The sequence below is a fragment of the Benincasa hispida genome, chromosome 11, assembly GCF_009727055.1.
Source record: "Benincasa hispida cultivar B227 chromosome 11, ASM972705v1, whole genome shotgun sequence".
Classification (NCBI taxonomy): domain Eukaryota; kingdom Viridiplantae; phylum Streptophyta; class Magnoliopsida; order Cucurbitales; family Cucurbitaceae; genus Benincasa; species Benincasa hispida.
In genome coordinates this window covers 59,046,172-59,190,350 of record NC_052359.1, presented here as the reverse complement: position 1 = coordinate 59,190,350, position 144,179 = coordinate 59,046,172, and the positions used below count along the sequence as shown (strand labels likewise).

The following is a 144,179-nucleotide window of genomic DNA, read 5'->3' as shown; positions in this document are numbered from 1 at the left end:
TAAAGTATGATGGCAAACACTCTTGTTCCCTCAAACCCATCAGCCACCATGTCTCATCCCCAGCTCTTTCAGCTGTACTTTTCTTTTCTATAAATTGATTGATTGAGATGAAAAAAAATAAATAATAAAGCATAACTCAATCTTTTTAAGTAAAATTAAATTTAAGGATATGTTTGATCCAAACAGTCGAATTGTGAGAATGGAGTGTTTGTTTGGCTAAAGAAGTTTGTGCGCACCATGATTGAAAACATCAATTTTTCATCCTGGCTTATTAACTCTTTATATTGTAGGTTCCACAATTAAACAACTCTTCAAACTTAACTACTTGTTACACTAAAAGAACTTTGCTCGTTGCTACAGACTCCTCTTAATATTTTTAGAAACACAGACATGTTAAAAAAATGTTAAATAAAAAAATAAGGACAATATCTTTATTGGTAGGGTCATCAAAAGTAAGTTTAAGCAACGAAGTTGGAACTAAAAGATATAATTGTTGATAAAAACCTCTCACTTTTACTATAGAAATAAATAGACAAAATTAAAGAAAATAATAAAACTAAGAAACATAAGGATTTACATGAAAAACTCCAAACTTGGAGAAAAACCACAACTCAATAGAAGCAATCCATTATGTAAAAAAGCTTTTGTGTACTATTCACAATGTTCTCCCCCCTTCCAACTAGAGAAAATAAAAAAATAAAAAAAATTAATTCTAGAGTTAGTACAGCCAAATTTAAAGTGTTTCAAACAAAAATGACTTGAAACACAGTTATAAACTTCTTTTATATTACTCGATGGGCTCATCACTTTTGTAAACATTTTTAATTCTAAAACATCTTATAATTCTTCTAATATCTATCCAAAATTATACAAGAATATCATATCATTATAGAGATATAGAGAAAGATATGATTCGAGATTAGGGTTTTCGAGAGGTCGCCGACAGCAAGAATCGTTGAGGGTGAAAGAGATGGGAGTAGTATGTACGGTTTGGCTGCAAAGCTTTTTCTCTCCTCTCGTGTGGCCTTCTAAAATGCATAATATCCACCACACACACTTCATCCTCAGCTCTTTTTCTTTTTTATTATTGAAATTTCAATATCTTTCTTGGGGCCCCATTCCAATTCTCCACCATTTCATTTTCTTTTTTCCTCTCCTTAAAACCCTCCCTTTCTAGCTAAAAGCTTCCTCTTTTCCTTACCCCTTTTTCTTTTTACATTACTTTCAAGAATTTCCCCAAACTAAATTCATCATTTTGCCTCATCTTTTAATGTTCGAGTTTTAAATCATAATGTCGATCGATATATATATGACTTAATCCGTTGAACTATACTCTAATGAAAGCTGAATGATTCAAAATAAAAAAATAGTAATTTTTAATTTGAATAATTCATAGTAGAATTAAAAAAATGCATATTTGATAAGATGTAATGATAAGAAAAATAGACAAATTGCACACTATGTATGTTGAAATAATGTTGGAGAGAATAGGAGACAGATTCTCCACAGATTAGAGAAAGACATATCCATCATAAATACATTTTGAATTTGGCTGTATTAATAAACCTTGTCTGACCAAACCCAAACAGCAGGCTCTTAAAAATAAATAAATGAAATTGGAGGGGGGGAGGGGGAAAGGAAAATTATAATGGGGTTATTAGAAATCTTCTGGTGAATAAAAGAGGGGGGACCCATTTGTAAGATGAACACGTGCAATCTGCAAACGTTGAAAAATTAAAAAGAAATAATAATGAAAAAAAATGGGCCTAAAAAAGAATTTTTATATAATTGAGGATCAGAGCTACAACTGGTGACAATGTTGTTATACGTACGAACCAAGCATGACCTTTCCTAGTGCCCATGCACGTGTGCTTTCACATAAAAAGTCGGACCTTTTTTTTTGCTTTTTTATTAGCATAGTGGAATTAAATTTTTGTAACCTATCAATATTTTTACATTACTATAAATTTGATATCTACGTGAGGTGTGAATCATGAATTTTTTGTCGTAAAAGAATCCATGAAATATAAGAATTGAACAACAATATCCTAATGAGGTAAATATAATATAAACAATATGCATATTAATTTGTTTTAGAGTACAAAATATTTAGGATTGTTTTCAAATATAAACAAACAATAAAACAACTTATTTACAAATATAATAAAATGTTTAGTATCTATTAGTATGTGTTATATTTGAAAGTATTTCTAAGAGTTGTCATTTAAAATAATTATCTAAATGTTTCTCATATTAATTTGATTTTTTTTAAATAAAAAGTTGTTTAAATATTTTCTCTTCTTTTTTTCTTGTAGAACCAATATTTCCTTGAAATTGAGTCCTCAACCTTATCATCGACGAGAACATTTTTAACTTTGGCTATTATTAAAGATATCCCTTAGAACAAATTTGAATGTTCAGGATTGAAAATTAAAATCTTATAAAGTTTAGAAGCATACTCGAAACATATCAAATTTGGGAATAAAGGTTAGGTTAGAACTAAGGCCACGTTTTCGGTAATGGTAAGGTAATTCATCAACTGCAACTTAAAATGTAGGTCCCATTTGATTAAATTTGTTGTTTACTCGTATTTTGTAATCGTAATAAAATGTGTGTTGTACCATGAAATCTGTAATCAAATATTGAATATAATTGAAGATTTAAAGGTGATCAATCAGATTACTTTTGAAAATTACCATATTTTTAAAATGTTTTTAATGATTTAACTGATTCTATTGATGGTAGTATGGTTTTATCTAAAATAGTATCAACAATCCAAGATAAATCCAATTTCGGAATGTTATGCTTGATAAAAAAAAATCCAAAATTTGGAATTTTATTTGTTACGTTAACCTCAACCCATTTTATCGATAAAAGAAAAAAAAATAAAAAAAACAAAAAGAAAAACATTGTTATTGATCTATTGTCATAGATGTTATTTGGTCTATAACAAAAATAAATAAATAAATTTAAAATTTTGAGGTTTTATTTGCTCGATGAATTAAAAATCTTAAAAAATCTAAAATTTTAGAGTGTTATTTGCTGAAAATATATGCTAAAAAAATCTAAAAATATAATTTTTTTTTTTTTTTATGTTATTTGCTTGACAAAAAAGAATCTGGATTTTATTACCTATGTTAAAAAATCCAAAATTTTGGGATGGTATTTGTTTATAGATAAAAAAAATTCAAAAAATAAAATGTTAAAATGTTATGTGCTCAATAAAGCCAACGATATAAAAAAAATATATAAAAATTTGGGATGTTATATTTTAGTAAGGGTATCGATAAAAAAAACCCAAAAAAATCCAAAATTTTGGAATGTTATTTTTTATTGAAAGAAAATTCAAAATTTTGGATATCAATAAAGAATGATAAAAGAAAAAATTCAAAATTTTGATATGTTATTTGCTAATATTTAATTACGTTTACAAATGATCAAGTAAACGTGTTCATCTAATGACCTTTATGATTAAAGTCCATCACAATTGATTCATCAATGAAAATTTATTACATTTACACAATTTTTCATTCTAAACGTGACTTAAATTCAAATTGTTCATCAATGATAGAGATGAAATTATTAATTATTAAACTAATTGGAATTAAATCAATTTACGTAATAGATCTTAATTTCAGAAATCCATCGCACAATTATAAATTATGAAAACTTGCAGCCAGGTTTTAAGTAATCCATTTACCTAGAAATTTTGGGAAATGAAGAACCACATTTTGGTGTCCTGAGTTCTGCTTTGCTTTGGGCACACAAATCAACGGATTTAATAATTTGTTCTTCTATGCTAAATTTTCAAATTGGTCGGCTTAACCACGACTCTAAAACTCTCCAACACATTTCAAGCCTTTCATATGTGTTCCTATCTTTGAGCCCCCTTCAGTTCATGTTAATTTCCAGTCTCGCCCTTTCTGACCACCCTCCAGTCCAATACATAACTTCAAGTCCATAACCCTATATGCAATTTCAAGGATATGGCAGCCCCTCCAATAATAAAATACTAAAAATCAATATCTAGACTACTAGACTATATTTTGAAAAAATTTGTATGGGTGACCCAAAAATATCAAACGACCCAGTTTTTTAAAAGAAAATGCCGACCCTTTGCTGACGTCAAATTCGAGTAAAATTACCAAAATATACTCGTGCTCACTTGGACTCACCATGTTGGAGAAGATGTGTAGAGGAGAAGTTGAAGAATCTCACTCTCGTCCACCAGAGGTGGTGTGGTCATACTTGAGAAGTAGACTCACGGAGATGAAGATGTGAAGAAGGAAACAAACTCAATCGAAGAAAAAGGCTCGTGGAGATGAAGATGTGAAAAAGAAAAAATCCAAGAAAAGAGAAGACAACGTGAAAAGGAGGGGAAAAAACAAGTGATCTAGAGAAGAAGAAAGAAAAATAAAAATATATAAAAGGACAATACCATAAATTTACTTGTCTATGAAATCAACAAAAGATCATTTGATGTTTTTTTAACATTTTGATTATTTGACATTTTGGACCTAATTCTTGGATCATCTGTACAATTATTCCCTATATTTGGAGAGAATATTTTGATCTCTCCAGAAGAACCTGTACATGTGAAGTGTCATAAAGAACCCGACAAAGATTATATTATTATTGTAAGCAATTGAGGTGAAAATCAACATTCGTGTGTCAAGAATGATGTAAATGATAATCACATTCAAATAGAATATGTTCAGCGTTTTAGCAACCCATAAAGAAATTATGGGTTAACAAAATGATTTTCTCCTTTCTTTCAATCCAACCGTTTGGCTTCAGGATTCTGTCCAATCAAAAAGCGATCCATATGAAGTTATATCATACTACCAAGTCTAAAGCATAAATGGGGTTGGAACCTAAATGCCGTGCTAGTTATAGAGATCATCTTCATCAGCCCCACCAGCAGAAGCTGCAAATGGGTCGGATGCAGTTGGTGCCAAGCTCTGCTCGAACCTGAACTCAGCCCCAAACCCTCTTGACTGCTGAAGTGTTTGCGCAAATGCCTGGTATTTACGGATGTCGGCATCACTGACACTCCTTCGAGCATACTTCATAGATTCCTCAAAGTGTGCAGCCTTGATCTCAGCCACTTCATCATCAGCATCCTCCTCCATGGCCTCGGGGTTCTCGCTTTTCCTCCTCTCCTTCTCAATGTCCTGCAAAAGAGCATTGATTACAATGATCACTACTGATGGCTTTTGGGAGTGGGGGAGGGGTTGGGCTTCACACATAAAGAAAAGAAAAGAAAGTTCATTTGAAAGTAGGAGAAAAAACCTTCTCAATGTTCTCTCTAATTGCATATTTGCAGGCACGCTGGCAGATTTCTGTAATATCAGCACCACTGAAGCCTTGAGTGTACTTGGCAAGGGCTCTGAGTTCCACATCTTTTGAGATTGGAGATTTCCTCAAGCAAGCCTTGAAAATTTGAAGACGAGATTCTTCGTCAGGAAGAGGAATATAAATCAACTGATCGAGACGTCCAGGACGTAAAAGAGCAGGATCTATAATGTCTGGTCTGTTGGTGGCACCAATGATGAAAACAGTTTTCTTTGCTGACATTCCATCCATTTCTGTAAGAAGTTGGTTCAGTACACGATCAGCAGCACCTCCAGCATCCCCAACACTACTACCTCTCTGCAAGTAATTGACAATGAGAAAGAAAATGTCTAAGAACCCGCCAAAGGGAAATTAAGCTAATATTTGCACATGTAATCACTATTATCCATGTGACTGCTAGGCTATTTCTTCTGTCAAATACGAAAAATGAAAAGATCTTCATCCATAAACAATGAAACGCACTTGGGTAGCAATTGAGTCAAGTTCATCAAAGAACAAGACACAAGGAGCAGACTGGCGGGCCTTGTCAAAGATTTCACGAACATTGGCCTCACTCTCTCCAAACCACATTGTGAGCAACTCTGGGCCCTTGACGCTAATAAAGTTTGCTTGACATTCATTTGCAATGGCCTTTGCCAGAAGAGTCTTTCCACATCCAGGGGGGCCATAGAAAAGAACTCCTTTTGAGGGCGACATCCCAAATTTCTCAAACTTCTCAGGATGTTCAACTGGATATTGCACCGTCTGCATACAAATAAAAAAAAGTCAAAAAATGAACAAATATTATCTCTGTGAAAATAGAAGAGGTTTAGAAGAGTATTGTGCAATACAAAATAATAATGATAATAATAGTAGTATAATTTACCTCTTGAAGCTCTCTCTTAACATTCTCAAGACCTCCAATATCCTCCCATGAAACGTTAGGTACTTCAACAACCTGCTCAACAAAACTCAAGGCATTAGGCTACATCCAGACGGACATTCTGAAGGGTGGTGAAATACTAAGACATCAGCAGCATTGACAGTCGTTTGAACGTGAATAAGTAGTAGTACTACTTACTGTTTCACGGAGGGCTGATGGGTTGCTGGTTCCAAGAGCTGTCTGAAAATGCTCATTTGTAACTGCCATTGAGTTGAGTATCTCAGCATCTATAGAGTCATCTTCCAAGTCAATTACATCCATCTTCTCTCTGATGCATTGAAGAGCAGCCTCAGTACAGAGAGCTGCCAGATCAGCACCAACATAGCCATGTGTATCTTTAGCAATCCTCTCCAAATCAACCTGAATTATACAGAATTCACAGACTTCAATTAACTCTTAGTTATCACCAAAAATGAAAGAAAAATAAAATTATAGGGGAACTGACTTCTTCAGCGAGCTTCATGTTTTTAGTATGAATCCGTAGAACTTCCAGACGCCCAACTTCATCAGGAACGCCAATGTCTATTTCCCTATCAAATCTTCCAAATCTTCTCAAAGCTGGGTCGATGCTGTTGGGTCGATTTGTAGCCCCAATCACAATGACATGAGCACGAGACTTCAGTCCATCCATGAGGGTCAGTAGCTGTGAGACAATCCTTCGCTCAACTTCCCCATTGGTCTTCTCTCTCTTGGGAGCAATTGAATCGATTTCATCAATAAAAATAATAGACGGTGCATTTTTCTCCGCTTCCTCAAAAGCTTTTCTGAGGTTACTTTCACTTTCACCAGCCAACTTTGACATGATCTCTGGTCCATTGATACAGAAGAAAAATGCACCAGTTTCATTTGCAACAGCACGTGCAATCAAAGTCTTCCCAGACCCTGGGGGTCCATACAGCAAAATTCCCTTGGGAGGCTTCACACCAATTGATTTAAACAGCTGTGGATGCCTTAATGGCAGCTCGACCAATTCACGAATCTGAGCCATTTGTTTCCTGACACCACCAACGTCATCATAACCAACTTCATCTAATCTATCCTCATCCTCCCTTTTCACGGGCTCCCCATCACAAAAGATCTCTGTGTCTGGGGCTACCACACAGTATTCAGCTGGATCAGTCTCAATAACCTTGAACTCTACACTCCTCATTCCCCCCCTCACAAGGAAGAGGTCACCTTTCCTCAAAGGGCGATATGCCTCCAAGAAATAGGCTGCAAATAGAAGATAGTTGGACAGTCTTGAAATGATATATTACAATTTTGTGAAGTTAGATATAAACGCAGGCATGCAATTAGTGGATATTCCAAATATGCATCTTAGAGTACTGAAGTACAGATTGAAATCAGAAAGGCCAAGATCATGCATGCTGCATGCATATGCCAAAAATAGATATAACTACGAGATAAATGAAATGCTTGAAGCTCACAAGAGTGTGCTGAAAATTCTTATGCGTATGGGAGAGGAGAAAAGACATAGGATGTCAAACATATGAAACCACATATGTATAATATATGAAGGAAGCTGAACATGGGAAACTTACGTTTCAAATAAGCGTCAAAAAGATTTCCAGTAACCCCTTCAATAGTATCATCCACAGGAAGGATGTGAACACGCTTTCCATACTTAACATCAGCACATTGGTGCACAGAGACAACATCACCAAGCCTAACCCTAAGATTGCTTCTCACGACCTTGTTCATCCTTATTTTAGGTTCATCACATGTATCATCAGCAAGAGCAATACATATCGTGTCTTTCCTCTTTTTACCCTGAATCCAAAATACAATGTAAAAATAAGTATAACTGGGAAATTATAATTGCAGGTCCCTCCCATTAAAATTAGAAAAGGGGGAAAAAACCAATCACAAGTCTCCAACATGTAATTATTTCAGAACCTATTATGAATATTGCAGTGATTGAATAGAAAGACGAGCAATAAGGTGTATTTTTCAGTTCAGAAGATTCCAATACATTATCATAGGATTGACTTAACGTCGTTCTAACTTTTCATCCCAAACCAAGGACATGCAGGACATGATGAAAGAGAGAATCCTGACCTTATGGATTGTGTTCTCTCACTCTAGGTTAGCACCTTAAATTGATTGTTGTACTCAAATTCACTTTGTACAACCAGTATTTAACACATGTCTATTGTGATAACAAGTGTAGGATGCTTGTTCAAGTTCAACAGGTGTGACACCAACCCGTCAGCAACAGGCTTCTTAGGTAGTTTTAACAGGCTTCTAACGTTATAGCATACAGCAAGTCACAAGTCCGTCCCTTTTGTTAATCATAGTGTCACATTTTCATGTATCTAGTGTTTGCTAAATCAGAAGAGTATAAATCTAAAATGCAAATTTAAAACCAGTTAAAGTTTGTATAATGCAGTTAAGCGATCCTAAATCACAGAAAACGTAAAACCTTTAAAATGCATTATATTTTCATTACAATTCTAGAAGCCAAGAAATAGTGATTAATGATGAGAAGACCTAAAAGTTAAAAAGAACAAACGGTAATAATAATTGGCCACATCTTCGAACTCCACACGATTCTTTCAAAACTTCCTCAACTTTTCCAATATATTTAATATTTCCACCATTCTTCAACTTATTTTACGTATCACAGATATCTGCAACTATAGGGAAAGTTTATTATGGCCCACTTACAGATTACTACCTTAGTCCTTGTGTAAAACATTGTGTAAAACATCTAAATTCCAATATCATAGAGCTGAAATGCCGACTTTCACAACCTCTTCGAAAGTGTATCAGATGGAGGACCCCGCGGAGAACCCACAAACAATTAATTGAATTGAAATATATTAAGACTCAACACTCGTATTCACAACTATTAGCAACCTCGAAAAGAACTCGCATAGTCAAATGGAGAAAAAGAAAAAGAACTCTTATGTATATAATATATTTCACTATCTAGAATGAATGTCGAACGGAAACCCAAAAGCCCAAAAGAAACACGCAGAAGAAATAAAATAAAAAAATAAAATTCCCCATCCGGGACGAAAATGGTATATCCGAATCCTCAGGTATTCTACAAACTTAAAACTTCAAAGAATCGAACAGAAATTCCCAAATCCATAAGGGTTATAATCAGAAGAATATACGGTAAATAGCTCTTATCTAATGAGAAACATTAAACTACAAAGAGAACAAGACGGACCTTAATGAGGATCGTATCTCCACGGAAGAGTTGAAGCTTCTCCATGGTATCAGGATGAAGAGCGACCACGGAGTTATCATCGTTGATAGCTTCATCAACAACAAGACGATTTGGGGCCTTCTTCCGCTCCAAAATGGCGGTGCTAAAGTCCCTCTTGGTACCCTTGCTGAAGAAACACAAAACAAACGAAAAATTTCAAGAAGATTGTAAGAACATCATCAGATGGGAAAAGGTAGGATTTGAAAGAGAAGTGAATCGAAGAAGAAAATGCGGATCTGGAAATGGAAAAAGAAAGAAAGAAAGAAAGAAAGAAAGAAATGAAGAAATGGACTTACGAATCAGAGGATTCAGGTTGATTGGCCATAATCGGCAGAAATGGAGGAAGAGGCAAAGAGAATCAAAAGGAGAAAATTTCCGTCGAAGTTGCGACACTGAGAATTTGGGTAAAATCTTCTGACGATTTGCGATATTTGTACCTGAAGAAGACGAGAGATTTCGCCCTTTTTTCTTGTTCGGAAAGAAATGTTTTTTTTTTCCTTTTTCTTTTTTTTTCTTTTTTTTTCTTTTTTGGTTATTTAAAACGTTTTCTTTTCTATCTCCAACCAATTACCAATCCAATTTGAATTATGTTTTCCTTTAATAATCCTTTAAAATAATCTTTTAATATATGTGTGCTATATGTATACGTGGGTACATGTATGTATGTATATATATATTTGTTAGTTTTCATTTTTGCTAATAGAATATTTAAGGATCCGTTTGGCAAATACTTTATCTTTTATTTTTATTTTTGAAAATTAAGTATACTTCCTATCAACTTTTTAGTTTGCAACTCTTGATGGAGGTCATTTATAAAATAGTCAAAACAACAATTCGGTGTGATGTTAGTAAGCAATTCAGGAAGAAGATGAACTTATGTTATACTAGTGTTATGTTCTATATATCACGAGGTCTTCTCATCCTTTCGGGATTATGATCATAATTTTCTTAAGGCTCAATTTCTCTGCCCACACCTCAATTGAACTCTCATGGACCTACTTACTGCCATTCTTGAGTCTGTTTAGGATGAGGTAACACTTCTAATTTCACTTTTTCTTGGATTTCTTCATCGGTACAAAAGGATGTTTCAAATATAGAAAAATGAGTCGTTGTTTACAAATATAACAAAATGTCATTATTTATCAATAGACACTGATAGACATCTATAATGTCTATCAGTGTCTATGGATAGACAATAGCATTTTACTATATATATAGGGTTGGCGAAGAGTGGAGACGAGAAAGGTATCCCCATCCTGTCTCCGACCCGGATCCCGCTCCAATTAGATTTTTAAATATATATATTTTCTCTCTCTATATATATATATTTAACTATTCACCTTTAACCTAGTTTTTAATTTAGCTTAATCTAAGTCCAACTAAAGTATTCAACCTCAAACCAAAGAAAATTTTAGGAAAAGAATTTTTTTTTTTAAAAAAAAAAAAAAAATTCTCATAGGAAACAAAAGGGAAAACATGGAATGGGTACCCGTAGGGATTCATTTCCCTGGCGAAGATGGGCAAAATCCCCCATTGAAGACGGGGATAGGGAACCCTCCCCTGCCCATCTCGGCCCCTTTGTCAACCCTATTTATATATTGAAAATATTTTCAGTAGTTTTATCATTTAAAAAAAAAAACTTTTTTAGAAATTATTTTTTTTTATTTTCAAAATTTAACTTGATTTTTTTAAAAATAAATAGTCAAAAGTAGATAACAAAGTAATAAATTTAAAACTATAATATGTATTTATAGGTTTAATTTTTAAAAACCAAAAGTTATCAATCGAGAACTAATTTTTTAACTAGATTCTAAAAAAAAATCAATTTTAATTTGTTTAAAAGAATTTAATCAATTATGAAAGTAGTTTTTATAACCTTAATTTTCAAAAACTAAAAAAAATCTAAATTTAGAAAGTTATCAAACAGTGTGTCTTTTTCATTTTCATTTTTTTTTATGCAAAATCAAACGAAGTCTTAATAATTGACAATTGATCACCTCCTTTAATATAGTTTCATAGTGATTTGGTGGGTATAAATATCTGGTCAGATGGGTTGATTTTAGTAAGTGAATGTTTAACTAAGATTACGTTTAGTAACCAATTTTTTAAATTAAGTCTATGACTAATTTTACCTCTAAGGCAAACTTTGAAAACTAAAAAAAAGTAACTTTCAAAAAGTTGTTTATATTTTTAGAATTTGGCTAAGAATGACTTAAGAAAGATACAAATCATAAAAATTGATGAAATAAGCTTAATTTTTTTTAAAAAAAAAACAAAAATAAAAGAAAAAAAATCAAATGGTTGTCAAACGGGCTTAAATTGTTCAAAGAAAATTTATAAGGATAACATTTATTGCTATTCTAGAGCCTTCAATAATATATATATTATATGCCAACAAGAGCATAGCCATAGTGTTCATACTATACTAATAAAAATTCTTACCGTCGGTAAAAGAACGAACAAATAAATAAATAAAAACAAAGAAAAAAACTCTTGTATTTAATGTAAGAATTTTTTTTTTCTTTTTACCTATTGTTTATTTGGAATACCAATAAATTTAAATGAATTAATGGGTAAGGTAATTTATGCAAACAAATCAATTATGAGAATTTCTCTTGTAAGGATAATTTTTTGATAATTATAAAATTGGATCTCTATTAAGATTAAAGGTTTTTCCCCCAAGAAATGAAGGGAAAAAAAAAAGATAGGGTCTTGAATTTAAAAGAAATATACAACTAGTCTCAATTCAATGTAATGACAGATTTATTTTTGGATATATACTTTTAGATATTAGAATTACAAAACTATATATAGTTAATTAGTTGAGATTTCTACTATCTACTACCCAAAAAGGGGCAAACTTGATCTGAAACAGATTTGACAAAAAAACAAAAATGAAAACTACCAGTTTAGACCTTGAAAAGTAGGGGAGAGGAAAAAAGAACAAATACATAGATATAAATGGTAACTAATCAGAAGATGACTTGACTTTGGTTTCTGAGGAAGGATGCTTTTGGAAATAAAAGGTTAAATTATCAAAAATACCTTTGAATGTGGTTGATTTAAATTATATTTCTAAACTTCTAAGGAATCTGTTTGGTATAATGTTTTAGAGATGACTGAAAATAAAAAAGTTGTATATAAATGAGATGTGTAAAAATAGGATGTTTGAAAATCAAAGATATTGTGTTTGGATGAGAAATGCTATCAAATTTTATGAACAAAAATTATGTTTATATTTAATTTATGAAATTAACCCTGACAATCTTATATAAATTTAATAGATTAATTAATTAAATAATAAATATCATCTAATATATTTATTAAAAATAATTAATTAAAGTAATAATTTTATTATAAATATCGGAAAATTAAATAATTTATCATTAAGAATAGCCAATTAATATATTTAATGAATGGCATAATAGTTATAATCTAATACTTGTCATTTTTAATTAATTAAGTTCAATATTAGTAATTTTAATTTTAATAAATAATATTATATATATATATATTAGTAAACAATATATTATATAAAAAGGTGACAAGATAGATAAAAATTTGTTTGTTCCACGTTTTCGCAGAGTTGAAGCCTAATTAGTTGGACTTGGGCTTGATTGATCTATGGGTATGGTCTTTGGGCCCAATTAGTTTAGATTTGACATTTGGGTCAAATTCAGTCAATTTTTGGGTTTAGTTGGACTTTAACTCAAATAATAATATCACATTGGTCAAATTAATATTCAATGGTTATGATAAAACCACTCAAATTTCTCTTTCAATAAATGTCTATTTTCGAGATTTATGCACACATATGGTGAATGAATCTCGAAAAAATATAAAGTTGGAATCGAAATTCAAATATATTTGTTCTTGAATTTGAACTATAAATTTAATACATAAATTTAACTCGAATTTGGGATAAAATTTGGAATATGACCAAATTTTAATTTGAGATTTTATTCTTAATTTAATTTGACTTGAGGATAAAAGTGTAATGCCCCAATTTGTTTTGTAATTAAGCTTTAATTTATTTTGTAATTAAGCCTTAATTTGTGTTGGACTACTTGAATAAATCAGGATTAGAGATTTATGTATTTGGTTAAGATACATCCAATCTAATTATTAGAAATTAATTAAATTTTAATTTGACTTGCATTTGAAAATTTGACTATTTATGAAATTTGTTTGTTGGAAGATTTAAAAGAAAATATATTTATATGTATATATATTTTTGGAAGAGGAATGGGGAATTTGAAATTTTAAAAGGGAAAGGAAAAAGGTTGAGTTATATTTATATTTATACATGTGGGAAGGTAAAAGAAAAAGAAAAATAGAATTTATTTTCTCTCTCTTTCCTCAGCCGTGCGGCCACTCTAGCGCTGTTGAAGCCAGTCATCGTCGCCACGAAGAGCTGCCGCTTTTCCAGTTCTTTCAGCGCCCCAACAGGTCGCGTCTTCAGCCACACCGCCGAGGATCCGTTCAGCCGGTTTAAGTCGCCCACCTTTGCGCGTCGTCGTTCACGGATCTGAAGCCGGCGTGGGTTTCTGTCATCAGCCGTCTCCTCCATTTGGCGTTCGCAGGACAGCGTTGCCCAAGCCGTTTGGCACCTTCACGCATGGGCTTCCGGCTGCGACCCGAGGTTGCCATTCGGCCACTCCCTGCAAATCCGTTTCTGCTGCCGCGCCTCGCCAACAACCGTTGTTCAGCCACGTGTCGTTGTTAGCCGCCACTGCCGGTTCTTGTCAAAATTTTAAGTTTGGGTAGGAGTGGTTTGTTTTGGCCAAGAATTGAGTTTTTCAAGATTTTTAGGGTGTCACTTTGTGTTGGAAGCTTTTGGGGTCGCTATCAAGGAAGAGACTCTTTTTTCGACGAAAATTTTTTGGAGTTGGGTAAGTTTGTATAAATTGGTTGGTTATCCTTTGGACTTAGACCCCGAGAATTTATTTAAACTTGGGTTCATTTTTTAGGCCATAGTTGCTAAACTAAACTTATGGTTAATGTCATAGGACTGATTTGAGTTTTATCCAAGGATTTTAAGGAATTATTTGCATGGACTTTTGTGACCAAGTTGAGGTAAGTGGTACTATTACCGGTGCCTTCGTGCCAAGTGACCAAAATTAGAGTTATAAAGTTAATTAATGGACTCTAGAAGCATGATTTTGTAGTTATGATATACTTGTTGCATGAAAGTTGTGAGTATTATGAGCATGTTTGAATTTCTAATCAGTATTGAAATTATGTATGTGATGTATGATTAAACCAATAGTGCAGTTTATCTCTCGCCTTGACGCATGTTCTATTTCAGAGGATCGACGGGTCTAGTTTCATGTTTGACGGTGTGCCTATGGGCCCCTAGACATGCGTGAATCGACAGGTTCACGTTCATATTATTTTTTTCATGTTTGACGGTGTGTCATTAGGCCATTAGACATGCAAGTCAAGGCAAGACGGTACGTCTTTGGTTTCTTTTCATCATTTAAAATCGATATAGTTGTTTGAGCCACGGGCCATCATTCTCTGCTTGTGGATTCATAGCCTGATCCCGTTAATGGGGATCACTTACTGAGTATTTTATACTCAACCTTTATCTTTATTTTTTTTCAGGTAAGGACAAGGAAACTCGGGCGACTGACAAGAGGAATCCGTGACAGTGCCAAAGGAACTAGAATTGCTTCCGCATTTGAACCTTTATGTTTTCTCATGTTTTTATTTTATTATATTTATGATTTTTTTCTTTATTATTTACTTCATATTAAAAGGTACCCGGGTCGAAGGATTTAAGATCTTGAGCTAATGGCAGAACAGTTTATTATACATTTAAGCAGTCCAAAATCATGTTATTTATTTTATTTTCCTCATTGTGAATATATGCATGCATGCAGTAACGACTCCTTTTTTAGTAGTCCTAGGAAGTGGGGTTGTTACTTACAGTTGGTATCAGAGCCTGTGTTTTAGTAGTCCAAGTGGGGTTGTTCCTTTTGGCCTATAACGGACTCTTCGTCGTCCCCAGGTATGTCCCTTATGAAAAGTATCTAGGATAATATGCACCCAAGTATGTAGCATTTATGATTGCATTTGATGTATTTTACAAGTAAGGAAAGTAGCTAAGGGGTGGTTCCGAAAAACTGTCAGGAAATGGTTCGTGTTAGGGGAAGAGGCAGTCATAGGGTTACCAGAAGGGGGCACATTCCTGAAGAGTAGAATCCGACAGTTCAGGATCAAGATCCTCATGATGAGGATCCACAAATTCAAGATGCACAAGTTTAGGATCCTCCGGTACCAGAGGATTCCTTGCCGCCTAGAGACCTCTCAGGGTCAGGGTGGCAGCGAACCCAAACACGAAGTAGAGCCCAGCACACGGCCACGCCACCACAGACACAGGCCACCCCAGTCGTTCCATCAGAGTTTACCGATTGGGCACCACTATTGGGGAAGCAGTTACATCAACTGTGTTGAATAAAGTGAAGGACATGTTGGATGAACGACTAGCCCGATTTGCCCAATTCCAACAGACACCACCACCACAGAATCAGATGTCGTAAGTCCAGACTCAGAACAGACCCAAAACCAAAGCATGTTAGGCCTTTCGGTGGAGGCTAAGCATTTGCGAGATTTCAGAAAGTACAACCCCAACACCTTCAATGGGTCACTAAAAGGCTTTACTAATGCAGAGTTATGGATATCCACGATTGAAACGATCTTTCGTTATATGAAATGTCCAGAAGATTAGAAAGTGTAATGTGTCGTTTTCATGCTTACTGACAAAGTAAAAATTTGGTGGTAGTCGGTAGAAAGGATGTTGGGTATGGGAGGGAAACCGGTGACATGGGAGCAGTTTGAGGAGCGTTTTTATGCGAAGTACTTCTCTACCAACTTGAGGTACAATAAGCATAAGAAGTTCTTGGAGCTGAGGCAGGGACACGGATCAATGGAGGAGTATGACCAGGAGTTTGACACCCTATCCTATTTTGCCCCAGAGTTGGTCGCCACGTAAGCTATGAAGGCATAAAGGTTCGTTCAAGGCCTAAAGAACCGTATACGAGGTATTGTGCAAGCCTTCAAACCGACCACTCATGTTGAGGCACTTCGCTTGGCAGCTGAGGTGGACCCACAATCGGGAGACGAGCATTCACGGGCATTTGGGGCGGGACCTTCCTCAGGTCAAAAGAGAAAGGCAAATCAGAAGGCTTTCGAGCCTCACCCCCATCAGAAGATTCAAAGCTCAGAAAGACTGCATCGACACTTTAAGCAGCAGGCTGCTGAGGCAGGTATGGTAAAAAGAAATCGGTCGGTGTGTAGCTCATGTGGAAGACGCTACTGGGGACGATGTTTGGCAGGCACCAGGGTTTGTTTTCATTGCAAGCAAGAAGGGCACTCAATAGATAGATGCCCTATTAGAAGCACGTTCGATTACGGGAACTAGTTTGTAGGCCATGAACAGAGAAGGGGGTAGGCCTCAGCATCAACAAGGTCGTGTATACTCAACCACCCGGCAGGAAGCCGAGAAAGCAGGCATTGTTGTGACAAGTACGCTCCCAATCTTGGGACACTTTGCGCTGGTATTGTTTGATTCTAGTTCATCCCATTCGTTTATATCATTGTTATTTGTTAAGCATGCCATGTTAGAATTAGAGCCCTTGTACTATGTATTTTCGGTATCCACTCCGTCTAGAGAAATTATGTTAGCAAAGGAGAAGATAAAAACATGTCAGATTGAAGTAGCGAGTCATACACTAGATGTGACTTTAATAATCTTGGACATGTAGAATTTTGATGTGGTTTTGGGCATGGATTAGCTAGCTGCTAATCATGCCAGTATAGATTGCTCTTGCAAGGAGGTGATTTTTAGCCCTCCCACGAGAGCCAACTTTAAATTTAAAGAGGCAGGGACCCTGGTCCTGCTCAAAGTAATTTCTGCTATGAAAGCCCAGTGGTTGCTTAACCAGGGTACCTGGAGTATCTTGGCTAGTGTCGTTGACACTTGAGAGCTTGAGGTCTCCTTGACTTTGGAACCAGTGGTACGAGACTACCTGGATGTCTTTCCAGAGGATTTCCCAGGTCTGCTGCCGCATCGAGAGATATATTTTGCTATGGAGTTGGAGCCAGACACAACTCCTATCTCGAAAGCTCCGTACAGAATGGCTCCAGCAGAACTGAAGGAGCTTAAGGTTCAGTTGCAAGAGTTGTTGGATAAGGGTTTCATCTACCCTAGTGTATCCCCTTGGGTTGCACCAATACTTTTTGTGAAAAAGAAAGATGGGCCGTTACGTCTTTGCATTGACTACAGGGAATTAAATAAGGTGACTAAAAAAAACAAGTATCCGCTTCCCAGGATTGACGACTTGTTTGACCAGTTGCAAGGAGCTACAATGTTTTCTAAGATTGATCTTCAGTCGGGATATCATCAGTTGAAGATAAAGGACAGTGATATTCCTAAGACAACCTTTCTTTCGAGGTATAGGCAGTATGAGTTCATCGTGATGTCATTTGGGTTGACGAATGCTCCTGTAGTATTCATGGACCTGATGAATAGGGTGTTTAAGGAATTTCTTGACACCTTTGTGATAGTCTTCATAGATGACATTTTGGTCTATTCCAAGACAGAGGTAGAACACGAGGAGCATTTACGAAAGGTTCTAGAGACCTTAAGGGTGCAAAAGTTATATTCTAAGTTTTCCAAGTGCTAGTTTTGGTTAAAGCATGTGTCCTTTCTAGGGCATGTGGTATCCAAGGAAGGTGTATCTGTTGACCCTGCAAAGATTGAGGTAGTCACGAGTTGGCCTCATCCAACCACAGTCGAAGAAGTACGCAGTTTCTTGGGGTTGGCGGGTTATTATCGTCATTTTGTGAAGGACTTTTCTCGTATAGTCACCCTTCTGACCCAGTTGACCAAAAAAGGAGCTTCCTTTATTTGGAATAAGTCTTGTGAGGATAGTTTCTAGGATCTCAAGCAAAGGTTGGTTACTGCCCCAATTCTCACTGTACCAAATGAAATGGGTGGTTTTGTTATTTACAGTGACGCCTGCAAGAGAGGGTTGGGGTGCGTATTGATATAGCAACGTAAGGTAGTTGCTTATGCCTCTCGTCAGTTAAAAAACCATGAACTGAACTATCCCACACATGATTTGGAATTGGCAGTCGTGGTTTTTTACTTTAAAAATCTGGAGGCACTACTTGTATGGTGAGAAGATACAGATTTTCACCGACCACAAGAGTTTAAAATAATTCTTCACTCAGAAGGAGTTAAACATGAGGTAGCGTAGGTGGTTGAAGCTAGTGAAGGACTATGATTGTGAGATTCTATACCACCCAGGGAAGGTAAATGTTGTAGCGGATGCTCTAAGTAGGAAGTTAGCCCATTCAGCAGCCCTTATCACCAGACAGACCCAGTTATGTAAGGACTTGGAGCGGGCCAAGATAGCAGTGGTGGTAGGGAAGGTCTTTGCGCAATTAGCACAGTTATTGGTACAACCAAATTTGAAGCAGAGAATTATTGATGCTCAACGCAGTGATCCTTACCTAGTTGAGGTAGCGTAATAAGTGAAGGTAGGGTAGGGTGGTGAGTTCACCTTGTCTGCAGATAATGGTCTTACTTTCCGGAGACGCTTATGTGTACCAACAGACAGTGACCTCAAGAATGATCTGTTATGGTAGGCTCATAACTCCCCATTTTCAATATATCCTGGCAGTATCAAAATGTACCAGGACCTAAAACATTGTTACTAATAGAATAACATGAAAGTGGAGATAGCAGAGTTTGTCAGTAAGTGCTTGGTGTGTCAATAGGTGAAGGCCCCAAGACAAAAGCCAACAGGCTTGTTGCAACCTTTGAGCGTACCATAGTGGAAATGGGAGAATGTCTCGATGCACTTCATTGTGGGATTGTCACGAATCGCGAAGGGTTTTACAGTAATTTGAGTTATAGTGGACAGAATCACCAAGCTAGTGTTGGATTTTATGTCCTAAAACTCGTAGTTTGTAATATCATATTCTTGTTCAATAAAATAGTTATTGAAAATCTTTAGTAAATTTAAATTCTATATTCATGAATCCAATAAACTAAGGTTCTGAGGCTATTAAGTTTAAGTTTGAACTTTATATAATGACATAAATGTGGATCAAGTTCAAATATATATAGCCAAAATGGTCTATAATATATGAATAAGGTTGGACGCCTTATTCTGGGGACACTATGGATGCAACCCATTTTGTAGTTAGTACAAACGATGTGATCCTAAACCGATCATGTGGAGACATGAAAATGGGGGCATCCTATGTAAAGAGTTTACATAAGACTGAACCATAAAATAGTCACTTTTACGTTCTAAATGTCGTTTAATGTATAAAACTGACTATTTCGTTAATTAATGACCTAGGTAACTTAATCTTAATCCTGAGATAACTATGAACTCTTGTTCACTCGGAATTATCCTTAGATCTGTATAGGTGAGGGCAGCTCATTATCGCTGACCCAATAAACCTCCTATTTTAGGGGTAAGATCAGGTGGATAGTTGGGAACATAGGGTGTAGGATGGAATTCACTCCTACCCGTTATAGGGATAGTAGATAGGTTGTTCCCTTCAGTATTTAATCCAGGTCTTGAACAAGGGGCCCACTCTCTCATTGGCCCGAAAGGGGTTCAGTTTATAGGTTGGACTTTAAATCAATTGTTCATTAGAGGATCAATGGAACTTAAGGAATAAGATGTAGTCTCGGGGGTAAAATGGGTTTTATGACCCAACCGAGATTACGAACAACCTGTGAAGGATTAACTTGCTAATCATGGTTATATCAAATGGACACAAATATATCTATAGTGAAGGGAGTGCAAATACGGGACTATAGTGGAATGACTCGTTAGTTAATGAATGTTGATTAGCTTTGTCTAAAGAGTTTAGCCAGCTAATCTCGGATCGTTGGAGCCCATGATCTATAGTTCCATTAGGTTCCCCTACTAGCTCATATGAAATAAACTTAAAACAGAATAATAGAATAATTCGAATTGTTCGAATTAGGTGAAGAGAGAGAAATCGACAAGTATATGTGATATAGTGGTCGGTTTTTTCAATTTAGAGATACAGCTTTAATATTTAAATGTGATTTAAATATCAAGAATATGAATATGTTCATATTTGGAAGCTCGGAAATAATAGAAATGGTCAAAAATGTAAAAAGTCAAAGAGTTGACTTTTGACTTTGAAAAGTCAAACTTTGACCGACCTTATATTCAAATGTGATTTGAATTTCGAGAAAATGAATGCAGATTCATGCTCGGAAGATCAAAATTAGTCAACACGGAAAAAATCATAAAAAGTCAAAATGTTGACTTTTGGTCAAAGTTTGACTTTGACCAAATGACTATTTTGCCAGACTAAAGTTAGTGGGAAAATCCAAACTTTTGTTGGATAATTCCACTAAAAAAATAGTGGGCTAGGTGTTGGCTTATAGTGGAGACATTAAGCCCACTAAGATAGTGGATTCTAAGTGTTGGGATTTTATGAAGTTATTTCATGTAATTGTGCATGACCCTTTTTTATAAATATGGGCTTGTATTCTTGGATTAAAAACTTTTGGATTTTTGCAAAAATAGTTTTCTAAAATTGGGCTAAAAAAAAAACCCAAACCCAACCAAAATCCCTTCTTCTATTTCCATCTTTTTTCTCTTTCGCGTTCTTCATCCATCGGGTCCCACAACCCGGTTCTGAATCTAGAGAATAGTAGATCAGCTCTAGTGGTGGTCCATTCGTGTTCAAGTGGAGATAGACGAGTTTCGGGAGCTTCAAAGGTATTATTTCAAAATAACCCTAATTAATTCTTTTAGGGTTGCATGTTTATTTTTGGGCAATTAGAGTAAAATTGATTCTCTTTTATGCTGCGCATAACCGATTTTCCATCATGTGGTATCAGAGCGTGTTATAATTTTACTCAATTGCATGTGGTGGGTATCAATTTATTAGAATAAAATTGAGATTGAAAACTAAAATGGTTTTTAGGTTTTGGCAATTAAATTAATTTTTTTTTGTAGTATTAATTTGTAATTGCTCACATGTTTATGAGCATTAACGTGTGAAAAAGGGTATGTAAATTTTCTAGAGTCATTAGAGTTGAAATTAGGGTGTAATTACTCGGTTCCGGAAAAGAGGATAGCTCCAAAATAAAGGAAAAAAAGGCTCACAGACCCGAATATTACCCCAGACCCGAGAAGGCTGCCACCAGACCCGGAATTAAGCTCCTAGACCCGACCCTGTTCGGAGTAGCCCGCGCACCGGCTGTCGTTGAAGGTATTCGGCCGGTTCCGCGACCCGACTCGGTTCCTTCGCCCGCTCCACTCGCGACTCGTGCGCCGACCTGGTTCGCACCGCTTCGCCTCCGTCGACCCGACCCGTGCCCCCGGCTTCAGTTTGACCGCCCCTGCATTAGTTGACCAGCCGGTCCAGACGGTCTGGACCGGTCCAATTGAGCTGGGTTGGCCGGTTCAACCTATTTTTTTTGGAGTTTTTGGGCCGGTTCGAGTGTTTGAAGCTAGTTCGAGAGCGTTTTTTGTACTACACACCAAATTATTATTGTAATAATTTAGTTGTTAGCTTAATTTAAGAGCAAAAACCAATCCATTTTAGAGTGTTTAATTAATTATGCATGTTGATGTATGTTTTAATTAAATTTTGAATCTTATTGTGCATATGGTATGCCATATAGATTTAAAATCCACCATAGGTAAACATGTGCATGCATTTGATATATGTTATAATTGTTATAATGTATATAGTATGCATGTTAAGTTTTTTTTTAATAATAAAGTGTTATATTTAAAGCTTGATAATCAAGTATGAATGTATGTTATAGATGTATGTTTCTAGGGTTATAATGGTTATAATTTTATTTTATAATTGTTATAACATAACTTAGACTTTAAAATCTATAACAAAGGTAAAAGTTGCATGCTCACCTAGGATTTAAATTGGTGCAATTTAAATGGCTTTTCTAAAGAAGTTAGAATAGGTCAATTACTTGTTTAAACAAAAAGTTTATTTACTTAATCGCGGGGAGATCTTGTCTAAAGGTTGGGGTGTTCTTAAGATGACGGTTTACGGAACACCTTATACCGGGAGAATTAAATTGGCCGTCTAAGTCAAATAATCACAGTTTTAAATGAGCATGCGTGAGAGATGTGGAGGTAATAAAATTTGTTTATCACCTAGACATCATAGGGTTAAATCCAAGTAATAGAGTTATACATGGGATCTATCACCTAGACTTGGGAATATATTAATTTAGCCGAAATATACTCTAAGTATTTTTTATATATATCCTAAAACGTTTATAAGAACACTTTAAGCTAAAGAGAGTAGCGTACTTTTAGCTCTATGCGTCCCTAAGAGTCCACAATCGTGAGGTCCATGCCAGGGCTTTGGGTCGTGTTAGGAGGTGGACTCCCTCCGAGAATGTTTCATGGATCAATATCAAGGTGAATAAGGGAAGTAAGTTCATAGTAAGTGGGTGAGGGGTATGTAACAACAATATCCCACGGTCTCCTTTTCATTAGGTCGCACCGTGAGATTCCTAATATGGCGTCTGCATGTCTGGCCTGGAAGCGACCTTTCCTTCAAAGGTTTGTATTAAATAGGATTCGAAACACCGCGAACTCCAAATTTGGATAGGTTCTCTTAGACCAGATTTTTCATATTGACTTTCCACTATTCGGGAGCAATGTTGAATTTGGTTTCTTGAAAATAAAAATGGAAAGGTTACACTTACAAGAATTAATAAGATGTTAGTATATTCTCGACCAAGTAACGTAACTAAAGTGCTATAAGAATAAAGAAAGTTATTTTGGGGTGCATTTAGCAAGATTGTCCTTGGTTCAAAAAGATGGAATATCGACTGCCCCTTCGATGGAGGTTACTCTAAAACTTTTGAAATATCGTTGCAAAATAAAAATAATGAAGGGTACATTATTAGTTTTTTTGTTAAACCTTGGATTGGATTTAAAAGATTAATATTTTTTTACTAAAAAGGATATCTTTATCTTTGCGGCATGAATAGCTTGATAATTCAACTCTTAGCTTCCGAGAAACTAAACGACGATAATTATTCGGCATGGAAATCAAATCTAAACACAATACTGGTAGTTGACGATTTAAGATTTGTCTTAACTGAGGAATGTCCTCAAGCCTTAGCCTCAAATACTAACCGAACTGTTCGGGAAGCATAGATTGATGGGTCAAAGCCAATGAAAAGGCCTGTGTTTACATTCTTGCCAGCATGTTTGATGTTTTGGCAAAGAAACATGAATCCTTAGCTACGACTAAAGAGACAATAGATTCATTAAGAGAAATGTTTGGGCAACCATCATGGTCCCTTAGACACGAGGCAATTAAGCACATTTACACGAAGCGGATGAAGGAGGGGACCTTTGTTAGAGAACATGTTCTGGACATGATGATGTACTTCAATATCGCTGAAGTAAATGGTGGACCCATTGATGAGGCTAATCAGGTTAGTTTTATCTTACAATCTCTTTCGAAGAGTTTTATACCTTTCGAGACAAATGCGTCTTTAAATAAGATAGAATTTAACCTCACTATCCTTCTCAACGAGCTCCAGCGATTCCAAAACCCTACTTTAGGTAAGGGGAAGGAAGTGGAAGCAAATGTTGCTACTACTAAGAAAAAGTTTTTAAGAGGATCGTCCTCTAAAGACAAAGCTGGACCCTCTAAAGCTCAAATGAAAAAGAAAGGAAAAGGGCAGGCTCCCAAGATAAAGAAGGGAAAAAAGGATACGGATAAAGGAAAATGTTTCCACTGTAACCAAAACAGACATTGGAAGAGAAATTGTCCGAAGTACCTTACAGAGAAGAAAGCTGAGAAAACGGCACAAGGTAAATATGATTTACTGGTCGTTGAAACATGTTTAGTGTAATATGATACTTCAACCTGGATACTAGATTCAGGAGCCACTAATCATATTTGTTTCTCGTTTCAGGAAACTAGTTCTTGGAAAAAGCTTGAAGAAGGTGTGATAACTCTCAAAGTTGGAACAGGAGAGGTTGTCTTAGCTGAAGCAGTGGGAGATTTGAAGTTGTTTTTTGAAGATAGATATCTAGTACTTAAAAATGTTTTGTATGCACCTTTTATAAAGAGGAATTTGATAGCTATCACTTGTATTATAGAACAATTATATACAATATCTTTTAATATAAATGAAGCGTTCATTTTTTGTAAAGGTATTCAAATTTGTCCTACTACAATTGAAGACAACTTATATAAGTTAAGACCAACTATAGCATTTTTTAAAAAAATACTGAAATGTTTAGAACACTAGAAACTCATAATAAAAAACAAAAGGTTTCTTCCAACGCCTATCTATGGCACCTTAGACTTGGTCACATAAATCTCAATAGCATTGGGAGATTGGTCAAAAGTGGACTTTTAAATCAGTTAGAAGATAACTCTTTACCTCCACGTGAATCATGTCTTGAAGGAAAGATAACCAAGAGATCTTTTACTGGAAAAGGTCTAAGAGCTGAAGTACCCTTAGAGCTCGTACATTCGGACCTTTATGGACCAATGAATGTCAAGGCTCGAGGTGGGTATGAATATTTCATCAGTTTTATTGCTGATTATTCAAGGTATGGTCATGTTTACCTGATTCATCACAAGTCTGATTCTCTTGAAAAGTTCAAAGAATATAAGGCTGAAGTTGAGAATGAATTAGGTAAAACAATAAAGACACTTCGATCAGATCGAGGTGGAGAGTATATGAACATACGATTCCAAGACTATTTGATAGAAAACGAGATCCAGTCACAACTCTTTGCACCTAGTATGCCTCAGCATAACGGTGTATTAGAAAGAAGAAATCGAACCTTATTAGATATGGTTCGCTCTATGATGAGCTATGCTCAATTGCCTGATTCCTTTTGGGGATATGCACTTGAATCTGTTGTCCATATTTTGAACAACGTTCCCTCTAAAAGTGTTTCAGAAACACCTTATGAGCTATAGAAAGGGCATAAAAGTAGTTTACATCATTTTAGAATTTGGGGTTGCCCAGCACATGTGTTGGTACAAAATCCTAAGAAATTGGAACATCGTTCAAAGTTATGCCTATTTGTAGGTTATCCAAAGGAAACAAGGGGTAGTCTGTTTTATCATCCTTAAGAAAACAAAGTATTTGTATCAACAAATGCCACATTCCTAGAGGAAGACCACATTAGAAATCATCAACCAAGCAGTAAAATAATGTTGAAAGAAATTTCAAAAGATGCTACAGATAGAGCTAGTTCATCTACCAAAGTAGTAGATAAAACTAGTACATCTGATCAGTCACATCATTCTCAAGAGTTGAGAATGCCTCGACGTAGTGGGAGGGTTGTTCATCAGCCTGGCCTTTACATGGGTTTAACAGAAACACAAGTCGTCACACCTGATGACGGCATAGAGGATCCATCGACCTATAATCAGGCGATGAAAGATGTGGACCGTGATTAATGGGTCAAAGCCATGGACCTCGAAATGGAGTCTATGTACTTCAATTCTGTCTGGAAACTTATAGATCAACCAAATGATGTAAAACCAATTGGTTGTAAGTGGATCTACAAGAGAAAACAAGACCAAGCCGGTAAAGTACAGACTTTTAAGGCTCAACTTATGGCAGAGGGTTATACCCAGAGAGAGGGAGTGGACTATGAAGAAACTTTCTCTCCCGTTGCCATGCTTAAGTCGATTAGAATACTCTTATCCATTGCTACCTTTTATGACTATGAAATTTGGTAGATGGATGTCAAGACAACCTTTCTAAATGGCGATCTTGAAGATAGTATCTATATGGCTCAACCAGAAAGGTTTATTGCACAGGGTCAAGAACAAATGCTTTGTAAGCTTAAAAAATCCATTTATGGGTTGAAACAAGCTTATAGATCTTGGAAGATAAGGTTTGATACTACGATCAAATCTTATGGCTTTGAACAGAATGACGAGCCTTGTGTTTACAAAAAGATCGTCAATTCTACTATAGCGTTCTTAGTTTTATATGTCGATGATATTCTACTCATTGGGAATGATGTAGGATATCTTACTGACGTCAAACAATGGCTAGATACACAATTCCAAATGAAAGATTTAGGAAATGCGCAGTATATTCTTGGGATCCAAATTGTTCGGAATCGCAAGAATAGGACACTAGCCATGTCTCAAGCATCTTATATAGACAAAATGTTGTTTAGATATAAAATGCAGAATTCCAAAAAGGGCTTGTTGCCTTTCAGACATGGAATTCATCTGTCGAAAGAACAATGTCCTAAGACACCTCAAGAAGTTGAGGATATGAGAAATATTCCCTATGCCTCCGCAGTTGGATGCCTGATGTATGCAATGTTATGTACTAGACCTGACATATGCTACTCAGTAGGGATCGTCAGTAGATACCAGTCTAATCCTGGACGTGATCATTGGACTGCCGTTAAGAACATCTTAAAGTATCTCAGGAGAACTAGGGACTACATGCTCGTGTATAGTACTAAGGATCTGATCCCTACTGGATACACTGACTCTGATTTCCAAATTGATAAAGATGCTAGAAAGTCTACATTTGGATCAGTGTTCACTTTTAACGGATGAGCAGTAGTGTAAAGAAGCGTAAAACAGACCTGTATAGCTGACTCCACAATGGAAGCTGAATACGTAGCTGCTTGTGAAGCAGCAAAAAAAGCAGTATGGCTAAGGAAATTCTTGACAGATTTGAAAGTTGTTCCAAATATGCATCTACCTATCATCTTGTATTGTGACAATAGTGGTGCAGTTGCAAATTCAAAAGAACCTCGAAGCCATAAACGGGGAAAGCACATCGAACGCAGGTACCACCTTATCCGGAAAATCGTACACCATGATGACGTTGTAGTGACCCAAATACCTTCTGAGCAAAACATTACTGATCCTTTTACAAAAACCCTCACGGCTAAAGTTTTTGAGGAATAAACATATGAATACAATAAACTAGGGCATTCAACATAATCTCCCACTTGTCCTAGTTTAGAAATACCGTCAAGTTTAGAAATACCGTAGACCTAAACTCTGTAGGTGACCCTAAAAAACTTTAGTCGTGAGGGTTTTTGTAAAAGGATCGACAATGTTTTGCTCAGAAGGTATCTGGGTCACTACAACGTCACCACGGTGTACGATTTCCCGAATATGGTGGTACTTGCGTTCGATGTGCTTTTCCCATTTATGGCTTCGAGGTTCTTTTGAACTAGGACAAGTGGGAGATTATGTTGGGCGTGAATACCCTAGTTTATTGTATTCATATGTTTAAAATAATCCTAATTTAAAAAAATCAAATTAAAACTAATCTCAATAAATAATCATTTAATTATTACAAACAATAAGTAATCAATTATTATTATTGAAAATGAGTTCTTATACCAACTAAATTAAAATAATCCTAATTTATTAATTAAATATATTTAAGATATTGTTAGCTAATTAATTAATAATTTATGTAAATAAGCAACTACATTCATTTTATAAAGTTTTATTGTATAAATAAACTAAATAAAATTTATTAATAGATTATTATTTATTTATTAAAATAAATATTTATATTAATTATATTAAATTAATATTAATCAATTAATTAACTATATTCAAAATGAAATTATATAAAAAATAAAAAATAGAAGAAGATGGGAAAAAAGAGAAAACTTGGAAGGAAAAAGAAAACTCTTGTCAAACCAAATGATCCCTAAGACCACCTTAAGACCACCTGTTTTATTTTAATCCTAAAAAATTGAATAAAATAATGTAGGCTTTCGCCATTAAGACCACCTGTTTCTTCGTTTATGAAGTTTTCGCTAACTCTTAACTCTGAAATTTACATTCCTTGTGTGTTTAGACTTGTTCAATTAAGAAACCCAAACAAATACAAACTTTTCATCTAGGATTATAGTGAAACATTTCAAAGTTCACAGGTGTGATTGAAACCTAACTATTAGTTCAAAAGTATTTTTCAGATAATTAACCTATATATATATAAATAAGCACAAATTTTAAAACCAAAAAAATAAAAAAAAATTATCAAGCCTGTTCTGTTTTTGCAAAATATACAGGTAGGATTTGGCCATCCATAAAAACAAATTTCAATTATAGCATTAACAGGGTATAATTTATCTCATACCAACTCTGGAAAGGAAAGATTAAAAAATGTAACCAACATTTGGAAGAATTATTTCATTCTAGATTTAAGAGAATTATTATTATTATTATTATTTCTCAAGCCCATCTTGTAGACTGCAATCACAGAACAAAAAAGAAAAAGAAAAATCCATAGCAGAAAGAAACTTAGGAAGAATAATCACAAATTTTGCCAATTGGGTTGAAGATGTTCTCAGCTTTAGCTGTGTACAATTTACAAGAACTGAACACACAGCCCTCATTTTAAAAACCAAAAAAAAAAAAAAAAAAAAAAACGTTAGAAATGAAGTAGATTTTCTTTTCCATGTCTATTTTGTACAAATCGGGGAACCACCAAAAGCAAAGAAATTTTTAGATACAAAACCAAGATTGTGAAGTACTTACGTGGGCAGCACTGGGCTTTGGCCATGTCCCTTCTCCTCCTTGAACTAAAATTAGACACTGAACTTATATTCTAATTGCTATAGAGCTTAATACCACGGCTGAATTTCGGATCCAAAATTACAGAATCTCTTCTTTTCTTCTCTAATTTCTGGATTCAAAAGCTAACACCTTGGCTTCCATCTTTAAAAATAATCAGATTAGGAGGGCCTTCTGGAGCTTAACTGTTGAATGCCGATGGTTCTTTCTTGTCAAAGCCGAAAAAGGAGCAATTTTGAAATGCATCCAAACTGCTTGCTATCAAACGGTTCAAGCTGCTAAGGCTATCGCCTAAAATTAATTCCTCGTTATGGTACTTGTTAGTCGATGGCAAATCCAAATCCAAGGGGCCTAAAGAATCAGGCTGAGACGAAAAGAACGAACAAAAACAAAAGTTAGCTTAATTGCATGACAACAATCACAATTCCACAAAATTATGTGATTTGTTAATACCAGGAGACTTTTCGACATGGGAAGAACATACCCAATAAATATCCGCTAGTTCATCGATATCTTTTGTTTCCGAGATCTGTGGATCAGAGTGACACTCATCCATCGGGTCTCCTTGAATGTGATCCTCTGCAGGACTCTCTGATCTAGAAAAATCCTGTGTAATAATAAAATTGAACATATTTGAACTAGATCCACTTCTAAGCAATCATTTTCGTTCACTAGCAGATATTATGTTGTTTATACAAGGCATTTGTAAAATAGCTACCTCGGTCATGTGGTCGGATTCCATGGAGTTGGATCTAGCAACATGTTTGCAACCTCGTAAAGAAGAGAATGTGAATGAACTAGGAACATCTTGAAGGATAACTGGATTCTTTTGAAATGAGAAGGCGTCACATGTCTCTTCAGCATCCCATATGGAGGATGCATGAGATGCTAAAGTCGGTTGAGAAACTGTCTTGTCTTGCTGTCTGGATATATGAGCAGCAATTGCAGCATCAAATGAATCACAGCTGAATGGGATCTGCTGAAGACATTGGGTGCCTTCAGCAAGAGGTGCGTCAAGGCAGTTGGCATCCACATCCTGAGAAACTCCTGAAAGTAGGTCTCCAATACTTATATTTGTAAGGCTGTCAGCCCATTCCCCAGCTGATAAGGAAGTTCCATTGCTTAACTTCAGGTCATCCTAGTTATACAAAGGATGAAACAGTCTAGTCAAAAGGAAACTACAAGTATATCATAAAAAATAAGTTCGATGCAATGGCAATAACAATTATCATGACTAAAACAAGATAAGATTAGAATTTTATAATTGAACATCAATAGCACTAGAAGGAAAACAAGACATGTATTGGGATAATCCAGTTAATAAATTCTCTAGAATTTTGCTAATGCTGGAACATAAATTTCAAAGAGAATATTCCAGTATGTCCAATTCTAAAATCGTTCATGGGAGGATACCTTAACAGTATATTATGGAAAATAAGTTTGATGCCATGCCACGGAAATAAAAGGTATCGAGACTACAGCAAGAATATAAGAATATACTTTTATGAGAGCATCAATAGCAATAGAAAGAAAACAAGACTTGCACTGGCCTGTTCCAGTTGATAAGCTGGACGTAAATTTAATATATATATTTCAGTTTGTCCAATTCTAGAACCATTCGTGGGAGGAAACACCATACTTCACAGTTTAAAGCTATAGACAATGAGATAAAAATATAATATGGAAATTCGGTCACGGTTAATTAAAAAACAAATCAGATTATCAACTACGTGAAAATGGAAGTACTCAAGTGTACAAAGATGGAGAGACAAGTGCAGATGGAGAGAATAAATGAGCATCCATAAGCTAATGGCAGAAATAATGTAAGAGATTAATAGAATATTCATCTGCAGAGTGAATCCATTGCTCCAAAAGACCCGCTAGATGGAGATTAGCAGGGAAGCAAATTTCATTGTCAAGCAATGAAGTACATGAAAGGCAGTTAATTATTAAAAGAGAAACCATGTTTTTTTTTTTAAAAAAAAAAGTAATAATGAGAAATCATGTTTTTATTGAGAAAAAAAAAAGGAAAGGATATAAGGTGAATACTGAAAAACAACCCAAGAAGGAGGCAAACGAAAGTAATACGAGTAATGCAGCTAATTATTTATTAGTGAATTAGGAATATAATCATCAATGAGATAAGTACAAAGCAGGATAATATTTGAAATCAGAACCATTTATAGTTAGAGAGAAGAAAAATACCACATCATCAGATCGTTGGATGATAGTTCTATCAGCAGCAGTCTTTTTATCCCATGACATGTTTAATACAGGATCAGAGGACCTCGGAAGATCATCATTTGGACGTGCAGATATGCACCTCTCTGTCTCACAGGGTGCAGTCGGAGTTGACATACTCCTACTCAATGTACCCACTTCATCCTTATTGAAGTCCACAGGTTGAGCATCAATTGATGCTGCATCTACAATTCTTCCCTCAATATCCCTGGCATCCATAATATGATCATCTTGAATGCAATATGCTGGCACAGACATCTGCAATTCAACAGACCCATGTTCTGCATTGGAACACCAACCATACCTTCAAAAATATTTCAGGTCAGTTATGTTGTTACTTGTTTATCTTTTTAAGTAGAACTCCAAAAAGGAAAAAATAAATAAACCTTAAACGAAAAACTTGGGGCCTTCCAATTGTTGCATAGACATCACCGGCACTCTCAAAGGAGTCTTGTGTCCATCTCTGACAACCCACCAGGCTTTTTCTCTGGATACTGTAAGGAAAAAGCATAAGCTCTCCATGAGCAGCACTTGAATTACCCCATTTCCGACTTAGATGCTCTAAAACTGATGAAATTTTCTTGCGAGTACTGAGAGTAAGCTCCAAATGTGGATTGTGTTTATCCTGAACAAAAGAGGACCCCAACATTGTAGTAATGTCAAAATGCTTAACATATAAATTGATTGACGCAATATCTATGAGTCTCACCGATTCCAAGGCTCTACGAGTCCCATCATCAACTGGGAATAGCTGAAGCTTCAGCTTTATAGAAGCAACATCAATCAAAGAGTTTGTCTGAAGAGGAGGCAACAGTAGCAAGGGGCTCCCAGCAGGATCGGTATTCTTTTTCCCTGGAAAAGGTTTGAGTGCAATCAGTCATAATGGTGAAGAAATTTAACACATTTTCCTTCATCCTTTAACATAGGGTTAGATTTAGCATACTACCTTTCATATAAAGTTTATAACAAATTTAAAAGAAATTTAAAAGTAGATGGCTTACACTTACCAAAAGTATTTTGATCACGTAAAACATCTTTATTAGTGACAGTGCGCTCTAAATGCTCAGCAGCATCAGCAACCAAAGAAACACCTGCTATTGCAGCTTTTTCCCATTTTTTATATGCAGCCGATGATACACCTCCTTCTAAAAGTACAAATATTCAACGGATTAATATTTCTTGCTTAACATTGATTGTGCAACCCCAAATACATAGCAACTTCAACATCTTTTTTCATTTTTGACGAAATCTTATTTGATGAAATACATAACGTCTTATTTTCATCTTAGAAAAGGAGAAATTTAATAGAGAAATTATTAATTTACTCAAACTTCAAGAATAACCCAACATAACCCTCTCGGAGAAGAGCTCGCACCTGATTTTCTTCTCTGCCTTGATGGTTTGAGAACTGTGGGATATCCACCATTGTTTCCACGGTTAATACCAACATTCACATTGCGTCTTGACGTGGTTTTCCTGGGGCCCAATTTTGGAATGTTTTGAGTGTCAACTAAAACTAATTTAACTGCACGCCCATCATGCCCTAAAGCTTTATTCTGATTTGAGACAGCATTAGGCATAGGTGGAGGGCAGTTTTCTCCCTGCAATGGACGTTTTCTTACATTCTTCTTCCGATCTTTCAAAAGTTGATGCTCCTTCATGTAAAAGTGAGTTGGTCAGTCCAGCAGCACATGAAGAAGAAGAGTTTCAATTTTCAAAGAAAGAAAGGCATCAAAGGATGGGATGGTCTAGATAGTTCTGACTAACCAAGGCTTCAACAAAAATCTTGAAACGTCGTGGTTTCAGGTGAAGTTTTGAAGCTTTGCAACTATATTTTTCCAGTAATGACCACCTGTCGGAAAAGCCAAATAATGTGAGAGAAAAATAAAAAAATCCATTTTATACTAGTTTCTCAAAATAGAAAGCTTCTTATATTATATGTCAAGTAGTTAAACTGAACAACAAAAATTATAATAACTCATTAAATTAGTACAGAAATAAAAAATTTCCTCAAATTATAGTAAATTAATAACTCATTAGCATCTTTATGTATCTCACACACTCAAGATACATAAAGGCCAACATTCCCAACAATGATGTCAAATTGCATTGTAGCAGAATCCAAATTAATTTTAATAATTCTTCACACATATGCCCAGCAATCAATCAAATGAAAATAACCACTAACATTTGGAAAGCATGTGTAAGTTTGAAGGAACGGTGACAGCATAATTAGTAGTAATAATTACCATCGAAGCATTGCAGCATTAGTATCCTTGGAGTTTTTAGCATCCAGACATAACCCCGGAGCCAACAGCTTATTCATACGCCTTACTAGACGGTAATAATAATGTCTGACCTGTATGCAAAAAAATTATACACATATAAGAAGGGAGTAGCGTACAAATCCACGGATTAACTTTCCAACAGAAGACCATCTATAACAAGCACCTGGTCTTTGTTTTTGCTTTGGACATGACAAGTGATCTTTTCGAAATTCTGCACAGAAAGCACGATGCAGTCAGGAGGCATCCATATTAACAAATATGCAAAGTGGCCAGCTACATACCTTGCCAACTTGCCGTAATGCAGTGAAGAAACTTTCCTCCTCTTCCCGTGTCCAAGCAGCCCATTGTCGAGTAGGCCTTTTGGCTGCATCAACCAATAAGAATGAATTAGAGGCAGAAAATTTGTCAGGTGAAGAATGTAAAAAAAATGACAATAAAATACCAGGCAGGGGTTCTATGACATGATCAGGAGTTGATGCTGCAATGCCTTGATCTCCAACATGAGCAATTATTGTCTCAGAATCAAGATGTGTCTCAGAGTTGGAGGGGACAATTAAATCTGTCTGCATTTTATATTTTTTAAAGAACTATTTACGCTTGTCCTTCATTGACTTCCAAATGATGCTATTAAGCATCAGAAACCAACTGCAACAATGGTGATCATTTCAAAGTCAAAGAGAAATCCAAGATCTTCTCATAGAATTTTTTTTAAAAGAGATAAATCATATGAGAAAGAGTAGCAGTTGTAAACAGAATGTCTTTATCCAATCGAATCATGTATAGCATCAGAAGAAACACGAGAAAATGTTAACAATGGTAGAGCTTTACACAGGGCTTCACATACTCCCAATAATTACGTAGTAAAAGTAGAACATAAAGAGTAGTTTCTTGTGTCCAGCAATTCATAGATCATGAAGTATATAACTACGACATTACAATTCACGATTACTCATATATAGACTTGTAAACATCCCTATTTATCCAAAATCCTGTAGCACAAAAATGCTAACAAAACCTAATTGCAGCAATTCAATCAAAGCCCTACCCCATATAAACTTATAGCTCACAAACAAAAATAGAGGAAGTAACCAAACTTCGGAATAGAAATTCATCACTGTCAGGCGGCTGAAAATTCCCAACTAATTCAAATCGTTTAACCCTAAATTAAATCCGCAGAGCGATCGCTCACCAAAACCTTACATGAAACAACTAATTAACCGAATTACATTAAAATTCCTTAAATCCAAATCACAAGCAGAAAATCGAAAACAAAGATTCTAATAATCCCTACTCCATTTAGGTCACCAGAGACAATTTAGGGTTTCGAACAGCATCCATGGTCAACTGAAAAAATCTTCACAAAATCAACAAGCGAATCAAATACGTACACTACACTGACAATACCTTAGACGGATTCAAGAAATCGAACAATCTGTAACGCTGAAAGTTTCGAATATTATACGAAAACGATGAAAACCGGAGAAGATTTTCCGACAGCCGTCTACAGTAGAGGAATGAGAAAGAAGAAAAGAAAAAAAAAAAATAATAATAATAATAATTTTACTTTGTGAAAAGTGAAGGGGGAAAACAAATTGAAAAAAAAAAGTGTAATTCCTCAAAATGCTAAAAAGAAAAAAATATATACGAATTTGTTGGGAAGGATCTGACCTAAACATTTACTTCCCCTCCATTATTTTATAAGGCCTTTTATATTTTGTTACAATAGAAAATATATAAAATATATTACTTAACCTTATGATTAAAAAATATATAATTTTTCTAATTAAATATAAAATAATTGATATAAAGACAATTTAACATGGCACATTGTGGTTAAAGTTTCTGAAAATAGATCTAGACTTATAAAAAGCTCATTTTTCTTATTTTTATTTTCCCTCCGGGGGTTTCAATATTCGATTGAGTTATATTCTCATCGAGAAATAGATGATTAATGAATAAAGAAGTTGAATATGATGGATTAAGAATCAATTATTATTTTTTTTCCTTTTGGATATTATTTAATGTGGGAATCTGTATGTTTGAAAGAAAACAAGAAAAAGTAAAAGGGGGTTGAGTTTGTGAAGCAAAATGGGGAACTTTTCTTCCTTTAGAAGGATTTGTTTATTGGGTTGCTGGGAATATGTTAAAGGGCCAAAAAAAAAAAAAAAAAAAAAAAAATTGTAACAGGGAAAAAATATTAGGGCTTGTAAATGCTTGGCTGTTGGCCCCTTTTCCCCTGCCAATTTGTATAGAAATATTTTATTTTATTTTGAGAACCAATTTGTATACAGATATCAGAGATAAAAATAAAAGGTTGCCATATTCCTAATTGTTGGTTAGCTTGCAACAATGGCAGGCTGCAGCAGCTCATTGAATTTATCAGTACAAAAGTGGATGCTTAAAAACTGACCACTTTAGTGAACATTGAATGGAAATGAGAAGAGAATCTAGGTTGGAAAATACAGATTAGTGAACAATGAATGGAATTAACAAGAGAATCAAGGTTGAAGATATTGATTATTAAGATAATCTAAAAAAGCACAAAGGGTGAGGCTTTCACTCCGACGTCTACTACACTGCAATCTCGACTCGAGCTTTTTAGAATCAGGCAACGTGGATTATCGCATTGGTTTATTTGACAAATTAGCTTCTACATCATAAACTTGATTGATGATAACTGCCTTTGTCGATTAGGTAAAACACGAGGTTGAAAGTTCATGAACTAGGAGACCATGTTATGTTGTACTATTATATGGTCAGTTGAAAGAATTGGTTGTTGTTGATTTTGAAAGCATTAACCTGAACATAGGATCCCCACGATCTAATACGTGTCGTTCCCAATCTGATCTTACTCCAAATGGGTTCTCACTTAGCCATTCTTCCCCAACTTGTTCTTGCAAAATAGCTAGTTTTCCTTTTCCATATAGTAAGAAAGCTTCCTTCATTCTCAAAGCAACCACTTCAACATCAGATTGAAGAAATACCTAATAAATAGGAAGTTAGTCACTAATAATCAGAGTAAAGATCTTATTATATCACAAAAGATGGGTCCACAGCTTCCAAGATAAACATTTACATTTGAAAAAGAAGAAGAAGAAGAAGAAGAAGAAAAGGTGAGGATGCATTGAGAAAATGGTTGTACCTTCCCATTAGATGCAAGCAAGTCTGCCACTGCCTCTACTAATGACCTTTGCAGCATTCTCCATCTGTGCTCTGGTTTATTGAAATCGGGGTTGGGACACTGTATTAACAGAAAGTCCTCCTTCAGTTCCAAATACACAATGTCTTTGGTATATAGGCATACAGTTACGATTTAAAAATACAGATAGAGCTAGTACTATGAATGGTACGTATAAAGCGATAAATAGTCAGGCTTTCGTAAATGGCAATGGCTCCTCAAGGCTTTAAATTTCAAGAATGGAATCAGTTTGTGGTTCAAAGTCACTAAGTAAGGAAAGACAGTGAGTTCTATGAGTGATTCAGATTTGGAGACGTTAGCTACAAGTATTGAGTTGCAAAATACTAAGTGCTTAAACATCAGGAGTAAGAAACACAAACAACATTCTATAAGTTCCATCATGATCGGGGTATCAGTTAGAAAGGTTCTTTCAATGCTTGCTCAAATCAAGCAGCATAAATATCATGGCTAGAAAGGGACAAAATTCAAAGATTAGAAACAATGATCCATGAAGGTTTTCTACCTGTATAGAGACAAGCACCAACTCTCCTGGATAACTAGACACAATAGAACGAAATGTTGATGTTGCATTTGTCGCAATAAAGTGCCTGATACCGTGAGGAAAACATGATAAGTTCAGTAAAGAGTCCTCATGCGAAGGATTCATGTTAACTCAGCGACAGAGGATAGAGGGCACTTCATTGATAAGCTTTTTGGCTAAGCTACTTAGGAAAGCTAAGACTCGCTTATCATCCACAAATTAGCTTTTCCAAATTTAAATTTAATCCAACAATTTATCTTGACGGGCGTTGCTGTGTATAACCTAAGCCACGTCAAAATAACAATAACAAATAAAGACCTTACCCATTCTTCATCTCCAATTGATAAACAGAATGCAGACAACGTTTCACAAGCTGAAAAGGTCATTCAAGTGTGAGATAATGAATATAAATAAGGTTTATGCGAGTAGGGAAGAGAAAGAAGACCTTTTCGTTAATCTCTAAACCAAGAAAATTGAGATCCTTCCTCCTTGTAGCCATTTCCAGCAGAAACATCCCATTACCTGTCATTTATAACTTACAACTATCAACTAACTTCGTGAGTGAACAATTAAATGCAATCTTCATTGGCTTCTTTTAACTTGTACACTTGTACCAAAAGAAGAGTGAAAGAAGAAGAAGAAGAAAGACTGGTCGCTTGTACCAAAAATGTCAGATTATTTTCTCTTATCTCGCGGCACATTCTAAACTAAACTACATGACATGAAAGTCTTTAAATTTTAGCTGTTAAATTCAGAGTTTTACTATGGAAGTGATATAAAGAAGTTATTTTCCCGCAAAATATATGATACAAAGAAGATAATACCACTTCCAATGTCAACCACCAAAGGCAGAGCTGTATCACAAAAGACTGCATCCCAGTCAATCTTGTATGGGTATGCCTGCATAAACAAATCACTTCAAACCAGTGTTAGCTGCTCATTCAGATGCAGCTTCAAATCTATCCTATGGTGGGAATATCTTTACTGGAGTAATAGCATTTTAAAATAAGAACTTAAAAGAGTATAAATAACTGCAGACAAAAGTAATGATGATAAAAGGAACTCGTAGCACTGTACATCAAGAAAATACCTGTAATATTGAAAAATCAATCATAAAGCAGGACATGTGAATATGATTTTATGACATTCTCTCCTATAGATTCACATTATATTCTGCTTTTTGTTGTAACAATTTAAACTCATTATTTTGTGTTTCTTAGAAAAAATACCAAAAAACTTACTCTATCCAAGGCCAAAACCCCCGGAAGTGGTTTCCCTTTAAAGAAATCCCACACGACTGAAGCATTCTCAAAGACATTATAAGCAGATAGAGTACTTGATTCCTGCATCATTGCTTTGCATGCTGTGGTTCCAACAACAGTTACATCACAACCCCTTTGGGTTAGATCATATAGTTTTCTTGCTAATTTAGAAGTTCCACAGGTGCTTTGGCTTGAATCACTGAATTTCACTGGTCCAATCCATATAATCTTCTGCAACATAGCACTTGAGTGTTAGACTGATCCTTGCTCGAGTAAATAACACTACGAGTAGGTGCTTTAAAAAAATGCAGATAGCAGAATGATGTATGAATCTCCTACAACTATAAGTCCATGACCATAAGAGCTAAATCTTAGGATCTGTAATATTCTCTCTGGAGTTTAATATTTTTAGAATTCCATCGTTCAAAAAATGCCAATTCTTCTTCTCCAATCCTTAACCAAAGATTCGAATCTCCACGAATTGAAGTTTGATTGCACAGGCATATACATTAAAGGTATAAAAAAATCGTGCGAGCAATAAAAATGATCAAATCCCTACAATTTCAATAAAAGTAGAGAGCATTCCATTGATATTCAAATAAAGCAAAAATTGAAATGATTTCATCTATTCTATTTTTTCTTTACATGCCAAATAGTACAGTGATTCACTTGCTGTTTCTAAATAAAAGAGAAGTTGGACAACCTGAGGTGCTAAATCGTAAAACTATCCTTCATAGTCACCAGGCAATGGAAGATAATTGGGATTTTAGCTTAAGCAGAAGCAACTTCTGTAACTGGAGGAAAATTTGAATTATACCTTGCTATTCATAAGCAGGGCGTTTATTTCATCCAATGACGTAGGACCAAGATCGACTGGTAGCCAACCTAGAAGAGGAAGAAGTCGAGATAACAAAATATCAAGCTTTTAAATTTCGTAGTGTCAAATCTTAAAAGGATAAATATTCATTCGAGTAGGGGAAAACGAAAACTTACCATCTGGAATATCATTAGAAGCAAATAATTCCATTTTCTTTGAAGCGTCTACATTCTTACACCAGAAGTCCTTTGGGTATACAATTTGTACGTTTTTATCAAGTGAAAACTGTATTATGTCTGCAGCTTCCTTACATACACCATGATTCACCAGTCGCGAAGAAACAGACAGCCCCAAGGCTTGCATTATCTGAATTGACATCAATCCAACAAAGACCAACGCAGAGCATGTTGAAGCTAAAAGGTGCAAGGCAGCCGATTTGTCTAAAAGGTTGCCTCCTCCAATCTGCAACAAAAAATTCATAATACATTACATAGAATCGTTTTATGGCTGATGAGGGGAAAATCCATATCTATTCTAGTAGTGGAGAACATACAATTGCAACGTAAGGTTGCCTCTTGGTTTCAGCAGCCTTCCTCAGCAGACCTAACCCTTCTTGAAAGTTAAAACCAGCAAGGCAAGTACTGCAGAAACGAGAAATACCAACCGTGGATGCAAGAATTCTATGAGATTGGGAGAAGGAGTCATTAACAAAAATATCAACACCTAAAGATAGCATCTTGGAAAATTTTGAGCAATTAGCAACTTCTTCTTTGAACACAGAAAGATTCTTGAGAATAAGAATATCAGCTTTCTCGAAGCATTCTTCAGTTGACATCATACTAAACGAACTGCACTTTACTGGGAGAACTTTGAGTTGAAGAACAGAGGACAAATAATCTGAAATGGCAAGCCATCAATTATTAAGCATCAAGTAAAATCTAAACAAACCAAAACCATCTAAAGTCTAAAACTGGAGCTCAGTTAACGTTTAACTTTCATGATAAAGGTTTTCTATTTACTTCAATCTTACTTTGGCATATTCATGTTGGATCAACATAATGAATTATCTCCAAAAAAAAAAAATAACAAAAAAAAATAAACAAAAGCATAATGAATTAGAACTCCATTCTTAAAAAGAAATAAAAGTGTACTATATTGAAATCAGGAAACATCCTAGAATGTGTACCAGCGACAGACTTTATATCAGGATGTCTTGGAGTAGAGTTTGTATTCCAGTTGCTAGCAAGTATCACTTTTGCTGCAGATTTGTGTAAGTATTTGATAGTGAAGACTGCATTCTTCACCGAGTTAATTCTTAAGTCCATTTCTTCCAGTAACAGTAAGGTCGAATCAAACCTGACCATGACAACTTTTCCGGGAAGTTCTTCCCTAGGAAACTCTCCAAGAGTTTGTACATGTGGAAGAGCCTCTAAATTCCACCAACCGGGAGCATGGTCCTAAAATAACCCCAAATTTTTATGGAGACCACAAGCAAAATATATACAATACATAGAACATGCATTAAACTTTTAAATGGCATACTTTCATATAAGGCATAAAACAAAAAAATTAAATCAAGTTTTAAAAACTCAGTCAAAGAAAGTAGGATACTTAAATGTTAAGTTATACACGCAGATAAATAATATACTGAAGTTTCCTTTCCATCATAAGGTAGTTTGGTGTAGAAACTGAGACGTTTAAATACCTCCAAGTTCACAAAGTTCTTACAATAGACTACCCCCCACCTTCGTGCTGAGATGCAACTTCAAACAAGACAAACTTGTATAAGATCAGGGTGCAAATTCAAAGTTTAATATATAGGGAAATTTTAACTTTATACCTAGTGTTGACATTAAGACAGCACGATATCTGTCATACTTGGAGAAGTGTGGAGACAAATTTTTACGATATAACTTGGGTGGATCTTGAGCAAATGCTTTAATAATGAAAGTAGATCCTTGAAGTGGATTTAAAAGTTGGCCCATCTCCTTTTTCCTTGTTCGAGCAATGGGAATTCTGCACCAGACTGCAACAAACCTATCATAAAACAACATGTAGTAGACAACTTTCAAACTTGAGAATGAACCATTCAGTTAAGAGCATTGGCGTGTCATCCATCAATAACAGATTAAATGAAGAATTTCAAGAAAATGGACCAACGTACTCCATTCAGGATCATTATCAATAACTTAAAGACAGGTGATACTAAATAATCCACCAGATAAAGATTCTCAATTGGTTCCTAACCATCCATTTTGTTTCTAGAAAACAAAATATAACTTCAACCAGTTTCCACACACCAATAGCAGTCCTATAGGAGGCTGTCGTGCAGAGTTGAGTTGAATTGATGATAATTGTCTACAAAGCTAAAAGTCTATGTTTGAGGTGCAACCTTGAGTCGGGAAGTCAATGTTTTAGGTACTAAGTTGAGTTGCACCAGAAAGTATATGTTTGGAGTGCTTTTTGTAGTTGAGTTATTTTCTCAAGAGTATCTAGTGAAATTTTTTTATAATTTAAAATAAGTATGATCTTATGTTGTCTATTTTTTATTTGCTTGACCTTTTGTTCAATATTTAAGTACACAAATTCTCAACACTCCAAGAATATGGAGTTGTTACTACTAATTTCACTATTATTATTTGCATGTTGTTTCAGCAAGCAAGTTAAATTAATTTTCATGTAGATGAATATTTTCTCCATTGCAGGATAGTTTCTCTTCCTGCCAATCAAGATTTCATGGTCTTCAGCCACCGAGGCAAATTATTGCCTCGGCAAACAGATTTGAAGCTGAAACATCGAGATCTCAGTCATGATTAAAGAAGGCCCGGGGGAATCCAAGCTGGAAGCAGAAATGGACGTTAAAGAGCATAAAGGAGATATTGCTGTGTTCCATCAATCTAATGTTTCTTCACTTGTTTATTATTTTGGATACTGTGAGGTTTTTCCCATGATTATTTTTTAGTTTCTGTCTCAAAACAAGGCTTTTCCATTGTTATTGAAATATGCCTCATTTGAATCAATATAAAAGATTAGTATATGTTTCTGCAATCTGGTTAGTCTCTGCTTCTGTGTGTCAATGGAAAGTGGTTTCAATATGGTAGCTAATTTATCTTCTGTGAACGATCCATTGTTATTGAATTAAGCCTCTTTTGGATGGGTATTAATGACATGGTTCTTGTTATTATGAAATGAATTTTGTATTGGCTTCATGTGCTATATGCCTTCTAACAGTTTGTCTCACCAACTCTTACAAATGATCTGTTAAGAGATTGAAGTTTCTCAAATAAGTTCTGGATCAAAGCCAGGCTAGAACTATCAAATGTGAAAGAGAATGAATAGAAAAAAAAATGGGAGGACGACATTCATTTTATGAGTTCAGATCACAGGCACATCTGCCATTGCAATATTAAAGAGAGAAAGTGGGATTCAGAAAGGGCTTTAACACATTGAAGCAAGCAACAGCTTTGACAATAATTACGATCAAGCTGTTGGATTATGATTTGTTGAGCTCTTCTGGATTATCTATAGAATGTCTGAGAATGTATTCAACTCTCCTCTTCTTTTCATCTCTTTCGCCATCACGCTTTTGATCTCTTTCATTATCTCGTCTGAACCAGAACACAGATTCCCTAACTCCTGCCATTTTAGCATTCAAATTCATAGATCCTCCAAGAAATGTTTTGCAAGTTTCTAACTTAAAATGAACAAGAGGCCTTGCACGAGGAAGAATCTTTGCCTTGTCGTCTTGACTATTGGGAAAGCAACCACCTTTAATCGCTTCAATGGCAGGAGCAAACACCTCTGGCACAGACAAATGGCATATCCCATCCTTGCCAATTATGTTATCAGAATGCAATCCAATCCCATCTTCCATCTCTTGCAAACATGTCCCAAGTAATGAATTACTTTCATCTCCTGAAAACCCAATCTGGCCATTGCGACTTCTTTCTGAACCACAGGAAATCAATCTCTGCTGCAAGCCCAACAAAGATTTCCCCGCCTTCCTACGTTGCCTTGCAAGCTCTATCTTCTCGGCGTGCGGCTCTCCCGGCTTCTTTCTCCACAAAGCTGAATGATTGTATGTGTGAGCATCAGGGAATGCTGGCAACCAATTGGGAATATGTCTGCTAGGTGGGGTTTCACCAATCTGAACAAAGCTTGGAATTGACCCCCTGTTTCTGATCACAGGGAAACGTGGTAGTGGATGAGCAAAAGGGATCTCTTCAACTGAATTCACATAGCAAACAATGTTCTTCACTGACCCCGAATTGGCAAGACAATGATCTGATTCCCAAGCACCCAGAAACCCTTGTGATGATTCCAACTCTTCAAGCCCTCTAATTATATCAAACACATTGCACTCAATTCTACCAGCTAAATTGGCATAAAATGTAGCAATCTTCCCCAAATGGCGAAGGTATTTAATGGCAATGTCAGCCAGTGTGTCTAAAGCAGACTCCTTAAAGCTCTGAAACCCTACCCTATTACACATTTGTGCCACAGCAATTTTAGACAACTCTCGACCAAACTCGTTCCCTCTACATTTCCTCAAATCAGAGCTTTGTTGTTCTTTCGACTTCATGTTATTCCCAACTCCATCCCTCATTGCCTTTGCATTTTAGTCTTTTTCAAATTTTGTCTCATTCAGATCAATCAAAATCCAGTTGCTGAATTCTTGTTTGATTCCCAAGTGTAATGGTGGATTGAATTAAAAAGGGCAATTTGAAATCTGAAACCAGAGAAGAAAAAAAACTCGAGAAATGAAAATCAAAATCAAGAACGATAACCAAAAGATCTAAAGAATCATCGAAAAGTTGGGGAAGAAACAAACACGAAAAGCTAAAAGGAAGCTCTAAAACTGATGGTAACAACTTTGAGCGGATTATTGTTTCAATATCAGAAGGAGAAAATTAGGAATGTGCAAGAGATCAACGATCAGAAGCATTGTAATCGAGTAGCACATAACTCTATTTGGGAAAAAAGGAATAGGGAGAAAGTGAGATTGATCATAAGGAATGGAGGGTGGAGGGAAACAGACACCGCCACATATCCTAACCATTGAAAGAGCGATTAAACTGAACTGTAAACTTTGTACGTTTAAAGTTTTCGTTTTAAAGAGAAAATCTTTTGGCATTTATATAGAGAGCCAATTTTATTCATTTATATATTAAGTTAAAAAATGGTAGAGATGAGGACCAAACTATTGACTTTTGAGATGTTATTTGGTGTTTTTGTCTCTTAAGCTATGATTGAATTGATTTTTATTTATTCAATTTAAATTATACAAGATGTCTCGAGTTTTATGGTTTGTCTATCTCTACTACTTCAAAAGTTTCATTCTGCTCTCTATCTTTAAAATAATATCAAAACCATTCTTTTGTTAACTGAGTAAATACATAAAATGTGACATGGTGAGTTATCAAAGGAGAGGTATATGCACACATAAATGATTTTAGTTATGCCCTTGAATATGGAGATACGTTTTCAATTATTCTCTCAGTGTTCCAATAGTTCCATTTCAACAAATTAGAAGCAGAAAATTTGTCAGGTGAAGAATGTAAAAAAAAAAAAAAAATGAAAGAAAGAAAGAAAAAAAGAAAAAAAAAAAGTGACGATAAAATACCAGGCAGCGGTTCTATGACATGATCAGGAGATGATGCTCCAATGTCTTAATCTCCAACATGAGCAATGATAGTCTCTGAATGAAGATGTGTGTCAGAGTTGGAGGAGACAATTAAATCTGTCTGCGTCAACTTCCGAATGATGCCTCAAGTACCAGAAGCCAACTACAACAATGGGAGATCATTTAAAAGTCAAAGAGTAACCAGAGATTTTCATGTAGAGATTTATTGAAAGGAGATGAATCATACAAGAAAGAGTGGCACTTGTAAACAGAATGTCTTTATCCAATCTCTAATCATGTATAGTATCAGGAGAAACACCAAAAGATGTTAACAACGGTAGAGCTCCACAGGGATTCACATGCTCCCAATAATTACGAAGTAAGAGTCAAACATAAGAGTGGTTTCTTGAGTCCAATTCATAGATCATCAAATAGAATAAACGCTAACAAAACCCTGATTACTCACATTGCAACAGAACACATGATTACTCACATTGCAAGTCCCTATTTATCCAAAATCCTCTAGCAAAGAAACCTAACAAAACCCAATTGCAGCAATTCAATCAAAGACCCACCCCATATAAAATTATAGTTCACATGCTATGCCGGCTGAGAGTTCCCGACTAATTCAAATCGTTTAACGCCAAAAAAAAATCCAAAGAACGATCACTCACCAAAACCTTATATGAAACAACGAATTAACAAATTACGTTAAAACTCCTCTAATCCATATTACAAGCAGACAATAAAAAACAAAGACTCTAATGATCTCCACTTCATTATTAGGTCAGCAGAGACGATTTAGGATTTCGAACTGCACCCATGGTCAACTGAAAAAATCTCCACAAAATCAACAAGCGAATCGAATACGTACACTACACTGACAATACCTGAGATGGATTCAGGGAATCCAAGAATCTGTAACGCAAAAAAGCTTCGAATATTATACGAAAACGATCAAAACCGGAGAGTAATTTCCGACAACCGTCTTCAGTAAAGGGATGAGAAAGAAGAAAATAAAAATTAAAAATTAAAAATAGTAATTTTACTTTGTGGAGAGGGAAGGGTGAAGAATGAAGATAAATGTTTCAAAGGGTTAAATACGTATGTGTATTGTGTGCATCACCCATCCTTATATAACCCGTAAGTAAGTATAGAAAAATAATTAAAATATTAAAAAAAAAAAGTTTTTTTTTTATATAATGTTTTTTTTAATATATAATGACAAAAATAGAGTAGGAAGGAAAGTATTCTAAAAAAAATAGGTTTTTAAATCGTGTACCGGTACACGATTAGCACTAAATCGTGTACTAAGTACACAAGTTTCTGTCGCACGCGCAGTCTGCCGTGGCAATTATGCAAGGTTGACTGTACACGATTATCTCAAGTCGTGTACTCGGTACATGACTTCCTCCCCCATTAAATCGTGTTGCGCCCCTTTTTCTTCCTCATCCAAGCTTCTGCCTTTTCCGTCCAATTTCAAGTGTTGCCTTCTTTTGTTTCGTTTCTCTGTCCAAAATCATCCGGAATCTTCCTCATTTTGCTTCTGTCTTGTGCATCCAAACACCTCCATTTGTTCGCCCGTCCAAAATTTTCGAAAATCATCCTCCATTTGTTCGTCCATCCAAAATCGTCCGAACGCTTCTGTGATAAAATTCTTTCACACGTTGTTTTCCAATATATAATCTTCCTATATATATCATTTTATGGATCTGATTTATTTGTTCGGTTGAATCTAGAAATATATGTATAGATTTGTCTATTTGTTGGCCTGATTTTGTCTAATGTAGTTAACTTAGAAATTAGATTTTGTTGGGCTATTTTTCTGGATGATTATGTTTGTTTATTTGTTGGGCTATTTTTCTTTATGATTAATTCGTTGAATGATTATGTATTTGTTGGATTGAATGTAGAAATATATGTATATGTTTATAAAAATGAAGATTGGTTTATATGTATATATATTATTTTGTTTGCATTTGGGCTGAATTAAATGTATGATTCATGGATATATTATATTATTTTGTTTTTATTTGGCTGATTTAAATGTATAGTTTATGGATCTTAGATTTGGGATGATTTAAATGTATAGTTTATGGATCTTAGATTTGGGATGATTTAAATGTATAGTTTNTTATGGATCTTAGATTTGGGATGATTTAAATGTATAGTTTATGGATCTTAGATTTGGGATGATTTAAATGTATAGTTTATGGATCTTAGATTTGGACTGATTTAAATGTATAGTTTATGAATCTTAGATTTTGGCTGATTTAAATTTATAATATTTAGATCTTATACGTTGAACTTAGAAATTGGATTTTGTTGGGTTGACATATTAACATATTTTTTTTTGTCAACCATAACAGTTGAAAAAATCATAATAAATATGTCGATGCATCCTGAAGATTTAGTTATTCTTGAACTTGGAAATGATGAGATAGTGACATTGACATTGAAGTTGATAAATTATTTGGAAATGACAGTAGTGTGGAACATGATCTTGAGTTGGTACCGTCGGAAATGTTGATCCAAATAGATTGGGAAATGACAAATTCAACCTGTGAACTAGGGTCTACTTTGGAAGAAAGGAATATAGGTGTAGATAACTGTAGTTTAATACAAAAAGGAATGTTGTTTAATACCAAAGCAGAACACTACGAAATTATTGTAGTGGAATCAAATTAAGATCTTTGGTATGTTAAATGTAAATCATGGAGTGATGGTTGTGCTTGAAGATTATGGGCATGTCGGCGTAAAACTCATGGGATGTTCGAAATCACCAAACTTCAAGGGGAACACTCATATTTGTTTTCAGAATTGACACAAGATCATTCAATTCAAAATTTATGAGTACTGAAATTCAAAATTTGGTTAGAGCTGATCTTGGAGTACCTGTGGCCCTAGTCCAAGAAGTAATTAAAAACATGTATACAGAATATACCCTAAAAAAACTTAAGAGGTGGGAAAAACGAGCATCTGCACATACAGTAACGTCCATTAACAAGGAAAGTCAAAATTTCGAAGTATAAACTGGCATAAGTATGATTTCTCCCTATAAAGGACAACACACCAAGTTTTGAGCTTGAAAGAAGGAACATGTTCTTGCAATAAGTGGCAATCATTCAAGATTCCATGCTCTCATGTAATTGTAGTTTGTAATTACATGTGTATGACATACATACCACTTATTGATAAATGCTACAAATTATCCCATTTCAAGCGTTGTTATGAAGGCTGCTTCCATCCAATTCAACACTCAGATTGTGAAACCCAGAGCCCATTTCCCCTTAATAGCATAAAATAAAGAGGAATTAATTAAATAATTAAATCCTAGGGTAAGAATAGGAAGAACCCTAAGTGATTAAAAAGAATGGAGTACTTTGGAAATAAACCCTAAGTGGTGAAGTTGTGGTTAAGTAAAACCCTACTGCAAAATTGACTAAGTGTTTAGACATGTTTATGCGTTGGCTATAAGATCTTGGAGAGATTTCTTGGACAAAGGGAGAAGTTGTAATGGGAGTAACGTATGCCTTGGAGATTAGACCAACGCATTAGGCAATGGATGTATTGAAGGGTGGCATGTGGTTGAAGGATGGCAGCCGAGGGTGAAGCATTGGGATGGCACGAGGGCATGCAAGGGTGCATGGGGTAAGCCAGGACGCGGGGCAAGGCAAGACTGGAGGGTGACATGCGTCGAGCGCCTCTACCAAGCGCCCAACCCATGCGTCAAGCAAGCGCTGTCGAGCGCCCATGCGTCGAGCGCCTTTGCCAAGACCCAAAACCCCATGTGTCGAGCAAGCGCTGCCGAGCACCCATGCGTAAGCGCCTATGCCAAGCGCTGCCGAGCGTTATTACGGCCAAGCACATATGCGTCGATGCGGTCAAGCGAGTGTACGTCGATGCAGCCAAGCGCATATGCGTCGATGCGGTCGAAGCGAGTGTACATCGATGCAGCCAAGCGTCCATCGCGAGCAATGCTAAGCAACCGTCCTACGCGTTGGAGCCATGCGACCTTGCGATGCGTTGGAGTTTGTGATGGCTTGCACGATGGATGCGTTGGACATAGGCCATGCGATGGGCTAAGTTGGATGCATGGTGTTGGCTCTTGCAATGGTTAAGTGTTGCGATGACTGAATGAATTGGGTTGCGATGGTGCTATGTTGAAATCAAAGGAAACCAAGGGTTGCTATGCATTGAAGTCATACTATGCGTTCTTGAGTACACTATGCGTTAATATCCGAGGCTAGCTGTATGCATTGAGAATCACCCTAGTGAACGCATGGTGTTTAATATCCGAGGCTAGCTGTATGTATTGAGAATCACTCTTTATTTCTTAAAGAGCACAAAGAGAGGAAAAATAAAAGGAGAGAAAAAAAAGTGTGGGTCGGAAATACCAGCAAGGATGTGAAGGAGGCAAAACTATCTGGACAGCCGTGAAAGGCCAACTTCAAACAACTAGTTCTCCCAAACTACTCGGGAAAATCAAATGATTCTTAGACCAAAAGTTTCTAAATTAAGTGTAATTTCTGTGTGTGGGCTGTCTCAACAAAATGCTAAATCTAAGGCTGTCAAAATTAAGGAAAACCGAGAGGTGCTCACCAGAAAGAAGACAGTCGGGCCAGAAGGAGTAAATTTGATACTCGGAGCCTTCGCCGAGGAATTTGGAGGCGAAACTTTAAGGTATTGTATTTAAGACATTTTTACACATTTTTTAAAGAAGGAAATATCTTGAGATAAGGCCCGGAAGTGTTAGTAATCTAAACTTAAAAACTGGAATAGGATCCAACGATAGAACCAGGGAAACCAGGTGAACTGCGAGGAAAGTTCTCCATAAACTCACTGTGAGTGGTTTTTCTTCCCTTGTTATTTTAAGCATATTGTAAATTAATATGCTGTAGATATGTATGATGATTGGGATGGTCAGGGGGTCTAAGAACCTAGAACCTGAGCCCATAGTGAATCCTTACAGGATGGTCAGGGGACCGAGAAGTCTAGTGCCTGAGCCTGTGGAATAGAGAATCCTTGAAATGGGATGGTCAGTTGGCCGACAAGCCTAGTTTCTGAGCCCATGATAGGAGGAGCTATGTGCACATAGGCTGGTATTATTGTTATGGTATTGTATGTTAAACATCTACCGTTTGTGTGTGGGTGGATTCGTGAAAGCTTTATGGTTTGTTCGAGGGTCTCTTGGGAACCTCATGATTGTGGTTGTGGAAGATTTATATTTGTGTTACCACTCACTGAGCTTTGTAAAAGCTCATGGTTTGTCTTTATGTTTACCTTACAGGTAGCTGACGAGTCCAGGTTGCGGTGTTGGTTAAGGTCTACCACACGTTTAGAAATGCTTGAAATGAGTTTGGTTACTGGGATAGGGATTTCATGTGTTTTGTAAATTTGAATTTGTAAACTAGTTTCTAATAAAAGCATGCAATATTTTCCACTGCAAACATAATGAAAGAGACTAGTATATTAGCCAGAGTATTAACAGTTAATATCACGCCTCACTACGGGTTCGGGGTGGGGTGTGACACAGATTATTGACCAGAATTATCATTTATAGAAGTTTGTCTAAATGCGGACTTACTAAGAGAACAAGGTCGGCCAAAAAGTACGCGAATTCATAATGAAGTGGATTGGAGAGAGGCAAGCCAAAAAGTACGATGTACAATTTGCAAGACAGAAGGACATAACAGACGCACTTGTCCACAACGTACACTAGATGCTTCGTCTTCGGGTCATTAGGTGTATTTTTTTTTTACTTGTATATTTTATGTACTTGTATCTTTATGTACTTATATTTTTCATGTAATTGTATATTTTATGTACTTGTATTCTTTATGTACTTATATTTTTCATGTAATTATATCTTTTATGTACTTATACTTTTTATGTAATTGTATATTTTATGTACTTGTATTTTTTATGTAATGAATTTATTTTATGTAATTGTATCTTTTTATGTATCTTTTATGTCATAGATTTTATTATGTAATGTAATTTGAACTTCTTAGGTAATGGAGCATGGTCCTTCTAATCTTGTACAATTATACCAACAAAATACGCATCGTTCACAATCAGTATGGGATAGTTCTTCCACTATAGTGTTGAGTTGTCGGAGAAGGGAGGCGACTGCCCAACATACTATCCCATTTGATCACCACATTATTCCCTATGTTCAGCAGGCAGGTTTTCTTGGGTTGCACAAATTAGTTTTATCCAGCTTGATTGGCACCTTCTTACTGCTCTAGTTGAGCGTTGGAGACTAGAAACCCACACATTTCACCTGCCTTGTAGACAATGTACGATTACGCTGCAGGATGTTGCCATAAAATTTGGGTTACGAGTGGACGAGCAACCATTGACAGGTTCACTACAATATGACTGGAAGAACGTATGTGAAAAGCTCTTAGGCGTTCTACTAAAGGATCTAAAAGGATCAAGATTGAGTATCCCCTGGTTGGCGTCCCAGTTTCCAGAATTATCTCCCGATGCCGACGACATCAGCGTATATAGATATACACGATCATACATCCTGCAGTTTATTGGAGGATTTTTGTTTGCTGACAAGTCAAATACTCTAGTGCATCTCATGTTCCTCCCACTATTGTTTGATTTCGAGCACACTAGTACGTACTCGTAGGGTGGTGCATGTCTTGCATGGTTGTATAGAGAGCTTTGTCGGGCTTCCAATGCACAAGCGTTGGAAATAGCGGGGTCATTAATACTACTACAAGTATGAGTTTATGACATATTTTCAATCATAGCACCACAAGTCCAGCTACAGGCCCTAGATCATCGTCCACTTAGTGTCAGGTATTATTTCATTTATATATTTATTTCGTTACCATTTTATGTAAGAATATAAATTAATTGTATTTTTTATAATTTTAGATGGAGTGATGTATTAGCTGCCTCTGAACAGTCAACAAATATGTTGCTCGTGTACAGAAAAATATTTGACATGTTGATGCACAATCAGGTAGCAAATGTATATATAAATGAATATTTAAAACATTTTAGATGTATACTTATTTTTTTTGTCAAATTATTTGGACACCATACACACAACAGATTTGGTCATCCTTACCTGATTATTGTCGTGATGGTGAAGACATTTGGTTGACCGTTAGCCCTCTTATATGCTTCCATATAGTAGAGTGGCATCATCTAGATCGTGTGTTGAGACAGTTTGGTCTGTGACAAACGATACCTTTGTTGTCTTATACACTCCAAGCACTACACCAGATCGATTTGAGAGGTAAGCACAACCAAGACTGACGTCGAATCCATGCAGAATATTTATCCTACTGGCATGGACGACATGATCGTTGTGCACACGAAGAATTAACAAATAGGCAAGCTATATCAGACGACTACTTTTCATGGTACAATTCGATCACGAGGCGATTTATCACACTTGACGACACTTATTATTACTGCATGGTAAGATATTTAAAATCAGACATTTTCCATATATATGATATTTGTTTAATATTTATTTTTTTTTATTGTACAGAATAATTTTATCGGTGATGTTCAACAATATGTAGTGCAGAACAACTTACCAGAATTGGGTTTAATGTGTCAGTAAATATTGGTCAACTAGAAGGTATTATTAAAAAACAAGACGACTCAAAGTTGCTGACACCGATCGAAAACGTATTCGTCGTAGATGATAGCGACAACAGGTGAACCTAATTTAGAGAGACAGAAGACAACCCATGAGGGGTAAAGGCAGGGGGGTCGTTTTTAAATTTCATGTAAACTTTCATTTTCAAATTGTAAATTAAAGAACTAATTGTAAATATTCTTTAAATATCATGACATTTCTTTTAATATGAGTGCAAGATGTTTTCATTGTAGATTAAATATATAATTAAGTTTAATAGTGAAGGAATTTGTGGACCCATTCCTAAAGTTTTAATATTGTTGTACATCTACAATTAAAAAAAAAAATTAGTCAACACACTTTTAGAAAAAAGAAAAGAAAAAAAGAAAAAAAGAAAAAAAGATAAGCAAATCGTGGACCAGGTCCACGAGTTTGCATCTGACCGGTCAACCAGTCAGCCGACGTGGTGCTAACTGGATTAAACGGTACTCGCGTATCGGGTACACGAGTTTGCCACATGGCAATCGTGTACCCCATACACGATTTCACTACCCCAATTTTGTCAATAGTTTTTCCAAACACCTATTCTTAGAAAAAGTTTTCATCTTACCCTATTTTTGTCATTATATATTAAAAATATTATTTTAAAAAATAATTTTAAAAAAAAGTACAATTTAGTGGAATGAACAAAAATTATGACTAAAATGCATTTAAATATTTCTCTTTCCTAAAATAAATTCTTCAAAGAAAAAAACTTGGATGAAGGACAAACTGCCGTCCTAGTTTTTTAAATAATTCTTTTTAATTTTTCTATACCATATATAAAAAGAGCCCCACAGCTGTACCTAATGATTTCTCGTCCTAAAAATGCTAAAGAAAAAGGGAAAAAAAAAGTTGATTCGTTGGGATTAGGACATGGGTTTTTTCTAGTTTAAGTCAATCGTGTTTTTACTAGGAATTATTTTTCTTAGTTAACAAGATTGATAGTTTTCCAATATTTGTGAGTTTGTTACTTTTTATTTTCTCTTAGGAAGGAAATAGAGTAATGAGATGATATACTGTATATATCTATGTATTCGAGTTGATTCTAATAACCTATGCATTTTGTTATCATTATGAATTAGACTATCCATTGATTTATTTGATGGAGGAATATAAATGAGAGATATCTACTGTAGTACCTTCTCATTAGACATAAATAAGTTTGTCATTACGTTCACCGTTCACCGATAACCTTTGCAATATTCTCGATTTGTACTACAATTTATTGAAATAGGGGTCGGGACACTATAACTACAAAGAGTCCTCCCTTAGTTCCAAATACACAAAGTATTTTGGTACGACTATAGTTAACAAATATAGATAGTGCTAGTATTATGAATGGTTCGTACTTTGTGTAAAATGATAAATAGTCAATAATTGGTAGATGACAATGACTCTTTAAAGCTAAGTTAGTTTCGCTAAGTATTACTCTAAATATTAAGCAATTAGGATTTGAAGATATTATCGGTGAAGCATCGAATGCTTAAATATCATGAAATAAATGTAACATCTCGAGTTTCAGATAAATTTAGGTTAATTATCTTAAATTATTGAATTTTTATTTCATTTAGTTTTTGGATTTTGGAGCCAACTTACAATAATTGAGGAGATAATTAATTTTATATGGTTTTAAATTGATTTAAATATTTGGAATGATTTAATTTCTACCAAATTGATGAATTTTATATCCTTTAATTTTAGTTTTTGGAGGTAATTTGAGAAGTTAATTGATTTATTAATTTGATAGAATCTTTGAGATTTTGGAGATTGATAAAATATTTGATTTATCTTTTTTAAATTTTTTTAAAAAATGAAAGAATTGGGATATTTGAAATTAAAGGAGAGTGAAAAGAGATAGAAAATCAAAGAGAAAGACAGAAGTTTGATTTTTTAGTGACAACTTCCACAAAATTGTCGATTGTCAAAGTTTGAACCATTGGATCGTGCTGAAATTCGGTCAGTTTGTTTGAAACATATAGGTCTCATTTTGAACGGTTGGATCGTTGTTTGAGCTGAGGTTTGTCCGTAATCGCTGCTGAATAAAATCTGTAAAACTGGAAACCTCTTTCTCGCTCACTCTCGCAAATCCTCCCCATGCAAGACCCTCACTACCAGCCGCTAGCCTAAACAATTTATGCCGTCTGACAGCAACGCTCGTCGCCCGTTTATGGTTGCCACCGCCACAACTACCTCTACTGCCATTGTTGTTAGAATTGATATTTTGGACAAATTATTTAGTGTATTATGGGTTTTCTGGAAGATCTTGAATACCCATCAAATTTTGGTTTAGGTTTTGGCTTACCCATATTGTTTTGATGTTGAAATTGGGTTTTACAAACTCTCAAGGTGCTTTTTGACAAGATTAAAATTGTTTGGCGTTCTTCGTTTTGTAGGGTTTGGGGTCTTTGTTGAGAATTTTTTTATAGCCACTAAGTGTCAGTTTAACTTTTGTGTTTAATTGTGATTTTTAGAGGTTGGATTAAAAAGTCTAAAGTTGCCTTCCATTAGAGCTAAAGGTTGATTTTGGTGATATAGTTGTTGGATTGTGTTGATTTTGAGGCTTCAAAGTGACTTTGGATCAAACTACGTGTTGGGTAGGTTGTTTGTAGACATTTGGGTTAAGTTGTGATTCGAATTGTGCCTTAAACGTTGGATTTAATTTTGTATGTTGTTGGATTTATTCAGTATTCAAGGTTTTATGAAGTTAAATTGCTAGCTATTTGGACTTAATTCCAAGGTAAGTGGTTTACTATTGGTTCACCCTCGAACTAGATACCATAACTAAGTTGTTAAAATTGTGTATACATGTGAAAGCATGATATTATTGTGATGAAATGATTTGCTATGATTTGCTGATAGATGGACTATTGAGCGTGTTCCAGAAACCTATGCATTATGCTACTAAGATCATGATAACATATTTATGGTTTGATACGAAATTTGGATATTGTATGTTGCATGTTGAATTGATAATGGCTGTTAGTACTCTTATCTCGCAGTGTACATATGTTTGTGAACCCTTGAATTCACCATTTATGACTGATTCGGTGTCCTTAAGGGATAACCACTATTGCTATGAGTTGTGTTCTTTCGGGTTCACTAGACTGCCATGATTTGTGTTCTTTTGGGATCACTAAACTTCTATGATATATGTTCCTTCGAGTTTACTAGACTTCCATGATTTGTGTTCTTTTGGGATCACTAGACTGCCATGATTTGTATTCCTTTAGGACCACTAGACTGCCATGATTTATGTTCTTACGGGATCACTACGACTGTCATGTTATAAAATGTATACTGATGCCCAGATAGGAAGGCTAATAAATTCACTTAGTGGGCCCAATAGTGGTCACTTACTGAGTATCTCATACTCACCCTTTCTTATGATATATTTTTCAGATAAGGGCAAGAATGGATTGACGAATGAAAAGAATAATCTGTAACCGTACCATTGGAACTAGAAGGAAACTTCTGCTCATGTTTTCATGTTTGAAATGAGTCTCAGAATTTGAAATTCTATAACTTTTTATGTTAAACTTTCAATTTCTTCAATGTTTTTCAATTTTAAAATTATGTTTTAGAGGGACCCAAACAAATGTTTTGAGTTGTCTTAGTGGGATTTTATTTAATTTTATTTGACATATGTGATCATTTTATTTTTATTAGAGCAAAGGGTTAAAAGTTTTATCTAAGATCTTCACGCATGTAGTAACGTCTTATTAGTAAATATTGAAAGGTGAGATGGTTACCGCAAGAAATACAAACAACATTATATAAGTTCTCAACATAAGTATCATGGCCAGGAAGAAACATATGATCTTCTTTTTTTACAAAAGCAAATAGATATTTTGGTTCCTGGCTTAAATTGTTTTAAATAAAGCATTTTGTATCAAAATATGTAGAAATATGACCAAATAGTCACTAAAGTAAATATACATTTAAACAAAATGTAAAACAATAAAGGAACTGCGAATTTGAATGTTCAACCTAAAGGATGGAGTATATATCGATTATTGCTAAATCATATTCATCTTGGTTTCACGAAGATCAAGGGTATGTTTGGATTTACAAGGAAAAAAAGTATTTTTCAAAAAAGTAATTCTCATTTAAACACTTTTTATGAAAAATGTTTGAAATAAAAGCACTTATGTGTTGGTTTCGCTTTCTCAAAAGTATTTTTATATACAGGTTTATTTGATTTCCTATATACTTAAATGTTTCTATTAATGTCAAGTCACCGATAGATTTAGTATAGGCTCAAGGGTTCGACACCCCCCCTCCCCTTCCATTTTGATTGAAAACAAAAATTTACAGTAAAACATCCATATTATGTATTCTAAGAAAAACTACAACATGCTATTTAAACGAGAAATAGAGTTCAAGATATTATATCTTTGAAGAACACTTCTTCTTATAAAACTCTCAAATTGTCACAAACTCAACAAACAACAACAAACTTGAAGACCCTCTTCAAGAAATTTCGAACCAAAAGTGTGAAGACACTACCATAGGGAGTCCTTGGTATTCTTAGGGTGAGAACCCAGACGTGGTGGACTCTAACTATTTTGGTTTGGAGGGTGTTGAGTTTGGAGGAGGAAGAAGATAGGATTTATTATCGTATAGGTTCTCACTTGTTGTGCAGATTATGTAAGGAAGAAAAGAAACTAATTTCTTTTTATTCCATTTGCCATAAAAAATGAATCAACTACCCAATAAAGTAGTTAGAGAGAAAAGAGGATTTATTATTTAAAATAATAAAATAATATAAATAAATATGATAACCAACTTATCATATTATATTTATAACCTATAGTTTTAATATTGTATCATATACAATATAAACTATAATTATTTTTCTCTATTTTATGAAATTTAATATAATTCATATTTATATTAAAATTTAACAACTATGAATCACATTCATAGAAAATATATTTGAATCTCATTAAAATATTTATTCCTCCAATTAAACAATAATGTATCTTATACATTATAACAATTATATCATATATAATTAAATTCCCTCTTATTAATTTGAACAATTCAAATTAGCCCAAAAACTTATTCTTAACTAAATCCTTTTGAGCTATCAAGAGGGTTTTATGGATCTGTAGTTTAAAATTCCAACAATATGTGAATAATTAATTAAACTATTTAATTACATTATACATCATCCGTTAACTGTCGGGCACTCCACTAAAGACCGATAGCTGCACTCTTCGCACTACAGATATATTTCTGTGTCCATTGGATATAACCAATCAACAGTATGATAACCCTTCACAAATTGTTCATAAGTACAGCTGAGCCAAATTACCATTTTGGCCCTATAGTTACATCTAACTCCTTAAGTACCACTTATTCTTATAATGAACAATAGATCATAGTCCCACTATGACTAAACCTCTCTTAAGCTAGGAAAGGGTGTGGCACCACATTGTTCAAGATTCGGAATCAGCCCTTAAGGGAACAATTTATCTACTTACCCCTACTTCGAGAAAGGAGTGAATTCCATCTTGTGTAGCTGAGTTCCCAGCTCTCCATTCAGACGAATCTCTAAAATAGTAGGCATGTTGAGTCGGCGATCTGACCACTCTCATCCATACAAATCAACGCACCATCCTCATAGGCAGAAGTTCACAATTCACTCAAGATTAAGATCATGTTACTTATGGCCATCCTAGTGAAATGAAAGTCTCTATTATGAACAGTGTTATATAATGAGACTAAACATTTCATGATCCAGTCTTATATAAACTCTTTTGTATAGAATATTCTCACTCACATGTCTAATACATGAATGATCAAGATCAAATCATTTGTAGCACTTTACAAAAATTGATACACCTACAAAGTGGGCCATACTCGTAGTGTCACCAGGATAAGGTACCCAGCTTTATCCATATACTATAGATCATTTACGTTATCACTTAAACATGATCCATCTGTTTGTCTCCACATATATGTTCAAGTTACAATAATAACCTTGGATGTTAGTTTATTGGTTTGTGGTTAATGCAAAAATATCACATATTTTATAGACAAAGTGAATAAAAATATCATATATTATTAATCACATAAAGATTTGTTCATACAAGGTTTACAAACTGTAGGACCCTACATGATTTAGAGCATCAACCCCAACATACACCCCACTCTTTACATTCAAAATTTCAAATTTTCCTTCCTTAATGGCCTTTCGATTATAAATCCCCCCATCAACAAAATTGTTGGATCCGCCTCTGTGTAAAATTACTATAAATGGCGGTTATTAAACACTATAAATTGGTAATTTCAAATTTTTATTTGAAAGTACTTTCATTGTTCGAGTTTTTTGTTTACTTTTTTAGCACATGATCGATGTATTTGGTCATTGAAGTTGGTTGTTGGAGACAATCGATAATGCTGGTCTATAGAATTGGTCTCTTGTTAGCTTTATGAGCTTCAATCTTACTAGATGTTTTGATGATAACAAACATTTTTATTAATAATTTTAGTGTTCTAAAATGTCCATAGCATAGAGCTCAAAGAGTTGATTCCAACATTTTGAATCGCACAAATTGGACATCAAATGAAGAAGTTGTAGTCAAAAGAAGATTAGAAAAAAATTCCTATGTGGTGATGACATGGCATACGTGGATAAATCACGTGACAATACAGGTTGAAGAAATAGTACATGCGGGACGAATCTAATCAATTGGATGGCTGAAATCGTGACACATGGCACTATCACAAATATTCTTTTTTAAACAAATTAAAAAGAAATTAAAAGAATATTATTTTCAATTTTAAAAATATTAAAATAAAATAAAATAAGAAGAAAGCCTTCCAATGGCTACTTTCCTTTTTAAAAAAATGATATAGCTTATTATTATGTTTATTATCTTTAAAATATACCGTTCTTCTTGTACTATTTAATCTCCACCCTTTATTTCTTCAAGCTCTCATCCAATTACCATTTTCAATCTTATTTTTAATATCCTTTTTAGGCCAAAATTTTCTTTAAATATCAATAATCATTTTATTCAAAAATGAATTATTATTGAATTTCAAAATCTCTCATCTCCTAATTATTTTGAGAACTTCTCTCCAATTCTCTATTATTCTTCATATTTCAAGGTTTCATTGTTTTCATAACTTTGCTTCTATGAGAGTGAGTTTATTTTGAGAGAGATTATTTTAAGTGGCTAAAATTCTTTATCTACATTTTTTAGAGTGTTCCCTTTTTGTGGATTTTCAATTTCACAATTTCAATTGGGAATTTGTAATAAGGTGTAGGTACACTTTGGGTTTGAGCGTAGAGGTTTAATCCTGAACTCGAAAAGAAAAAGAAATTGTAGTGGTTTGATCTTGAATCTGTTGAAAAAGATCTAAATAGGTTGGATCCTAAACCTGAAAAAGGATCGGTAGTGGTTTGACCTTTAAACCCGTAAAAAGAGTAATAAATCGGCTTGGTTCTCACCCTTAAGAGAATCCATGTAGTAAAATACCCAAGAATGAGTCTTGGAGAATGGAGTAGGGATTTTGAACTACTATAAAAATCATCGGTGTTATTCTCATTCTCTTTTGCTCGTTGCTAATTATTTCATTAATTTAAATTATTTTATATTGCTTTAATTTGGTTCTAAATTTATCAAAATTTTTAATTTTACAAGCAACCATATTCACTATCCCTAGCATTGTCATACAATCCTACATCTCTAAAGTTGGTTATTGTTGGAAGGGTCATTGGAGGTGGGTTGTCGAAGTTGGTTATCGAAATTAGCTGCTGATGGTGGTTGTCGAAAGTTTCACCAGACTAGGTTTTCGTTGGTGATTATTAGAGTAGGTTGCTAGAGGTGGCTGATAGAGGGCGATGGTAGCCAATGACAACTATGGCAAAACTGAGGTAGAGAGTTAGTGAAGATATTTTGTTAACCTTATGTATTGCACAAAAAAGAAGAGATCAACATTAGGGAATTTTTCACATATAGAAAAAATGTCATACTACATAAATAATAAAAAAACACTGATAGACACTAATAGACTTCCATCAACGTCTATCAGTGATAAACTTGTATCAGTTTTTATCACTATAGTATCAATGACAGACTTCTATGAGTTTTTGTCACTATTAGACCCTGATAAACCTCTATCAGCCTTTATCAATGATAGACTTTTATCAGTTTCTATCACTGATAGACATCAATATACTTATATCTGTTGGAGTTTGTTTCCTAAAGTCTTGTGTCTAATAGTTTGTAAACAACTTTGTACGAACACTTGTGATCTTTAATATAATTGATATTTACTTCACTACTTGACTTTGCACAATTAGATGTTTTTCATTTTATCACAAACCAATAAACTTATATCAGTTTCTATCACTATAGTGTCATGATAGACTTCTATGAGTTTTTGTCACTATTAGACACCGATAAACTTCTATCAACCTTTATCAATGATAGATTTTTATCAGTTTCTATCACTAATAGACATCAATAAACTTATATTTGTTGGGGTTTGTGCCCTAAAGTCTCGTGTCCCTGATTATCTATGTAACTTAAGCATGTATATGGTGACATACAAGTGGATCATGTCTTGAGTGGTAACCAAAATGGTTTGTAGTATATGGATATAGGAGGGAAACCTTATCCTGGTAACATTACGGATGCGGCCCACTTTATAGAATGGTCATAAGTGTTGTGACTTGTCACAGATGGTCTGATCCTGATCATTCGTATTGGGACATGCGAGTAGGGGCATCCTATACAAAGAGTTTGTATAAGACCTGACCACAAGTGTTAATGTCTCGTTTTATAACACCGTTCATGACGGAGACTTCACTTTACTAGGATGACCATAGGTAACATGACCTCAATCCTGAGTGAGTTGGGAACTTCTACCATTAAGGGCGGTCCTTTGATTTGCATGGGTGTGAGTGGCCAGAACGCCGACTCAAACCTATCATTTTGGGGATTCGTCTGATTTGGGAACTGGAAACTCAGCTACACAAGATGGAATTCACTCCTTCCCCGAGGCAGGGGCAAGTAGATAGATAACTCCCTTAAGGGCTGATTCCAAGGCTTGAACGATGTGGCACCACACACCTTCTCATGGCTCAAGAGGTGTTCACACATAGTAGGACTATGTTGTATTGTTCATTAGAGGGATCAGTGGTACTTAAGAAGGCAGATGTAATTACAGGGGCAAAACGGTAAATTGGCCTACTGTACTTACGAGCATCTGTGAAGGGTCATCGTACTGATGACTGGTTATATCCAATGGACATAGAAATATATCTATGGAAAGAAGAGTTCAACTATCGGTCTTTAGTGGAATGTCTGACAGTTAATGGATGGTAGATATCGTGACTAAAGAGTTTAGTCAGCTATTCACGTACCGTTGGAGCTTCGAGCCATAGGACTATAAGGTCCCCTTGGTAGCTTGGATACAAGTTGAGAGTTAGTTTTTGGGTCAATTTGCAATTTTCAAATTGACAAGAGGGAGTTCGATTATATGTGATATAATTGATCGAGTTAATTAAATATGATATAATTAACTTTATGTATGAGATACATTAATTTGGAGGAAATTGGAAATATATATGATTTATATCTAGTAGAGAAAAAATATTATAATTAATATTTGATATTAATTTATAAGCTATGAATGCAATAAGATCACATTCGTGGGATGGTTATAAAGGAAATGGGAAGGCGCTTCTTCATTCTAAATAACGGATGGGTGCTTTATAAATAGGAGATGGTGTGTTGATCTCGAAGTGCATGGATATTGTGAAGAAGATAGTGTCATTGTTTAGAAAATCAGTGCCTATACGATAATGACTACACAATCGCTTACATATACGATATTGCTAAGCGATCACATACCGATTACACCGTCGTGCGCTATTATCTAAATGATCGTTTACCTTTTTCCTAAGCGATCGTTTAGCTCCCGAGATTTACTAAATGATCGTATAGACAATCGTTTAGTTTTTCCTATGCGATCGTTTGGACGATCGCTCATCCTTTTCCTACACAATCGTATAGATGATCGTTTAGTTTTTCCTACATGATCGTTTGGATGATCGCTCATCCTTTTCCTACACGATCGTTTACCTTTTCCTACACGATCGTTTAGACGACCACTTACTTTTACTACACGATTGTATACTTTACCTAAACGATCAAGTATATTGTCTATGCAATAAACGACCGCATCTCCCTTGCTTGATCGTTGTGTACGGTCGCTCTTCCTTCTTCCCTCTACCAAATCCGAACAAAGCCCACACTTTGGATTCTCATTCTAAGAATACTGAGGGCTCTAAGTGGTGTTGTCTTCTCCATTTCTTACTGTCCGAGTGCTGACTGTTCAAAGTAGACGGTTGAGCTTCAGACTCGCTATGAAGAAGAAATCTTCATTTGGTATGATTTCTTGATGCCTTTAGCATTATGAAAGTATGTTTGAATGTTTATGCGGTAATTCTGTCACAATGAATTGGAAAGATCCGCTTCCGCTCGTAGGTACTCTTGAATAAGAGCTCTAATACCAATTGAAGGAACTCTTATTCAAGAGTACCTACGAGTGGAAGCAAATATTTCTAATTCATTGTGACAGAATTACCGCATATACATTTAAACGTACTTTTATAATGCTAAAGGGATCAAGAAAACATATCGGATGAAGATTTCTTCTTCACAGCGAGTCTGAAACCCAACCGTCTACCTCGAACAGTCACCACTCAGACAAAAGGAACTGGAGAAGACAACACCACTCAAAGCCCTCAGTATTCTTGGAGTGAGAATCCAAAATGTGGACTTTGTTCGGATTTGGCAGAGGAAAGGAGGAAGAGCGACCGTACTCAATGATCAAGCAAGTGGGAAATGTAGTCGTCTATTGCATAGACAATATGCTTGATCGTTTAGGTAAAGTATACGATCGTGTAGTAAAAGTAAGCGATCATCTATACGATCTTGTAGGAAAAGGTAAATGATCGTGTAGGAAAAGGGTGAACGATCGTCCAAAACGTAGAAAAAACTAAGCGAGCATCTATACGATCGTTTAGTAAATATCGGGAGTTAAACGATCGTTTAGGAAAAAGGTAAACGATCGTTTAGGTAATAGCGCGCAACGGTGTAATCGATATGCGATCGCTTAGCAATATCGTATATGTAAGCGATCGTGTAGTCCTATCATATAGGCACTGATTTTCTAAACGATGACACTATCTTTTTCACAACATCCGCGCACCCCAAGATCAACACACCGTCTGCTATTTATAAAGCACTCATTCGTTATTTAGAATGAAGAGGCGCCTTCCCATTTCCTTTATAATCGTCCAATGAATGTGATCTTATCACATTCATAACTTATAAATTAATATCAAATATTAATTATAATATTTTTCCTCTACTAGATATAAATTATATTTATATCCAATTTTCTCCAAATTAATGTATCTCATACATAAAGTTAATTATATCATATTTAATCAACTCGTTCAATTATATCACATATAATCGAACTCCCTCTTGTCAATTTGAACATTTCAAATTGACCCAAAAACTAACTCTCAACTTGTATCCAAGCTACCAAGGGGACCTTATGGACCTATGGCTCGAAGCTCCAACGGTACGTGAATAGCTGACTAAACTCTTTAGTCACGATATCTACCATCCGTTAACTGTCAGACATTCCACTAAAGACCAATAGTTGAACTCTTCTTGCCTTAGATATATTTCTATGTCCATTGGATATAACCAATCATCAGTACGATGACCCTTCACAAATGCTCATAATTACAGCAAGCCAATTTACCATTTTGCCCCTATAATTAGATCTTTCTCCTTAAGTACCACTGATGAACAATACAACATAGTCCTACTATGTGTGAACACCTTTCGGGCCATGAGAAGGTGCGTGACGCCACATCGTTCAAGCCTTGGAATTAGCCCTTAAGGGAGCTATCTATCTACTTACCCCTGCCTCGGGGAAGGAATGAATTCCATCTTGTGAAGCTGAGTTCACAGCTCCCAAATCAGACGAATCCCCAAAATGGTAGCTTTGAGTTGGCGTTCGGGCTATTCGCACCCATTGATAACGGGCAGAAATGCACGTTATTACAGCGCAAGGATGTAAAACAATGTGGGTATGCGAAGATAAAAATATACAAAATCATGTCCAAAAGCGTTAAACTAAGAACATTACGATCGCATGCGCCCATCGCATAAAAGTAGATAATTTACTTATTTTGTGTAAGAAAAATGCGTTGGCGCAAAGCAAATTGCGATCCAAGAAATTCAGCGCCTGAGCGCATTGGAAGATTGCGACCGCAAAGTCATGCGATCGTATGCGCTGCGAAAATTCACTCAAGAAGGTGGCCGCATAAAGACGACGCATCAAGGTGAAAGCATAATAAATCATGATGGGACAGGAAGTTGATGACGGTTGAATCCAAATTTAGTTGACAAGCCGTTAACGACACATTGTAGCAAGTACATTCAACTTTTTCAGTGACTATTAATTGGCACATCAGATAGAAGATATAATGACCTCCCATCATTGCAATCATTAGAAAAAAAGCTCTTCACCCTGAAGCTCTATAAATACCGAAGTCCACTACCGTTAAACGGTTCAAATTCTACATAGTTCGCCATATACATAGAAGATAGATCATATACAAATAGATAGCTGTTAGTTTGTAATTCTTATACTTAGAAGGCGGAGGCGAGTGAAGAGAAGAAGACGCTGAAAGATCACTCCTGGGTAGCTCGAAAGACTGTCGGGAGGCGTTGCAAATGGAAAGAGGGCTGACACTTGCGAAAACAAGGATATTCTTCTGGACAGAATCGAGTAAAAAGATAGTGTAAAAGCCTCGGGAAGTAAGACATTACTACCGGGTTTTTTATCCCTACTTTTCATTGTTGTTTTATATTCTGACTCTATTTATGAAATGGAATTCTCATCTCAACATCGGTTCAATCTCTTCACATTTCGAATGAGTAGCTAAATTACCGAATAGGTTTAGAAAAACTTAGCTAGCATGACATAAGATCTTCATTTTGTGCGATCATTTTGTCTTATGTATGTGTCATTCACCCTTTAAAGATACTTGAGAGAGTAGTCTAAAGAAAGAATCTAGACTTGAGAGAGTCAGATTAGAATCTAAGTTTGAGACAGTCAGATTAGAACCGCATAAGCAAGAGATAGAAACTTAAACATAAGTTCTATTGCTATTAACACATCGCATGCACCCTAAAAATAGGATATGATAGTATGCGGTCACCTTGTGTATGTGTGCATCATTCATCATCGCATAGACAAGAATAGAGGCTTAGACTTAAGTCCTATCGACATTATCGTATACATTGCATGCGTCCTAGAAATAGGAACTATGGCATTTGCATTGAGAGATGATATGCTGTTGTGTGTGTGTAGCATGATCGCATAACTTGGACGTAATCTTAGGAAGTGTTAGCTAAATCCCTTCTCAACCCATTCCCTGCATACTCATTGTAACTTTCGTTGTCATCAACTCTTTACTCAATTTTGCCGCATAGGATTTATACTTATTTGTTTTTGCCACCGCAAAGGAATCAAAATTTATTAACGCATAGTATCTTAGTAGTCGTTGTGTTCGACCTTGGACTTACCAGGAAACTTAGTAAGATTTATACTTGGGTTTTACTAGAAAAGCTTGCATGTGCAACGCATAATTCATCACCGCAATTTCATACCATTATTTCATCACATTCACAATGCACTTAATTTTTGGCGTCGTTGCGGGGACTACGGCAGTACATATTGTGCTAACAGTAACTTTTTTTATTTTCTTTGTAGCTTTCAACCTTTGTGCAATGCCTCTCCTTTGGTAAGGGAAGAAGCGGTGTCGTATGAGCGAAGGACAAGCTCCTAAGCCCAACTACGAGCCAAATATTGAAAGAACGTTCCGAAGAAGACGAAGTAACAACCGTCGACAACAACAAGAGAGAAATCCCAACATGGCAGAACAATCGAAAGACAAAGCAACAAATGCTAATAACATCATGGTAAACCCCATTCTCTTGGCAAACGACCACAATAAACCCATCCAGGACTATACGTCGCCCAACCTCTATGATTCTCCTCAGGAATCATGAGGCCAGCCTTGGACGGATCGAGGTTTTAAATGAAGCCAGTTATGTTGTAGATGATTCAAACGGCCGGACAGTTTGGTGGAAGGCATGGCGAGGATCCGCACGCCCATCTCCGGAGTTTTATTGAAATCTGCAATACTTTTGTATTCCTAAACATCTTAGTTGAAGAAGTTCGGCTAACGTTGTTCCCATTTTCACTATGCAACCAAGCAAGGAAATGGGCCTATTCTCTCGAACCAGGGGAGATAATGTCTTGGGAACAAGTGATGGAAAAGTTCATGAAGAAATACTTCTCCCCGACAGAGAACGCAAGAAGGAGGAAGTTGATTACAAATTTTGAACAGGATATTGACGAATCGCTCAACGATGCCTGGGCGAGGTTTAAGAGACTAGTGCGAGATTGTTCGCACAATGGCTTACCTGATTGTCTCCAAATGGAAATCTTTTATCACGGTTTGAACCCTGCATCGCAGAGGCTGCCAATGCGGTAGCAACTAGAGGTCTGCTTGACAAAACATATGACGAGGCTAAATACATTCTTGATTACATATCCAAGAATCACGAAGACTGGAGGGAAAGCGATCAACGACTTAAAATTAGAGAAGGTGACGTAAACAATGGGGCCATCGTATCCCTACAAAATCAAATGAATGCAATGATCAACATGATACAGGGAATCGCAATCAATAGCCCTGGAATGCAAAGAGGGCAAGTCAACGCAATCGATCAGACGAGTGCAAGTTGTGCCACTTGCGGAGAAGCCAATCTGATGGAAGAATGTCCGAGGAATCCACAATCTGTATATTTCGTAAAGAATAATCCTTTCTCCAACACTTACAACCCTGGGTGGAGAAACCACCCCAACTTCGCATGGAAAATCAACAACAAAATTATCAACCGATGGCATAAAAAGAAGGGCCGCCAGTATTTTTCCCGCGAACAAACGGTCAATCACAAAATCAAGCTAGTAGCTCATAGGCACCACAATCTTCATCTCTGGAAAGCCTATTAAAGTTGTATATTGAGAAAAATGAAACAATGCTCCAGAATCAGGCGACTTCAATCCGCAATCTCGAAATTCAAATAGGACAAATTGTGGGCGAGCTTAAACTTAGACCGCAGGGGCGTTGTCGAGTTCAACTGAACTCCCTCGCGACCCGGGGAACACGGGAAAGAAGAAATGTCAAGTTGTGACTTTGCGAAGCGGAAAGATAGTAGCGGAAGAGAAAAAGGAGTCGAGTAGGACTGCTCTAGTTGCGATGGAGCCCTAGACCCCATTGACACAAGATGAACCAGAAGAAAAATGAGATGATGGAACCAGAAGTTGCGTCCACTTCTAAGCCTATGGAATAGAGAACCATGAAGGTACAACTGCCACCATTCCTTCAGAGACTTAAGAAGAAGAAAATTGGTGAAGTGCAGTACCATCGCTTCATGGACATTTAAAACAATTACATATCAACATCCCTTTCACTGAAGTGATTGAACAAATGCAAAAATATGCAAAGTTTTTGAAGGATATGGTGACAAAAAAGAGGAGCACAGGGAAGTTCACAACGGTGGCGTTACGCAAAAGTCAAACACCATTATTCCACCAAAAATGCGTGACCCTGGAAGTTTCACAATACCCTGCTCAATTGGTGGGATATACATAGGTCAAGCGCTTTGCAATCTCGGGGCCAATATCAACTTAATGCCCCTTTCAATTTTCAAAGAGTTGAATGTGAGGCAGATGACGCCCACAACGGTGACTCTCCAGTTGGCGGATAGGTCCTTAGTTCATTCAGAGGGGAAGGCGAAGGATGTCCTGGTCTCAATTGACAAATTTATTTTATCGGCAGACTTCATTATTCTCGATTATGAAACGGACAAGGATGTACCCATCATCTTGGGACGACCATTTTTATCCACTGGTCACGCTCAAATTGATATGTACAAGGGAGAGATAACGCTAATTGTGAATGGAAAGAAGCTCAGGTTTGACATTATTAAAGCCATGAAGTACCTGAAGAAGAAGATGAAGATGAAAGAGATGATGCGACCGCATCCGCAGCCACATGCAATGCAATTATGGAAACGACAACCAAACAAGAAAAACTGATGTTGAATGAAGAGAGAAAAGCACAAAACCATCCTTGGAACAACCACCGACCATGGAATTAAAAAGCTTGCCAAGCCACTTGAAGTATGTTTTCTTGGGGCAAAATGAAACTCTACCAGCAATAATTTTCTCTGCTCTTCAAGAAGAACAAGAGAATGTGCTGCTGAGCATCCTGAAGAAGTACATAAAAGCAATAGGATGGACGCTAGCAGACATAAGGGGAATCAGCCCCACATATTGCACGCATAGGATATGTCTCGAAGAAAACCAAAAAGGGTCGATCGTACCTCAACGCAGACTAAACCCTACGATGATGGAAGTTGTGAAAAAGGAGATAATCAAATGGTTGGACACAGGCATTATTTATCCAATCGCCAATAGCACGTGGGTCAGCCCCGTGCAATGTATGCCCAAGAAGGGAGGAATGATGGTAGTTCCCAATGAAAACAATGAATTAATACCAATGAGGACTGTCACTGTCTGGCGGATCTGCATGGACTACTGCAAATTCAATGCGGCGACGAAGAAGGATCATTTCCCCTTGCCTTTTATTGACCAGATGCTAGACCGCCTAGCAGAAAATGATTACTTTTGCAATTTGAAGAAGATACTAAGGAGATGTGAAGAGACAAATATTATGCTGAATTGGGAGAAGTGCCACTTCATGGTGAATGAAGGTATTGTGCTCGGGCATAAANATTTCCCCTTGCCTTTTATTGACCAGATGCTAGACCGCCTAGCAGAAAATGATTACTTTTGCATTTTGGACGGGTATGCGGGCTACAACCAAATTATGATTGCTCCTGAAGACCAAGAGAAAACCACATTCACTGCCCCTACGGAATGTTTGCTTTTCGCCACATGCCATTCGGATTATGCAATGCGCCGAGCACATTCCAGAGGTGCATGATGGCCATCTTCTCTGAGTATCTTGAAGATTCGTTGGAAATTTTTATGGACAACTTCTCAGTGTACGGGCAAACATATGAAGTCTGTCTGAACAATTTGAAGAAGATACTAAGTAGATGTGAAGAGACAAATCTTATGCTGAGTTGAGAGAAGTGCCACTTCATGGTGAATGAAGGTATTGTGCTCGGGCATAAAGTTTTCAAGGATGGGTTAGAGGTGGATATGGCGAAGATTGAGGCCATTGAAAAGCTCCCACCTCCAGCAAATGTTAGGGCTGTCAAGAGCTTCCTGGGGCATGCAGGATTTTATCGACATTTTGTGAAGAAATTTTCGAAGATTTCTCGACCATTAAGTGCGTTGCTGGAGGCCAAGAGAACATTTGACTTTGATGAACAATGCCTCAACGCATTCAAAATACTGAAGAACGCATTGATAACTGCACATGTGTTGATCGCACCTGACTAGACACAACCCTTTGAGCTGATGTGCGATGCTAGCGGTATGCAATGGGGGCAGTGCTAGCACAAAAGAAGAAAACAATGCTACACCCCATCTTATACGAGTAAAAACTTAAACCCTGCCCAAACGAATTACACTACCACTGAAAAAGAATTTCTTCTGGTGATCTTTGCGCTGGAGAAATTTAGAGCTTACTTGCTGGGATCCAAAGTGATCGTTCACACCGACCACTCGGTAATCAACTATTTAATGACAAAGAAAGATGCAAAGCCAAGGTTGATTCAATGGGTTCTCCTCCTACAAGAATTTAACATGGAAACATTGATCGTAAGGGGACGGAGAACCAGGTTGTGGACCACCTGTCAAGATTAGAAAATCCGGAAGTCAAACGCAACTAGTCGGAGGTGAACGCAACCTTCCCAGATGAGCAACTATTTAAAATTGAAAAATTACCATGGTACGCAGATGTGGTCAATTATCTGGACTGTGAACAATTTCCTGAAAATTACACGGCCCACCAAAAGAGGCGGCTTATGCACGAATGTAAATCTTATTATTGGGACGAGCCAAATCTTTACAAGAAGGGGTCAGACCAGATCTTGTGTCTATGTGTGCCAGAGGTTGCTCAACAGCGCATACTATCCCGCCATGACTCGCCATATGCTGGACATTTTGGAGGCCAACGCACAGCAACAAAGGTGCTACAAAGTGGGTATTTTTGGCCATCTTTATTCAAGGACGCGAGATACTATTTGATGAAATGTGACAGGTGCCAACGTACGAGAAACATTTCATGGAAGAATGCGATGCCAATGAATATTATCTTAGAATTGGAGCTATTTGATGTATGAGGCATAGACTTTATGGGGCCATTTCCACCATCAAATGTGAAGGGTCTCATACCGAGAGTTCCATGAACATGTTTAGATCGCTCCGATTTCACAGTAACCGAAACACAAAAGATATACATTTAACACTAACAATTATGCACATAAATCTAATTATTGGCATGCTCAGAACAAAATGAATAACAGGGAAAGGGTTGTATACTAGTTGAAGACTCTCTTCGAACTTCTGAACCCTAAGCAGCGGATCCCTCCAACATATCTACCAACACCCGATGGGAATGTCAATTGCAACAGGTGATAAGCAAGTAGGAGATAATATTGTGCTATCGTATAACAGAAGTGTTTATCATATAGAAGAGCTAGACGATTGTTTATGAAAAGCTGAACGATCGTTTATGAAAAACGTATATGATCGTTTAGAGAAATCGTGAGGTAGACGATCGTTTAGACGGAAGGGTTCTATTGTATAGGCTCTCGGGCGATCGTTTTCACGAATTCTTTTGGGCGGTAAAAAATAATGAATGCACGATATGAAAAATGAAAACTCTTTTCATTTTTAACCCACCTGTTACCATAACCAACACTACCCACTATCCACGTCCAAACGTGGAAGAATTGGTTAATTATCATATAATTAATTAATTAATTAATATAATCATATTATATTTATATCCTATAGTTTGATATCACATATCTACTATAGTATTTTCTCCTCTACTTGATATAAATCATATTTATATCTAATTTCTTCCAAAATAATGTATCTCATACATTTAACCAATTATATCATATATAATTAACAAGTCCAATTATATCATATATAATTGAACTTCCTCTTGTCAATTTGAATATTTCAAATTAACCCAAACATTGGTTCTCGATTTTATCCAAGCTACCCAGAGGACCTAATGGACCTGTGGCTTGAAGCTCCAATGGTATGTGAATAGCTGACTAAACTCTTTAGCCACGAGATCCACTATCCGTTAACTGCCAGTGATTCCACTAAAGACCCACAGCTAAACTTTATCACAGATATATTTCTGTGTCCATTGGATATAAATAATCATGAGTAGGATGACCCTTCACAGATGCTCATAAGTATACCTAGGCCAATTTACCGTTTTGCCCCTATAGTTACATCTCACTTCTTAAGTACCACTGATTCCTCTAATGAACAATACAACATAGTCCNCAATTTACCGTTTTGCCCCTATAGTTACATCTCACTTCTTAAGTACCACTGATTCCTCTAATGAACAATACAACATAGTCCAACTATGTGTAAACACCTCTCAGGCCAAGAGAATGTGTGTGGTGCCACATCGTTCAAGCCCCGGAATCAGCCCTTAAGAGAGCTATCTATCTATTTACTCCTGCCTCGAGGAAGGAGTGAATTCCATCTTGTATAGCTGAGTTTTCAGCTCCCAAATTAGATGAATCCCCAAAATGGTAGGTTTTAATCAGTGACCTGGCCATTCGCGACCATACAAATCAAAGGACCACCCTCAATGACAGGAGTTCCCAACTCACTCAGGATTGAGATCATGTTACCTATGGTTATCCTAGTAAAGTGAAGTCTCTGTCATAAACGGTGTCATAAAACGAGACATTAACACTTCGTGGCCAGGTCTTATACAAACTCTTTGTATAGGACGCCCCTGCTCGCATGTCCCCAACACGAATGATCAGGATCAAACCATCTGTGATAAGTCACAACACTTGTGACCATTCCACAAAGCGGGTCGCATCCGTAGCGTTACCAGGATAAGGTTTCCCTCATTTATCAATTTACTACAGACCATTTTGGTTATCACTCAAGACATGATCCACTTGTATGTCACCACATATATGCTTGAGTCACATACAGATAACTAGGGATTTTATGTTTATTGGTTTGTGGTAAAGCAAATAAAACAATTAACCGAGCAAAATACAAGATGTGAAGTAAATATCATATATTAACAACACAAGTGTTCGTACATTTTGTTTACAAACTATAGGACATGAGACTTTAGGGCATCAACCCCAACAAAATGATCATAAATACATCCTATTGGTCGTCGATTATGTTTCCAAACGGGTTGAAGTGGTATCGTGCGTCGCAAGCGATGCGGCGGTAGTCTCCAAGTTCTTGCGAAAAAATATCTTCACTTGTTTTGGCACCCCACATGCCATAATAAGTTATGAAGGCTCCCACTTTATTAATGGCGTCATCAACAAATTGCTGCTCAAATATAATATCCACCATAAGGTCACCACCGCATACCATCCACAGACAAACGGCCAAGCTGAGGTGTCCAATAGGGAAATCAAGCTGATCCTAGAGAAGGTGGTAAAGCCTTCATGCAAATATTGGGCCATGATGCTGGACGATGCACATAGGTAGTTCTGAATGAGAGGTCAAAGTATGGGTCTCCTAGGCCATACACCACCAAAGGGAGGCCGAAGTATGGGTCCTCTTGGCCCGGTAATAGACGTTGAGAGCTAGAGCGTTGCAGGCTCGTTCTCAACTAAGGAATAATGATGTTTAATGATGTACAAGAATGGTTTGAAGCTATATTTAGAGAAAGTTTCTTGAGATACTCATAAGTATACTTACATATTTATAGTGATGTAATGCATGATGTAATATGATTCTATAGTCACTCATTGAACTGCCAGCTCATAGATTTTGTGTGTTTTCCATTTACAGGTAGCGGTCAGATTCCTCAAGATTGATACTGTTGTTGCTTGCCACTGAAAGGCCCGGCTTATTAAGAAGACTTAGGTTGATGATTTGTTTATGTACACCTGTTTTGAGAGGGACTAGGGCTTTGTTAGAGATGTTTGGGCTTAACTGTAAATATATTTTTTTTCGTAGATGTTATGTCATGGCTGAATGCATGTGTTTATATAATCTTACGTAGAACCGTAAGGAGGCACGCTGAATGCATACATTATTAATGTTTAACAGGTTGGCATTTAGATTAGAAGGCTAAGGTGGTGAGTGCTAGCGGTTGGGCTAGTAACTACCATGGTCATATCCTCTTTCAGATCAAGAAGGCAATCTGGGAGGGGGTGTGACAAGTTGGTATCAATGCTCTTGGGAATAGAAGGGAAAGTTCATGCATAAGTCTAAGTCCCTAAAGTGTGAGTCCCTAACATGTGTACATTGTAATAGGTGAAATACTGAGGCAAAGTGGCAGACAGAGTAAACAGATGGGAGGCAGGAATACTGACCCTACCAATAGAGGCCCGGAGGTTAGAAAGAACCCACCAGGTGGGAAAAAGAAGGTGAATGATCCAGTGGGTCAGAAAACGACGTCTGAGGGAGATCTAATACTCCCCAGGCAAGGGCAGATTCTCAATTAGAAGATGTGGTTTTTGATAGGATAGCGCAGAGGTTAGCAGCCAGTGTGGGCTCAGTACGAGCAGACCCAGAGAAGAAATATGGTATTAAGAGGTTTAAAGCCCTAGGGGCTGTGACATTTGAAGGTACAGTAGACCCAGCTGAAGCCGAGTTATGGCTGGATGTAGTTGAAAAATGTTTCAATGTTATGAGTTGTCCAGAAGACAGGAAAGTAGGGCTAGCCACCTTTCTACTATAGAAAGGAGCAGAAAAATGGTGGAAAGTGATATTCACCAGACGAGCCAGTATCGATGCGATGTTATGGCCTGAGTTCAGGAAGGCCTTTGAAGACAAGTATTACCCAGCTCGTTCCGAGATGCAAAAAGGGATGAGTTCCTCAGACTGACATAGGGAACGATGTCAGTGGCAGAATATGAGCAGAAATTTATAGAGTTATCATAGTATGCTCTGCCGAATATTGCCGAGGAAAGAGATAGATGCAGTAAATTTGAACAAGGTTTGAGGAAAGAAATCAAAACTCCGGTGACATCCACGACTAATTGGCTAGATTTTAACCAGTTAGTAGAAACGGCGACACGAGTCAAACGAAGTTTGGCAGATGAGGAGCAGTTGCCAAGGGGTAGTGAGACAGTAGTAAGGCCTAGAGACAGAGGATCTTGACCTCCCATTGTAACTCAGACTAGTGGAAGCCAACTTAGGGGAACAAGTTGGCAGGGATCTAGGAAAAGGAAATTGAGACCTTCAGCCAGTGTAGTAAGCCAACTAAAGATGCCACGAGCTGGTGAGTCGGTAGCCAGCACAGATAGGAAATCGACGTGCCCTAGTTATGGCAAAAGGCATCTTTTAGTATGCTATAGTGGCAGAGGTGTATGTTTCCAATGTGGACAAGTAGGGCATTACAAGAGGGACTATCCCTAGGTGAACAGGGACGCCTCAACAGCATAACATACAACCTCCTAGACAGTTAACCAACCAAATGGCGCTGGAAATCGAGGCGAAGGGTCAAGTGGTGCCAAGCAGAAGAATGTCGTAGGTCGACCCTAGCAATAGGGGCGAGTGTATGCCCGTGACACACCAGGAGGCATCAAAGTCTCTAGATGTTATGACCGGTAATGTCATATTATGTGGACAGTCTGCTTATGTTTTATTTGACCCTGGTGCCATACATTCATTTATATCTAGCATGTATGCATCTAGTATAGATAGGTTGGTTGAGCCTATGCCTGAAGAGTTATTTATCTCTACCCCTTTGGGAGATGTGATAATAGTAGATAAGTGTTATAATTATTATGAGATACTGATCAATGGTCAGGACTTTATGCTGATTTACTTCCCTGGGAGCTGTTGAAGTTTGATGCTATCCTGGGGATGGATTTTCTAAGTAAGTATCGTGCTTCAGTGGACTGTTACAAGAAGAGGTAGTGCCCAGAAAATCAAATGGCCAGGATGCAATACTAGCAGGAATTACAAGATTAATTGCGGGGAATCTGATATCAGCAGTGAAAGCTAGAAAGCTGCTGAGCAAGGGATGTAAAGCCTATCTGGCTCACGTAGTGGTTGCTTAAGGGAAAGAGCTGAACCCAGAAGATGTCCCCGTGGTAAATGAGTTTCGGGATGTATTTCCTAAGGAATTATCGGGATTTCCACCCGACAGAGAGGTGGAGTTCACTATTGATTTAATTCCAGGAACAACTCCTATATCGCAGGCACCGTATAAAATGGCACCAACTTAGTTAAAAGAATTAAAGGTTCAGCTGTAGAAGTTAATTGACAAGGGATAATTCGACCTAGTGTATTGCCTTGGGGAGCTCCGATGTTATTTGTAAGGCAGAAAGACAGTACACTTAGATTGTGTATCGACTATAGGCAGCTGAATAAGGTAACAATTAAGAATAAATATCCGTTACCATGCATTGATGATTTGTTTGATCAGCTAAGATGAGCCATGGTGTTTTCAAAGATAGACCTGAGATCGGGGTATCATCAATTGAAGGTGAAGGAAGCTGATATTCCTAAAACCGCATTTAGAACAAGAGATGGACACTATGAATTTCTAGTAATGCCATTCGGACTGACAAATGCCCCTGCAGTATTCATGGATCTTATGAACAAGATATTTCATCCCTACTTGGACCAGTTCATGATAGTATTCATTGATGATATACTGGTATATTCTAGTAGTATGGAGGATCATATAACCCACCTAAGGATAGTATTGAAGATGTTGTGAGATAGGCAGTTGTATGCTAAGTTCAGTAAATGTGATTTTTGGTTAGATTAGGTGGTATTTCTTGGGCATGTTGTTTCAACAGATGGTATCAGTGTAGATTCCCAGAAGACGGAAGCAATAGTTAATTGGGAACGATCCACGACTGTTTCAGAGATACACAGTTTCCTAGGTTTGGCAGGTTATTACCGAAGGTTTGTGGAGGGTTTCTCTAAGATAGCCCTTCCGTTGATGAATCTGACCAAGAAAGGCATGAAGTTTGAGTGGTTGTTGGAATGTGAGCATAGTTTTCAAGAGCTGAAATAGAGACTAGTTCAGCGCCAGTGCTTACCTGGATTTCAGATTTATTGTGATGCATCTCGACAAGGATTGGGATATGTGTTGATGTAGGATGGGAAAATGATTGCATATGCCTCTCGTCAACTTAAGAAGCACGAGAGCATTTATCCTATGCATGATCTGGAGTTGGCAGCAGTTGTTTTGGCTCTAAAGTTGTGGAGACATTACCTATTTGGAGAGCGCTGCAGAATATTCACAGATCACAAAAGTTTAAAATATATCTTTGATAAAAAAGAGTTAAATCTAAGACAAAGAAGATGGATTGAATTGATTAAAGATTATGACTATTCCATCGAGTACCACCCTGGTAAGGCTAATGTTGTAGCGGATGCACTAAGTAGGAAATCCTTGGGACCCAAGGCCATTATTAGTACAATGAAAGGAATGCTATTGTAGGAGTTCAGGAATTCTAGAACCGCCTTATCAGTGGGACCATCAGAAGGAGTGAAAGTTCATGCATAAGTCTAAGTCCTAAAGTGAGTCCATAACATGTGTATATTGTAATAGGTGAAATGCCGAGGAAAAGTGGCAGACAGAGTAAGCAGACGGGAGGCAAGAATACTGACCCTACCAATAGGGGCCCAGAGGTTAGAAAGAACCCACCGGGTGGGAAAAAAAGGTGAATGATCCAGTGGGTCAGGAAACGACATCTGAGGGAGAGTCTAGTACTCCCCAGGCAAGGGCAGATTCTTAGCTAGAAGATGTGGATTTTGAGTGGATAGTGCAGAGGTTAGCAGGCAGTGTGGGATCAATACGAGCAGACCCAGAGAAGAAATATGGTATTAAGAGGTTTAAAGCCCTAGGGACTGTGACATTTGAAGGTACAGCAGACCCAGCTGAAGCCGAGTTATGGCTGGATGTAGTTGAAAAATGTTTCAATGTTATGAGTTGTTCTAAGGATAGGAAAGTAAGGCTAGCCACCTTTCTACTACAGAAAGAAGCAGAGAAATGGTGGAAAGTGATATCCGCCAGACAAGCCAGTACCAATGCGATGTTAATGGCCTGAGTTCAGGAAGGCCTTTTGAAGACAAGTATTTACCCCAGTTCATTTCGAGATGCGAAAAGGGATGAGTCCTCAAACTTATACAGGGAACGATGTCGGTGGTAGAAAATGAGCAGAAATTTACAGAGTTATCATAGTATGCTCTGCGATTATTGCGGAGGAGCTATACGATAAACCGAAAAATGCGACCAAGTTTGTTCAGACCATCGCAATCAAAAATCAACTCGCCCTACAAAGAAGGATGTGATCACAGATAATGCGAGCAATAGAGTAAATTTAAGGGTTGTATCTTTCTTTGAATTGTTTATTCCAAATTTTGCATTATCGCATCTCATAACATTGATAATTTTATCATCGCATCCTTTAATAGTTTGACGCAATCATTAAATGTTGATTACTCTGGTTAGTCACTGTACTTCTTCCGTACCCATTATGATTTCAATGATGAAACGCATGCCTCTTATTTCTCATCGCATATACTAGAATCAACTTAATCTTCAAGACAATCAATTCATGAATATTTATTTAGTAGTTTAGTAGTCCACCAACTTTCTTTCAAAATGACTTTTACGAAACTTCCTAAGATCATCGCATGAATTCTTTCAGTCTATCAGCAATGAGGACATTTTAAACCTTGCTACTTTTAGACATTTCAAAGAAAAAAAATCATCACAACATTGAGATCGGATCCTACTCGTAGTTGGTATTGGATGTCTGCATGACACCCATGGGGCAAGCCAAAACGAAGGTAGGAATCGTCATCAATGTATTAAATCAAGTATCGCAACTCCGCTGCCAAATGGGCATGAGTTTAGATTCGAAAGAGCAACTTGCTCGTAGTTGGATGCTCGCATGACACCCGTGGGGGCAAGCCAAAACAAAGGCAAGGCACTTAATCAGCGTAAAGGTCACAAAAAGAATAGTAAACTGCGCAAGGATAAAAATCATTTGGAAACACCCGTTGATTTTTTTTTTTTAAAATAATTCATGCGATGTCCTGGAAACAAGTAAAGTCTTTTTTTAAGGTTAAACTTGCGGTCTCTAAGTTTTAGAAATATTTTAAAAAGAGACCAAGATAGAAATTAAGAAGACTTTGGTTCATAAAATTTGAATAAGGCACCTTAAGAAATCTAGGTAAGGAAAAGGCAAGCTGACTCTTTACGGAAAATTTTCAGTTTATGCTTGAGAACAAGCTTGTTTTAAATTCGGAAAATTCGCTCAAGAAGGTGGCCACATAAAGACGGCACATCAAAGTGAAAGTATAATAAATCATGATGGGACGAAAAGCTGATGTGGTCGAATCCGAATTTAGTTGACAAGCCGTTAACGATACACTGTAGCAAGTACACTCAACTTTTCGGTGACCATTAATCGACGCATCAAGTGAAAGATTTAATGATCTCCCATCATTACAATCATTAGAAAGAAAAGCTCTTCGCCCTGAAGCTCTATAAATACCGAAGGCCACCACTATTAAATGGTTCGAATTCTACACAGTTCGCCTTATACATAGAAGATAGATCATATACAAATAGATAGACATTAGTAATGTAATTCTTATACTTAGAAGGCGGAGGCGAGCGAAGAGAAGAAGACGCCGAGAGATCATTCCTGGGTAGCTCGAAAGTGTTGGGTTGATGCCCTAAAGTCTCGTATCTTGTAGTTTGTAAACAGTATATACTAACAACTGTGATTGTTAATATATGATATTTACTTCACATCTGTAGTTTTTGCTCAGTTTATTTATTTTATTTGCTTTAACCAACAAACCAATAAACATAAAATCCCTTGTTCTCTGTATGTGACTCAAGCATGTATGTGGTGACATACAAGTGGATCATGTCTTGAGTGATAACCAAAATGGTCTGTAGTATATGGATATAGGAGGGAAACCTTAACCTGGTAATGCTACAGACGCGGCCCGCTTTGTGGAATGGTCACAAGTGTTGTGACTTGCCACAGATGGTCTGATCCTGATCATTCGTGTTGGGGACATGCGAGCGGGGGTGTCTGATGGGTTCGTTTTATGATGTGAAATTATGGATGATATGCGATGGTGAAATTTCGTCGGGTAGTCAAGTTTCTTCAGCGGAATCCAACTGTAAATTTCTTTGAGTTTCCTGGTAAGTCCAGGGTCAAACTCAGGGACTTGTGAAAACAGGTTGCGGTGGTAATTTTTATGAAAACTTTACGGTAACCAAATAAATCAATAGTTGTTGAGGTTGTTGTTTGCGGTGATGAAAAATAAGTAAATGCGGCAGAGTTTGAAAAGAGTTGATTAAATGGGAAATGCGATGAGTATGCGGTGAACGGGTTGAGAACAGTCTCAGCTAACACTTCCTAGGATGCGTTCATGCTATGTGATCATGCAACATGCATACAACAGTAAACCACCTCTCGGTGCAAATGCCACGACTTCTAAGGCTAGAACGTATGCGATATATGTGATAAGTATATAGGACCTACACATAAGTCTCTATTCTTATTTATGCGTTGAAAAAATGACACACACACAAATAAGGCGACCACATAATATCATTCCCATCTTTAGGATGCATACGATGCAGGTTGACAAACAGAGCTTATCTCTAAGTCCCTATCTCTTGTTTATGCAGTTCTAATCTTACTCTCTCGAGTTCAGATTCTAACCTAGCTCTCTCAAGTCATTAGGTTCTTTCTTTAAACTTTCTCTCGAGTAGCTCTAAAGGGGTGTTTGGCACAACATAAAACAAGACAATCGCAAGCAATGAACTTCCTAGGTCATGTTAGCTTAGTTCTTCTCAACCCATTCGACTAGTTTAGCTACTCATGTGTGCTAAGAGAGTGAACAGATGTAGAATAAGAACTTCCATTGTATAAATATAAAGATGAAGTACAAAATAACAATGCAAGTATAGAATAAAGGGCCTGGTAGAAATCTCTTGTAGCCCAGGCTTTTACAATATTTTTCTACTCGTGTTCAAAAGATAATCTCGCTCTCGCGAAAGTTGGCCCGCTCTCTGCTTTGATGCCTCAAGGTTCTCTCTCGAGTTGCCTTGAGTGATTTCCAGCATCTCTTCTCTTCTCTTGCTCTGCCTTAAAATAAAAAGGAAAACTATGGACAAAGACGAGTTGAGCTCTTAAATTCGTAAACTGGTGAATTGGTTAACTGTTTAACCCCTTTTCTGAAGGATGCCTCTGGTATTTATAGAACTTCCAGAGTGAAAGGCGACTTCTCTCTCATGATTGTTCAGATGGGACGACTTTAATTCCTGACTGATGCGCCAAATATTTGTCACCGAAAAGCTGAATGTACTTGTTCGTTAGCGGCTGTCAATTTAATTCAGATTCGACTGTCTTTAGCTTTCTGTCCCATCGTGATTAATTATGCCTTTCACCCAGATGCGACCACCATGTTGCGCCGACCAAGTTGCGGCAATCTTTCTTGGGCAAATGTTTGCGAACACAATCACCGCAAAGCCTTGTGGTAATGCTGACTCAACCAATGATTTCCTATAGTTGCAATTTCCGCCTTGCATCAACGCATTTTCTGCACAAAAATCAACTGTTCCTATGCAATGACTCATGCGGCCGCAATATAATAAACTTAATGTTTTTTGGACATAATCTAACACATTTTATCACTGCAAGCCAGTATTATTTAAGAACTTAGCACTATGATAACGTACATTTCTGCCTGTTATCTGATAACTTGTAGAAATACAAGTTATTTATGCTGTTTTATTTAGATATTGTGGCAAAAAGAAAGGAAAGTTGCGTCGATAGTATAAAAATTGGCTAAGAAATACGAAAATTATGAAATTTCGTAAATACACCCACTAATATCATTGCGATGGCGAAATAGAATGTTTCGGTCTCTGTTTTGCAGGAAATAGGTCACCGCATGCGTTCATGGCTCGAAGACAAAATAAAAAATGCATCTACGTCACATGCGCCCATCACTCAAGAATGAAGAGATGATCAACGCAATGACGACGCATGCGACAATCGATCTTGAGCTTTAGCGATTAACGCATTTCAACCGCATGCAGTAATAAAAAAAAACACCGCATGCTGCGATAGATCGAAGATGTGAAGAGCCACGCATTCGCGGATGATTATGACAAGTGTACAACTTTTAGTTGTGCATTTCTAACAGATTGATTGCGTAACAGAAAGGAGTTTTCCATTCCGCCATTTTAGGAACTACCATAATTAGACAGTGGGGACCAAAAATTCAAAGAGCCAAGGTCTCGCCTATAAATAGCTTATTCAAATTCGCTGAAAGATATATAGATACACTTAGTTACAGAGATATATTAATATTGAGAGAGAGGCTGGTCTGAAGCGACTACAGAGTAAATCCGGGAGAACTCCGAGAAGAGAATTCGTCCAATTCCCGAAGCTGAAGCTCTGTGCAAAGGTCAATTCTACCGGGAAAGCAAGCTTGAGGGGAAGCTTTCCTCTTCGCCAGTTCCATACGTCGGCAAGCGCAAATATCCAATCGGAATCTGTGTCAAGACGTTGACATTCTTTCTGTATTTGTTTCTTTTCTTTAATTCATCTTCTGTATTCATCTTCTTTAATCCCTCATTCACAAACATATATCAAACGCTTAATTTTAGAATTAAATGTTATCATCGTCACCATTATCATCTTTTTGTCTCTTTCTATACTTTATCATCCATTTTCTCCATGATGTGTACTTAATCCCTGGGATAAAAGGCGAGAATTAAACGAGTGAGTCATTTTGTGTTAAGGAATTAATTAAGTTTAGCTAAAGCATACTTGATGGCATCTTCACCTGTGAGAGCAGAAGTGAAAATGTTATTCCGCCTATCGAGAGAAGGTTGGAAGAATGTGTTAACTAAAGTGAAAAGCATTTCCAGAGATGGAAACAATCTTGCGTTCATCACGTTCATCTCTGTTTCACCACAGACATATGGGAACGTGGCCGATCACTGAGAGGTGTACGCCAAGGGAAAGTGGAACCTTAGTTGCATCCTTAACATAATTAACAAAATTGCGATGTTTTTACTTTTTACTCTCTCTCTTTCTGGCTCATTCATAAGACTTTCCATCACATTCATCGACACTTTTGTACAACTTCACAATCAGTCCTCAACCTCAGTATCACGTATCATGTATCATATATCTTGTATCATGTATCATAGTAGTTTAGGAATTTACTTTACAACGCATTTTCATTTTATCAATGCATTTTTACTTTCATCGCAATTTATATTTTTGTACAAACCAACATTCTTTATTCATTATTAAAACCAGTCGCATGTATCACATAAGTATCGCATTAACAACAACAATCCCCGTGTTCGACCTTAGATCACTCTGAGAAACTTGTGTTGGAATTATACTTGGTTTCACCGCAAGGAAACTTGTGACACGCACTACTTCATCTCATACTACGAGCATATCACTATCAACGCACACTCTTAGAACGTAGTATTGCATAAATTATCTTTATTGCAAAGTACTTGGGCGCATTTAGCATACGATTCATTTTATCATCACAGTGCATGCATAATAAGGAACTAATATTTTTCGCTACAAGTTTATGATCAAACCCCCAAATTTAAACAATGCTTGTCCTCAAGCATAAGCTAAAGACTTCCTTTAGCAAGTCAACCGCAATGTTCTTTTCCTAGATTTCTCAAAGATACTTTGTTCAAATCCTATGTACCAAAGTTTCCTTAAGTCTTATTCAAGTCTCCTCTTAAAATATTTCTAAGACCTAGGGACCACATACTTAACCTTCAAAAAGACTTTACTAACTTCCAAGACATCGCATGATTTATTTCAAAGAGAAAAAATTTTTCCACCAGGGTGTCAAATGGTTTTATCCTTGCATATTTCTTGACATTGTTATTATTTTTTTTTTTCTGACCTTGCGCTGATCCTGGTGACTTACTTTCATTTTGGTTTGCCCCCACGTGTGTCATGCAGACATCCAACTACGAGCAATGCACTCTTCCTTAGACTAAACTCATACCTACTTGGCAGCGGAGTTGCGGTCATTTATTTATGCGTTGATCCTGGTGACTTACTTTTGTTTTGGCTTGCCCTCACGTGTGTCATGCGGATATCCAACTATGGGTAAGTGCCTTTCACAACTTAACTCTTATCAACATAGGTTTCCCATTGCATTGAAGTGGAGTTGTTATTCTCAAAATATTCCTTTTTTTTTTTCAAAATAGCAAGGTCGAAAATAAATACCTCACCCCCAAATTTAAAATGCGGCAATGTCTTCATTGCCAAAAGATTGAAAGAAGTTATGCGATGTTCTTAGAAAGCTTCGTAAAAAGAGTTTGAAAGAAAGCTAGCAAACCCCTAACTTCTAGAAATATTTCATAAGGTGACTATCTTAAAGTTAAGTTGACTCTAGTATATATGAAAGACATAGAAGCATATTTTTCATCATTGAAATCATAATTGGCAAAGAGACAGAATGCGGTAACTTACTAAATTTATCCATGTCAAATGATTGCGGTAATCAAAGAGGATGCGGTGATAAAACTTTTAAAACTAAGATGCGTTGCGATAGTGCAAAATATGAAATAGAGATAAAGAAGAATACACCCCCAAATTTACGTCGTCGCCCGCAAATTATATTGATGCATCCATCTTTGTGGCGATTTATCTTCTTTGGATTGTAGTGACGGAATAAAATAAATTGCTTCTTCGTGCATCATCTCTGCAATCAAGTGCCTCGATCATTGCAAGAAAAATAGAGAGAGGGTCAAATAATTTTAAACAAAACAAAATTCTTTATCACAATCTTCAGTTTTTTTTTTAGAATAATAATAAGAGTAAGAATCGATAAAGACTGAAAAGATATAGTGAAGATATAGTGAAAATTCTAAGTGGTAGAGAAGAACTAAAGATTCCATGATTCCCAAAACTTGCATCCCTGATGGATTGCGATCGTCTGATAACGCAGGGACTTCATACTTCCTTCTTTATTCAAAGTTTTTGAGTTCCACGGAGTTGACTTAGCAATGCCATCCTTCTCCATGATATGCCTTTACTCGCTGCCCATTAACTTTGAATATGTTGGTTTCATCATCATTTGATAATTCAACCGTGCCATGTGGAAATACCTGTGTAATTATGAATGGTCCGGACCGACGTAACTTTAATTTTCCCGGGAAGAGCCATAGACATGAGTTGAATAGTAAGATCCTCTGCCCGACCTGGAGGTTTTTACCGTATATGTGTTTGTCGTGCCAGCACTTGATGCACTCCTTGTAAATCTTTGCATTCTCATATGCGTTATTCCTCCATTCTTCTAGCTCGACCAATTGCATTTTTCGCGCTTCTCCTGCTGTTTTCAAATCAAAATTCAGCTTCTTTACCACCCACAGTGCCTTATATTCCAGTTCTAGAGGTAAATGACACGCCCACAGTGTTTTAAATGCAGTCCGGTATGCCCACAATGCATCGTCGAGCTTTGTTGCCCAATCTTTTCGTGAAGGCCTTACTACCTTCTCAAGTATCCACTTAATTTCTCGATTAGACACCTTCATCTGCGGATGGAATGTGGTGGCCACTTTGTGGAGAATGTTGTATTTGTGCAGCAGCTTTTTAACAGTATGATGGACAAAGTGTGATCCCTCATCACTTATGATGGCACGGGGAGTGCCAAAACAAGTGAAAATGTTTTTCTTTAGGAATTGATAGACTACCGCTGCATCGCTTGCGGCACACTCCACTGCCTCTACCCACTTGGATACACAATCGACGGCTAATAAAATATAATGCTTACCATTCGAGGGAGGGAATGGTCCCATGAAATTAGTCCCCCATACGTCGAATAATTCAAGCTCCAAGATGGTGTTCATTGGCATTGCATGTTTCCATGAAATGTTACCTGTGCGTTGGCACCGATCACTTCATGGCGTAGTCAGCTGCATCCTTAAACAATGTAGGCCAAAAGAATCCACTCTGTAGAACCTTGGCTACGATGCGTTGTCCTCCAAAGTGCCCACCAAATGGTGAGTCGTGACATTGCGATAATATGCGTTGTTAAGTAGCATTTGGAACGCATAGTCGCAAGATCTGGTCTGCCCCCCTTTTGTACAAATTCAGCTCATTCCAGTAATAATGTCTGCATTCATGTTTGAGATTCCTCTGTTGGTGGTAGGTATAATCTTCAGGAAATTGTCCACAAACCAGATAGTTGACTATGTCAGCATACCAAGACAATTTTTCAATATGGAACAGCTGCTCATCTGGGAACACCGCACTCACCTCTGATTCATTGCGGTCAATTTCAGGGTTTTCCAATCTGGACAAGTGATCTGCAACTTGGTTCTCTGTCCCCTTCCAGTCAATTATTTCCATGTCAAATTCTTGAAGGAGAAGAACCCATCTGATCAATCTCGGCTTTTCGTCCTTCTTTGTCATTAAGTACTTTATTGTCGAATGATCAGTATGGATGAGTACCTTTGTCCCCAGCAGATATGCTCAAAATTTTTCCAACGCAAAAATTACCGCCAGAAGCTCTTTGTCTGTGGTGATATAATTTGTCTAAGCAGGATTTAATGTTTTACTCGCATATGCGATGGGATGCAAGATTGTTTTTCTCTTTTGTTCCAAAGCTGCTCCCATTGCATACCCGTTTGCATCGTACATTATTTCAAAAGGAATAATACGGGTGCGGTAATCAGTGCATTCTTCAAAACTCTAAATGCGTTGAGGCAGTTGTTGTCAAAATCAAATTTTCTATCAGCCTCCAATAACGCACTCAGTGGTCGTGCTATTTTCGAAAAATCTTTGACAAAGCATCTATAGAATCCAGTGTGCCCTAAGAAACTTCGCACAACCTTCACTCTTGTTGGAGGTGGAAGTTTTTCAATTACTTCGATTTTTGCTTTATCCACCTCCAACCTGTCCCGGGAAACCTTGTGCCTCAACACTATGCCCTCATTTACCTTGAAATGACATTTTTTCCAGTTAAGCACCAGATTCGTCTTTTCGCATCTCTTTAGTATCTTCTCCAAGTTGGCTAGACAGACTTCATAAGTGTTCCCATATACAGAGAATTCGTTCATAAAGATTTCGACAGAGTCCTCAAGATAGTCTGAAAAGATGACCATCATACACCTTTAGAACGTGCTTGGCATATTGCAGAGGCCGAATGGTGTGCGGCGGAAAGAAAAGGACCCATATGGGCAGGTGAATGTGGTCTTGTCTTGGTCTTCTAGAGCTATCATAATCTGGTTATACTCGGCATAACCATCTAGAAAGCAGTAAAAGTAATTTTCAACTAGACGGTCTAGCATTTGATCAATGAACAGTAGGGTAAATGATCTTTCTTTGTGGCTGCATTTAGCTTGTGGTAGTCCATGAAAATGCGCCACCCAGTGACGATCCTTTGCAGTATTAGTTCATTGTTTTCGTTTGGGACTACCGTCATGCCACCCTTTTTCAGCACACACTGCACAGGGCTGACCCACGTGCTATCTGCTATAGGATAAATAATGCCTGCATCTAACCATTTAATGATCTCCTTTTTAACGACTTCTTTCATCGCAGGATTAAGCCTGCGTTGATGTTCAATTGTTGCCTTGTGGTCCTCTTCAAGACAAATGCGGTGCATACAGTATGTTGGGCTAATTCCTCGAATGTCAGCGAGCGTCCAGCCAATTTCTTGCACATGTTTCCTCAGAATGCTCATTAACGCATTCTCCTGGTCTTCGTTAAGCGCAGAGGAATAATAACTGGCAGTTTCTCATTCTGCCCCAAAAATGCATACTTTAAATGATTCGGTAAGGTCTTTAATTCTAGTGTTGGTGGTTCTACTAGGGATGGTTGCGTTGTTTTTCTGTCTTCTTTTTTTGTTGGCTTTTCTTCTTGGTTTGCGATCATCTCTTCTTCCTTGCTTGTTTTTGTTATGATCGCATTACAGGTGGCAACAGATGCATTGGCATCCTCTTCTTCATTTTCTTCATCAAACTTTTCTTCTTCAATTAGATTTTGGTCATCATCTGAGTCATGCAGGTCTTTTTCGTCAGGAAACTTCATGGTACGGATTATGTTGAACTTGAGCTTCTGTCCGTTGATGCTCAAAGTGATCTCCCCTTTATGCACATCAATCTCGGCACGACCTATTGATAAGAATGGTCGCTCCAAGATGATGGGCACATTTTTGTTGGCCTTGTAATCCAAAATGATGAAGTCGGCTAGTAGAATAAATTTGTCAATGGTGATCAGTACGTCCTTCACCCTTCCCTCTGTATACACCAGAGATCGATCGGCTAGTTGGAGAGTCACGGTCGTGGGTACGAGTTACCCCACATTCAGCTGCTTAAAGATCGACAGAGGCATCAAATTGATATTGGCTCCAAGGTCACACAAGGCTTGCCCGATGTACAATCCTCCTATAGAGCAAGGTATAGTAAAGCTCTTAGGATCGCTCATCTTCAGTGGAATGATTGATTTCAAACTTGCATTAAAGCCACCGTGGCAAACTTACTAGTTCCCCTCTTCTTGGTTACCATATCCTTCAGAAACTTTGCGTAGGCAGGCATTTCCTCAATCATTTCACTGAATGGAATATTAATATGTAATTATTTTAACATAGACAGAAAGCGTTGGTACTGTACCTCTTCATTCTTTTTCTTTTTTAGTCTTTGCGGGAAAGGTGGTAACTATACTCTCATGGTCCCCGTCTCAGTTGGCTTTGAGGTCGACGCAACCTCTGGCTCTATTGCATCTTTTTCTCCTTCTTCTTTTCTCGTCACCGCAACTTCAGGTTCTGCTACAATGGGCACTGTCTGACTAAGCTCCTTCTTTTCTCCCTCCACAGTTTTCCCACTTCTCAATGTCACAACCTGACATTACTCTTTATCTGATCCCCCCGGGTTAAGTGGGAGTTCTGTTGAACTCGGTAGAGCCCTTTGGGGTCTATTCTTTAGCTCATTTGATATCTGGCCCATCTGTAATTCTAGATTGTGGATGGACGTACCTGACTTTGAAGCACCATATCGTTTTTCTCTATATATTACTTCAATAGGCTCTCCAAGGGAGAGGATTGCGGTGGTTGTGAGCTACTTGCTTGATTACTTGTCTGACTATTGTTGCGTGGGAAGAGTCCTGGTGGCCCTTCTTTTTTGCGCCACGGATTGGAAGTTCTGTTGCTGATTCTTCCAAGCAAAATTGGGGTGGTTTCTCCACTCGAGGTTATAGGTATTCGAAAAGGGATTATTTTTCACAAAGTAAATAGACTGTGGATTCTATGGGTATTCTTCCATTGCGTGCCCATCACCGCAAGTCGCACACCTTACGATGTTTTGACTAATTACGTTGATTTGCCCATTTTGCAGTGTTGGGCTGCTGATCGCAATTCCTTGAATTAAGTTCATCATTGCGATCATCTGATTCTGTAGTGAAGTAATAGCCCCATTACTTGTGTCGTTATCCTTAATTCTCAGTCTCGGATCACTCTCCCTTTAATCTTCGAGGTTCTTAGAGATGCGATCCAAGATATTCTTAGCCTCGTCATATGTTTTATCAAGCAAACCACCAATGGCTGTCGCATTGGCAGCGGTCTGCAAAGCGGGATTCAAACCATGATAAAAGATTTCCATCTGAAGGCAGTCTGGCAAACCATTGTGTGGACAGTCTCGGACCAACCTTTTAAACCTCGCCCAGGCATCACTGAGTGATTCGTCCATGTCTTGTTCAAAATTTTTTATGAGTTTCCTTCGTTTAGTGTTCTCAATAGGCGAAAAAAATTCTTCATAAATTTCACTATGACCTGTTCCCATGAAGTGATCTCTCCTGACTCGAGAGAATATGCCCATTTCTTTGCCTGATCACAATGAGAAAATGGGAACAAAGTTAGTCGAACTTCTTCGGCAGAGATGTTCTGGAACACAAAAGTATTGTAGATTTCGATAAAGCTACGGAGGTGGGCATGCGGGTCCTCGCCACGCCGGCTTCGAATTGTCTTACAGTCTGGATCATCTGCAGCATCACCGGTTTCATTTCGAATCTGCTTCCATCAAGGGCAGGCCTCATGATTCCTGGGGAGAAATCATAGAGGTTTGGCGATGCATAGTCCCTAATAGGTCTATTGCGATCGTTAGCCAAAAAGATTGGATTCGCCATGACGTTGTTTTCTTTTGGTGCTCCGTTTCTAGGCTGCTCTGCCATCTCTTCTTTATCTGACTCTTGTTGTTGGCGGTCTCTTACTCTTCGTCTGAATGTCCTCTCAATCTTCGGGTTGTAATTCGCCAGAGATTGAGAGTCTGCAAAGAATTCAGAAAAATTACCGTTAGCACACTATTTTGCCGAAGTCCCTGGCAACGGCGCCAAAAACTTGATGGTTCGTTTTATGATGTGAAATTATGGATGATATGCGATGGTGAAATTGCGTCGAGTACTCAAGTTTCCTCAGTGGAATCCAGTGTAAATTCCACTGAGTTTCTTAGTAAGTCCAGGGTCGAACTCTAGGACATGTGATAATAGGTTGTGGTGGTAATTTTTATGAAAACTTTGCGATAACCAAATAAATCAATAGTTGTTGAGATTGTTGTTTGTGGTGATGAAAAATAAGTAAATGCTACGGAGTTTGAAAATAGTTTATTAAACGGGAAATGCGATGAGTATGTAGTGAACGTGTTGAGAAAAGTCTCGGCTAACACTTCCTAGGATGCGTTCATGCTATATGATCATGCAACGTGCATACAACAGTAAACCACCTCTCGGTGCGAATGCCATGGCTTCTAAGGCTAGAACGCATGCAATATATGCGATAAGTCTATAGGACCTACACATAAGCCTCTATTCTTATTTATGCGATGACAAAATGACACACACACAAATAAAGCGGCCATATAATATCATTCTCATCTCTAGGATGCATAAGATGCAGGTTGATAAACAGAGCTTATCTCTAAGTCCTTATCTCTTGTTTATGTAGTTCTAATCTTTCTCTCTCGAGTCTAGATTCTAACCTAGTTCTTTCGAGTCATTAGGTTCTTTCTTTAGACTCTCTCTCGGGTAGCTCTAAAGGGGTGTCTGGTACAACATAAAACAAGACAATCGCAAGCAATGAACTTCTTAGGTCATGTTAGCTAAGTTCTTCTTAACCCATTTGACTAGTTTAGCTACTCATGCATGCTAAGAGAGTGAACAGATGTAGAATAAGAACTTCCATTGTATAAATATAAAGATGAAGTACAAAATAATAATGCAAGTATAGAATAAAGGGCCTGGTAGCAATCTCTTGCTGCCTAGGTTTTTACACTATTTTTCTACTCGTGTTCAAAAGATAATCTCGTTCTCACGAGAGTCGACCCACTCTCTACTTTGACACCTCAAGGTTCTCTCTCGAGTTGCCCTGAGCGATTTCCCGCGTCTCTTCTCTTCTCTTACTCCGCCTTAAAATAAAAAGGAAAACTATGGACAAAGACGAGCAGAGCTCTCAAATTCGTAAACTGGTGAACTGGTTAACTGTTTAACCCCTTTTCCGAACGATGCCTCTGGTATTTATAGAACTTTTAGGGTGAAAGGTGGCCTTTCTCTCATGATTGTGCAGATGAGACGACTTTAATTCCTGACTGATGCACCGAATATTTGTCATCGAAAAGCGAATTTACTTGTTCGTTAGCGACTGTCAACTTAATTCGGATTCGACTGTCATCAGCTTTCTGTCCCATCATGATTAATTATGCCTTTCACCCATTCCAAGTTGCGGCAATCCTTCTTGGGCAAATGTTTATGAAACACAATCACCGCAAAGCCTTGCGGTAATGCTGCGCTCGACAATGATTTCCTATGATCGCAATTTTCACCTTGCTCAATGCATTTCTGCACAAAAATATAAAAATAAATTGTTCCTATGTGATGACTCATGCGGCCGCAATATAATAAAATTAATGCTTTTGGACGCAATCTAACACATTTTTATCAACACAACAGCATTGTTTTAAACTTTAGCACTATGATAACGTGCATTTCTGCCCGTTATCAGCGTCCTATACAAAGAGTTTGTATAAGACCTGACCACGAAGTGTTAATGTCTCGTTATATAACACCATCTGACAGATACTTCACTTCACGAGGATGACCATAGGTAAACATGACCTCCATCCTGAGTGAGTTGGGAATTTCTGCCATTGAGGGCGGTCCTTTGATTTGTATGCGTGCGAGCGGCCAAGTCGTCGATTTCAAACCTACCATTTTGGGGATTCGTCTGATTTGGAAGCTGAGAACTCAGCTACACAAGATGGAATTCACTCCTTGCCCGAGGCAGGGGTAAGTAGATAGATGGCTCCCTTAAGGGTTGATTCCAAGGCTTGAACAATGTGGCGCCACACATCTTCTCTTGGCTCGAGAGTTTTTCACACATAGTTGGACTATGTTGTATTGTTCATTAGAGGAATCAGTGGTACTTAAGAAGTGAGATGTAACTATAGGGAAAAAACGGTAAATTGGCCCAACTGTACTTAATTCGATAATTAACCGATTAATCCACGTTCAGACGTGGGAAGTGGGGCTGCGAAGGTTATGGTAACTGGCGGGTTAACTATGCAAATCGTTTTCATTTTATTATTCAATTGTGCATTCGTATCACGCGCGCCCAAAAAAAAATCTGTGAAAAAGTGGTCGCGAGAGCTATACGATAGAAGCTTGTTCGTCTAAATGATCGTCTAGTTCAAGCGTTCTCTAAACGATCGTATACAACTTTCCTAAACGATCGTTCAGTTTTTCCTAAACAATCGTGTAGGTCTACTATACGATAAGCATTTCCGCTATACGATAGCAGAGTTCATCTCCCACTTCCTTATCGTCTACACAACTTCTTCTCTTCTGTCCTCTACCTAACTCACCAAAGCCCACTCTTTAGGTTTTTTACGCAAAGGATACCCGGATTTCTCTTGTGGTGGTGTCATCCCCGCAACATTGTTCGTGTACGTTCGGATCGTGCTATTTGTATGGAATGTATATAGTTTATGTTTCGGTCACTGTGAAATTGGAGCGATCTAAGCTCGCTCATGAAACTCTCGGTATGAGATCGTTCAAAAAGACTGCTGGGAGGCACTGCAAACGGGGAGAGGCCCGACACTTACGAAAGCAAAGGATATTCTTCTGGACAGAGTAGAGTAAAAAGATAGTGTAAAAGCCTCGGGAAGCAAGACATTGCTACCGGGCTTCTTATGCCTACTTTAAATTATTGTTTTGTTTTCTGGCTCTATTTATCAAATGGAATTCTCATCTAACATCTGTTCAATCTCTTCATATTTCGCATGAGTAGCTAAATTACTGAATGGGTTGAGAAGAACTTTGCTACCATGACCTAAGATCTTCATTTTATGCGATCATCTTGTCTTATGTATGCGGCAGTCACCCTTTAGAGATACTCGAGAGAGTAGTCTAAAGAAAGAACCTAGATTTGAGAGAGTCAGGTTAGAATCTAGGCTTGAGAGAGTCAGATTAAAAGCGTATAAGCAAGAGATAGAAACTTAGACATAAGTTCTGTTTGCTATCATGCATTGCATGCACCCTAGAAATAGGATATGATAGTATACGGTCACCTTGTGTATATATGTATCATTCATCATTGCATAGACAAGAATAGAGGCTTAGACATAAGTCCTATCGACATTATCGTATACATCACATGCGTCCTAGAAATAGGAACTATGGCATTTGCATTGAGAGATGACTTGCTGTTGTGTGTGTGTAGTATGATCGCATAACTTGGATGCAATCTTAGGAAGTGTTAGCTAAATCCTTTCTCAACCCATTCCCCGCATACTCATTGTAACTTTCGCTGTCATGACTTTTTACTCAATTCTGCCGCATAGGATTTATACTTAAAACAATACACCAACTAAACTTATTTGTTTTTGCCACCGCAAAGGAATCAAAATTTACTAATGCATAGTATCTTAGTAGTCCCTGTGTTCGACCCTGGACTTATCAGGAAACCTAGTAAGATTTATACTTGGGTTTTACTAGGAAAACTTGCATGTGCAATGCATAATTCATCACCGCAATTTCATACCATTATTTCATCACATTCACAACACACCACCTATGCAAATCAAAGGACCGCCCTCAATGGTAGGAGTTCCCAACTCACTCAAGATTGAGGTCATGTTACCTATGGTCATCCTTGTGAAGTGAAGTCTCAATTGTGAACAGTGTTATATAACGAGATGTCAACACTTCGTGGTCAGGTATTATACAAACTCTTTGTATAGGACGCCCCCACTCACATGTCCCCTACACGAATGATTAGGATCAAACCATCTGTGACAAGTCATAACACTTGTGACCATTCTACAAAGCTGGCCGCATCCGTAGTGTTACCAGGATAAGGTTTCCCTCCTATATCCATATACTACAGACCATTTTGGTTATCACTCAAGACATGATCTACTTGTATGTCACCACATACATGCTTAAGTTACATACAGATAACCAGGGATATTAAGTTTATTGGTTTGTGGTAAAATCTAAATGTGCAAAGTCAAGCAGTGAAGTAAATATCATTTATATTATATATCACAAGTGTTCGTACAAAGTTGTTTACAAACTACTGAACATGAGACTTTAGGGCACAAACCCCAACAATCTCCCACTTGCCCTAGTCCAGCCACGGGCGGTCCCGTAGACCCATGCTCTGATGGTGACTCTCAAACACTGTAGTCGTGGGAGCCTTCATAAACGAATCAGTAACGTTTTTCTCCAAGGCGATCTTAGTGACAATCACGTCACCTTGATGTACTATCATGCGGATCAATTTTAACATGGCAACAGGTGAGAAAGTCTCCTCATAGTTGACTCTTTCCACCTGGGTATAACTCTTTACCACAAGTCTAGCCTTGAAGGTTTGCACCTTCCCATCAGCACCCTATTTGCACTTGTACATCCATTTACAACCTATAGGTCTTACCCCATCAGGCTGATCTACAAGATCCCATACCGAGTTGAAGTACATCAACTCCATCTCCAGATTCAAGGCTTTGACCCATTCATCCCAGTCAACATCCTCCATTGCCTTTTTATAGGACAACGGATCCTCAACGTCACTATCTGTCACCATAGCTAGGATTTTCGTGAAACCTAGATAGCGATCAGGCGGGTTCGTAACCCTTCTACTGCGTCGAGGTTCCCTCAACTCTTGAGGTGGAACCGACCTACCAAATGAACTATCATCAACAATTTTGGTTGATGAATCAGGTCCTTCAAACATTCTTGTTGAAATTTCAGTAGTTTCTTTGGAAATCTCACTTAACACGACTTTATTACGTGGACTGTGCTCCCTGATATGATCCTCCTCCAGGAAGGTAGCGTTCGTGGAAACAAACACCTTGTTTTCAAATGGATCATAAAAGTAACCTCATCGTATACCTTTGGGATAACCTATAAAGAGGCACAACCTCGATCGTGATTCCAAATTCTTGGGATTTACCTTAAACACATGTGCTGGGTAACCTCATATGTGGAAGTGACGTAAACTAGCTTTACGCTCGTTCCAAAACTCCAGAGGTGCTCTTGCAACACTCTTAGAAGGAACACAAATGAGAATGTATATCGCAGTCTCCACTGCGAAACCCCAAAACGAGTCCGGCAAGGAAGCATAACTCATCATCGAACGAACCATGTCCAACAAGGTTTTAGAGAAATTTGTTGGCATTTAGATTGAGTTATGGCAGATTTAAACATCTCTATGTTATGGTGGGAACTTATAGCTAAAGATCTTAGCACATACAAGTTATTTTCCAGTTTAGCTGTACAAATTTCAACACCATCCTTACGAATAAATGCTTTATTCAATTTTAAAGAAATAGTGTAATTGTATTGTAACAGACACTTTATAGAAATAAGGTTCCTTTTAAGTTCAGGAACTACAAAGACATCTTTTAATATAAGAAACCTATTATGTAAAGCAAACTGGATATCTCCCACGGCCACAACTAAGATGACGTGCCCGATGCCTACTCACATCGTCATCTCACCAGCCTCTAACTATCGCTAGGATCTAATCCTCTGATAAGAAAAAGATACATGATTAGTGGTACTCGAATCTAATATCCAAGCAGAATCATCATTATCCACTAAACAAGTTTCTAATATAAGCAAATCATATTTACCTCTGTCTGCCTTGGCCTTAGCCTTGACAGCCTTCTTTTCCTTCAGATAACGAGGAAAATTCCTCTTCCGGTGTCCGTCTTGGTTATAGTAGAAACATTTTTCTTTTTCAACCAGTGGTGGACGCTTCTTCTGGACGACAGATGGCGGGTTAGTAGGCGCATTCCCTTTCCCTTTACCACCTTTCTTCTTCTTCTTCCCCTTTCCAGAGTTAGAAGTTAAAGGTGCAAACTTTGTTCCTAAGGTCGAACCTCGATAGAACTTTTTAGAGGACGAGACAACATTTGCCTCACCTCCCTTTTTTCTCCTTACTTTTTCAGCAAGGATTGGTAAGTCTGCAACTCGTTGAGGAGAGTGGTAAGGGAGTATTCCACTTTGTTAAGAATCGCCTTGTTGACAAAGTGGAGGAAGCTCTCTGGCAATGAATACAGGATAATGCTAACCTGACTACCCTCATCGATTTTAGACCCATTCATTTCCGCCACATTAAAGTGGACCACATATTCAGCACGTGTTCATGAATAGAGATGCCTTCCTCTATTTTGGAGTTGAAGATGTGTTTCAGAGCCTCATGCTTGAGCTGTCTAGACGTCTGTCTGAACATTCCCCACAGGGATTTCATGATCTCACGTGTTGAGACCATGGACTCGTGTTTCTTGGCCAACACGTCACTAAGACTGGTCAGAATATAGGCTCGGTCCTTCTCATTTTCCCTTGTCCAACACTCGTACGTTGCCCGAACATTTCGAGTAGCGTCCTGAGGTGGAATAGGAGGACATTCCTCTGTAAGGACAAACTTCAGATCCTTGATGATGAGTATCATCATGAGCATATATTTCCAACTTGAACAGTTTTGGCCATTCAGTTTTTCGGCGCTAAGCAAATTGATAATGGTTGATGCCATTAAAAAACCATTGCTGAAAAAAATGAATAACCTTTTATATGACTTTAACAAAAAAAAAAAAAAACCCCACATTTTAAATTAACCAATTAATTTTTAGCAAAACAGATTCCAAGTACCCTAAGTGAAAAGACTTCTATTTTGCAATAATCGCCCAGTGAGCAGCAAATGTCACCAGTGGGTATCGGATGGCCTTTCACTGGGATGGGATAATCTCAACCATTAGGCAGAACCAACTCTTTGAACTTAAACCTAATAGCCACCATTTGTTCGGTCCAGAATAGTTAAACCCTTAACTAATCATGGATAAATGTAACCCCTCGTTTTTGGCTTCCAGATGTGCCTGCCCTAATGCACTTACCAGATATATAAATAATTTCAGATTTAGACATTTAAGAGACTAATTAGATAAACATTTATCCTCATACAGATAAGTAAATTTTATATCAAAGTATAAAGAAACGGCAAAAATGCCATCCTATAGGGGGACACACCCAGGGTGCCACGAGCGATTGCGCAGAAACTTTATTCAATCCAACAAGGTGAGAGCCAGATATGATGTCACACTTCCCGCTCCCACTTACTATGAACACTCTTTCCATCCACCTTAATATTGACCTACCAAAACAACCTATCTGTGTTGTGTTATTTTGTGTGTGATCACTGGCCTAATGTAAGGGTGCCTGAGTTTGTGTCTTTTTATGTGGTGTTATATCTTATCCTTTTTATGGGTGTGTTTTGTGGTTTGGTGACTGATTTGAGGGGATAGTATTAAATGTGTCCTATGTGTGTGAGAGGTTGAAAAATGGGAAAGCATCAAATACCCCAAAGAACCTCTCACTGAATGTTCTACCTAGGGGTTTATTAACCTAGACAGTCCGGCTACTGATTATGATCTAAGTCATATATAAAGTTTGCTCAAAAACAACTTTTGTCTTTGAAATAAAAAAAAAAATCCAAGTAGTCACATTAAACTCTTTAATGGACTGGCCTTAGTTTGCATGCATCAAATCTATCTAAATTACCTTTCCAGGTAGGTTCCCAGGTAGGGGTGTTCTGTTGCCGTCATCTTAAATACCCCAGCCTAGACAGAACCTGCCTTCAACAAAAGGTCTACTATATATAGACTTGCTACATATTGATCTTTTACTAATTATTTTAGTTCTAATTTCATTTTATAACCATTTATAAAATAAACAACTAAAACACTCATCCCACATAACGAAGTATTTATAACGTAAAAAAAATAAATAAAGCATACATAAATATAACCCTTATATTATATGATGCATGAGCATGCATTTATGTAAATTAAAACATGCTTCTCTAAATTATAACACTTATAATAAAGAAAATATGCATGACCTAAGGTGGGGTTTATCTATATGTGCATACCATACGACATATTAAAAACATACATCGCATGTAAAAAATAAAGGATTTATAGACCGGGATGAGCCTTTACAATACTGGAATGAAATAACCCTATTTATTACACTTTTCATCGAGCAAACCGGTTCACAGGCGAACCAGGTCTTGAACTGCAAGGAGGACTCCATCGTGTAGTAAATGTCGTAGGTAGACGATCGTTCAGCGTGCACTAGACAATAGGAGCATAATAAACGATCGCATAAATGGCAACGAGGCTGCGAAGTTTGATCGTCTACACGATCGCGTAGCGCGACAACATGTAAGCGATTTACCTTGCATAACTAAGCGATCGTTTAGTCATTTACTAATCGATGAAGCTTGCTGACCTAAACGATCGTCCAGTGTGTACGCGTGTTAAACGATATGCGAGCATCTCATTGTCTAACCGATGCGTGCAACCAGGTAAACAATTTACCTTGCGTTACTAAGCGATCGTTTAGTCAGTTACTAAGCGATGAAGCTTGTTGACCAAAAACAATCGTTTATGCGATCACTTAACGCAGTGTCAAGTAAATGATAACGGGCAAAAATGCACGTTATTACAGTGCTAAGTTTTTAAACAATGTTGGCTTGCATTGATAAAATATGTTAGATTGCATCAAAAAAGTATTAAGTTTATAACATTGCGGTTGCATACGTTCATCGCATAGAAACAGTTAATTTTTGTATTCTTATCCAAAATATGCGTTGACGCAAGGCGAAAAGCACGATCACAAAAAATCAACAGTCGAATGCAGCATTACCGTAAAGCTTTGCGATGATTTGTGCTCGCAAACATCTGCTTAAGAAGGATTGCCGCATAGAGCTGGCGCAACTTGGTGGGCACATTTGAGTGAAAGGCATAATTAATCACGATGGGACAGAAAGCTGATGACGGTCGAATTCAAATTAAGTTGACAAGCCACTAACGATAACAAGTACACTCGACTTTTCAGTGACAAATATTCGGCGCATCAGTCAGAGAATTAAAGCCATCACATCTATGCAATCATAAGAGAGAAGTCGCCTTTCACCCCAAAGCTCTATAAATACCGAAGGCATCCTTCAGAAAAGGGGTTCAGCTGTTCAGCGAGTTCAACAAGTTTTTGTTCATAGTTAGCCTTGTTCTTAGATTTTCTTTTATTTGAAGGTGGAAGCGAGAGAAGGAGATTATGCCGATAGATCATTCCGGTGAGCTCGAGAGAGTGCCGGAAGCATCAAGATCAAAGAAAGGGACAGCTCTTACAGAAGCAGGAATATCTTTTGAATCGAATAGAGTTGCCAGTGTAAAATCCTTAGGCAGCAAGGGATTACTACCAGGCTCTTTACCTTTATCTTCCATTGTTATTTTGTATTCAAACTCATTTATAGAAATGGAATTTACTTCTCTATATCTATTCACTCTCTGTTTACTACGCATGAGTAGCTAAATCTGTTGAATGGGTTGAGAAGCACTTAGCTAACATAACTGGGGATCTTCATTCTATGCGATTATCTTGTATTATATATGCTTCATTCATCCATTAGAGATACTAGGGAGGGTAGTCTAAGGACTCGATCTAGGCTTGGAAAAGTCAGGTTAGAATCTAGGCTCGAGAGAGTCAAATTAGAACGCATAATCAAGAGATATAAGCTTAGGAATAAGCATTGTTTGCTATTAACGCATCGCATGCATCCTAGAGATAGGATATGATTATGTACGGTCACCTTGTCTTTGTGTGCATCTTGCATCATCATATAAGAAAAGAGTAGAGACTTAGGAATAAGCTCTATGGACACTTTTGCATTCAACACATGCGTCCTAGACTTAGGAGCACTGCATTTGCATTGGAAAATGACTTGTTGTGCATGGGTGTAGCATGATCGCATAGTCTGACGCATTCCCAGGTAACGCTAGTTAAAGACCTTCTCAACCCGTTCATCCGCATACTCAGTGCATCTATCGCATAATCAAACTTTTCACAAATCCGCCGTATTTATTTATTTCATTACTGCAACCAACAACACCAAACAACTATTTGAGTTACTGGTTACCACAAGGTTTTCGTGAAAAATTATCACCGCATATTGTTTTCCCAAGTCCCTGAGTTCGACCCTGGACTTACCAGAAAACTCATTGGGGTTTATACTTGGATTTCACTGAGAAAGCTTGATTGCTCAATGCATTTTTCATCACCACATTTCATCCATAATTTCACCTCATAAAATAACACATCAAGTTTTTGGTGCCGTTGCTGGGGACTTCGGCAAATCAATGTGCTAACGGTGATTTTTTTTTTTTATTTCTTTGCAGCTCTCAATCTCTGACGAACTACGACCCAGAGATTGAGAGAACATTTCAACGCAGACTAAGAGACAAGCACCACCAACAAGACAGAACCCCAAGAATGGCGGAACAATCGGAAGAAAGGGCCGCAAATGCGAACAATATAATGGCCAACCCCATCCTTCTAGCGAATGACTGCAATATCCCCATTCGGGACTATATGTCACCCAACCTCTATGATTTCTGTCCAAGAATCATGAGGCCAGCGTTAGATGGATCAAAGTTTGAAATGAAGCTGGTAATGTTGCAGATGATCCAGGCTGCTGGACAGTTTGGAGGGAGGCGTGGTGAAGACCCGCACGCCCACCTCCGGAGCTTCATAGAAATCTGCAACACTTTTGTGTTCCCGAATATCTCTACCGAAGAAGTTCGACTAACTCTGTTTCCATTTTCTTTGTGTGATCAGGAAAGAAAATGGACATATTCTCTCGAACCGGGAGAGATAACCTCATGGGAACAAGTCGTCAAAAAGTTTATGAAGAAGTATTTCCCACCTACCGAGAATGCCAGAGAAGTAAATTAATAAAAAGTTTTGAACAAGAAGATGATGAATCGCTCAACGATGCTTGGGCGAGGTTTAAATGGCTAGTAAGAGACTATCCACATAATGGTTTACTAGACTACTTGCAGATGGAGATTTTTTACCAAGGACTAAACCCCTCTTCGCAGACCACTGCCAATGCGGCAGCAGCTGGTGGTCTGCTTGACAAAACATAGAGGAGGTAAAGTGTCTTTCTGTCCAAGTGCAGGTAGTCCGCATCTTCCCAGACATGTCTATTTCACCGAGCCTCTCTCCGAGACAGTGCCCAAATCGTTACGCCTTCGTTCTGATCGTATTTCCAAAAATCACGAGGATTGGCGGGAAAACGATCAAAGATTAAGAATTAAAGATAATGACGCAAACAACGGGGCCATCGCATCACTCCAGAATCAAATGACTGCGATGATGAGTTTGATACAAGACATCACAATTAATAGCACGAGAGTGAAGAAAGGGCAGGTCAACGCAATTGCACAAACGACCACAAGTTGTGACATTTGCAAAGACGCTCATTCGATGGAGGAATGTCCAGCTAACCCGCAGTCAGTATGTTTCATAAAGAATAATCCCTATTCCGATACATATTACCCCAAGTGGAGAAACCACCCAAATTTTTCGTGGGAAAATCAACAGCAAAGCTTTCAACCAATGGCACAAAAAGGAGGGCCACCCGATTTTTCCCGCAGAACAATGGTCCAATGCATAGTCAAGCTAACAGCTCGCAAACATCGCAATCTTCATCCTTAGAGAGCTTGTTGAAGCAGTACATCGAGAAAAACGAATCAGTGCTTCAGAATCAAGCAACGTCCGTTCGAAATCTCGAAATTCAGCTGGGACAAAATTGCGGGTGAGCTGAAAAATAATCGCAAGGAGCGTTGCCGAGCTCAATTGAGCTTCCTCGCAATGCTAGGGGTACCGGAAAGGAACAATGTTTAGCAGTCTCCGTGCTAAGTGACAAAATGACTGTGGAAGTAAAGGAGGAACCCATCGTGACCAACTTGAATGCGGTGACAACCAAGGTTCCATTGACTTATAATTCGAAGAAGCCCAAGAAAATGAACCCCGAAGTTGCGTCCATCCTCAAACCTCCAGAACATGAGACAGAAGAAGTCCAACTACCACCAGCCTGTCTCTTATACACATCTAGATGTGTATAAGAGACAGGACCTTCAGTGGCTAAGCACTATGCGATCTTGGGGCAAGTATAAATATAATGCCGCTATCAATCTTCAAACGATTGAGTATTGGCACACTCACGCCTATGACAGAGACTCTCTTGCTTGTGGACAAATCCCGAATACATCCTGAAGAAGGGTTGAAAAATGCCACAATCTCAATTGATAAATTCATCTTGCTGGCAGACTTCCTCATTTTGGATTATAAAGCGGACGAAGATGCGCCCAACATATTGGGACGACCATTCCTTTCGACCGGTCGCGCTCAAATTGATGTGCACAAGGGAGAGATCGTAATGAAAATTCATAGGGAAAAGCTCCGGATTAAGGCAGTCAAGATCCCAGAGGACAAAGAAAAGAGGGAAAAGCCACCATGGACGTGAAAAGACCAACTTGGAATAAGCAGTCCCTGAGTACTAGATAACTCAACCTCATCAGGGATGCAACTCTTTTGAATATCCTTTTTCCTGCATCAATACTTCTTGAACTTTCATCATACTCGTTACTATCTATTATCGCAATTACTTTGTTGTTATATGCGCTTTTCGTATTCTTAAAAAAAACGATTGTGTTGAACGATTGCAGTAAAAGATTTTGTTTTGTTTAAAATCATTTGACCCTTTCGATGTTTTTCTTGGAAACGATCAAGGCGAACGATTGTGAAGGCGTTACGCAAAGAAGCAACTTATCTTATTCTGTCACCGCAATCTAAAAGAAGCCAAAAGAAGAAGATCGTCGCAAAGCAGGATGCATCAACAAACAATGCGGGCGATAGCGCAAATTTGGGGGTTGTATTCTTCCTTGACTTTATTTCAAATTCTGTACTATCACATCGCATTTTAATTTTGAAAGTTTTATCACCGCATCCTCTTTGATTACCGCAATCATTTAACATGGATAAATTTAGTAAGTCACCGCATGTTGTCTCTTTGCCAATTATGATTTCAATGATGAAACACATGCTTCTATTTTTTTCATATATGCTAGAGTCAACTTAATCTTAGAAAAGTCACCTCATGAAATATTTCTAGAAGTTAGAGATCTGCTAGCTTTGTTTCAAATTCTCTTTACTAAGCTTCCTAAGAACATCGCATGACATCTTTCAATCTTTTGGCAATGGGGGCATTGCCGCATTTTAAATTTGGGGATGAGGTATTTATTTTCGACCTTGCTATTTTTATCTGTATGAAAAAAAATTGTGAGAATAACAACTCCACTGTCAACGCAATGGGGAAACCCATGTTGATAAGAGTTAAGTTGTGAAGGGCACTTACCCATAGTTGGATGTCTGTATGACACACGTGGGGGCAAGCCAAAACGAAAGTAAGTCGCCAGGATCAACGCATAAATAAATGACCACAACTCCACTGCCAAGTAGGAATGAGTTTAGTCTGAGAAAGAGCGCATTGCTCATAGTTGGATATCCGCATGACACATGTGAGGGCAAGCCAAAACGAAGGCAAGGCACTTGGATCAGCGCAAGGTCAGAAAAAAATAATAATGTCAAGAAATATGCAAGGATAAAAATCATTTGACACCCCAATGGAAAAGTTTTCTTTTTGAAATAAATCATGCGATGTCCCAGAATTTAGTAAAGTTCTTTTGATAAACTTGCGGTCCCTAGGTTTTAGAAATATTTTAAGAAGAGACTTGAATAAGAATTAAGGAAATTTTGGTGTACAGGATTTGAATGAAGTATCCTTGAGAAATCTAGAAAAGAGATTTGCGGTCGACTTTTAAAGAAAATCTTTAGCATATGCTTGAAGACAAGCATTGTTTAAATTTGGGGGTGTGATAACGGGCAGAAATGCATGTTATTACAATGCTAAGTTCTTAAACAATGTTGGCTCGCGTTGATAAAATATGTTAGATTACGTCCAAAAAGCATTAAGTTTATAACATTGCGGTCGCATGCATTCATCGCATAGAAACAATTAATTTTTGTGTTTTTATGCAGAATATACGTTGACGCAAGACCGAAAGCGAGATCACAAGAAATCAACGATCGAGCGCAGCATTACCGCAAGGCTTTGCTGTGATTTGTGCTCACAAAATATTTGCTCAAGAAGGATTGCCGCATAGAGCCGGCGCAACTTAGGGGTGCATCTGGTGAAAGGCATAATTAATCACGATGGGACAAAAAGCTGATGACGTCGAATCCGAATTAAGTTGACAAGCCCTAACGATAACAAGTACACTCAGCTTTTCGATGACAAATATTTGGCGCATCAGTCAGAGAATTAAAGTCATCCCATCTGTGCAATCAATAGAGAGAAGCCCGCCTTTCACCCCAAAGCTCTATAAATACCGAAGGCATCCTTCAGAAAAGAGGTTCAGCTATTCAGCAAGTTTTTGTTCATAGTTATCCTTGTTCTTAGATTTTCTTTTATTTTAAGGCGGAAGCGAGAGAAGGAGATTGTGCCGATAGATCGTTCCGGTGAGCTCGGGAGAGTGTCAGAAGCATCAAGATCAAGAGAAGAGCCAGCTCCTACGAAAGCAGGAATATCTTTTGAACCGAATAGAGTTGCCAGTGTAAAGCCTTGGCAGCAAGGGATTGCTACCGGGCTCTCTACCTTTATCTTTCATTGTTATTTTGTATTCAAACTCATTTATAGAAATGGAATTTACTTCTCTATATCTATTCACTCTCTGTTTACTACGCATGAGTAGCTAAATCTGTTGAATGGGTTGAGAAGCACTTAGCTAGCATAACTGGGGATCTTCATTCTATACGATTATCTTATATTATGTATGCTTCATTCGTCCATTAGAGATACTCGGGAGGGTAGTCTAAAGACAGGATCTAGGCTTGGAAAAATCAGGTTAGAATCTAAGCTCGGAACAGTCAGATTAGAACGCAGAATCAGAGATGGGAGCTTAGGAATAAACACTGTTTTCTATTAACGCATCTCATGCATCCTAGAGATATGATATGATTGTGTGCGGTTACCTTGTCTTTGTGTGAATCTTACATCATCGCATAGGAAAAGAGTAGAGACTTGGGAATAAGCTCTATGGACACTTTTGCATTCAACACATGCGTCCTAGACTTAGGAGCACCGCATTTGCATTAGAAAATGACTTGTTGTGCATGAGTGTAGCATGATCGCATAGTCTGACGCATTCCCAGGTAACGCTAGTTAAAGACCTACTCAACCCGTTCATCCGTATACTCAGTGCATCTATTGCATAATCAAACTTTTTTCAAATCCACCGCATTTATTTATTTCATTACCGCAACCAACAACACCAAACAACTATTTGAGTTACCAGTTACTGCAAGGTTTTCGTGAAAAATTATCACCGCATATTATTTTTCCAAGTCCCTGAGTTCGACCCTAGACTTACCAGGAAACTCAATGGGGTTTATACTTGGATTCCACTGAGAAAGCTTGATTGCTCAACGCATTTTTCATCACCGCATTTCATCCATAATTTCACCTCATAAAATAACGCGTCAAATGATTTTCCTTACGTTACTAAGCGATCGTTTAGTCAGTTACTAAGCGAAGAAGCTTGCTGACCAAAACGATCGTCTATGCGATCACTTAACGCGGCGTCAGGTAAACGATTTACCTTGCGTTACTAAGCAACCATTTAGTCAGTTACTAACCGATGAAGCTTGCTGACCAAAACTATCGTCTATATGATCACTTAACGCGGCGTCAGGTAAACGATTTACCTTGCTTTACTAAGCGATTGTTTAGTCAGTTACTAAGCGATGAAGTTTGTTGTCCTAAACGACCGACCAGTGTGGTGCGTGCATTAAGCGATACACGAGCATCACATCGTCTATATGACTCGATACTCAGTGATCGCGTAACCAATCTTCGATACGATGCGATCAACCTTTGATCGCTTACTCAGTGATCGACACGATGGAGAGGAGGAATTTCGTGAAGAAGTTTTTGGCTTCAAGGGTAAGCATTTTTCTAACCCTTCTTCCTCTTCTTTTAAATTGCATGATGTATTTTTTTTATGCATATTTTTTGTACTGTGAATTTTGATTTTGTAAAAATAAAATTTGGGTCCGATCCCCGCTTTCGATGTGGACCTTAGGGTTCCTTCACGAAGATGCAAGGAATTGTCTTTAATACCAATTAAAGGGATTGAATCCTACAGCGAAAGCATTCTCATGTGAGATCGCCTTGCATCCCACAATTCAATTTATAATAAACAAAATCATTGTATTAGATAGAATAGATAAACATGTGGACTAGCATACTATAGAGGAAAGGATTAGAACGATTCTTACCTTTATAGATTCCCCAAGTGCCACGAACAATCCTCTCTAAGGTTCCAACGAACGAATCTCCAAACGGTCTTGATCACGAAAAACTCCTTGAAATCTCGAACACTATCACAAGGGTTACCTCATTATTCTCTGGGATTTTAAAAGAGCGATAAGTGGTATCCAACTATTGGGAGAGGGAGGGGAGAAAAAAGTTTGGAGAGTAGAGAGGATTTGACTTAGAGTAAATTATGCACAATAACATAATGATGTTATATATTGCCAGAGTCTCTCTGCAATCAGAATGTGTGTTTGCAAAAGGCCATGGGGAGGTCTTTATATAGAGAATGGTCAAGCCCTTTCCCTAATTTTTTTTTCATTTTCTATAATTATTTAAATAACATTTATTTAATTAATTAGCTCGTTTAATTAAATAACGCTTACTTAATTAATTAGCCCAATTAAATAAAACTTATTTAATTAGCCCAATTAAATAAAACTTATTTAATTAGCCCAATTAAATAAAACTTATTTAATTAGCCTAATTAAATAACACAACTACTTATACGTTAAACTCAATTTAATATATACATTTAATTATCATATACATCCCATGTATATGTACAAAACCTCTATTAATTAATTCTTTGTGAATTTAATTCACTTGAGTTAATTAATTTGTATCTTATTCAAATATTACTTTCCAATTTTATTATAGATCATATCCATAATTAATTAATCACATTAATATATAGTTTCCTCAAATTAATTTGAACAATTCAAATTATCCCTCTTAAGTATCCTTTAATGAGCTAATGAGGGGACCTGGTGGACCTGTAGATCAAAAGTTCTAATGATATGAGATTAATTGGTTAAGCTCATTAACCAAGTTAATCAATATTCATTAACTGTGGGTATAGTTCACTAAAGACCCACAACTGTACTCTTCTCACTATAGATATATTTCTATGCCCATGGATATTGACCAATACTAACAAGTTAATCCTTCACGAGTGTTCGTAACTCCAGGGTCAAATTATCGTTTTACCATTGGGTTACCTCTGACTCCTTAAGTATCAGTGCTTCTCTAATGAACAATTCGTTTATGATCCAACTAATAAACAGAAACTCAGAAACTTCTCTGTAGCCAATAAGAGGGTAGGGCCCTTTGTTCAAGTCCCGAAAACACCACTTAAGGGAACACTCATTTACTTACCCTCAAGGAGGGAAGGAGTGAATTCCATCTTATATTATTATGTTCCCAACCCCCTACTCAGTTTTGTCCACAAAATAGTAGGCATATGGGATCGACGATCTGGCCACCCTCACCCATGTAAATCAAAGGGAAATCTCTCGTGAAAAGGAGTTCATAATATACTCAAGATTGAGACTAAGTCACCTAGGTCATCCTATTGAAATAGGAATCAAACTAGTCAACAGTGTTACATCTAGTGGTTACTATTTCACGATCCAGTCTTATGCAAACTCATTGCATAGGATATCCCTACTCGCATGTCACCTATACGAACGCGTTGGATCATTACGTATGTCTATACTATAGACCTTTAGGCTGTATCTTGAACAATGATCCCTGTATGTTCCCACATATAGTTTAAGACTCATAAGACAGCCTTGGATGTTAGTTTATTGGATTTAGGGTTATTAAGACAAAATAATCAACGATACAAACAATAACATTTATTGATTTAACATCTATAACACTTTATTGATGACGAGCAATTAACAATATTTACTATCTGCGAGTTTTAGAACATAAAACCCAACATATCATTATCCTTTATCAATGATAGACTTATATAAGTTTCTATCACTAATAGACACTAATAGACTTCTATCAACGTCTATCAGTAATAGACTTGAATCATTTTCTATTACGAATAGACGTTGATAGACTTCTATCAGCGTCTAGCTATGATAAACATTGATAACAATGTCTATCAAATTATCTAAAAGCAACAAAACTCAAATCTAGCATCCAAATTCATGGGTAAATCAGTTTTAACACCAAAACTTAATAGGTGTTCAAGAACCAAACAAAATTAACCTAAAATGCCCAAAATTTCACCCCTAATGGCAAAAAATCTGATGAACTCTAGCACTGACGGTGACAAGACATCGGCGATGAGGACTGGGCTGCACGGATCTAAGAGTTAGAGGAAGAGAGAGAGAGTGACTCAGATAGACAGAGAAAAATCGGCTTGTTGGCGGTGACATACAACCAGATCTGCAACGTAGACCTAAACGGTAGTGGATCAATTGTTAGGCATGATTGCAGTGGCCATTGGACGTTAGAATGTGTGGGTTAGAGAGAGACCAAAGAAAAAGATGAAAAAGAAGAAGACGGGGAAAGGGAAAACAGAGAAGGGGGAAGATGATTAAATTTTAGTATTTTGTGTAAATAGTTTTCCTTATTTTTCTATTTTTGAAAATTTCCCTACCCATTAAAAACTTAAAATCAAAGATAAACCTTGCAACAATTTGATATAGTTTAACATATAACAGTTTCTTTCCTGTGTATTATACAAAATATAAACATATTGAAGAAATCATTACATATTAAACTATGTTAAGTTGTTGCCCATATGAGCCTATATTATTAATTAAGGAGAAAATTTCAAATGTGGAATTTTTTTTTATTTACGGTGTGTCATATTAACATACTTTTAAAAATCAAGTGGAACATTGATATTAATGTGAAATCCAATAATATCTATAAAAATAAATTTTCATTGTAAACAAGAGTAAATGAGTAGTATAAATTTTTTTCTTAATAAAAAGATAACTTTTAGCTCAATTGAGATCTGCATAATTTAGAGGTAGGTGGTTCAAATCTCCGATCTCCAATTTTTTTTATTTTTTAAAAAAGATAAATTTGAATTTGACATATTTTTAAAAATTTTGAATAGGCACTTATTAGGTATAAAACTGAACTGGTAGAGAATAAACTAATAAATTGACATTTTTATATCCCGTTAATATCACAGAAGCAGGGCAGGTGATTGGAATTCCATAGATCAAGCCAAAAATCGGGGATTGTCGAGGTAAGCAAGGAGAAGATCCATCTTCACTGCTTCACTTCACGTTGAAATTGGAAGTTTCTTCACCTCCGTCGTCATCAACATCAACTCTGTAGCTTCCGCCGTCCGGTGATTGAGATCCGTCAGTCGAGATGGGAGTAGGCTTCGTGGTCGGTGTCTTCGGAGTTCTAATTCTGGCTCATGCTGCTTATTCCACCATCCAATGTATGCCCTAAAAAACCCATCATCATACTCTCTAATTCTAGCATTACTTGCTTGCTGTTGTTGGTAAACCCTGCAGTTCTCGATTGATCTTGTTTTGACTGCAGATAGGAGCTTATTGAAGATCATGCAGGAAGAGTTTTCAGGCCCTCCGTTTCATGTATTTCATCGCTCTTTTTTCTTTCTATAATCTTGGCTTTCAGCTGGTTCTACATATCTCACTCGATTTGAGGTGTTCTTGAATGAAGGAAGTTTTTCTTTTCCCCTAGGTGGCAATCGAATTGATTCTAGGGTTAGTGTTGTCCATGTGGGCTGCACTCACCGTGCCAGGGAAGTTTCACTCGATCAATCCAGAAGCCGAGGAGAATAGGTACATTTTCCTCTCAGACTGTTCATGAAATGTGATTTTGCCAAATGTTTTTTCAGAATGAAATTGCACCAGTTTTCCCCCATCAATATGATATTGCCCATCTCCACAAAACGGTGATACTTTAATATATTTGATCTCATTTGCATGGTTAATGATAAGGCTTTGGTGTTCAGGGTTGTAAACTGCCAATCCAGAAAAGTTAGCTCTGGTAGCAGAACTATGCTAAAGGTTATCACAAAATTTAAAAAATCCAAAAGATCAGCCCAGTTGTCTGGATTTATGATGTGTTAAACATTCTTTTAGGAAATCAATTTGTGGATTCTGTCATACATTTGATTTGAGAATTTTTAATCAAAGAGAAGTTGAGTTTACTTCCCATCAACTCAAACAAACATGTCCTACAAATAACAAAAGTTGTCGACTCTTCGGTGCAACAGAGCAAATTCACGAGCACCTGCACTTGTATTTTAACTCTATAAGAATTTTGTTGGGGAATTAGCAGCATTTTCCTTGTTGTGACAATGCTTTTACACGTGGTCGATAATTTTTTTAAAAAAAGAGACTAATTTTCAGCGAATGACAAAACCTTAAATTAGAGATGACCTCTGTTACTCCCCCTCTACCGGGTGTCTGGCAATCTACTGATGTGTCTTGTGCTTTAAAGTTCAAATAAAAAGTGCAAGGGCATATGATTTCGTAGCATCTAGTAGTTAGGGTTGTTTCTTAGAAGATTCTACAAAGCTGATCTTAAATATTCTAAGAGAGATAGATATCAATCCATTAGAAGTTTTAGAAAATTTATCATTTTGGGTTGTTCCCTATATTTCCATGGATGGAATAGATTCCATCACTTCAACTCAAATTTTGTTGTACAGAATATTCCAAGAATATGGAGTTGTTACTACTAATTTCAGTGTCATTACTATGTTGTTTCGGTAAGCATGTTAAATTAATTTTCATGTAGATAAATGTTTTTCTCCATTGCAGGATAGTTTCTCTTCCTGCCAATCAAGATTTTATGATCTTCAACCACCGCGGCAGATTATTTCCCAAGCAAACAGATTTGAAGCTAAAACATTGAGATCTCAGTTATGACTAAAGCAGGCACTGGGGAATCCAAGCTGGAAGCCGAAATGGACGTTTGTGAGCTTAAACGAGATATTGCTGGGTTCCATTAATCTAATGTTTCTCACTTGTTTACTATTTTGGATACTGTGAGGTTCTTCCTATGTTTATTTTGTAGTCTCTGCCTTAAAACAAGCTTTTTCCATTGTTATTGAATTAGGCCTCTTTTGAATCGATATAAAAGATTAGTATGCGTTTTCTGCAGTCTGGTTAAACGTGATTAATCTATTCTTCTGTCTGCCAATGGTAAATGGTTTCAATATGGTAGCTAATTTATCTTCCGAGTATGATCCATTGTTATCGAATTAAGCCTCTTTTGGATGGTTGGAAATGACATGGTTCTTGTTATAAAATGAATTTTGTATTCTGATGCAAACTTGAGTCTTTTTTATATTTGCTAGCACAGAATAAAGGCCATCCCCATTGGCTTTCATGGGCTTCATTTGTTATATGCCTTCCAACAGTTTGTCTCACCAACTCCTACAAATGATTCGCTAAGAGGTTGAAGTTTCTAAGAAATGCTGTATCAGAGCCGGTTTAGAATGATCAAATGTGAAAGAGAATGAATGAAACAAGAAAAGGAGAGAAATTATAAGTTTAGATCACAGAGACACCGTACATCTGCTATTGCAATATTGAACGGAGTATGTGAACTTCAGAAGGGGCTTTAACACATTTAAGCAAGCAACGGCAATGACAGTAAATACGACAAGGCTGTTGGATTATGATTGGTTAAGATCTTCTGGTTTGTCCATAAAATGTCTAAGAATGTATTTAACTCTCCTCTTCTTTTCATCTCTTTCGTTATTGTGGTTTTGATCTCTTTCATCGTCTCGTCTGATTTGGAACAAACAGAGATTCTCTACTTCCTGCCATTTGAGCATTCAAATTCAAAAAAATTATTTTGCGAGCTTCTAACTTAATAAACAAGAGGCCTCGCACAAGGAAGAATCTTTACCATGTCTTGAATATTAGGAAAGTCACCACCTTTAATCACGCATGATTGAACACCTCTGGCACACACAAATGGCTTATTCCATTGGTGCCAATTGTATTTTCAGAAGGCAATCTAATTTCATCTTTCATCTACGCAAACAATGTCCCAATTATGAATTACTTTCCCCTCTTGAAAATTCAATCTCGCTATTGCCACTTCTTTCTAAATCACAAGAGACCAATCTGTTACAAACCCAACAAAGATTTATTCGCCTTCCTCCATTTCCTCGCAAGCTTTATCTTCTCAGTACACGACTCTCTCGACTTCCTCTTCCATAAAGCTAAATGACTGTAGGTATAAGCATTAGCGAAGGCTAGCAACCAATTGGGAATATATTTGCTAGGTTTGGTGCATAGGTGGGGTTTCACCAATCTGAACAAAGCTTCAAATTGACTTCCTGTTTTTTATCACAGGGAAACATGGTAGTGAATGAACAAGATTTTTTACACTGAATTCACATAGTGAACAATGTTCTTCACCGACTTTAAATTTGATAAGACAATGATCTAGTTCCCAAACCCCCTGAAATTCTTGTGATGATTTCAACTCTTCAAACCCTCTAATTAGATCAAACACGTTGCATTTAATAATAATTATACAATCTACATCGGCATAGAATGTTGCAATCTTTCCCAAATAGCAAAGGTACTTGATGGCAATGTCAGTGCGTTTAGAGCAAACTCCTTAATGCTCTGAAACCTTGAGCTATTACACATCAATGCCACAACAATTGTATACACCCCCAAACAAACTCTCTACCTCTGTATTTCCTTGAATCAGAACTTTGTTGTTCTTTCAACTTCATGATATTCCCATCCCCATCCTTCATTGGCCCTACATTTCAATCTTCTTCGAATTTTGCCTCACTCAAATCGATCAAAATCCAGTTGCTTGTCCAAAATATGGTTGAATTTTTCTTGGATTCCCCAAGTGTAATAGTGGGTTGAATTAAGGACAAAAAAAAAATACTAGAAATGAAATTAAAATCAAAATCAGGAACCATAGCCAAAAAAATCTAAAGAATCAGGGAAGATAAACAAGAAAAGCTAAAAAGGAAGCTCTAAAACCGATGGTAACAACTTTACGAACTATGAGAGGAGAAAACTAGGAATATGCGAGAGATCCAATTGTAGGAACTAAATGTCGATTGTTTGTTGTACCATGAAAGATCTACTGTCTTGAAAGAAAATTCAGTGCAACTATAGTGTTAAATCGTGTATGTCGGTTGCCCTTCAAGGTTAACATAACTCCAAACTCAAGTGTACACGTGCCAAAGAAACTATTAGAATCATTGGAAGAGTATGCTCAGAACAACATAGAAAAATAGGAGGAAAAAAATAGATCCACATCCACTATTTGTGAAGAAGATGAAGATAACGGCTACGACATTCCAATAGACAAAAGAAAGGAAAAAACCATTTTAGATCCAATCATTATGATACAATTTAATGTAAAACGTTTTAATCCTTTCCCTTTTTACTTTTGCCATGCGCCTTGACTCAAGTCATTCTCAACGATCCCCTACGAATGACTTGTATAGCAAAACAAAACACAAAGTATGAGTTTCAAAAGAAACTGTTTTTGAGCAAAGATAGGAGAACAAACTTAAACATCAATATCTGACGATTTGAATTGATGCATAGTGAAGTAGGACAACAACTTTATTAGAGAAAGTCAGCTACCTTTTGAACTTTCAATAACTATGGTTGAAAATTGCACAGATTGAATCTTGTGCGGAAGCGTATGAACCCCATATGATTCAATTTTCAATTTGAAACCAGAACAAAAAAATATAGAGAATCACATGAAACTAAAATTCACAAGATAAATATTCTCCAAAATCGGCATGCTAAAAGGAGATGGAAAAGAAGAAAATTAATACTCACCTTTGAAAAAAATTGTTCTTCACGTTTCCTCTCCCAATCTAATGGACGGTCACCTTCTCCGGGCTCACCAACATGAAAATGCAGAAAAAAAAAAAAAAAAAAAAAAAAATCTTTTGGACACCACCACGAGGGCTTCCTTGTTATGCTTAAGGTTGAGAGCTGCTAAAGAGGAGTGAGCTTTTAGGGATTAATTTTGGGAAAGGTAGGAGAAATTTTTATGAGAGAAAAAATTCATTGTCATTTTTCACAGAGAGCAGCGTGAGTCTGTGGAGGAATGGGAGGAAGAAGATGGGTAGATCTGTTGGGTTTTATGTCCTAAAAACTCGCAGTTTGTAAAATAATAAATATTTTCTATAATCAATATACTTGTTATTGATTTCATAAATTGTATTAAAGTCTGAATCCAATAAACTAAGACTCATGACTATTGTATGAATAATTGAACTTTATGTGGAAATATAAGAGTGGATCGGGTTCGAGTAAATAGTCAAAATGATCTATGGTATATGAATGAGGTTGGGTACCTTATTCTAGTAACACCATTGGATGTGGCCTACTTTGTAGTTGTTACAAAGAGTTGTAAATTGCTATATACGATGTGATCCTAATTCGTACATGTTATGACATGAGGAGTGGGGGCGTCCTATACAATGAAAGAAATAAGTCACTCTTACTTTATAACGTTATTTACTGTTTAAGACTGACTATTTCACCTAGATGACCTAGGTACTCGATCTTAATCCTGAGCTAACTATGAACTCCTGTTTATTCGGGATTGCCCTTAAATTTTCATAATTTAGGGTTGGCTCAAAAGCTCCGGCTCAATAAGACTCCCATTTCAGGGGTAAGACCGGATAGATAGTTGGAGACATAGGGTGCAAGATGGAGTTCACACTTGCCCGATTTAGGGATAGGAGAAAGGTTGTTCTCTCAAGTACTGGTCTTGAACAAGGGCCTCACCCTCTCACTGGGCTGAGAAAGTTTGGTTTAGTGATTGGATCACAAACCAGTTGTTCATTAGAGGATCAGTAGGGACTTGAGGAAGAAGACGTAATCTCGGGGGTAAAATAAATATTTGACCCAGCCGTTATTACGAACAACTTATGGAGGGTCGACTTGCTGATTATGGTTAAATCATGTGGACATAATATATCTACAGTAAGGGGAGTGCAACTATGGGCTTTAATGAATGGGGATTAATTTGGTCTAATGAGTTTAGTCAATTAATCTCGGATCGTTGGAGCCCATGATCTGTAGGTCCGCGAGGTCCCCCTACTAGCTCTAGAATAATGTGATAAGTTAGTTTGAAACGTTCAAATTAGAATTAAGGGAATTAGTAATTATATGAGATATAATTATATGTTTAATTTGAGAATTAAACGGAATAGGAGAATTTATATATATTTAATTATGATTTAAATATATAAAGATGGATATGTGTTAAAATTAATTTAATATTTGATATTAAATTAATTATATTTTATTTAATAATTAATTTATGAAATTAATTAATTTTTTTCATTTTAAAATAAAAATAGATTTAATAAAATAAAATTTTGATTTTTTGAGATAAAACTGAAAAAGGAAAAGAAAACAAAATACACAAAATGGAAAAAAGGATTTTTCCATTATCCATCACCTAAGTAGCTCACACATGAAGCAATGTCTTTGCCTTGTCTTCTCCAAGCATGAGCTGTAACTCATGCAACTCTTCTCTTTGCATATTGATCTGCAATATAATGAAGAGATTGGAGTGAAAATCGGGCATGTAATCTATAAAGAATTTTAGAGAAAATTCAGGTTGAAGAAAGGATTCTTCAACAAGGTTGCTGCAGTGAGCTTTTCTCTTTCATCCCTTGATTCAAACTTGTTTTAAGTCCCATAACTTAATCTAAAGCACCAAGCGAATAGTGAGGAAGATCTTGAGGTGGTCTACAACAAGATATGGAGAAGATAGCAGCTGGAGATAGAGCTTTGAAGAGTTTTACAAGAGGTATGTCTTGAAACTCACTGTTTCTGCAAAAACATGCTTTATATTTTGTCAAAATTAGTGAATTTGAGTGCTTAGATGATCCTTGTACTTCTACTGTTGTTGATACAATCCTACAATTGATATTAGAGCATCAAATAAGCATTCAATTCGATTTGATTTTGGTTTGGTGGGTGTTTTATATGAGAAATATGAAACTGGTGCACTGATATGGTTTTCTGAGATTTGGTTGTTTAATTCTCTTTAATGTATCATTTAAATTTATAATTGGCCCTTGCTTGATGAGCTTTAATGTGTTCCCAAGAGTCTGTAATTTATTTGGAGTCATTAGAGTTGAAATTAAGCTGTAAATCGAAGAAACAAGCGAAGAGGCCGAGTTGCAGTTCTAGAAAATCAGCCTTTGTTCTTATGTCGTTGAGCTTCAGTAGCTAAACGAATGTTTAGCTTCATGCATTAGACAATGTGAAGAAAAGCTAGACGATCATATAGCAATGGGCGCTGGTCGTTATGATGTTAAATTCTAGACGATCGTGTACCTGCAGGAGCTAAACGATGCGTTCAATTTGCTATATGATAGCATTAAGAGATTGTTTAGCTTTGGTGTGGGAACTAAACAATACGTTGAATTTACTGTACGATGGTATTATCCAATCGTTAAGAAACGATGCGCGCTAAGCGATGCGATGAAGTGCTACGCGATAGTGTTAAGCGATCATTTAGATGCGGAGCTAAGTGATCGTGTAGATGAAGTGCTAAGCGATGCATTGAAGTTTCTATACGATGGAACTAAACAAATCACTTACCTATGCAACTGAACAATGCGCTGATGTTCTATACAATGAAGCCAAGCGATCATAGTAAATTGTCCGTGCTAAACGATGGACCTACGCGATAGTATGAGAAACTAAGCGATGGTTTAGCTTCCTTCGACACTAGACGATGACACTATGCATTAGAAGGAAAATACTATACGATCGTGTAGCTTTGCTAAACGATCAAGCAAAATGCAAGACGATGGTCGCCATTGCTAAACGATAAGACTTAGCGAGATTTTGAACATGTGCAAGGGCTGCCGGTTCGACCAATTCTCTTGTAGCCTGGTCCGGTTGAGCTTCGAATGGTTCTTGGCTGGTCCGGTTCAAATGATTCAGGTCTGGTTCAAGCTACTTGAGTTCATTTTGGAGCAGTTCGAGCGGTTCAAAAGCTGATTTGTAATAATTAGGTTTTGTTTGCTTGTTTTTGCCAAAACTAAAAACCATATTAGTCTGTGTTTAATTATTTATGCATTTGATGTATGTTATAATTAAATAAATCTTGTGTGTGCACATAGTATGCCATTTAGATTTAAAATCTCACCATAGGAAGCATGTTACATGCATTGAAAGTATGTTATAATTGTTATAATATATAGTATGTATGTTAGGGTTTCTTGTATTTAATATAAATGTTATATTAAATGTTGAATGCCTCATATATGTTATGGATGAATAGCATGTCTAAAGTTTTATAAGTTGTTATAAAATTGGGTTAGACATTTAAAATCCATAAACAACAGCTACATGCTCACGTAGGTTGACCACCTATTTTAATTGTTAAAACTTATAAAACCTAATTACAAACTCAACCAGTATATAATCATGTCTAAGGCTGGAGGTACTTAAGTTGACGGTTTACGGAACACCTCCTACCTGGGGAGTATGGCCAAATTATTGAGCATTGTTATCCGATTTTATGAGCATATGTGAGTGATGTGAGGTAATAAAATGGTTTATCACCAAGACATCATAGGTTAAAATCCAATTATAAGAGTTATACTTGGATAAACCACATAGACTTAGGGTTGTTTTATTAGTCGAAAAGAACCTAAGTATTAATCTACCCAAAATAGAACACTTCAGTGGGAGATTAACAATATATTTGATATACAGTTATTAGCTCTCACGTCCTCAAGAGTTCACACCGACATATCCATGTTCGGCTTCTTGTCGATTTTACCTCGACTGCTCCATACAAAAAGTGTTTGCATGGGTCAATAACAAGGTGAATGAGGGAAGTGGTTCATAGTAAGTGGGTGAAGGGAATGTGTCAACATTGTCCTATGGTCTCTTCCATTATTTTGAACCATGAGATTCCTATGTTACGCCTGCTGTCATTTTTATGCGGCACTAACTAGTCGTTAACCACGGCAATCCCTACGGAGGGTTGTAACATAGGATTCGGAACAACCCAGGTTTCAGTAAAATGAATAGGGTCTTATAGTTCCATCTTAGATATTGTCTTCTATTTTGGAGGCAAGTTTATACAGTTCTATAAGATCTGAAAATGGCGTCACATTTACAAGAATTGCTAAGTTGTTAGTAAAGATCTTGACCGAAAACGATAACTAAACGACTATGGGAATAAGAGTTATTCTGGGGACAGTGTTTGGTCAAAATTGTTTGTTTTAGTGAAGGAATATCTAACTGCCTCACGGTAGCACATATTTTGACTCACTAAAATATCATCACAAATAAATAATGGTTATGGGTACATTATTACTTTTTGTTAAAACTTGATTTTGGATTTAGTTACAATTTACAATTTAGAATTTGTTTGAATTTTATCAGCATGTCGAATTCTTCTGTAATACTCGCTTCTGATATTATTAACAGTAAAATCAAATCAACAAACAAATTACTAGCGGTTGATTATACCAACAGAGTTTTAACAGATGATTATCCTCTATCTCTCAACTCATCTGAAATTATGAATTATGTAAATGAGAATGTTGAATTCGAACAAAAAGATAAATATGATTTACTTGTTATCGAAGTATGTTTAGTGGAAAACGATAAAATCTGGATAATTGATTCAGCTGCTGCTAACATGTATGTACTATCTCACAGGAAACAAGTTCCTGAAGACAATTGACAGAAGGTGAAACAATTTTTAAGGTAGGGACTGAAGAGATTGTTTCAGCCAAAGTAGTGGGAGATATGAAGTTATTTATAGGAGATAAATACATTTATTTGAAAAATGTATATTATATTCCTTCTATGAAAAAGAATCTAATATCTGTCTCTTATTTGCTAGAACAAAATTATAAAGTTTATTACGAAAAATGGTGAAGTTTTCATGAAAATGGGAAATAAACAGATTTGCTTTGCAAAATTAGAAAATAACTTGTACGTGTTAAAATAAACTGAGGTCAAAGCTGTGTTGAACATAAAGATGTTTAAAACTGCTGGGACTTATAAGAAAATGAAGATTTCTCCAAATGCCTATCTTTGGCACTTGAGACTGAGTCATATAAATCTCAACAGGATTGAGAGATTGGTTAAGAACGATCATCTAAATAAGTTAGAAGATAGTTCATTACCACTATGTGAGTCTTGACTTGAGAGTAAAATAACAAATAGATGTTTTTCAGGAAAAGGTCTTAGAGCCAGAGAACCCCTAGAGTGATTCACTCAGACCTTTGTGGGCCTCTAAATGTTAGAATAATAGGAGGGTATAAATATTTCATCAGTTTTATAGATGATTATTCAAGGTATGGGTATGTTTACTTAATGCACCTAAAGTCTGAAACTTTTGAAAAGTTCAAAGAGTATAAGGTTGAGGTTGAAAACCAATTAGGTAAAAAGATTTAAACATTTCGATTAGATCAAAGTAGTGAGTATATGGACATAGAATTCTAGAACTATTTGATAGAACATGGAATTCAGTCTCAACTCACAGCTCCTGACAGACCTCGGCAGAACGATGTGGCAGAGAGGAGAAACAGAACCTTATTGGACATGGTTCGTTCCATGATGAGTTACGTTCAGTTACCAAATTCTTTTTGGGGGCATGCAATTGAGACTGCGGTGTATATTTTGAACATGGTTCCCTCGAAAAGTGTTTCTGAAACATCTTACGAGCACTGGAGAGGATGTAAAGGAAATTTATATCACTTCAGAATTTGGGATTGTCCAACACATGTTGGTGCAAAATCCAAAAAACTGGAACACCGTTCAAAAGTGTGCCTATTTGTAGGCTACCCAAAAGAAACTAAAGGTGGTCTCTTTTATAATTCTCAAGAAGATAAAGTGTTTGTATCGACAAATGCAACTTTCCTGAAGGAAGATTATATAAAGAACTATCAACCTCGCTGTTGAATGAAATTTTATTGTGGCAGATGGAACGTAACGTAATGCAATGTAATGTAATGCTGCCACAAAGATTGGGAAAATGGATTATGGTGAGAACGAGATGGATGATGATGTGAGGATGATGTGTATGCGGTGATGAATCACGCTTTTCGATAATAAATGCGATACTACGTTCTAAAATAATAGTACTCGCATGCGTTCATGTAGTACTCGCATGTCACAAGTTGTAACGACCCGACCACCTAGGACTTAAGTTAAGCCGTTACTAAATACATGCATGCATGGAACTCAAAACGACACTCAGTTATGGCAAAATAAATGCTAATTAAATAAGGTAAGTTCAAAAGACTTTCATTAAATTCAAATACTAAAACAATCTTAGGGTACCCATAAATCATAAAGGATAATAAATAAGTCTGAAAAACAATTTTTAAAAGTAATTTTTAAATATCAAAACTAAATGTTAAGAGAAACATGAAAAGAACTCTAAATCTCTTGAGCGGAAGCATAAAAGCTTTCCGTTTGTCCATCGTCGGTGCATTTCTACCCTTATCTGATACAACAACATGAGAAAAAATGAATATAAAATACTCAATAAGTAACCCCACCACTGGGGTCAGGCTAGGCATCTATGTCCTCTAGATACCTACCTCTGGTGAAACATATAAACTACTCTAGGTCTCATGGGACACATATACACATGGAACAAAAGGAGACTGAGTTCTATCCTACTGTAGTTAAGTATGCCCACTACCTCTTGTGAATCCCGAGGGAGACACAAAACTGGTGAATCCCCAAGGAGACACAAACTGGTGAATCTTGAAGGAAACACAAACTGGTGAATCTCGAAGGAAATACAAACTGGTGAATCCCGAAGGAAACACAAACTGGTGAATCCTGAAGGAAACACAAAATCTAATGGGCATCTAACTAATCAGTAAGGACACTTACATAGTCTCAATATCATAATTATCACTATATGAATCTATGACATACATATATACCTCAACATCATGGCTCTATAACATACACATATACCTCAATATCATCAGATCCAATACAACCATATGGAATCAAATACAATCTCATGCTAGCATTCAAGTGTCTATGTGCACAAATAGATCTTTTAGATCTCCTACCAGAGCATATATTGGTCATACTATACTATCAGTCTATCATGCTGTCATACTGCTATAACATTCATTTATTGTGTTAGCATACATCTAGTGTCTGACCCGTGGGCAATTCCAGTAGTAAGATTACTTGCCTTAAATTTGTTCACAATTTAATCCAAGTAATTAACCCTCTTACAACTCTTGGAAGGCTTTGAATCCACCCTATAACATACATTACAAATATTAATTTAGCACCCGTGGTCCAAAAATAACAAATCCAAAGTTCTAAACTCATCTTTGGGGTCTAAATCCAATTAACCAAATTATTTAAAGATCTTCAATTTAACTTTACCTAAATCGAAAATCTGCAGATAATCTCAGACAACCAACGAAACCAACAACTCCAAGTAAGACCCTGACATAAGAACGCAACCAAGTTTTAAAATTAAAACCAAGGCCTAATCACTCATATTCCAAGTACTACCAAAAATCCAGGTAAACTCACCCAAGGTGTGATATGAGGCGCCCCAAATCTGCTAAATAACTCCAACTTCACCAAACAACACCTTAATACCTTTAAGAACATGAATCCAAAGTTGACACATAAAGGCCTCAATCGATTGGTGCCAACAGTAAATGGGCAGTCGAGAATCAATTGAAAACAACCCCAACTAGTAGAAATCTTACCCAAGTTGACAAATCTGATGATGGCACGAGCAACGATGGCGGTGACAGGAAGAATCCGGTGCAGATCCGGTCGATTGCGCCATGGCGGCTCTGGTACAGACGCGTCTGGAGCAGCACTGGTCGGTTTGGACAAAGTGGCTCAAATGCTAGTGGCTTCGACGTGGGAGACCAAAATCAGATATGGGCGGCACGAACGCGGGTGGCTCGGCATGGGAGATCGGAATCAGATCTGGGTGGCGTGAACAATTGAGGCGCGAAGAAGCCGAAGTTGAAATTGGGCTGTTCGCGGCTCGGATCTGAGCTAGTGGTCAAGGTTAGTAGCGAGCAGCGGAGAGATCGGAACTGCTAGTCGAGGTCAGCAGCGGGGAGATCGGTTGCTAGGTCTGCGTGAGGAAAAAGAGGGAAAGGAGGAAGAAAAAGAAAAAAAAAATAGGAAAGAAAAGAAAAAAAATAAAATAAAATATATTTTATTTTATTTTATTCTTTTCTTAATCCACATAAATTCTTTAAACTCCCTTCCTTTCAAAAAGATTTAACTCCTACCATTCAATTCCAACATAAATATTTCCAACGTCCATAATTAAATTCCCGCAATTACACTTAAGGTCCAAAATTCCAAACATGTCCTCAATTAATAAAAAATTGTTGAAATTATATTAATACTACTAAAAAAAATACGGGGTGTTACACAAGTTTTCTTGCGATGGAACCAAGTATAATTCCAACGCAAGTTTCTCAGAGTGATCTAAGGTTAAACACAGGGATTGCGATGATCAATGCGATGCTAATGTGATATATGCTACCAAAAACAAAATAATAATGAATTGTATTGAAAAACTAAAATGCGGTGACGAGTAAATAAATAAACAAAGCGATAAACTAATAAACGTCTGACTATGAAGATGTGCAAGTATCTGATGGAATGCGATGGCAAGTCTTGTGAAGTGTGTCAGAAAGCGAATGGGTTGGGGGAAAGGACATCGCAAGTTCATCAATCCTGTTGAGGATGCAACTAAGGTTCTGTTTTCCCTTGGCTTACACCTCTCAGCTATCGACCACGTTTCCATATGTCTATGGTGAATCAGGGATGAACGTTGCAAACGCAAGGTTGTTTCCATCTCTGGAAATACTTCTTGCTTTAGTTAACGTATTCTTCCAACCTTCTTTCGAGAAGTGGATTAACATCTTCACTTCTGCTCTCACAGGTGAAGATGTCGTTGAGCATGCGTTAGCTAAACTTAGCTAATTTCTTCAACATGGATTAACTTACTCGCTTAATCCTTCCCTCTCACCCTGGGATTAGTTACACATAGTGAGAGAAGTGAAAGATGGATGTATGGTGGTGAACAGAGAAATGACAATGAATATGATAATGATATTAAAAGATAACGATAAAGCGTTTGTTACAGATGGATGAATGAAAGATTAGAAATGAACACAATTGATGAATAAAAAGTGAGAACAAATAAGGAAAGCGTGTTCCCGATCGGAGACGATTTGCTTGTCGGCGTGTAAGAGGAGTGTGGTGGAAAACTTCCTTTTCAAGCTTGTTTCCCAGGTAGAAATGATCTTTGTACAGAGTTTCTCTTCGGGAATGTGAATGAATTTCTTGCTTCAAGACTTCCCTTTCGGACTTGTCTCGTCTTTCTCTCGGATTTTCTCTAAATGTCTCTTCAGACCAGCTTCCTCTCTTTGGAATTGATATAGCTATTTATAGACCTTAGCACCTCTTTCGTCAGTGGTCCCACTCTAAAAAGCTGCTTTTTCTGCTATGGCTTGGTGGAAACGTCCGCCCTGCTCCACGTTCAATTTGTCAGATTGTACAACAGAAAAGCTGTACAATTTCAGAAATCCCTGCGAATGTGTCGCTCTTTTCATCTACGATCGATCGCCGCATGCGGTGCAAATGTGTTGATCTTTTTATCCAAGATCGATCGCCGCATGCGTTGACCTTTCCGTCCATGATCGATCGTCGCATGCACTGCAATTGCGTTGCTCTTTTTCGTTCTCGACTGACCGTCACATGCAGTACGAATGTGTTGCTTTTTTTGTCCTTGAGCGATCGTCGCATGCAGTGACCTGGTTCCTGCAAAATAAAGACTTGGACATCCCTTTTTGCCATCACAATGGGGTTAGCGGGTGTGCTTACGAAACTTTACAACTTTTACGTTTCTAAGCCAATTTCTATATGTTCGACGCAACTTTTTCCTTCTTTTTGCCACATATTCTAAATAAGATGGTATAAATAACTTGTATTTCTACAATTTATCACTCGCAGTAAGCTAGTAATAGAAGAAATGTCCAAAGAAATGATAAATGTATCAACAAGAGTTGTTGATCGAGCAGGTCCTTCAACAAGAGTTATTGATAGAGTAGGTCCGTCAACAAGAGTTGCTGATGAAACTGATACTTCACATCCTTCTCAAGAGTTGAGAATGCTTGGTCATAGTGGGAGGGTTGTACAATAGCCTAATCGGTACATGGGTTTAACTAAAACTCAAGTCATCATACCAGATGATGGTTTAAAGGATCCATTGTTTTTTAATCAAGCAATGAACAATGTGGACAAAGACCAATGGTTTAAAGCCATGGACCTTGAAATAGAATCTATGTTTTTCAGTTCTGTATGAGATCTTATATATCAACCTGAAGGGATAAAACCCATCGATTATAAATGGATCTACAAGAGAAAAGTGACCAAGCTGGTAAGGTACAGACCTACAAAGCTAGATTTGTGGCAAAAGGATTTACCCAAAGAGAGGGGTTAGATTTTGAAAAAACTTTCTCTCCATTTGCCATGATAAAGTTTATTAGAATACTCTTGTCCATAGCCACATTTATGATTATGAAATATGACAAATGGATGTCAAGATAGATTTTCTGAATGGTTATCTTGAAGAGAGTATCTTTATGTCTCAACCAGAATGGTTTATACAGCAGGGTCAAGAGCAAAAAGTTTGCAAGCTTAATCGATCCATTTATGGATTAAAACAAGCTTCTAGATGCTGGAATATGAGATTTGATGCTGCGATCAAATCTTATGGCTTTGAATAAAATGTTGACGAACCCTATGTATATAAGAAGATCGTCAACAAAACTGTCGCTTTTCTGCATTGTATGTTGATGATATTCTACTAATTGGGAGTGAGGTAGAATATCTAGCTGAGTTAAAAGGTGGCTGGCTTCACAATTCTAAATGAAAGATTTGGGAGAAGCATAGTATGTTCTTAGAATCCAAATAGTTCGGAATCGCAAGAATAGAACATTGGCATTATCTCAAGTATCTTATGTAGACAAGATGTTGTCTAGGTATAAAATGTAAAATTTCAAAAAAGGATTTTTACCTTTCAAGCATGGAATTCACTTGTCTAAGGATTAGAGTCCTAAGACACCTCAAGAAGTTGAAGAGATGAATCGAATTCCATATCCATCTATAGTTGGGAGTTTGATGTATGAAATGTTTGTACTCGTCCGGATATATGCTATGTCGTAGGAATTGTCAGCAAATTTCAGTCCAGTCCTGGTCAAGACCATTGGACTGATGTTAAATATTCTCAAGTATCTTCAGAGAACGAGAGGTAATATGCTCATGTATGGTCCTAAGGATCTGATCCTTAATGGATACACTGATTTTGACTTTCAAACCGATATTGATTCGAAGAAATCAACTTCAGGGTCAGTATTTACTCTTAACGGAGGAGCAGTGGTGTGGAGGAGCATCAAGCAGAGTTCTATTGCGGACTCCACATTGGAAGCTGAATATGTAGCTGTAAGCGAATCAGCAAAAGAAACACAGTTGATCCATTTACGAAGGCCCTCTCAGCTAAAGTGTTCGAGGGTCACCTAGTACGACTAGGTCTACGAGTTTTGTATCACTAAGGCAAGTGGGAGAATTTATGGGTATTGTGATGCCCTAGTTTATTGTATTTGTACATTTTATTCTCTCCATGTAAACTCAACATTGTATATATTTGTATATATTGATCCACTGGAGTTTTAGTCCAAGTGGGAGTATTGTTGGGTTTTATGTCCTAAAAACTTGCAGTTTGTAAAATAATAAACATTTTCTATAATCAATATACTTGTTATTGATTTCAAAAATTGTATGAAAGTCTAAATCCAATAAACTAAGACCCATGACTATTGTATGAGTACTTGAACTTTATGTGAAAACATAAGAGTGGATCGGGTTCGAGTAAATAGTCAAGTGGGAAGCAATTGTCTCCAACATAAGAATGGAAACATAAGACTAGGGCAAGTGGGAAGGAGATGGAGAGGAGGAGAGAAATGAGAAGAACTTTTGTTCTCTTTTTGTCTTTTCCAGAGAGAACTATTCTCTCAGTGTTTTATGGAGGAAGAAGAATGAGCACCATTCTTCTCTCTGACCCCTTTCATCATGTATTTGGCTGAGAGAAATTAGGGAGAAAGAGTTGTAACTCTCTCCCTTTAATTAATTAATATTAATTTAATAAAATTAAATTAATAATTATTATACATATAATAACAACCTTATTATATGTATATAAACTATATGTTATATTCCATATAATACATAATCTATAGTTACATATTATATCAAATATAATATAACCTATAGATGTATTTTCTCTCAACCATACAAGACATTTAATATAAATCACATTTATAGTAAACTAACTTTTATGAATCTCATTCATATAATTGATATTTTGATCATATCCAAATATTTAATTCCTTTCAACTTATTTATGGTATTGAATATAAATCATATTTATATTAAATTTAATTACATGAATCTCATTCATATAATTAATATTTGAATCATATTCAAACTCCTCTCATATTACCTTATATTATAATATATCAAATACATTATATAATTATATCACATCTATAATTAATTTAATTAATTATATCATATATAATTAATTCCCTCAATTATTTGAACACTTCAAATTAATTTAAAAATAAGTCTCAATTAAATCCTTGTTGAGCTACAGAAGGGACCTTATGGATATGTAAATTAAAGCTCTAACGGTACTTGGATAATTAATTAAACTCTTTAATTAAATCACCCAACATCCGTTAACTGCCGGTCATTCCACTAAAGGTCGACAGCTGCACTCTTCACACTACAGATAAATTTCTGTTACCATTGGATATAACCAATCAACAGTGCGATGACCCTTTACAAATTGCTCGTAAGTACAGCTGGGTCAAAATTACCATTTTGCCCCAGTAGTTCATCTAACTCTTTAAGTACCACTGATCCCTCTAATGAACAATAAGCCATAAAGTCCCTCTCGGGCCAGGAGAGGATGTGGTTACTATGTTCAAGCCCTGGAATCAGTCCTCAAGGGAGCAATTTATCTACTTGTCCCTGCATCGAGGAATGAGTGAATTTCATCTCGTGTAGTTGTGTTCCCAGCTCCCTAGTCAGACGAATCCCCAAAATGGTAGGCTTATTAAGTTGGCAATCTGGCCACTCTCACCCATACAAATCAAAGGACTGCCTTCATGAGAAGGAGTTCACAACTCACTCAGGATTCAGGTCATGTCACCTATGGTCATCCTAGTGAAATGTAAGTCTCTTTTATTAACGGCGTTTTACAGAGAGATTAATCATTTCGTGGTCCGGTCTTATACAAACTCTTTGTATAGGATACCCCCGCTCACATGTCTCTATATGAATGATTAAGATCAAATCATTTGTAGCACTTTACAACACTTGTAACACCTACAAAGCGGGACATATCCATAGTGTCACAAGATAAGGTACTCAGCCTTATCTATCTACTACAGACCATTTAGCTTATTATTTAAACAAGATCCACTTGTATGTTTTTATATACTTATTTAAATTACATAAAATAACCTAGGATCTTAGTTTATTGGATTGAGTATATGCTTATAAAATAACACTTATTTTATTAACAACAATATGTTTATACAAAGTTTGCAAACTACGAGATGACAAAGAGATTTAGGACACCAATCCCAACACTTCTAACATCACCCCATTCTTCATCCATTTGATGCTCATCTTGACCATCTCTTTGGTGATCCTCATCATCATCATCACCATCATGTTCCCCGTGATCAACTGCGTTTTACTGTTCTTGATTAAATCTTCCATTCTGAAGAAACAAAAAATAAATGGCAATGATCGATCAAAAATTAATAAATGATAGTACTATCTAATGACCGTTTAGATTATTCTAAACAATCATTTAGATAATCATAAATGATTATTGAGGAATAGCCAAATGATCGTTTAAGATTAGCTAAACGATCATTTAGGAATAGCTAAACGATCATTTAGGAATATCTAAACGATCTTTTAAGATATACTAAACAATCGTATATCAATGCATATATGCTTATCCTAAAATATTGTTTATCACTCAAACATTTTAAAAAAATGCATACCAAACACTAAACTAACTGCTTTATTTCATCAATTCTTGGGTAATGCGTTCATGTAAGCTTTTAAGCCACTTAGCCTCTTTTCTTGCTAATTACAAAGCAGTTCCATGGTAGACCTAGCTATGCAAGTCTGCTTTACAAACTTCCATGAAATAGCTCATATGTCTAATAAAAACACATATCTACTAGTGGAGCTTACTTTGTCGCTATTTATTACCCAATTGGTATCACAATACCCTTCTAATACAACATTGAATTTATCAAAATATAAACAATAGTCTATTATATCCTTAAGATACCTCAATAAACGATGAAGAGCAATCCAATGATTTTTATCAGGATTATGTATATATCTCCCCATTTTGCTCATAACATATGTAATATCAGGTCTGGTGTAGTTCATCATATACATAACGCTTCCTAAATCTTTGGATATTCAGATTGAGAAACACTATTACCCTTATTTTCCTTAAGACTCATACTATCAAATCTCTTTAATAGTTTTCAATGTGTGATTAACATAAAGAAAATCCATTTTCAGTAACACCAAGTATCACAGCCTCACCTAAATCTTTCATTTCAAATTGTGAGGACATAAATAACTTAATATCATTACTTACATCTATGTTTGTACCAAAGATCAGTATATCATCAACATATAAATAAATAATCACATAAATTTGAGTAAACACGTGTATCAAAGGATATTTACTAATGCTATCACACCGTTAAAGTTCTCACACCATTATTTGCTGGCTCATCCATTTGATGTATTATTCAAATACTATCAAGGCTTTATAGTAGTTATCTTAAATATTTTAGTCATATGAGATGTATCAAAATATTTGAAGATCCATTTAAACCAAATTAGTTTATTTCCTTTAAGAAATTTTACTAAATCCATAAATATCAATTTTCAATTTTTCTTTTCAAGATCCTAGATAGGCTCAATAAAATAAAGACTTTATACTTTCACTCAATTGGAATTGTATATATATACTCCTATGAATCCATGATCATCTCCTTATCTAACCAGTGCGTGACTTTGGTCGCATTTCCAACAATCCTACCCTCGAACAAATGACCAACTGAGCCTCCCCTCAAGTAGCCATCTATCCATCTAATTCTTACCTAGGCTAACACCTTTTCATTAGAGTATACTGTCTATCTGTCAGAGTTCAACCATGGATCACACCATGACTACTTTCGAGGTTCTGGTACATCTTTGCTTGACACCTGAGGATTATACTTGTTAGGTTTTATTTCTTAAAACTCGTAGATAGTAAATGTTATATTTGACCAATCGTTAATAAAGTGTTATTGATGTTTATTTGAAAAGATGTTATTGTTTTATCTTGCCTAAATAACCCTAATCCAATAAACTAACATCCTAGGTTGTTGTATGAGTCTTGAACTGTATGCGGAGATATATGGAGATCAGTGTTCAAGATACACCCTAAAAGGTGTATAGTATAGGGATAAAGTTGGGTACCTTATCCTGGTGACACTATAGATACAACCCACTTTGTATTTGATACAAACACAATGATCCACTGCATTCGTGTAAGGGATATGCGAGTGGGAGTATCTTATGCTATGAGTTTACATAAGACTGGACCGCGTAATAATAACAATAGATGTGACACCATTAATTAGTTAAGTTTCTATTTCATTAGGATGACCTAGACAACTTAGCCTCAATCCTGAGTGAATTATGGACTCCTGTTCAGGGGGGATTATCCTTTGATTTGTGTGGATGAGAGTGGTCAGTTCGTCAACTTAATAAGCCTACCATTTTAGGGACAAGACCAAGTGGGGAGCTAAGAACATAATTACAAAAAATAAAATTCATTCCTTCGACTTTAGGGTAAAGAGATAAGTATTCCCTTAGGTGGTATCTCTAAGTCTTAAGCAAATGACCCTACCCTCTCACTGGACCAAAAGTAAAACTCTCGCACTGGTACTTAAGGATGTAGAGGTAACCCAAGAGTAGAATGGTAATTTAACCCAACTGGTGTTACGAACACTCGTGAAGGACTAATTTGCTATTGGTCAATAACCATGGACACAAAAATATATCTGCAATGAAAAAGGTGCAACTGTGGGTCTATAGTGGAGTGTACTAACAGTTAATGAATATTGATTAACTTGTTTAATGAATTTAGCCAATTAATCTCATATCGTTGAAGTTTCTAATATGTAGATCCATTAGGTCCCACAGGTAGCACATAAAGGGTATTGAGATAGTTAAAGTAATTTGAAATGTTCAAATTTACTAAGGAAAAGAATATAATGTATGGTGAGATATTATAATATAAAGTTTATATTTTAATTAAACTTTATAATATAAAATTTATTTTGAATTTGATTCAAAATTAATTTATGGNATATTTTAATTAAACTTTATAATATAAAATTTATTTTGAATTTGATTCAAAATTAATTTATGGGAGAATTAAATATTTGAAGAAGTTTAAATATTAAATTTAATATAAATATAATTCATATTAAAACTACAGGTTAAAATTAATGCGCATTAGATGCACATTAAAACTATCGTTAATATGAGAGAAAATAATTGAATGTGATTCAATTATAAGGTTAAATTAAAGATGTGATATTTGATTTAATGATTAATTAATTATTTAATTGAATTAAAACTATAGCTTATGAGAGAGAGATATATTAGAATATGATTCTAATGCACATTTAACTACATATGAGATATTTAATTATTATTAATTAATTTAATCAATTAATAATTATTTGATTTATTTTAATAAATTAAATTTTGGATTTATTTTTAAATTAAATGAATTTATTATTATTTAATTAAATAAATTAAATTTGATTTAATTTATTAAATAAATAAATAATGAATTTAAATAAATTATATATATATATATATATATTATAACAAACTTCTCAATGGAAGTGGGAGAGATATTCTCCAAACTTCCTCCTCTCATCACACAAGAAAAAAAATACAAAGAACATTTTTTTCCTCTTTTCTTTTGGTCTTTTTGAGATTAAGTTGGCGAAGCCATAGTCATCAACAAGGGTAAGGGTTTCTAGATTTTTATTTCATCTGTTAATTTGTTATTAAAATCTGAGAATGGTCTAAAATTTTTTTTGCTGCGCTTGAGATTTTAACCCAACAATATCCACATGAATAAACTAGGACACGACCTTGGTACCAATTGTTGGAGACAACTCTGAATATCTTCACAATAGCATGATATTGTATCTATTTTGGGCATAAGCTCTCATGGTTTTGATTTTGAGTTTGACCCCAAAAGGCCTCATACTAATGAAGATCGTTATTCTCACTTGTATACCTAAGAAAAATCCTTATAAAATATCACATACATTATAGTTTAAACAATATCTTAAATTTCCATAAAACTTCTACATGCTTTCTAAATGATAGATTTTACATATTTTCATACTACCAACAAGCTCAGTAAATAAAATGTTATACGACCAAATTTAATTAAAAGTAATAATAATACTTTTCAACCTCATGGAAATTAATGGCCAACCATTTTTAAACATGACAATTTATGACATGCATCATACATAAGCTTTATCAAATATAATATATAAAATATTATTTTCATCCATGTTAACGGGATAATCAGACTTGCTAAAATTAATCATAATAGTATCCCATTTGAGCTATTCTAAACAATACAATAACAATAATATTATTATCTTCTTATTGCACCTATTATTTGCTATTCATGAAATATTGTAATAAATACTTATAAAATATAAATTGAATATCATGCTCAAATGTAGCAATGAAATAATATTTGCAAACTGACAAAATACATGTAAAATTAAATTTGTGGAACAAACTGAAAAATCACACGAGCTAACCACGTTAGCACATGTCACATCAACCACCACCTCATCAATCAAGAGCAATCTTAGTCCAACAGTTCAACAAAGATATCGCAATCCAACAAATCAGCAATCAACACCTCAATCAATGGAATGGTGCATAATTTCTTGCCAAATTTCCAATGGCGATAATATCCAGTATTGCAAATATTATTTTACTTGTTTGGATATTACACATAGCCTCTCAACTTGCCTTACAGAATGACTTTCACCATGATGCATATTTCTCTACTTTATATTCCCTTCTTTTTGAGAAATTTGTTTCTTAACATATTTTTCAATTAATGTACAGTTGACATTTTCCCAAAACCAATGATGAATTAATTATTAGAACGATTATTATTATTCTTTTCTTGTATATAGGAAATTAAGTCTCCATTAAGTTTGATCCAATTTTTAACCAATAAGACTCGAATTTAGAATAATATTTGAATCAAATCAAGCCAACATTATTCAAATTTACAGAAATTTGAAAAATAAAAATGCCAAAACCATCTCTATCACAAACCATGGATGACAATTGATTTAGGTCATTATTTCTTTAATTTATTCTACTTTTAATTTTATTAAATTTTACTTCCTCGATATATAGCATCTCTCAAATTTTTTCTAATTTTAGATTAACCTATACTACTCTAAAAAAGAGAATCAAAATATAATATTTTTCAAAAGTTCTCTCAATAGACTATTCGTTCAACAAAAACTAAGCAAGCAACCCAACTATGCTTATATAGTCGCTAAAAGAAATTACCTTCTTTCGTATCATTACCACTTAGTGTGCAATCTAGAACATTCGCCTCGTATACCGAAACATAATTTCGGGAAAAACAATATTTTCACCTTTGCTCTAAGAGACTTAATTGTAAAGTCTATCTCTCTATGCCACCCATTCCCATATATTGACTGTGGCAACAACTTGCCATCATTTTCTCCCTCAAAACCCCTTTTCTCAAGCTCAATCACATCTTTGCATCGCTGCAGATTTCAAAACTGACAACTCTCTCCATTCTGCCACCGTTATTTCCTTTTCCAGAGTAATCGGACTAGGCTCGTACACTAGCTAGCTGAATTCTCAAGTGGCAAGGTGATTATCATGGCTATCCTGATTTCATTATATCCAATGAAATCCAGTGGTGCCAGTAAGATCTTGAGATTGAAGGCTAAGAAAGAATCCAATTCAAGCGTCAATTTTGTTGATCTCTCGAATCCGAATAGATTTAGGAGGACATTTGATCGACAAATATATTTAATTTCAAACTGTAGGAACCAAATGTCGATTGTTTGTTATGTCGTGGAAGATCCACTGTCTTGAAAGTAAATTCGACGCGACCACGATGTTAAATTGCGTATGTCAATTGCTCCATAAGGTTAACACAACTCCAAACTCAAGCGTGCACTCGCAGAAGAAAGGATTGGAATCATTGAAAGAGTATGCTTAGAACAATACAAAAAAACAAAAGAGAAAGAGGAAAAAAATAAATCCACATCCACTATTTGTGAAGAGGATGCTAGGGCATTCCAATGGACAAAAGAAACAGAAAAAAACATTTTAGATCCAACCACTATGATATAATTTAATGTAAAACATTTTAATCTTTTCCCTCTTTACTTTTTCTATGGGCCTTAGCCCAAGTCATTCTCAACACCAACCAGAAGATTTGAAATCGAATGGTGCAAAATCGAGAAAAATGGAGGAGAAAGAGAAAGTGAGATTGAAAATAGGAAATAGTAGGTGGAAGAAAACGGATGCCACCACAGATCTCCAATCTTTGAATGAGTAATTAAGCAACTGTCGAACAAAATTAGTTAAAAGTTCTTCCCCATTTAAAGTTTGCTAATCAATATGCTACAACACGGTTTCATTAGTCAACAAACTGTCAAATTAACTCAAGGCCATTTAGAAATTATATTCCAAAATCTCATGAATTCTCATGAACTAAAACGCTCATTTAAAAATTTCATGGACCAAATAGATATTAACATCAAATCTTGAAGATCAAAAGTATGTTTTGTCCAATTTTAACAGGTCGTTGTCATATGTAAATAAATGTCGTGTTAATTGAATTAAGGGGTTTCAACATAAAAGACCTTAAAATAAGGGCTATGTTACATTAATGTCTTGAACATTTTTTTTTTTTTTTGTACAAAAAAGCTTATTGATTTTGTTTTTCTACTACTGTCAGTGGCTATTTACAATTTAGCCATTGGTCCCACCCATAACTATGCTTCTCTCTACACACGCTTGAGGCTTCATGCCCATCAAGATTTTTTTAAAAAAAGAAAAATCATTGACTCCTCCACTTCCCCTTTCTTCCTCCTCCCTCTCTTTTCTCCTTCTGGCGATTTCATACCCTTTCGTTGTCATTGTTTGCTCGTCGGATTCGATCGTCATTTGCCAGTCCGTCGCATGTCATTCGTCCTCATTCATCAGTCATTCACCTATTGGAATCAGCCGTTCGTCCTTGTTCATCAACTGTATTCCATCACCGTCGACTTTCGGTAGTCAAGGTAAGTCGTTAGTCTTCTTCTTGTTGATTCTCTCTCCCATTCACGGTTTTCTCCCTTCGTTTGTGTCGTGCACCAAGATCCAACCACTTATACAGATCCGTGTTGACCATGGCTGAAAAAGAATAAAAGACAAAGATGGAGGGTTATGTGTTATAAACCCCATATGAAGATGAACTTTATTCATGATGCTTATACAGATCTGCCGCACCAAGACCAAGGAGAACCTTTAAAAAAAAAAAAAAAACCTAAATATATATGTTATAAACTCCTAAGGAAATATGCATTCATTTACTTGATATGTATGAATTATATATTGTTGTTTATTTTATATTTATTTGGTTTTCATTATTCTATGGAACCAGAGATTCTAGTTTTCGGGCATAAGAAACAAGAGTTGATTTATGTTGAATATTAAGTCAATATGTGATTTATATATTGTGCGATAACTTATAAAGAAATTTAGTTAAACAATATATTCTCTTAATTTTGTACATTGTAATATCTATTGATCTTAATTTTGTATATGTTCCAAGGTATATTGACAATGTTTGAAGGTATTTGTTAGAATATAAAAATTAATTGAGAGTTTCTTTTTATTTAGATTTTATGTGTATTATGATATATACAAATATTGATGTGTTGGGATTTCTGATTACTTAAATGATATATATACTGTAAATAAAAGTTATGATATATACTGTGATTTATATTGAATAGCCAATATTATTTATATATGTGGTATATTTCATATATTAGATTATATGGTGATTTATGTCCTGAATCAATCTTTAATTTATATACTGTGGTATATTTCATATATTGGTTAGAATATTTTAAAATACCTAACAAATGTTATGAGGTATATTTTAAATAGTCATGAATCCACAAAAAATGTAAAACCAACGAAAAAAAATTCATTAAATGTATTTTCTTTCTCCAATTAAATTAAATAAAGAAAAAAATCTCAACAAATAAATGCATTTTCTCTTCATTTGAAATGAAAAAATTATTAAATATATCTTCTCTTTCCATCGTTAAGAAAGTTTCAAAAATAGAAAAAAATATATATATAAATCGAGAATAAAAATAATAAAAATAATAAATTTGTCCAAAAATAATACTAAAAAGCCTTTATTGAAAAAATTCAAATTCGAAGTATTTTTTAAATACAGGGTCGTTTTATGTGAAAATCCCTTGAATTAACGAGTCACAATCTTAACTTATTCACGATAAAATGGGGCCTCAAGCTGATGTGGGCTTAATCAGTCGTGAACGTTTGGACCTTGGTCTTATCATAAAATGGGCCTCTTCTTCTCACCCGGCCCATGAACGGTTGCATTCCATGGCAGTAGATAAGCAGATAGAACGTAAAACCAGAAAGAAGCAGTGCTTTCTGAGAAGCCAAAGCGAGAGAGACGAAGAAATGGAGAAGTACTTCGGAAATGCTTACAGAGGCGACCCCGGAGTTCCACACACCGACCCAGATCGTTTCGTCAACATTTGGATTGGATCCGCCGCCTTCTCTGTTTTCACATGGTTCAATCCCTACATGTGGCAACTCTCCAATCAGTTCAAGTACTTGGTTCTTTCTTTCTCAGTGAAATGTCTTAATTCTTTAAACTACAGAATTATTAGTTTGAATTCGTGTTCTGCTCTGCAATTCGCCTTCCTGCTTCATGGCTGTTGTTATGTACTGATGTTCAATTTCTCTAGAAATAGATTCACATTCCTCTTGGTGGGTCGGTTTTCAATTCAATTTTTTCTTGAGTTCAACTTTGATTAGGATTTTTTTTTTAGGGTTTTACAGTCCCAATTGATCTCATTGGTCTAGAAGTTTTAGGATATGTTTGGAAGAATTTTTTAAATAGGTTAAATCATTTCTGTCCTATATATAAAATCCCTCGGAATCCCTTTAGTATTTGATTTTACAATGCGGTTTCATACCATCAAAATTAATTTTGAATTATTTAAACTACATTTTGGGTTAATCTTGAACCGACAAAAGTGATTTTAACAGTTAAAATTACTCTCATATGCTATTAGTGACTAGATGATTCAGTTTCATTGCCCATATAGTGATAATCTTATCTTATTATTCAGCTGGCTGTGAAATTCCAAAATTATATTGTATCGTGATAATCGTTTCACTTGTTATTCGTTGCCTGTAAAGGAATGGACATCTTTTGTTCTGCGGAAGAGTTGTTTCTGTTATTGGAATTTGTATTCCTTCTACAATAGAATTTATTCGATCCTCCAGAAAACAAGTTTTGGCAACACTTCTACCTGTACTGACAAGAATATAAATTTGTTCTTCCTACTGGCAAGCATATGAACTATCATAATTATAAATGATTTTCTTCTAATGTTATTCAATTCTAATCTTGTTTTCGGATTCTGCTTCTTTTAGTCTTGAGAAACACTCTCGTAAATGAATATGATGTAGTGGATTTTTTGATCAGGTTTATGCCTTATGCTATCTCCTGGTTCATTAATGTTGTTCTATTACTCAGAAGTTAGAACTAGAAGCACTAGTCTAAATTTGACGAAATGTACATGCTGGGTTGTTGATATAGGAGATATTGGCATCACTGCTTGTTTTTTGTACGCTTCTTCTTTTGCATTATACCCATCAGAGATCGTGGGCGCAGGCTGTGATTCTTTATATTGTTTTTGCTGTTACTGTTTTACAACTGTGATCTTTATTCTCAGTTCATATTTGAAGTCTGCATTCTCAATTTGTAATTTGTAGTTGGCATGACAAAGCATTTTTGTTTGAGCAATACCATTGGAAAAAGGCGCGTCAAAAGAATCAGCCATACCAGTTCAAGGTACAATGTTCTACATCTACTCCAGTTTGTATGGAAGCAAACAAGCATTTTTGCATATGAACCGCATTATACTTTCAATATTTCATGGAATGGTCATGTTCTTATAAAATTTTTGTTGCTGCAGTGGAATCAGTACATGGACAAGGACCACCGGGATTCGTATTATTTTAACTGGCCTGTGTACTTTCCTTAGGCTCTCTGATTATGTAAGAAAACTGTTGCTCGACTGCTTAGTTATTTGGTTTGTTTGGGTGGCAAAGAGAGATTATTATTACACTAAGACTCAAAGGCTTATGAATGTGTAGAATCGTATTTCTTTTGACCGGTTTGGATAACGCTGTGTTGTGTGGTCGCACTTTACTGTAGTAATGATTTTGAGAATGGATGAACCATATTCGGTACCATTTGCAATTATATGATAAAAGGCATTTTATATCATACTTATACGTAACATAGAAACTGAAAGAAGTGTTAAAACTGGCTGGTCAGATGTCCAAATAAGATTTTATCTTCCTCTCTCATGATCAATAGATTATATAACAATGCTTTGGCTTTGATATGTGAACATTTTCATTTTGTTTTTTTCTTTTTCTGATAATATGTGAGGTGTGAGAATTGAACCTCTAACCTCAAAATTGAACATTCCAAATAAGATCTTATTGCATATCTTTTACCATATACTTCATTACATATAATTCCCGGATTGTTCTGATGATCTTAGATCTGATGGATATGCTCAAAATTACGATTGTTCTCAGTCTCACATTTTACAGGTGGGGTGTTCTGATTCAAAGATGAAGCAGAAACCCAATTTTCTCATTTATGGGTATGGATTTCTTAAGAACAGCTTCACCATTGATGTATTAGTCAAGGCCCAAAGTGGAATATTATGGGCCTAAACTAAAGCTCAAGTTGCAATGTTTGAAGAACTGTAACCCCCTTTTGAAGCACACCCATAAGTATTTCAGCTTTACAATCACTATGCATAAAGGGAAAAGGGTCATAATGTCCAAAGTAAAAGCATCTTCATTCCCACAATCCCACCCAAGTGAAAGCTGTTGAATCAAACTTCATTAGCTTATCTAAATATAAAAGTCAAAAATTAGAATGATTATGGTGATCAACTTCATTCTTCATGATGATGATATTCTCTAAGATATTGTTCATTCTTCTATTCATTAAAATGGGTGAATTTCCCTTTATGCCATCATACATGGAAAATAACCTTCTAAATGGTAGTGACACATATCTTTCAAGGTCAATTTGTATGATTGATCTTTATGATTTACGCTTGGGGTTTTTCTAGTTTTAAAAGTTTCGATATGATCCCATGATTTGGTTAACCGTAATAATCCATTTGTTTTTGTCCATTTTGAAATTAATCTACTTTAACTAGTTTGTCTTTCTTATTATTCAATTTTAGTACACTTAACTCTGAAATAATGCTCAAACTATCAAAATTAAAGGGATTTATTTACTGGTATACTAAAATAGGAGCCAATATTACATAAATGTTAAAAGTTTCGATATTTACAAGTTTGTCTGACACGAATTAATTATGAATTTTTATATAATATGTCAATTGCTATCATAACCTTCCAAAATTTTATAAACCGATATTAAAAGAATAAAGATAAAAACCTTCATTTCTTGAAATCAACTAACAAATTGTAATAAGGATATTTTGGTTTATAAAAATAATAATTTCGTCCTCAAACTTTGGTTGGTAACGATTTAGTTCCTGTACTTTTAATTTTGTAACAATTTCCATAAACTTTACTCTTTAACAATTTAGTCCCTGTACTTTAAATTTTGTAATGATTTAATCCCTATTGTAGAGATTAATTTAGGGACTCAATTTTTTTTTAGTATAATACAAAGTCTACATTGTAAAATAACTAAACTTGACATCAAATTTGAAAATACAATAATCAAATTATTACATACTAAAATGCATTAACTAAATCGTTACAACATTGAAAGTATAGGGACTAAATTATTATAAACCAAAGTTTATGGATTAAATTGTTACTTTCATGAAAATTTAGGAACCAAAAGTATTTTTTAATAAAAAATAAAATTATTTGACATTTTGATAATTATTTCCTAAAGTTGAATTTACTTCGAGATGATTTTCAAATTGAAACGATGTCGGAGTCAAACTAACAATTGAATCCAAAATGGGCACATGGTTTGTAAGAACTACTCCCAAACACAATTTCAATAATTCAAACTACATGGGAGAAAAAAATGTAAAGAACATAGAAAAGCAAGAAAAGGAAAAGAATAAAAGGGAAATGAAGAGAATGGGATTGGCTTTTCTTGAAGATTTCACTTTACAACTTTGAGATCCCTAGAAAGACACATATATAAATAAATAAAGCCATAGAAAGACATATAATATGGTTAATTTATATGGGTAAGTTGAAGAATTTGGGAATGTAGGTTCATGAATTTTATTTATTTCAATGTTCAAACTATATGACTATGAAATAATGTGGGTCCAAATTAGTGGTTGCCACTCATTCACTCTCACTCATTTTTCACAATTTAGTGCGCCACACGTGTTTGGTTTTCTTGTTTTGGTTCCTTTGTCAAATCATAATTTTATGATTACTACTCTTTCAACCTTATGTTAAAAATAGGTTAAAATATTATTATAGTTTGAAATTTGTTTAATTTTAATCTTTATATTATTGGTCTAATTTTAATATTATACTTTCAATAAATATTAAGTTTAATATTTTTTAAGATTTTTTTTGTTATTTTAATTTTATTTTTAAATTTAGTCTATATCGCCATGTAAAAGAATAATTTTATGAGTTTTTGTTCATAAAAAATTTTCATTGTGTTATTCAAGGAATTAGTTATACTTAAAGAGGTTGAAAGGTTTTATAATGAAAGGATATGAAGCTTATAAAAAAAACAGTTATTTGAAAAGTAAAAAGTGAGGATTTAAAAAAAAAAATTACATGAAGAGCAATAAGTGAAATTAAGGGGAAAAGGACAAAAATAAAATTTTGAAAGGAATTCCTTATTTTGTCCATTTTAATATAGTATAGATATAGATTAATAAAGTCTTTTAGATATTTAGTTTCAACTCGAGCATAATTTTAATTGATTAAAATATATATATTCGATCATGATATCAAATTTTTGAGTTTTAATCCTCACATTGTTATACTAAAAAAGTATTCAAGTGTTAATTATATAAATAATGAAGTCACTGACTTAGTTAAAAACACTAAGTTTTTATTTAACGTATGGTTTTTTTCGGTTCTTATATTTTATTTTTTTTAGAAAAAAAATATTTTTGTATAATATATTTTCCTTCGTATAAATCACTCTCTCTATTTTTTCTAAATTGTTAATTAAGGAAATAAAAATGAGAAAGGAAGAAAAATAAGATCAATTGGTAGAAAAATAATTAGATGTGTGCAACCCACCCAAATATCAAATCATAAGTTGTGGTGTAAAAATTTTTCTTTCTAAAAAAAAAAATATGTTTTAATCATTGATATTCATTTTCTATGATAAAGACATTTTGTTTATAGAATTCCAAATTTTTTGTCAATACTTATTTGGAGAATTAATGAAGATTCTCCTTTCTAAATGGCCATTTTTGTCCTTTTACATGAAGGGAAATTTTCATTATCACAAGTAGAGCAAGAGAAAACTTTACACTATTGCCACATGTATAAAAGTGTATCACCAATAATTTTTTTAAAATGTAGAATTTGTAATTTTGACGTAAGTGAATATAAATAACAATAATATACATACAAAATAACAAAAAATGTATAAGTTAAAAAGTTAATGATGTGAACAATTGACTAAATCATACAATCTATTGTACTATGTCTTAGTTTAGAGGTTGCTTTATGTCTTCCAAATTTTGTTGTAATACAAACCAAAGTGCTTTGTTATGTTATTCCCTTTTTAGTTTGTTTTTAACCCCAAAAAATGATAACTTAAAGTTCAAAACATTATAAAAAACCATCATATTGTCAAATCCAACATGTTTTTTGAAATTGCCACTTGTTGACACAAGAACTATTAAAAGAAAATTGATTGAGACCAAATTTTTCTTCAAAGATTTGGGTTTGACTTAAATGAAAGGTGAAGATTCTCTAATTTAATCCTAATTTTCATTTTTTCTAAAAAAAAAAAAAAAGAAGAAGAACTTGAAATGTATAATCTTCAAACAGATGCAATTCCACAAATTTAAGAAAAAAAACAAATTATTACATGAGAATGTTGCAATTTGATTGCCAATTTTACACCATTGGATTTTTTTCTATTTATTATATACTTTTTACTAATTTTTAAAAAATCAAACTAAATTTTGAAAACTAAAAAAATAGGCTCTACTTAGTAATTATTTTCGGCCAGTTTGGTAATTATTTCGTTTTTTGTTCTGAATGTTTGAAAATTAAGTCTATTTTCTCTTCATTTCTTATCATGATTTATATGTTTCTCAAGTATAATGGTTGACTCTTAGCCAATTTCTAAAAACAAAACAAGTTTGTAAAAGCTATGTTTTTTAATTTTTAAAATTTTGTTAGTTTTTTAAATAGTTGGTAAAAAATAGATTAGATATGAAGAAATTTGGAGGTGGATGTGGTGTCTATAATCTTAATTTTCAAAAACAAAAATTCAAAAACCAAATCGGTACCAAATGGGGCATTCGTTTTTGTTTTCAGTTTTTTAAAAAAATAAGTTTAATTCCTCTCAATTTATTACCATGATTTGCATCTTTCTTAATTACAAAACTCGAATCATTAACAAATTCTAAAATAAAAACAAGTTTTTTAAAATTAATTTTTTTTAGTTTTCAAATTTTGGGTTTGATTTTTAAAGCATTCATAAAAAATAGATAACAAAGTAAGAAATTTAGAATTGGAATGAGTATTTATAGTCTTAAATTTTAAAACAAAAAATAAAATTAAAAAAAAAAAGAAAAACAATAGTTACCAAAAACAGACTTAGTTTTTTTTTTTTTTATTGAAATTTTGATAAGAATGATTCAACTCGTTTACTTTAGAGATATGCGAATTATGATAAGAAATTGGAGAAAATATACTTAATTCTCAAAAATTAAAAATCAAAGTCAAAATGGTTATCAAATAGACATAATTTTTTTTAGAAGGGTATAATATATTTATTTCATAACATATTTCTATTTAATTTTCAAAACAAAATCCAACCTTTCTCTTGACACTATTTTCTCTTTGAGATTTTTTTTTTTCTTTCTTTCTGTTAACTGTTCTCTCTTCAAATTTATCCACTTTTTTCTGTACAAAATTTTCTCCCTGAAGCTTTTATTTCCCTTTTTCGAATTTGTCCTTTTTTTCCCTAAGATAAATTTATCCCATTTTTCATCATTATAATTTAGGTTTCTCTCTTTACTTTTTAACATTTTTTTTATTGTTTTTTTTATCTTTACTCCGTTACACTTATATTATTCTCACTAACGTAAACTAATTCAATTGACATATGTATTTGTTGAAATGCCTTGAATCTGTTTATCTTTTCTCAACATATTTATTTATTTACAGTTATTTACGATTATGACCCTAAGGTTAGAGTAGTGCGCTATATAAACTCTCTAACCCTAGAGACACCGTTTTGATGTAATTTTTGAAAACATTCTCTCTAATAATATTGTTCTCCCTCTACCCGTGAGCATAGCTATCACACTGTTAGTGAACCACGTACATCTTTGTGTCGATCTTCTCTATCTCTACGTTCCTTTTTGTGTTCTTTAATTGTCGATTTCGTAACAATATTTGTTAACAATCAAGAGATCTGTTTTGTTCGAACTCCTCCACCTCTATTGCACTAAGGAAAATCGAATCACTTCCTCTACATTTATTTATCTGTTTGAATTTGCAATTTCTTGTCTTTACATTCTTATCTCTCTTAAACATATCATTGTTTATATCTTTATAATATATTTTTAAATTCGTCCTCAAACATATTTATTTTATGTTCTTTTGAAAATAGAAATAAATTAAGAGACGGACTCGTTTTTTTTTAAGCATATAATAAAAAATTTTTAAAAAATAGAAATACGAGGAAAAAAAATTAATTTCAAATTTATAGTCATGTTTATTAAAATGGAAGTAAATTTTCAAATTTACATCTAACATTTATTTGACTTCTCTCTCAATAATTCTTCCTACCCAACAGCCTATTAATTTTCTTAGTTTCAAA

General features: G+C 36.1%; 6 protein-coding genes and 2 pseudogenes across 13 annotated transcripts; 3 read left to right on the top strand and 5 right to left on the bottom strand.

Annotated features, from left to right (window-relative positions):
- Positions 1–4,606: 4,606 nt before the first annotated feature.
- Positions 4,607–9,990, bottom strand: LOC120091002 (cell division cycle protein 48 homolog). The gene is made up of 9 exons (XM_039048767.1): positions 9,791–9,990; positions 9,456–9,621; positions 7,819–8,047; positions 6,723–7,489; positions 6,416–6,637; positions 6,221–6,292; positions 5,818–6,099; positions 5,293–5,652; positions 4,607–5,174 (listed from the first exon to the last, which is right to left on the bottom strand). The coding sequence occupies exons 1-9, from the start codon at positions 9,817–9,819 to the stop codon at positions 4,887–4,889; spliced, it is 2,415 nt and encodes an 804-aa protein (XP_038904695.1). The 5' UTR covers positions 9,820–9,990; the 3' UTR covers positions 4,607–4,886.
- An 18,842-nt stretch (positions 9,991–28,832) lies between these two features.
- Positions 28,833–35,319, bottom strand: LOC120091701 (TSL-kinase interacting protein 1). 3 transcript variants are annotated; one of them, XM_039049812.1, is made up of 14 exons: positions 35,303–35,319; positions 34,077–34,279; positions 33,916–33,998; positions 33,798–33,845; positions 33,596–33,705; positions 33,114–33,198; positions 32,722–33,001; positions 32,354–32,491; positions 32,056–32,198; positions 31,733–31,971; positions 31,311–31,650; positions 29,824–30,243; positions 29,590–29,712; positions 28,833–29,469 (listed from the first exon to the last, which is right to left on the bottom strand). In XM_039049812.1, the coding sequence occupies exons 2-14, from the start codon at positions 34,201–34,203 to the stop codon at positions 29,287–29,289; spliced, it is 2,319 nt and encodes a 772-aa protein (XP_038905740.1). In that variant the 5' UTR covers positions 34,204–34,279; positions 35,303–35,319; the 3' UTR covers positions 28,833–29,286. The 3 variants fall into 3 exon arrangements, with proteins under 3 accessions (XP_038905740.1, XP_038905741.1, XP_038905739.1); XM_039049813.1 differs by lacking the exon at positions 35,303–35,319 and adding an exon at positions 35,039–35,277 and having other exon boundaries at positions 32,354–32,488; XM_039049811.1 differs by lacking the exon at positions 35,303–35,319 and adding an exon at positions 35,039–35,276.
- Positions 35,320–35,896: 577 nt separating this feature from the next.
- Positions 35,897–46,143, bottom strand: LOC120091172 (phosphoglycerate kinase, cytosolic-like). 6 transcript variants are annotated; one of them, XM_039049067.1, is made up of 15 exons: positions 45,930–46,143; positions 45,056–45,218; positions 41,273–41,469; positions 41,138–41,184; positions 40,619–40,889; positions 39,986–40,329; positions 39,609–39,894; positions 39,433–39,500; positions 38,595–38,846; positions 38,178–38,253; positions 37,799–37,875; positions 37,677–37,726; positions 37,336–37,420; positions 36,777–36,875; positions 35,897–36,618 (listed from the first exon to the last, which is right to left on the bottom strand). In XM_039049067.1, exons 3-15 carry the CDS (start codon positions 41,415–41,417, stop codon positions 36,391–36,393), a joined length of 2,028 nt encoding a protein of 675 aa, XP_038904995.1. In that variant the 5' UTR covers positions 41,418–41,469; positions 45,056–45,218; positions 45,930–46,143; the 3' UTR covers positions 35,897–36,390. The 6 variants fall into 6 exon arrangements, with proteins under 6 accessions (XP_038904995.1, XP_038904993.1, XP_038904997.1 ...); XM_039049065.1 differs by having other exon boundaries at positions 45,946–46,143; XM_039049069.1 differs by having other exon boundaries at positions 38,595–38,843; positions 45,946–46,143.
- Positions 42,926–44,038, bottom strand: LOC120090787 (transcription initiation factor TFIID subunit 8-like). The gene has a single exon (XM_039048493.1). It carries the CDS (start codon positions 44,036–44,038, stop codon positions 42,926–42,928), a length of 1,113 nt encoding a protein of 370 aa, XP_038904421.1.
- Positions 46,144–89,668: 43,525 nt separating the features above from the next.
- On the top strand, positions 89,669–89,766 carry LOC120092246 (annotated as a pseudogene).
- Positions 89,767–109,720: 19,954 nt separating this feature from the next.
- LOC120090085 (membrane magnesium transporter) lies at positions 109,721–111,715 on the top strand. The gene is made up of 4 exons (XM_039047573.1): positions 109,721–110,019; positions 110,124–110,176; positions 110,286–110,386; positions 111,374–111,715. Exons 1-4 carry the CDS (start codon positions 109,947–109,949, stop codon positions 111,465–111,467), a joined length of 321 nt encoding a protein of 106 aa, XP_038903501.1. The 5' UTR covers positions 109,721–109,946; the 3' UTR covers positions 111,468–111,715.
- Positions 111,716–111,839: 124 nt separating this feature from the next.
- On the bottom strand, positions 111,840–113,337 carry LOC120090083 (annotated as a pseudogene).
- Positions 113,338–136,504: 23,167 nt separating this feature from the next.
- Positions 136,505–138,377, top strand: LOC120090020. The gene is made up of 3 exons (XM_039047499.1): positions 136,505–136,710; positions 137,885–137,963; positions 138,088–138,377. Exons 1-3 carry the CDS (start codon positions 136,559–136,561, stop codon positions 138,154–138,156), a joined length of 300 nt encoding a protein of 99 aa, XP_038903427.1. The 5' UTR covers positions 136,505–136,558; the 3' UTR covers positions 138,157–138,377.
- Positions 138,378–144,179: the final 5,802 nt, after the last annotated feature.

Excerpts from the sequence above, each read along its gene's own strand:
- LOC120091701 (XM_039049812.1), bottom strand. The coding sequence starts at position 34,203 with ATGCAGACAGATTTAATTGTCCCCTCCAACTCTGAGACACATCTTGAT. Across the intron at positions 33,199-33,595 it reads AATGCTGCAATGCTTCGATG|GTGGTCATTACTGGAAAAAT; the intron begins GTAATTATTACT and ends CTTTTCCGACAG. Across the intron at positions 30,244-31,310 it reads TCCAACGATCTGATGATGTG|GATGACCTGAAGTTAAGCAA; the intron begins GTATTTTTCTTC and ends TTGTATAACTAG.
- LOC120091002 (XM_039048767.1), bottom strand. The coding sequence starts at position 9,819 with ATGGCCAATCAACCTGAATCCTCTGATTC. Across the intron at positions 6,293-6,415 it reads CATCAGCCCTCCGTGAAACA|GTTGTTGAAGTACCTAACGT; the intron begins GTAAGTAGTACT and ends TTTGTTGAGCAG. Across the intron at positions 5,175-5,292 it reads TTAGAGAGAACATTGAGAAG|GACATTGAGAAGGAGAGGAG; the intron begins GTTTTTTCTCCT and ends GCTCTTTTGCAG.
- LOC120091172 (XM_039049067.1), bottom strand. The coding sequence starts at position 41,417 with ATGGGCCAACTTTTAAATCCACTTCAAGGATCTACTTTCATTATTAAA. Across the intron at positions 41,185-41,272 it reads TGTCTTAATGTCAACACTAG|CACGAAGGTGGGGGGTAGTC; the intron begins GTATAAAGTTAA and ends GTTGCATCTCAG. Across the intron at positions 37,421-37,676 it reads CAATTGGAGATGAAGAATGG|GCACTTTATTGCGACAAATG; the intron begins GTAAGGTCTTTA and ends TCACGGTATCAG.
- LOC120090020 (XM_039047499.1), top strand. The coding sequence starts at position 136,559 with ATGGAGAAGTACTTCGGAAATGCTTACAGAGGCGACCCCGGAGTTCCA. Across the intron at positions 136,711-137,884 it reads CAACTCTCCAATCAGTTCAA|TTGGCATGACAAAGCATTTT; the intron begins GTACTTGGTTCT and ends TGTAATTTGTAG. Across the intron at positions 137,964-138,087 it reads ATCAGCCATACCAGTTCAAG|TGGAATCAGTACATGGACAA; the intron begins GTACAATGTTCT and ends TTGTTGCTGCAG.
- LOC120090085 (XM_039047573.1), top strand. The coding sequence starts at position 109,947 with ATGGGAGTAGGCTTCGTGGTCGGTGTCTTCGGAGTTCTAATTCTGGCT. Across the intron at positions 110,177-110,285 it reads TTTCAGGCCCTCCGTTTCAT|GTGGCAATCGAATTGATTCT; the intron begins GTATTTCATCGC and ends CTTTTCCCCTAG. Across the intron at positions 110,387-111,373 it reads CCAGAAGCCGAGGAGAATAG|GATAGTTTCTCTTCCTGCCA; the intron begins GTACATTTTCCT and ends TCTCCATTGCAG.
- LOC120090787 (XM_039048493.1), bottom strand. The coding sequence starts at position 44,038 with ATGAGGGATGGAGTTGGGAATAACATGAAGTCGAAAGAACAACAAAGC.